Genomic DNA, 143,108 nt, shown 5'->3' on the forward strand with positions numbered 1-143,108 from the left:
GCTTACATATATATTGCGAATGGTAAGCATCAATGGGAATAGCCATAAAACGAATGTAATCCAAAAATAATTTTCCATTGGAGGACATTGGAGCAAAAGAGATGTCTTGAATTGGCCCACCAGGTTCTTGATCAGGGTATTTCCAGTAAAAGCCTTCAACAGTAACGCCCACAGCTCAAGTAACAGATCTAACGGTATAATATCTTCCTGTTAGGGACAACACGGACAGCCCGAACGGTTGCCTCAACCCGAGAACGAGGCAGAACTATGCGAGGACAAGGCAGAGGGCGGGGAAGGAGTGGCAGTCGAGGCCGCGGTCGAGGAGGACGAAGTTCGAGTACTAGAGGACGGCGATCAAGTTCAAAAAAGAAAACAAGACGACGAAAGAAACGTCGATATGGAAGCAGCAAAGAAACAGGGTCATCGAGTAGAAAGCGGTCAAAAAAGACGTCAAAAAGAAAAACAAAGAAATCGACTAAGAAACGACGATTAGCAAAAGAAGAGGAAGTATCGCCGTTTATTTACGAACCAAAAAGGCGCGGCAAAACTGTTCACGCACGCTTGTTGGAGAGTTTGAGTGCTCCAGGTCCTTCAACTGAACCGTCACGTTCCACTTCAAGTGGAAGGGTACCATTTCCGAGCAGACTTGAACCGAGTTCCAGCTTTTCGTTGTTTGGCAACGCCTTTGCTTTGCATGATTTCGATGAGCAGAAAAATGATGTCCAAGAAGAAACTCCGAGGGTAGAACAAGCAACAGCGTGGAGGTAACGTTTTGGGTGAAACTGCGTTAACATTTACTTTAGCTAATTAGTTTTTTCTTTATCATTACAGCTAGATCAAGTTGGTCCAAAAGGCACGCAGGGTGTTTTCTCTATACCTGTTTATGTCAGTAATAGAGTCACAGTATTAGTGTAAAAGTGTCTTGAGTTAATACCACAGCACCTATGCATAATGCTAGTCGCCAGGAAAGGATAATGATCTCTTGCTGTCAAGTTTGAAGGAGACATAACTAATGAGCTTGACAAAGCTGTTTTGCAAAGAAGCGTCAACTTTATACTAGACACAACTCTTGTACCCTTGTACCCTTGTACCGAGAGGTGTATGCTAAATTCTGGAGGAACTATGAAAAACCTAAAATAAACAAACTCTATAAAGCAAGGATTTTAGTAATATTCTCATCTTTACCTTGTTTGTTTTCAGTTCGGAATCAGACAATCCAGATGTCCTTGGATCTATATTTCAAGGTTTGCACACGTTGCATAGTCCCAGCAGTCAGCTTTCACGTGACGGTAAACTGGTTGCGCGCGATGACCCCTCACGTGTCGAAAGATCTCCAGCCAGAAATACCGAGAATAGGGGAGATAGTGCAAACAATTTAAGGGACAAAAACCAGAGTGAAAAGGAAAAGGAAACACCCCTAGTAGAAAAGAAAGAGCCAAAGGAAGAAGGAATCATCATTTGCAAAGGAACTAACAATGCGACCGTCTCATCAGTTGACAATCCAGGAGGAAATAAAGACTGTTCGCTTGAAAAATCTGTTGAAAATCGTTTAAAGACGGCGGATTCTGCGTCTTGTGGCAAGCCAAAGGAAACAATACATCCTCCAAAAACATCTTCAACGTCTTCTTCGACACCGTTAAAACCTGTGTCTCCTAAACCCACATTGTATGCTTTCAGAATTCCTAAACGACGTTCATCTCTTAACTCTCAAAATGAATCAAAGCAAGTGTTCTCGGGTGTGGGCGTTGGCTCTACGAGTGATAAACATGATCAAGTTTCCGTGTGCTCCATTTCCAAGTTCAAAATACCCAAACGGACAAATAGTTGCGGTGACGACATCTCAATGAATAATTTTGCCAATGCAATGGTGACAAAATCAGACACTGCGTGCGTTGGACAGAAGCTAGGAACGTCTTGTAAGGAACAAAGAGTGCTGCTTTCAAATGTCACTTCTCCAAACAAGGGATTGCCTTCTTCAACTTGTGGTATAACGACTACACAAAGTTCTTCGGGTTTTGATAGAGTCAGGCATGTTTTGCACAAGAATTTGGAGCGAAAAAATGCTCCTAACTTATCAACTGACAGAAAGTCAAGCACAAGTTATTCAATTAGCTTGAGTAGATGTCACGCAAGTAAAATAAGCATCCCTCACAGTTATAATTCAGCTCCAACTGGAAGTACTTCCATTAATTCAGGATCTGTTAATGTGAACCGTTTTCAAATACGGAAAGGCATGTCCTCGCGTCACCCAGTGAACGCTGTTGATTGCAATTCGACGTCTTCCAGCGCGGGGAGAGAAACAAAGTCGAACAACGTGACAACTTGTCACGCAAAGAACTTTGGTGATGATCCTGCCTCCAATTTTTTTCCCCCTCTAACTGAAGAAGCGACGTTTAATGATAATTCCAAACCCGTGCGGGGCAAAGAGCAACGACGTAGTAACATTGAAATTCTAAAAATGCTGCAAGAAAAGCAGCGGAATATGAGGGAGCAGATGTTAGACGATCCTAAAGCTCCTCTTTCTCTCCGAAGACGCAGTAGCGATGAAGTAAATTCGAGGTCGCGGTCAAGTGAAAGACCGCACAGTTCAGATGAATTTGTAGTTTGCTCTCGTGCGGTTACTTTGCCAGTTGCTGTCGTGAAACCTTCACTTCACGTTTCGAGTCCGACAAAGGCTTCGTCAGCCGTACTTCAATCAATCATTTCTGACAGTTCACCCGTTAAGAGTATTGCAAGTGGAATCATTGACGCCCATAGCTCTTATTCTCGGAGTTTTCAAAGAGTGCATTCGGGTATTCACCCTCACTCCGGAGATAAACTGTCAAAACGAGGTCAAGATGAAAAGGTACCTGGTACAAATGGTGATCGAGATCAACAGAGAAAATTGGTGAGGATAAAAAAGATAGTTGATTAGTAGTATACTAGAAATAATACATGATTACAAATCCGCGTTCGTCTCTTACGAAACGAAGTCTAGTCGAAAGGAGTCCAGTTTCCCGGCCAAGATGCCCCTGATAAAATCAGTAGGGGTGGCCAATCGGCAGTCACCCGCGACACCTCGAAAATTTGTGGCTTTGTACCCCAGGAACACCAAGATTAGGACGCGTTCTGACGAACGCGATAAACTGACACTTATAATCGATGGCACACAAATTGTGTAAGTGCAACGTACCTAGGAGCCATCACAGGGTTACCTCCTTAAAGAGGTGCACTGACCAACATTGATTTGGGGAGGAGGGGGGACCTTTATTTCTTCCTTTGCTTGGCTAGCTACCTTTTCTCGACAGTTTCGTCAAAATTTGTAGAATTGGATGGGAAAAACACGCAGTGGATTTTTTTAAAGTTATTTGTTTTGTTTTCTCTTTAGTTCTTTTTCTTCGCTTACTAGGAACCTAAAGGAGTCCAATCTAAAGTCATTTAATTTGAGTACTATGCATGTCATGTGTAAAATGCCGAAAGCAAATAATACCACACGAAAGATCAGCAAATATGTAAATAATTTTAAGTAGTTATAGCACTGGACTTCAGTCGTCCAACTCAAACTTTAGAACTACAGTTCTTGGCTCCTTTGCACTATGGGGATAAAAAGCCCAAAAAGTCGTGCAATTCTCCTGCGAGCTAGTCACAGTTCTTCATTTACAGCTAATAAATCCAAAGGTAATTGACAGGATTTCAAAGTACAGTTTGTGACAAATCCGCGCTTCTTATTGGTGCATTTGTCATGAGTAACTGATCGCTTACTATTGGACCTACAAATTCAACCTTTTCAAATACTTTTTTTAATTTGTTCAGGGAATAGCACGTCTCCAGCGACATCAACAAATCGTAGACGAGGTAAAGTTAGCCCTGAAGCCATTTTATAGACAAGGAAAGATCACTAAAGATGACTACAAGCTAATAATGAAAAAGAGCGTGGAAAAGGTTTGTGAGATGTTTGTTCTTGGAGACCATTTGCTTAAACTGAAACAGAATTGATGTACTATGCAAATTTCCAGTATGTTCCAGATGTGATGCACACAAGTAGAAAATTTGGAATGTGGTCGATTTGTCCTGTATCAGTGTAAGAATAAAATTGCACGTGCCACTGAGATACCGCATATTGTATGTGCATATTGCTTAGTCAGTCAGGGTTACAGCCATTCATTATTCGTTGTGAGACTAAATATTAAGCTAAATAAGACGTGTGTATGTTCATGCGTTTCACGATTATTTCAAGGACAGCGAAAATTTGTAGTAGCGAAAAAAAAAATCTGTCGCAAAAAAGGGTTTCACTAAACGAAAAAACCGAACGCACTCAAAGAAACACTGAAAGTACTGTTAGATTCCAGCCCGGCACGTATCGCGTTTTCCATTATAAAGTAAAGAAGAATGAAGAAATTTTCTTTTTCTGAATTCTGTGGGATGTTTAATTTTATTTGTATTTATTGGCAGATTGAAGAATCCAATAGCAGTGTGGATCGTGACAGAGTTGGCCGACTTGTGAAGAAGTATGTGCACAAAATTAAAGGCGTTGACATTGCTACCCTACCTTAGACTTCGACGTTTAACGTTTTTTACGCCCACTTTGAGATGGCAGCCTTTGACATATACTTATGGTTACCTCAATATCGGTTGAAAGTGTAAATTTGGCAAATTTATATTTCAAATAAACAGCACTATGATACCTTTATATTTTGATTGTCACAATATATGTGTGGTATTTTTCCTGGGCATATTTTTTGCCCGCCTCTCTTCCTCGCCCCGCCCTCCCCTCATAGAACTGAAAGCTTTTGTGATGGATCTTGGCATGTTTTTAAGACGCCAACATCCTAACAGATACGTAGAGATGACGTCACTTACAACTTAAATGACGCGCACATAAATGAAGAAATCAGTGACACTTTTCACTATACTTTTGGATTATGTTTTGTGGCTTCAGCAGTCTATTTTTATTGATGCCTTTGACATCTATGATCAAGCATTCCTGGCTATTACCCCGCTGATCCTCATTCGCCACTTTAGAAACGAAAAGGGAACTGGAGCAGAAATGTGCCCCGCAATTCTTTCTGGGGTCGTTACCTTAGGAACGCGCCGGTCAGCTATTGACCATTTTCTCCCTGTCCAGTGACAATCCCAGAAGTCTTTGCGCCGGAAAGTAAACTCGACCTAGTTTTCTTCTCGTTTCTGAAGTGGCGAATAAGCTCTATCAAATGATCAACCACAACATTATTCACCTGGCCTCGGTTCCTGAAAAGCCGATTAATCTATCCTCCGAGTAGCAGTTAATCCACGATTAAATTTCTTATTCCCCGGATAACTAATCGTGGGTTAAAAAGTTGTTCCTGAAAGCGAAATTATCACGCGATTACCTAATCCCAGATTAGTGCTAAAAACCGGTTTAACGAGTTTTTCGACCGTCTGCTTCTGAAAAAATATGACGCGAAAAATTGGCGACAGCGCATGGTTTCTTCTCGTCTGCCATAGACATTTGATTGACTCTCGGTCAAACCTATATCTGCTGCGACTTTCTTCGTCTGTTAATTGTCGAGGTCCATTTCTCGCCGATGGAGCTTTCGCGTATTTGTGAAACAGTAGGTCTGTCATTTTGTTTGTTTTGACAAACTTTCCCCCCCGATTAGTGAGTTAATCGTCCTCGCTAGGTGGGTTAAATTTAACACGTAGTTTGTTCCTAGATTAGTCTTAATCGTGCTTTCGGGAACAAAATCTAATCGTGGGATAAAATTTATTCCGCGATTAGCGATATTTAATCCTGGATAAGCGATAATCGGCTGTCCAGGACCCGGGGCCTGTTTAAGGTTTGGGGAGTAAGAAAAATTGCAAAAAGGTTTAATGGTACTTACATTTTTGTTCTTCATGGAACTAGTGCAATCTACCGTTCAGAGTGGAGCTCTGAGAGAAAAAAATAGTCAAATCAATGATTGTGGCGTCACATGACTTCATAAATCGGCTATTTTGAATTTCGAGGCAGCCATTTCTGACCCCTCAGATGAACAGTTACTAATGCAGTCAGCAAAAATAACGATTTTATTCTTAAAAGAACAGTGTGAAAGCTATTGCCTCCATCCTGTTCAGACAAACTTTGCTTGAGTTTAACGCATTTTTGGTCTTATAATGCTATAGGTCTCACGGTTCAATCAGAATTTTGAGTGAATGGGAGAAAATGTGTGAAAAATGGTTATACTAACGGAGAATGACCTAATAAATACGCTATAGTTCATTTAAATGCAGTTGCTTAGTTGAGATCCTCAGTAAGAAAAAAAATACATTTTCCTCCGACAAACCAAAACTTTAACCGGAAAATGTAAAGGTAAGTCTCATTATTAAGTTTTAAAGGAAATACAATTGACTCCCGATGACTCGAACCCTCGCTAACTCTAACCTCGCGCTAACTCGAACCAAAAGCGATTTCCCCTGGATTTCCATCATACATTTACACTAATTTTGCCCTCTGTAACTGGAACCCTCGATAACTCGAACCTCCCGCTAACTCGAAGTATTTTTGGTTTCCCCTCTGATCATTTCTATATAATTTTACCCTCGATAACTCGAACCATGTTTTGAGCCCTTAAAAAGTCGGGGAAAACAATGTATTGGCGTCCAAAACATTGGAGTCTCCCACTGACGTGTTGTAGACATATAGTTTACTGGTGGAGGCTGATGTTGTTTGTCACAAATCTAACGTGAAACAGCTTTACTTCTCAATACAGTAAAACGCTCTATTTAGGCAATGTTTTGTTACGTTACGTTCTGATTTATAATTTAGAAGTATCTCTCAATTGTCACTTAGGGACTGTGCAATAATTACCTGGAGGGGGGGAGGTTGGAAAATTAGAGGGGAGGGCATGGAAGAAAATGACAACAAGAGAGAGGGGGGCTGGATGTAAAATTTAATACATACAAGGGGGGGCATTACTTTTTCATTCCTTTTTGCAAACTGGAAAAGTAGTGGAAGAGTTATTAGAGTTCAAATATAAATACTAACACTGGAATAAAACTGAAAAATTTATCAACTCTAAGGTGTTCTCATCTATGAATTGTTGTTGTGCTATCTGTCATGCAGTAGGAAAGGAATGCCTCTGTTATATATGTTAAAACAGTGCTGCTTTATTTGCACTAGGATTTAATAAAACAGGAAACTTTAATTAAAAGTTGCAAAAGTAGCACTATAATGTTATTCAATGGAAAAGAAAGATGCCAATGTTAGCACACATGGCATCATAATCTAGCAGAATGAAAAACCCAACTGTTAAAATTTTGATGGGAGATCCCGCTCCTATTTGAAAGATTGTTATTGATTAGCTGGGAAAACAATAGGGACTGTCACATAACAATGCCCCTATCCCTGAAAACAATGGAGGTGTAGATTAAAGGGGACCAGGGAAATAAGAGGTTTAGAACGGTGCAGGTCTACTGATTTTAATAGCAATACAAATTTAAAGTATGGTAAATAAAACACAGTATGATTAAATTAAGCTTAGGAAAAAAGCTCAATCAGACAGGAATTCCTGAATAGTAAACTAGGTATGAGGGAATCAATGGGAGGAGACTTTTTTCAAGGGGGGAGGGGGGGGGGGGGTTAGCCTTAATATTATCATTATGTGAGGAGGGGGGTTGAAATTAATTTTTGCTTAATGAGAGGGGGGATATGACTTAGTTTTGGGGCATTTGGACAAATGTTCACTACGCAGTAAAAACGGCATGTTTTTTTCCTCACTCCCGGCTATTTTCTTCGAGCTCCCGATAACTCGAAATTTTTTTATTTCCCTTGAAGGTTCGAGTTATCGGGAGTCGACTGTAGTGAAAAGGGAAACACTCAAACTGACAGTTTTAACCAAAGATCGATATTAGAAATTGTTTCCTGTAAGGTTTCCGAAATTTGGAGGGTTTTCGTCGTGTCGTTTTAAAGTTGTAACAAATTTCAAGGCACTTTTCAGTTTTACTCAGATGTGAGATAATATATAGACCAAAGCCTACAAACCATCTACTTAAACATAAAAAGACGCAATAAGGACTTATACAATAGTCTAAACTTTACCATGATAGACCCTTCCACAATTTTATCGCAACTTTTGATAAAGAGTAGTGAGAGAATATCTAAATGAGTATCAACACTGCTGGGAAGGGGGCACCGCTTAAAATAGGGCAACTTACAAAGTTTAAAGGTGATGTGTCCAAAGAGAGCGACGTTATTGCTCCACAAAGTCGCGAAATTTTACAGCCGTTTGTATGGTGGGGGGCACGAACTTGCCACCATCAAACAAACGTCTGTAAAATTCCGCAAATTTGCAGAGCTATAGCTTCGTTAATTTTCAACAAATCACTTTCAAGCTTGGCAACTTTAGGGACTGGTCAAAAAGTATAGGGGGGGGGGGGGGGGTGGGCCGGAGCATTTGGAAATGTGGTTGATAAAAAACACATGACCCACCCCCTCCCTTCGGCACAAAAATGACTGACCCACCCCTAAAGCAAGGTTGGAAATTGCATGACCCACCCCCTAGTTAAAGCATGGATGTTTGGTTTCCTCTTAATAATCCAATAAAACCTTGTTCTGTGCTTGACAAAATTTGTTGATATACTAGCTGCTACAACCAATATCAAAATCACAGAAATCATACCTTTCACTGAAAAGACAAAAGTGAAAAACCGAACATTTCTTGTTTCGATGGACGTTATGAGCTTGACACACATATACAGCAAAACGAGGGTATATTGAAATGGTCTGTTACAAAGCAAATGAAAATTTCTAGAAAGACAACCCATTCCTACACATTATTTGCTGGAAATGTTTAGATTAATCCTCAAAGAAAATTTCTTCCACTTCAATGGAAAGCACTACCTCCAAAACTATGGAACTGCAATGGGCACAAAGACAGCAGTTTTGATTCCTTTGCCAATATTTTCATGACATATATTGAAACAACAACTCTAAGCAAAACTGTCTTTAGAAAAACAGTTTGGAAATGCTACATACACGATATGTTTTCCCTATGGGACATGAGTAAACCAGACATCGACGCCTTCATTGAACAAGCAAACTTACATCACCCAACTACTGAATTCACGGCTGAAACATTTGACACTGAGACTGCGTTTTTAGACACAGTTGTATACAAAGGCACAAGATTCAAGGTAAAATCTATCCTTGATGCAAAGACACATTTTAAAAAAACGGAAACTTTCTTGTATACACATTTCACCTGGAGTCAAAAAAACTCCTCAGAAACAACCTTTGAGGAAAATGATTCAAATTTAAAAAAAAAAAAAACGCTTGATGGACGGAGGCTACCCACAATCTTTGATAGAAAACCTACTATCAGAAATAAAATTCACCAAAGGGAGTCTAAACTTCTAAAACAAAACAACAGGAGGAAAAAGAAAAATTGCCAATCCTGTCACAATATCAGCCCTCAGTGTCTACTATAAAGGAAGCTTGAATGAAAAAATGGAATCTTATACAAAACAAACTATAACCTCAATAAATTTTTAAAGAACCACCAATCATTTCCTTACAAAAAAGGAAAATCATTAAAGGACACGCTCATAGAGACAAAAAAAAAAAGGTTCACAGAGGGTTCCACGCCCGTATAGGTGTGCGGCCAGACACCCTTTGTATTTTTTCGCACAACACTGAGGTTTCTGAGTATTTTAGCAGTAATTCCAGCTGGCTGTGTTTTATATAACAAGTGTAGTGAACTGTCTCGTTAATAGTTAGTGCCTATTTATGTCATAAAATAGGGTGACCCACCCCCTAAGGGTAGCTGAAAATTGCACGACCCACCCCTTGCACTAGGCTCAAAACCTCATGACCCACCCCCTCTCTGCTCCGGCCCATCCCCCCCTATACTTTTTTACCAGTCCCTTACTGAATTTTGAGGCGTGCTGTCCAGTCGAGTTGAAAGATTTTCACTAACTTTTCCGAATCAAAAGTTGAAGAAACCGTGGAATGGTCTGTTAATAAAGTATGAAGCTAATGGTTATGAAGCCTGAAAGACTTGTTTGATGTTTTTGTTAGCCTTTTGAACTTGACAGTGTAAATAGCATTCCCGTCTTTGAAGAAACTGACAAATAGAAGCGTCTTGTTACTTTTCTTAGCAGCAATAAACTGCAGCACCACAATTTTTTCATCTTTGATTTTGCCCAGCTTTCAACACCAGTATCCTCTTAGTAACTATGGCATAACACACTTGGAAGTATACCAAAAGCCCTCTTCATGAAATTGTTGAATTGTATCGATATTTGAAAGTATTGCATGGCAACCCCTGGCGTGGGAAATGAACTTGAACAAGATGAATCAATTACAAGTGCCGAGCGGAAGTGATTGTCAATCATAGTGTGACGTATCAATTATTAAATAGTTTTGCTCCTTTACCTGTGCACTTCAGTTGCTGCTGTAGTCAGCCGGCCAGTGCAGTCAGTGCATCACCATTAGACAAAGTACTATACTACACTGAAACCGGATTCCGTCTCTCCACAGGCTGAAAATGGAAATAACAGCAGACGATGTTACAATTGTGACCAATGAAAGAAGCAAGTTTGGCTTCACCTACCGTCTCCGTCCGTACTGTGTAGGGAAGAGATGTCGACTGATCGCCGGCGTTATTTTGATTGCGGTGCTTATTATTATTGGGATCGTTGTGTTAGGTGTTGTATTTGGCATCAGAAACAAGTCCAGCTATAAAGGTACTTATCTGTCACTTTGCATTACACTGAGTTAATATATCAGGTTATTGCTGACGTATGGCCTCGCCCAGTTTATCACCTGCTTAAAACCCGGAAAGGTACCTGTGCAAATTGGACTAAGCTAAAGCAATCGTAGAATAGTTTACACTGTCCAGCTTCTAACTATAGTTGACCCAAACTATTCCCGGGACTATTATTCAGTAGCTTGCATGCTTCGTATTGTCTACGTGATAACTCGGATTCCAGTGCTTTAGTTCAGTCTAAGTCAGTCGAGGAGCTCACATGCGAAAAAACCTCCACGTTAGCCTGCATTTCCTTTAATTTACGGAGGAAATTACTCAGAGACAAAAGTAATACTTCGAATGAAAAACGTCAAAAACCAGTACTGATGATGACCGAAGCAATTCACGGTCTATTTGTTTTTCGTGAAATATTCATATTTCTATCATTATCAACAATCTTAGAAGTTTCTAATAACGGAATATTTTAATAGCATTAATTCTTTGTTCAAGCTCTGCTTTTTTGAGAGAACAAAAAACGCAAAGTGAAATATTTGGTGAGACTAGGCTAAATGTTGGAGAACACTGAATACATGTATATGGGATTTGCAATGATCCAAATATAAATAGTTCCTTTCTTGTTACGTGGAACTATGTCTACTCTCTGGGCCCGGCTCCTGAAAGGCCGATTAGCGTTAATCCCAGATTAAAATTTTGTTTCGTTTTTGTATCTTACATTCCTTTGCATTGGTTAGGGTGATTTTGTGTTATCATTACACTATCTCGTAGTAAAGGCTCAACGGTATTTTGTAACCTCGAGTTGCATGTTCTTAGACGAGAAAACACTTCATTTTCATCCTTCCTCTTGTATTATTGGCATTAAGTAAAAAAAAAAAAAAAACATGTGAGACAGGTATATAGAGGTTTACGTACACCCTAGATTCGAGGGGTCTCCAGTGAAGTGTAAAGACTTAGATAGGAAGATATGAAGGCCCGCACCTTTCAAATTCAATCAAGTTACGTGTTTTTGTTTTCTATTTTCAGTTAAATTGGAGGCTCTATTCACTTACTCCAAATATAATGCAGCCTTGTGAAAGTGCATATTTTAATTAATAAAAGAGTTGTGATTAGTATGTCTGTTTGATATGGGCTACAAAAACTGGAATTGCCTAATGGCCGTCAATTATCGGCTTTCACTAGTATGGCTATTTACATGAAACAAGAAAACTGTGTTTACCCTAAAACGATAAAGAATTTTTCATTTTGACCTCTCTGGCCATCGTAACTGAAGGTAAAAAAAATTCTATTCAGTTAATTCCGCTGCAGAGGTTTCTTTAGTAACTACGTACTTCTACAAAAAAACAATTACATTTCGTATCGTTTTAGCGGGACCTGAAACAACACCAACCTCCGAAGTGCCGCAGACGACATCAAGGCCATGGACGTCATCGAAGCCATTGACAAACTCATCGACAACAACACTACCGATCATTTGTAATTTAACGTGCAAAATCTCTCAAGGTTGGTGTTTGAAGTGTTTAAATTAAAATTGAAGCAAAAACAACAGTTAAATATTCATTTACAGCAGCGAGGTTATTCTACATAAACAAAATTTGAAGGCGCGCGGCGATCGCACGTTTGAAAGGTACGTGTGTATATTTAGGGTTTCTCTTCCCTCCTTTCTCGATCGCCCATGGCGTTTTCATGCGCCTTAAAATCTCCTCCCCATCAAAGGCCTGCCACGTAGACTAGAACCTATTTTATCCACTGGTTTGAAGCAAAAAATATTAATTCATTATATAGACACCGATGAAAGACCAGGATTTTTCCAGTGACGAAAATTTGGTGTCCAGTGAAGATACAATTTTTATCCTTCACATGTAAAGATATCACGGTTGTCATGGCTACGTCAGTTTCAGCCAATAGGAAAAGAGCATCACAGCGTCTCGCCATCGGTGTCTATATAATAAACAGAATATTACATGCCCGCTTGTAGATACGAATTTCATCTTCTCGTGTTCAACTCGATATCTCACTTGTTCCCTGCGCTCACTCGTGAGATATCGAGTTGAACACTCGAAGATAAAATTCGTATCCACGTGCGGGCATGTAATATCCCCTATATTAGAAATGAATGAGCGACCACGCTGACATTTTTACACAATCGCCACTCTAGAAACGAGAAGGAAACTGGGCAAAGACTTCTGGGAATGTTACTATATAGGGACGGGGGAAAAATCGGCCAATAGCGCTGACCGGTGCGTCATCAGTAATAATCCCAGAAACAATTGCGGGACGCATGTCGGCTCCCGTTCCATTCTCTTTTCTAAAAAGGCGAATGATATCGACTGTTTCACGATTTCAGAAATTTCCAGACAGCTGAACAAAACAGTGAATCCTTGTGAAGACTTTTTCTCCTACGTATGCGGAGGTTTTTTCAAAAAACATCAGCTCGGAGAAAATAACAGCATGGAATCTGCCTTTTCGGATCTCTTCCATGACAATATGAGAGTTATACGGCATGTGTTGCGGAATGCTACTTCTATTTACCCTCAGGTTTGAAATCAAGTTTGTTTTAGTTAATTTGTGGGCAGTAACTAAACTCCTATCAATTTACTGGGCCATATAAGCAGGGAGCACAGGAATTTTGATACGTCCCTTAACTCTTGGGGAGCCAGAAAAGAACTAAAGAAAAATGCATTGGAGCTTATTCTGGCCTGCTAGCAAGCTCACTAGGGTTAAGCTTATTCTCAAATAAAAGGAATAATAAAAATAGAATTAAGATTTACCTGTAGTCTAACCAATTTTTTCCTTTTTCTATTTTTTTTTTTCGTAACAGAGTTTATCGATAAGGAAAACCGTCCAAATTTACAACTCTTGCGTAAATACAGCTGCTATTATCAACCGAGGAATTGCACCTTTAGCAAGTTTGATAGAGACGTTTGGTGGATGGACTGTAACGGGAAATGGACTGAACTCCTGGACAGTGCAAGAAAAAATGGGACACATTCAAAGAGACCTGAATGTACACTCTTTGCTGTTTGCTTCGGTTGGGACGGATGACGAGGATTCCACACGTAACATTCTTGCAGTAGGCAAAGCATTTCTCGAGTCATTAAATATGCACGAGTGCCTGTTAAGTAGGTAGATACCGGGCAGAAATGGTATCAGTCCAGCAAAAAAAAAAAAGGAAATAGAAGAGTTAAAACTCTTATATTAGTCCCTAGGCATCGTTATTCCGTTTCGGGTCACGTGATCCGAGCGAAAATACGTCAACAAAAATGAACTAGCCAAGAAGGCCTGTGAAGACGCCGTACAGGGCCTAGCCAAATACTGAAGGTCAGGAGCAAGAATCGAACCACACCTTGTTGCAAAACATTGTTTAGAAATATTGCTGGAGAAATCCTTGAAGGAATACGTAATTGGCTCTTACGGGTTTCCAAAAAGGGTGGTTTGTACAATACAGATCGTATATTTGATTCAAAATATTAGCCAGCCCACGTGTTAGTATTTTTTTCGAACTTTTACATCTATTTACTAGATTGGAACCTCACGCCTAGGAATCTGGATTTGGAGCTACTATGACGAAAACACAAGAGATCCTGAAGTTTTAAAGGTTGGTATTGCAACTGGAGCCGATTAGTTGGTAGCCTGTGCCAGGTTCTCAGATCAGGTGGGGACGACGCGAAAAACAAGGTCAAGCAACCCCCGCGCGTTTTTCGTTTCAGTTTTCACTATCTCTGCACGTAAGTATCTTCAGTTGGCGCTTGGAACAGGCTGATTAATCGGCTCCTGAAGCAACTCATTTTTTACACTCAGAAATTCAAAATAAGGAGGTAAGAACCGAAACTTATAACTAGCTTCATCAAGTTATAGACGGAAATTTAGCCTACCTGATTATTTCAGGTTCGTTGTAAATAATGTAGATAAAACTTGGAGGCTGAAGATCAATAATATTTTATATTTTCCATCTTCATTACGCAAATTAACCTATAGTCCATGTAATCAACTGCGCATTAAATCAGGCGGTCTCCATTTCACTTGCCCGTTTCTCTCTCCATAAAAGTCGCTTCTAAATGTAACAGCCCGTGTCTTAAGACGATTTCTCCAATTCCCTAAGCCAACAACATCATCAACAACAAAAGAGGAAGCTATTGCAGCTAAGATAAACCTCTCCAGGTCATTTTCCAAGTCACCTCACTAATGATAACAATTTCCATTATAACTGATTCCCCTCTTGTCTCCCATTTGCCTCACTTAAAGATTCAACACGCATATAAAACGTACATGACAACGATTGCACGTCTACTTGGAGGAGGATCAGATTCAGAGAAGAAGATGATGCGTATATATAACTTCGAAAGAGACATTGCCAGTGTAAGTTACTGTTTCAGGTAGAATATAAAAACCACCTCCAAAAATGTTAAACTGAAAAAGGACAGACTACACTAATAAACAAATTCTTGCTCCCGCAAATAACTAAGTGTCGTAATCGTTCATAAGTTAAGATACCTAAAAGATCTCAAATGTGTGCAATTCCACAAGAAGTTTCAACTCCCATGCAAAGGGGTCTTCCGTTAGTGTCTGTCAGGACTCAACAGGATGCATAAAACAGCACAACTGAAATAAATCTTTTCCATTACATCAGAAACCAGGTGAACGCGTCAAACATAGGAGCTTCAAACTCGTTCCTTCTGCTAGAAGTTTTCAGGGGCGCCCAACACAGTTTTCTGTAAAATATCTGTTCGGAGAAGCAGAAATTGCCTAGAATTTTCTATACCTTGAGGAAGGCTAAGAATTTCCAGATGGTCGTTCCATTCGAAGCTTATCTAATAAATTCTCTACGATTTTCTGAATTTAATTCTTCGCATTTCACTCCCCAGATTAAGCTATTTTTCGCAGAAAAAGGAAACGTAAAATTTTCGGATTCGAAAATGCGATGGAAAGAGGAATCAGAAAGAAAAATTGTCACTTTCCTAAAAAGACTCAAGTTGCCCAAGGATGATCGAACAGATAAAAATTTAATAGCGTCGATTAGAATGTATTTCTAAAGATCTAAAAGTACTCTCGATAGCCTAAAAAGTGTTTTCAATGCGTTTAGGAGGAAACCGTCGTAAGGTGCCCCTGAGTCAGTATTCGGATCCGTCCCGGAGAGAACACTAGAAACGAGGTTGGAGGAAACAAGAGGAGTTAACTTTCGCAAAGACTTCTGGGACTGTACCATGCAGTGACCGGCGAGTACCCGGTGACCATCTCAGAAAGGCAGAAACAATTGCGATACGTATTTTGTCTCCAGTTTCCTTCTTGTTTGAAAAGTGGACAATAACACGGTTTCTTCATGATAAAAGACTGTACAAAGCTATTGGAGATTTTACGCTCTGTGTCCTATCTTCTATTTCATGATATTGCTTTTTTTTCCCTTTCTGCAGTGGTCGTATCAGGACGAAGCATTCTCAGATGACTTTGTCCAATCCCTCGGGCAGTATTATCGTTCAAGAAGATCCCTGGATTTCTCGTTGGACAAGACTATCGCTGACTTTTGCTCGGACTCAACTTTTAACGTACGTAATTCTAGCCACAGTGGACAGACTGGAAATCCAGGTTACCTTTTAGCACTGTGATTATTTTGGAAGATGAAATATACGAAAACCAAATTTGTATACAGTTTCTATTTCGGCTTTTTATAGTGCAGGCAATAGAGTTGATACTGCTTTCGGTCGCTTAAAAGGTCGTTCACATGCCACTTCTAACTTAGACTTGGGCATTATGGTCGTATATGTTGTGGTTCAATATTATCCTTGTTTCAAATTTTATTTCCCTTTGTTTTTGGTTATGGTAATGTATGATAACGAGTTTCAAACAAACGGAAATTTAATTTAAACCAAGGATAAAACTGAACCATACATAACATATATGGACATATTAAATTCTGCAAGCAGAATACTGCAATGCTTATCGTACTACGTGAAAATTAACTCTGCAAGACATCAACACGACACCGAAAGAACTCAAAACAGAGCGGGATTGTAGCCATAGACAGCTGTTTCGCCCTCTTTGGGGCTCGTCAGTATGGCGTAACATATATACTAGGCACTTAATTTGAACTCGGTAGATCAAGCATCAGCTAGCTCTCATTCAGGGCTGATTTATCGAAGAAGTACTGCCAAAGCTTTAGACTAAAACCGAGCGGTTTATCATTTGCAAAAATAATTTCCGTTAAATCCGGTTCCAGCCGAAAATTTCCGGGAGCAACGGAACATCTGTAGAAGTAGTCCTCTTCTTCCGGCTGGAAAGTTCCAAAAGGAAATTCGTGTTACTTTTGTAAAATCCCATCTTCGATACCAGTTTCAGGCCTTCTCAGCCATTTTTCGGTAAAAGGATCTTATCTCGGTGTAAACACGCAAAACGCGACTCCGGAACGTTATTACCAGTCCTGACTGATTGTGCTTTCCATTTGACCAAAGGCGTGAACCGACAGCTTCGCCCATGTAAATGGTAAACACACCAAAACTCCTGCATACTTTTGGCTCTTCACGTCAGTTACTAGTAAACGAGGGTTGTGGGCAATCGAACGACTAAATTATCAATCAATACTATTTTTTCTTTCACAGCTAACTTTTATCCTGGATTTTTTGAACACTGCATTTTTGCACCAAGGAATTACTTTCGACTCTAGCGAAAAAGTTTACTATGGGCTTGACTCCTTCTTCCGGCACATTGCTTCAAAGTATCAGACTACGTAAGTATAAATAACGTCATTTATTACTAAACTATTTAATTATTAAATGAGTAAAAATGAATTTTAGAAGTGTTTATGAGCAGCACTGACTTGGATCTGGAGTCAAATATACCCTTTAGTGGTTTACTTTCACTTGTAAAAAGCGATCTTATTTTTTTCGAATATTCTTCATGTCCTCCTTCTTCAGCGGTGTTCCAATTTATCTTGGCGATTAGTAGCTCCAGTCTATTTTTCTTGCCTATATTTGCTTAATAGATCCCACGATATTATCAAGGACTACATAATGTGGCGAGTTATTTCCCAGTACGTTTGGTCGATGCCTGATCCTTTTGTTGAAGCTAAGCTTGAGTTTTACAAGGCTCTGCGCGGGACGCGAAAAAACCTACATCAAAGATGGTCTTTCTGTATCGATGAAATGCTGACACCGATGGACATGACTTTGGGGAGGATGTATGTTGACGCACATTATGACGAAGCAACTAAAACAACGGTAACGTTGTAAACTAAATTAAGAAATCTGACGGCGACGCACAGTCACAAGCACGACTCGAAGCTCGCATCTTCCATATCAATCGTTATGAATATATTTTTGCCCGGAAGTAAGTACATTCGATTGATTGATCGACTGAAGTTCAATAAAAGTCTTTCTATTTAATTTGTTTCAGGTACAGGAAATGACGACTCTTATTCGCGAGGCCTTTATTAATAACCTCAATTCTGCGGATTGGATGGATTCTGCAACAAAAGAGGCCGCCAGAGAAAAGGTAAGAATGTCATTCATAGATTATCAAGACGAAGAGGTAAAAAGTGTTCAAAAGGCTCGTTCTCTTATTTTTACGGGTTTTCGCAGTTAGTCGATATTGGTACAGTACACCTCTCTTGTACAGTATTATTTGACTATGTATAAATACTCCTGACCTTTACTAGAAATTCGTGAATCGCAGGACCTCGCGAAGGACTTCGGGAGATTGGCAAGAAGTTGAAAGGGAAATAAAGCAAGGAAGAAAATTTAGAAATTTAAAAAACTTGAGCTACATAAAGAAACAAAACAAACCTATAATAACTACGAAGAAGACTAAACGTTAAGGAAAAAAATGAACAGAAGAGAAAAACGGGTTTTGCCCGGAATCGAACTCGGGACCTTCTGCACGCCAGGCCATTTCATTACCACGCCACGTGAAACTCATAGTGAAAAAGTTGATAGTATTTAATGAAAAGCCTTTTCCCTAGACTTCCTCCAGCGCGCCCTTGTACAAAGTTGATCGAGCCCTATTTAAGGCGAATTCAGAGATAATTTTCAGAAGAATGACTGCTGTTTTGACCGGTGGAAACCTAACGTAAACCAATTTGATCGCATTTAAACAACAAATGCCCAACTATCAGCCAATACGGTATCGTCTGCGAGCAAAACTTGTTTTGTTACCTCCATTTTCAATTGAAGAAAGCACTTACCGACTCCTAAATTACCGCAAAAAAAACAAGCACTTTGGTCATTGATATGATAAGAAATCGCCGTTTAGTCGAATGTTGCCTAGAAACAAAGAATGCGCCGTGACGTCAAACTTTTGTATGACGTCATGGCGGACATCATCGGATATATACAAGGATAGTTGGATAGATGTGCGCTGCGAGTTTGCAGCTCGCTAGGATTCACGAGCGGCTGACGCACTACGCGCGCGACGAGATGACAAACTCATTTCGCTCGGCGCTTCGCGACGAATTAATTTCCATCAAATCATGCGCCTTGGAAACGGGCATGTTTACAGGGGCACCCAACGACCGTCTCCTCCTAAATACGTTGAAAACCATTTTTAGGCTGTCCAGAGCACTTTTAGATCTCTAGAATTGCATTCTAAGCGGCGCTATAAAATTTGTATCTGTTCGGTCATCCTAGGGGAACTTGAGTCTGTTTGAAATTACATGGGCTCCAGCATTGTTTTCCCGAAAATTTTAGATGCAAATTTTCGTTTTGAATCCGAAAATTTTAGGTTTCCTTTTTCTATCAAAAATAGCCTAACTTGGGGAGTTAATGTGAAAAATTAAAGTTCAGAAAATCGGAGGGAACTAATTAGACAAGACAGGCAATCTTCGAAAATTAATTGTACATGAATGGAACAGTCATCTAGAAATTTTAAGCCGTTCTCAAGCAATAGAAAATTCCATGTCATATTTTCTTCTCCGAACAGATATTTTACAGAAGACAGTCGTTGGGTGCCCCTGTGTTTGTACCAGCTCTTAAGTTCCGAAACCTTCTCTTCTTACGGACGTTGAAAATAAAAAAAAAAATAGAAGGCGATTGTTTGTCCCCATAACAGTCACTACTGTAACTTTGAGTACTCTATAACTGGTTAACGCTTGTTATATGGCTACAATAGTACACGCGCTCTGATTGGCTGTTTTCTTGTAATGACGGGGCATTACTAGCTAGGTGTCCAAGGCATATACAATCTGTGTTTAACTTAATAGTGGACATCCATGTTATGGTCAATTGACAGCTGTCAAAGAGGCTATCCTCTGACCAGTGTCACCTGACTGTACAGCGGGCTCAAGTGTACAACTCATTGAGGTGACATGTGAAGGTGACAAGTTGTTGGTTTAAATTGATCGCAGGCTCAGGTCCATAATGAAAAGGCTATATAATAAATAACTTATTAACCTTGTCCGTTCGGTCATAAAGGGAAATCTCAGACCTCGGCCTGGATGTATTGACCTCGCTATCGCTCGGTCAATACGTCAAGAATACATCAAGGCCTCGCTCTGAAATTTCCCTGTAATGACCTCACCCTCGGTTAATAAGTGGTATTTAATCAAAGGTTGTCTCTTTCGGCAATCAGACACATTAAAAATAATTCACTTAAATGCAATCATTGCAGGCCAATGCTATAAAGGAAGATGTGGGATACCCACCATATATAAAAGACGACAAAAAACTTGACGAACATTATTCAATGGTAATAATAGTAATAGTAATGATATAATAATAATACTTATAATAATAATAACAATGTATGAATCCACTAACAACAATCTGCCTTGGGACTTCAAAATACAGACAACGAGATTGAACACAACAAGCCTGACATTGTGGTATTGGATAAGACAAGCCATCCAGAAAAAGCTGTGTTTAATGAGGATAGTAACAATAATAATAATGGAGGGGGGTGCGAATGAAGTGACTTGTTCCTTAGATCGTTAACGTTCGTGTAATAAATATTTTTTTTCTGGTACGCCAACACTGCCCCCCCCCCCCCCACCCAATGCATTCAAAAGATGTTTGAATATGCCAGTCCTCAAGTTTAAATCCTCAGTCATGCTACCAGTTGGGTATTTTTAACTCTGTTATCTTCTATTTGGATTAATTGTGTTTTCAAGATTCACTCTTTTTTTGTTGATATATCACTTGTCTCAACATATCAACACTACTTATTTGTCTATTATTTACTTCTTTTTTCAATATTACCAGCTGACAGTAAGTGATGATTATTTTGAAAATATAATAGCAATGAACAAAATGCTGGTCGAAAAAAAATTTGGAATGCTTCGCCATCCAGTCAACAAGGATATGTAAGTATTATTTTGCGGATTGCCAGTACATTTGAAATGAGTTTGGCCTGACAGTGGTGGGTGGTGGTGGAGTGTGGATGTGTTTTATTAGATATCTCAAAGTTTACCCTTGAAATATAAACCCTCAGGGTAACTGCCATTATAAGTCATTCAGCTATCTTTCAAAGGATTTTTCATAGTTAGTCATCTGGCTTATTCCAGAGTGCCGACTCCTGGAAATCAGCTCCTGCCCGTATAAAACGAAGCTTTAAAACGTCCAAATGGTCCGTTAAGGATTTAATAGTTTCTAAACTCAACAGCCAAATTTACTGTATCATCGTTAAGCTCCTCTCGCACGTGCATTTTGACTTAACTTACATATATTTATATATATGCCATTTTAGGTGGCCGGAATATAACCCTGCGGTAGTCAATGCATTTTACTATGGACAGAAAAATACAATAGGTATGTGGAAATTCCCTATGTCATCGTAATTTGGTAACCCCTTTCTGGAATCTGGAGGTCGGTAAAAACAAAAATGTTCACAATTACCAGTAAACGAATTTTTCTTTTATACCAGCTGGCAACATTTTATAGTTGACGAGGTGAAAAAAAAGAGAACAAAAAAAGCAAATAAATAAACAAAACCCAAGTTAGAAAATGAACTTTTTAAATAGGGTTCATGGTGACTATAACCGATAAATTAAAATATGGCATTGTTGACTGAAATGTACAGTGTACCCACCACTCCACTACCATAAATTTGTTAATTACAAATGACTAGTAGTTAGACAAATCTGCATCGGTGTCACGTTCCTAACTGTACGTTTAATATTTGTTACCTTATTTTTTCATAGTATTTTTGGCAGGGATCCTACAAACTCCTTTTTACACGAAAAATTATCCAAAGTAAGTGACGTGAAGTGAGTTACCCGCGTGGACAGTCTAAGAGACATTTTGAAGCTAGATTTAAAACTGTTTGTCAATCACGGAAGCGAGATTTCCTATTGCGTTCTATTTATTAAATACAAAGTCAAAAAGGGAAGCCAGGAAGCTGAAAAGACCTACGAGGTCGAGCCACAATGTGCGACCAATCCAAAACACGACCACGCTCTTGTCACCTTTTGGGGTGACAGTTTTAGAATTTTCCATTAGTTTAGCCTCTGTGAGCGGCCACTCGAAGCATGGTTTAAACTTCATGTTTGCTGTATGTACTACACTATTAAGAATATATGAAGAAATCTTATTGACAACATGCAACTACACATGATGAAACTTAGATACTGCATGCAGTAAATTCTCTTAAAAGGAAGAGATCGTGGTTTGATTCTCCTCCGCGATTACAAAAACTTTGCATTTGACTGGTCGCTTATGGGATGCCGGTTCGACCTGTAATTCAATTGGTCAGTTTCACGCACGCCCACGCCTATTGAATTTGACCCTAAGAGGCTGCCCACACTTGGTTCCCGGGAACCAGTGCCTGGGTACAGGCACAAAATGGTGTGGTGTTCACCCTACCAATATAATGAAGTGCCGGGATAGGGAAATGCGCTCGTTAGAACAGGGGTGAATTTGTACCGGCGAGCCGTTTAATACATGATCTGCAAATGCGGTGAGAAACATTGTTCTTCAGTTACACCGGATTCTTTGTCAAATGGCTAGGGGTTATCTGTTACATCCGGGTTCTACGTTTTTGGTGTTTAGTGCATCATATATTAGTGCATGAAACAAATTATTTTGTTTCCTTTTCAGGTATCTCAACTATGGTTCACTAGCAACGGTCATTGGACATGAAATTACCCACGGATTCGACAATAATGGTATTTTTTTCTTTTGTTTAAATGAGCTCTGTTTTTCTCTTTGCTACTTGGATGATCCCAATTATAAACTACAATTTTTATTCTTCACTCATGTAACTGTATTTTTTTTGGCTCTTTTTCTTTATCTATCTCAATCACATGTAAAGGGAGCTGAGTGAAATAAATCCTCTTGTCTTGTCTTTTCAATACTGGAGGCAAAAAAGTTGTAAAAAGGCACGACTTTGAATTGATCAACATCAGATGTTACCAAGTGCTAGGAAAATACTGGCATGAACGAGGTCATATTGTGGAAAAAATAAGATTTTTAAAAATGACAACAACAGATCACACTGACTGATAGTTTTGTAGTCAAGGTTCAAACGCAGTAAATGTCTTTCTGTTATTTGCATTAGAGCAGACATCGCAAAATTGTGATAGACAGATACGTTTTTAATAACAGCATAAAACGTTTCCTTTGTCTAATTCTAAGTCTCTCCGTGGAATCACTCGCCCGTGAGGAAGGAAGAAAGTCCCGTCATTGCATCATCTCCATGGTCATTTATACTCACTATACACTCTCTCAGACCAATGTCACGACCAATAAGCCCGCGAGATTTTCTATATAGAGTAATTGTTATTTATATCGTTTTTTAATATCTTATTTAGGTCGCCTTTATGACAAAAATGGAAATTTTAACGATTGGTGGTCTGAGGAATCAGAAGCAAACTTCACATCTAAGAGCGATTGTCTTGTCGATCAGTACGGTGATTACAAGGTGTTTGGAAAAAACGTAAGTGGTTCAATATATATTTTTTTTTTTTATGGAAGGCTCTTGAAACTAATCATAGCCTAACTATGCAGAAGGGAGAGCTGGCAACACGGCATGAAATTTACTGTCTTACAACTTATAATTGCATCATCAACACTTGAAAAAAATTTTTAGTAGCATTGTAATAATTACATCTTCGGTTGCTTGTCCTGCAGATAGACGGTCAACAGACGTTGGGTGAAAACATCGCTGACAATGGAGGGATAAAGTTGGCATACGAAGTAAGTTGGTTGGCATATGAACAAAGATGGAAGTGTTTTCATTGGTTTATTTTTAGCTTTGGTAAAAATATTTGATTCGACGCTGTCTGTAGGCTCGATTCCAAGCAACGACAACCGGATCAGCAGCAAAACCACCACGGAAAATTAATATCGTATGATAACCGACTATCAGCATATGGTTTATTCGCTCTCTGGCAATTAGGTCTTCATCTGTACAGTTCAGTTTAGCCTTAAAATAATAATAATAATAATAATAATAATAATAATAATAATAATAATAATAATAATAATAATAATAATAATAATAATAATAATAATTATAATTATATTAATAGCAACTTTCATGTTGTAGCTCCTCTTGATGAGCTGACATATCAAGTTTATACTAATCAATTTCTGGACACATCTTGAGTAGCTTATCATATGTAACTAGCTTTAATATTCTATGTTATTCTATGTTAAGGCGAAATCCCGAGGAGGCACTCTAGTAACTCGCGCGTATATTAAGGAAAGTACTTATAGTTGAAATATACAGTCATACAGTCAAGATATATATAGAAAAAATCTCGATTTGCTTGAACAGGGGCCGCGAGGAATCGGTAGGTAAATGATGACGTTTCTATTGTTTGCGCCCGCAAGTACGAAATGGATAGGATGACGTAAAACACAAAAAATCCCGAAGGAACAGCTAACAATAGGCAGATTTTGTGACATGAATTGTGCAGTCATACTTCGATACTCTTTTGCGTTACGTGTTATCAGTGACATTCTGTGGAGCAGTTTTTATGAAAGTTATGGACCAAAAGACACTCGTTAAGCGCAGATGAATAGGAATATGAATAAGGATCCGCAGAACAGTGTATATTTTAACACTAAGTGAGTTTGCCGGACACGAATTCACAAATCTTTGATTGGAAACCTTCAGCTGAACCTTGCCAGACACTCTTTCTCTTTCTTTGACCGGAATAAGACTCGGCCCAAAACAAGCAAGACGAGTGAATGATTCAACGGCTAGCTTATCACTAGCAAAACGATGGACGATTACAGAAATTCGCCGACCATCAAATTCTGTCAAACGTCCTTTTAATTTCTAAGGCTTACTTTCCGGCAAATGAAATAAACTAAATGTAAAAAGTGAAATAGAAATAGCGAAAACTCAAACTTCTAATGAAATCTTTTCTTATGGTTTAGAATAAACTATTCTCGAAACTGAGACAGTTTTGATCAAAGCTGTGTAAATCGAACCGAAGCTGTGCATGGAACCTTGCGTTTATTTCCTGTAATTTATCTCACCTATTGTATGGAGTATGTGTGAACATCTTCATTATGAATCGATATATTTCAAAGAGCTACACAACGAGCAAGAATACTATTGACCGACAATATACAGACCGGGGGCAGCTGTAGTGTCAACTATTACTAGTTAGGAGACTTAGTAGTATTCATAAAGGCCAAACGCCACCATACTTTGTTGAAGTATTAAATCCTTTAGGGCTTCCCGGGGGCTACTTAGCCTACGTAGCCGCACCCTCCCCCGTAAGGGCTACTCAACAAAGTTTTTTTACGGGGAGATTCGCTCTAAGGTCCTTTTTTAATATATACCATTTTTAACCAACCTGTTCCAGGCGTTCAGGTAGTGGACTGCGGCGCGAAGTAAGAGAGCGGGAAAACTAAATAAGGAGTAAGAGATCGGGGAGAGAGGGAGGAAACTTAACCCCTACACCACCCCGTAGCTTTTTTTTTCTGCTCACATCTCTTCGCGCCGTCCCCACAAACTGAACGTCCGGAACAGGCTATTTTTGACTAAAGAGCTACCCCCTTCGTCTACCTTCCATTAAAGAATGGTAACCAATACACATATCTACTTACTAAAAAAAACGCTATAACAGGCAGTCTCTTGTCATTTTCATGTAAGGTTTAAAAAGGAAAGTGCTAATTAAATACTTATGTTAATTTATAGATTTTCCTACCATTTCGTTTGCTTCAACTCGTGAATTTCCTACCCTTTGATATACCTGAAGCCTGAAAAAGTACCCCTTTCGGGCGGAGCCTCCCTTATAAACGTTATAGGGAGTGCCCCTCTCCCCCCCCCCCCCCCCCCCACCCGGTATTGGTGTTTTCAGGATAATAAGCGATAACAAACTAAATTTTATTCTCTATTTAATTTACTTGCATTGCATTCAGGCATACCAGTCCTGGGTGAGGGCCAATGGAAGGGAGAATCCATTACCTGACCTTTCTATGAACGTGGATCAACTTTTCTTTATCGGATTTGCAAAGGTATGTTTTGGACAATTTGACTGTTCTCCTAGCAATAATAATTCAGTTTAATTTTCCATTATCCAGATTTTCAGTTCGGTGTCAAATATAACGCTCGTACCGAGTACGCGTGACATGATCTTTAAAACATGAGCGAAAGTGTGGAGTTCTAATGTGTTCGTATTTTTAACGTTGCTTATCAAGTCTGATATCGGCAAAACGTTTCAACACACTTTTACGTAGTATTTCTCATTGCAAATTTCCTGACCCACTCGCTCCACTACAAACTCGGCTTCAAAAGCCGATGCGCGAGGAACGCACCGTTCTCAAAAAGCGTAACAGTTGTATAAAAAACTACGAGTAATAATCGAGTTAAAAACAAATAAATAACGTAATTCGTTTACCTTTGTTTCATGTTCAACGCATGATTTGCATCCGTTGTGGCCGATAATGTTATGTAGTGAAGCGTCTCACGATGCGTTGTTCCGTGTAAATTGCTTTAGTTTTCCAATGTTACCGTCTTGAAGGAACGAATCTATTTGATCTTCAAAGAACACCGAAAATATTGATAGAAAATGTGCAAATGGCGAATTTTCTTTTCTGCCTAAAATACAAATGGCGTTGGTGGCGAGCACCGTAGCGTAAATCCAATTTTCCCGCGCTGGAGCCTGCGGGTAGCATCACTGACGTCATGGTGACGTCAGAATTGTAACCACTCTTCAAGCTGCTAAAAAAGTGAACCATGTTGTTGAATTTTGTTTCATGGTCTTTTATGTAGCAGGCCAAAACATAGGCTTTGTGACTAGCTTTTCAGTATAGTCTGAACAAAAATGACTATAAAGAAAGGTATTTTTCATGACTTTTTCCTCATTATTGCAGACACAGTGTGCTGTTTACAACAAGAAGGCGGCTCTCTACCAAAGGAAAACAGACACACATTCGTATTCTAAATACAGGTTTTAAAATATTCTTCTTAATCTAGAAACACGATCATTAATATCAGACGTCGCTCTTTTTCGAATACGCCCTGGTTCCCGCCTGGTTCCTGTATAAAAGCAACATCATGATTGTATGTTGTACTGAATTAAATCAATAGCTGATGAAATCAAATAGTCCCGCTGACACGCTGATACATCAAGGAAATGTTTGGCGGCCGTGCACCCTACCGTGTTACACTAACTGTTGTCCCTATATGTTTCAGGGCAGAAAAACGCAATTTTAGACCTAGCTTAGTTTCAAAAGCTGCACTCGTTGAGTACTCTCTGCTACATTTTACTCGATTATGCAATTTCTGTATATGGGCTTGTCAGTGGTAACTGAAGGCCTGTTTAAATAGTGATCCAGCCCGGTTAGCCGGGCCATATCGACTTCTAGGGACTGTGTAATAATTACCTGGAGGGGGGAATTGGGAAATGGGTGAAATATGCCCCAAAACTAAGTCATACCCCCCTCTCATTAAGCAAAAATTAATTTCAAACCCCCCTCACATAACGATAATATTAAGGCTAACCCCCCCCCCCCCCCCCCCTGAAAGAAGTCTCCTCCCACTGATTCCCTCATACCTAGTTTGCCAGTCAGGAATTCCTGTCTGATTGAGCTCTTTTTAAGCTTAATTTAATCATACTGTGTTTTATTTACCATACTTTAAATTTGTTTGGCTATTAAAATCAGTAGACCTGCACCGTTCTAAACCTCTTATTTCCCTGGTCCCCTTTAATCTACACCTCCATTGTTTTCAGGGATAGGGGCATTGTTATGTGACAGTCCCTATTGTTTTCCCAGCTAATCAATAACAATCTTTCAAATCGGTGCGGGATCGTCATTAAAATTTCAACAGTTGGGTTTTCATTCTGCTAAATTATGATGCCATGTGTGCTAACATTGGCATCTTTCTTTTCCATTGAATAACATGATAGTGCTACTTTTGCAACTTTTAATTAAAGTTTACTGTTTTATTAAATCTTAGTGCAAATAAAGTAGCACTGTTTTAACATATATAACAGAGGCATTCCTTTCCTACTGCATGACAGATAGGAAAACAGCTGTTCATAGATCAGAACACCTTAGAGTTGATAAATTTGTCAGTTTTATTCCAATGTTAGTATTTATATTTGAACTCTAACAACTCGTCCACTACTTTTATAGTTTGCAAAAAGGAATGAAAGAGTAATGCCCCCCCTGTATGTATAAAATTATACATCCAGCCCCCCTCTCTCTTGTTGTCATTTTCTCCTATGCCCCCCCTCTAATTTTCCACCCCCCCCCCCCCTTCCAGGTAATTATTGCAGTCCCTTACCTTGTTTTCTCTTAAAATTGTCATTGTATGTGTTTTGGAGGGCCACTGGTTTATCAGCTTCTGTATGCTGTTATGTGTCTCTGTTTTTAAAATAAAGTTGATTGTTTGATTGATATGAGACGACGGGCTGAAACCAACAGGCATCAGTCATAGCTATTGGCTCATAGATTAACATAATTGTTCTTTTGGTCTTTTCAGAGTTATTGGCGCGCTGTCCAACTTCAAAAAGTTTGCGGAGGCTTTCAACTGCCCGTCTGGAAGCAGCATGAACCCAGTGAAGAAGTGCTCTGTATGGTGATGATTGATTTCGTTTTCATCTACAGTTAAACAGTTAAACCTCTTTAATACGAAAATCAAAGGAACAAACAGAACTAGTGATACACATTACAAAGGTGTCCTTTATGTTTTGGTATACTTGGGCCTACAGAACTGTCCGTAATACTGAGATGTCCGTATCATGGAGGTGTTCCGTGTTGTTAATTATAGTAGTGGTAGAGAATGCGCAAAGTATTGTATCCTTGAGCCCATAGTACTTAACAGTGAGGTGTCCATATCATGGAGGTGTTCGTTATTACAGTAGAGGTTGTCAGGTAGAGAATGTATATAAAGTTTTGAATACTTCAGACTGCAGAACTGTCCATAATACTGAGGTGTCCATCCGTATTGTGGAGTTGTTCTCAATTGCCTCCGGTTGAAAAATCACATTGACAGCTGGTGTAGTAGCCAAACAATAGACGAAACAGGTGAAAAAATAATATTTAAGCAGGTTCATTGAATTCACAGATTATTGGACGGGTAAGTACTATCTTCGTTTTGATTCGCTTGCTTCCGTCCATGTACATCGCAGTTTCTTTTCAAGGGGCTTTCACGATGTAAGCACGCCATGTAAACGCGGATTTTGATCAAACTTTGTATTATTTTTAACATGCATTTGCGTGCCATGCAGATGTACTCTCAAGTTTTAATTAAACAATATTGAATAACGCACGAGTACATTGTGCCACATACCAAAATAAACTTGTAAGATCAGATGGTTACGTTCTAGTATGCGCGAGTTCAAGATTAAAGATGTTTTAATAAACAGCACTTTGATACCTGTCGATGTGGTATTGACCAACCTTGTTCGGTCAAGATGGCCAAATATTGAAAAAATAGTTTGCGTTCAGTCCTTAAAATCAAGGAGAATATTCAACTATCACAGTCCTAAGCGAACCCACTGGGTCAGTACAGAATTTCTCTTGCGGGACCAACGCGGGAAATCCCGACGGGCAAGACGGGCTTATTGTGCCCACTTGGTGACCCAATCGAAACAATCGATTCGCTTCAACTTGCGCATGTCCGTACGCGGAGCCGGTTATATAATAAAGGTACCTATTCTCACTGACGTTTGTGGGGAGGAGCGTTGCTTGATGACGCAGAAGTTGGTCTGATTTTATTTGGTTTCGATGAGACATTATCTCACCTACGCTAATCATAAAGAACGCCTCAGGCGATCCAAGTACATTCTGCTGAACTCAACTGGCTCAAACACCTTACTTATCATGAGCCCAACTCAATAGGCCCTTTGCAAAACTTGGTCACGTGCTTGGATATCATTTAGCAACAGCTCTCTGGATGACCAGTCATCCACGAGTTCATTCCGATCACAAAGCTTTTAGTCAGATCAAGCGAAGCATTCTTAGTTTAATTATTCTGTTAAAAAATTAACTGAAATAACTGGACTAGAAGACTTGAAAAACGTTTGAATTAACCGAGAAGGCTTTGCCCGATCGTACTCAAAGCTTTGTGACCTGAATGAACGCTTGGATAGCTTGCCATCCAGCGAGCCTTTTGCTAAGTGCTATGAAACCTGTGACAAGTGATCCACTTCCGAAAAGGGTTAAGAGTAAACGCCACGTGGTCTATTATGTTCTCACTTGCCTTCGGGTAAATGTTTGCTTTCGTGCAGCTGTTGTGGTGAGCCTGACATTAAACGAAAATTGTGTTGTTTTAGTAAATTTACAGTTCCTCAGTCAGCGTCTGTACTATCTTTGTGTTTAATTTTTTCCTTGGGTAAATGCTATCGTGATTTCTTGTCAACGGGAGTTTTCGTAAATGTGACGCAGGCTTACTTGAGGTAGGACTTCACGGCAACGGATCTTAATGGATAAAACTTTTGTATTGATTTACTGTCTCAAATGCAAGTGTACTTATCACCTTAGTGAATAATGCATGAGGTTCTATATAAGCAAGTAAACTTGTAATGTAAAATTGTTATTTTCTAGTCTCGGGGGTCGGGTTGCAAAAAATATCTTAAGATTAAGGGAACTCGTAACTATTATTTCAAAACAATAGGTTATTGTTCCAGAACAAAAGTTAAGAGCTCTCTTATCTTAAGAAGGTTTTACGCAACCTGGCCCGGGAGAGCAAGAGATTCACAATGGTTCAAGGAATTTGAAGCGTTCGTTGTCGGTCCGTAGCACAAGCTCGTTTACTAAAGCCGTAAGGAGCATTTTATTGATGCAAGCGCGTTCGCCTCCGATTTTAATTTCCTCACGAAAGTTTCAGTTTCCTTTCAAGTTCCACAATTTCCCGCACTTGAGAAATACGGAAAAATCAGAAACTTATAATCACAGGTATAAAACATCAGATGTGACCAAATTTCAGTGCTCTTTTCTGTGCTGTTTTTAAGTGGTCTCAGATTCTGTATTATATCCCGCGCCCAAAATCGTCTACAAAGGCTTTTTTTTACCGTGTCTACACAATTCCTGTCAGTTTGAAATAAGTAGCCTAAAGAAACGCTCCATTGATTATTCAATCACAATGTGTCAACCCAAAAATAAACGATTGTGCGCTCTTAAGAACCCCCCAGCATAATCATTGTTTTCATCTCTGATTTTCGTGAGCTCTCCACCAGCCTCCACTAGTAAGTAGGCTTTAATTAAACACTCGAGGAATACCAAAAATCCCCTTCATTAAATTATTAAACTGCACTGAAGTTTTTAAAGTATTGCAGTACTTTCAGATTTTGTATTTGTATTATATCTCACCGCGCCCAAAGTCGTCTACAAAGGGGTATTTTATAATCATTTGACTGTGTATACACAACGTTGAATAAATTTCTCTCAGTTTGAAGAATCTGGCCAATAGACACGTCGCATTGATTTATATTATTACAATCAATGTGAAACCAAAATCTAGTACTTACGCTTTAATTACACTTTCGAAGGATACTAAAAATCGTCTTCATTGAATTATTAAATTGTACCGATACAAGTGGATCAATTGTAAGTGCGACGGAAGTAACTGTCAATCAAATGTGACGTATTCATTATTAACAGTTGTTAAGTATAGTTTATATATTCCCGCGCCGGAATGCTTGCTACTTTCGAGCTCTGACCGTAGTTAGCTTAAGCTGTATCGGCACCATTAAACAAAGTACTGCATTCCTAACTCCACTGAAAATGGAAGTAGCTGCAGACGATATTGCGCTATTGACCGACGAAGAGCGAAGGCTTAGTATAACCTACCGTCTCCGTCCGCACTGTGCAGGAAAGAGATGTCGAGTGATTGCCGGGGTTATTTTGATTGTGCTGCTTATCATTATTGGGATCGTTGTGTTTGGTGTTGTATTTGGCATCAAAAACAAGTCTGCGAAGTCCAACTCTGTGAAAGGTACTTATCTGTCACTCTAGATTGTATTGAAAGTTACAGATTCATTACTTGGGGCCTCGCCCATCCAATCACCTGCTTAAAGACGACAAAGCTAGCGCGATCGTAAAGTAGTTTACGTTGTCAGTTTCTTACTGATTTGACCCACACTAATGCAGCTTGCATGCCTGAGCTTGTCTGCGTAATAAATCGAATGCCGGTGCTTTAACTTGCACATGCTAGTTCAGTTTACGTTAGTCAGTTAAGGAGGTGGCGTGCAGCGAAAAAATGCCGGCATGCCGGCATTTCTTTTGATTTACGGAGAAAAATACTCAGTAATAAGATGGGTACTCCGATAAGCGTGATAAAGCAGTACCTAGTATAGTTTCATGAGGGCCGAGGCAATTCACGGTCGATGCATCTTTTTCTGAAATATTCATATTTATACCTGTTTACGAACAGCCCTTGAAAGCTCTTGAAGTTTCGGTTAGCGAAAAATTTTAATAGTAAAACTTTTTGTTATGTCTACCTAAGCCTGCGTAGCAAGCGTTTTCGATCGAGTTATTACTCGAAAGTTGGATCCATCCTTCCTCTTTCGCTTTCGTTCCAACTTTCTTGACGAACCCACGTGGAAACAATCGCTACGCCGCAGGCTGTCCACCAAAATCCCAACCAGGTCTTCGTGGTAGGTACTTCATATATGATTATTATTATGTACCTAAGCATACCTATTATTATTGTACTATATACAACACCATATACCCCTATACAACACCATACATCACCATACACCCCCATACATCACCATACACCCCTATACATCACCATATATCCCTATACGTCACCGTACACCCCCATACATAACCATACACTACTATACATCACCATACACCCTATACATCACCATACACCCCTATACATCACCATACATCCCTATACGTCACCGTACACCCCCATACATCACCATACACCCCTATACATCACCATACACCCCTATACATCACCATACATCCCTATACGTCACCGTACACCCCCATACATCACCATACACCCCTATACATCACCATACACCCCTATACATCACTATACATCCCTATACATCACCATATACCCCTATACAACATCATATATTCCTATACATCTCCATACAACCCTATACATCACCATACACCCCTATACATCACCATACATCCCTATACGTCACCGTACACCCCCATACATCACCATACACCCCTATACATCACCATACACCCCTATACAACATCATATATTCCTATACATCTCCATACACCCCTATACATTACCATACATCCCTCTACATTCCCATACACTACTATACATCACCATACAGCCCTATACATCTTTATACATCCCTATACGTCACCATTCACCGCTATATATATCACCATACACCCCTATACATCACCATACATCCCCGTACATAACCATACATCCCAACACATCACCATATACTCCTATACATCGCCATACACTTTCATAAATAACGATATACGCGAAGTTCTTGGAAGGATAAACGAAAACAGATCGAAATCCACCAATCACAAATCACGAACCACGGGCTTTCGTTTCCTAGGAAGTTCGCTAAAATGTAAAGGCAGCAAAGCGAAGAAAGCGTCGCTTCTTCAGATTGTGATTTAAGTCGCAGAAAAACACAAAATCAAAAGACGTTTTTGCCATCGCAGGTCGGGTATTATCCAAAAAAGCAGCTGTAAAAGCATCGATAATTGAAATGCCACATGTATTATGTAGCCTCATGATCTTATTTTGAATTAGTGTTATGAATGAGCAAACACCAAAGAATAGGGATAGATACCAGTGTTATTCAAAACCCATTCGTTTTTCCTTCCAAGAACTTCGCGTATAGAGGTGTATGGTGATGTATAGGGGTGTATGGTTATGTATGGAGTGTATGGTGATGTATGGAGGTGTATGGTGATGTATGGGGATGTATGGTGATGTATAGCGGTGTATGGTGATGTATGGGGGTGTATGGTGATGTATAGGGGTGTATGGTTATGTATGGGGGTGTATGGTGATGTATAGGGGTGTATGGTGATGTATAGGAGTATATGTTGTTGTATAGGAGTATACGGCGTTGTATAGGAGTATATGGTGTTGTATAGGGGGTATATGGCGATGTATAGCGGTGTACGGTGATGCATAGGGATGTATGATGATATCTGTAGATGTTTATAGTATAATAATAATAACATATAATAAGATATAATAAGTATGTTTATGTACATAATAATAATCATATATGAAGTACCTACCCGTCTTCGTGATCCTTGGTGCTGGCCAAAAGGATCGCTGGCGCGCATGAGCATTTGGTATGAAGGAAAAGCAGGCGGCCAGTTTATCGGAAGGTTTGTCCCACTTCCGTGAACGATATTGTGCTAGTGTTGTTAGAGACTTATCCATTTCAAAAGTTTCAAGGCAAATTATTTAGAGCAGAAAGCTGGTTGATCTGTTCTTTTCTGTCGGCCCAATAAAACTGCAAATTGATTCGATATTCCTCAATCTGGATCGCGTAAAAAGAACGGTATTCGAAGAGTTTCCGTTCGTGTAAAGACACGTTATTAAAGCCTGCACCTTCGAAATTCACCAGCGGCACTCAACGAATTTTTTCCGTAAAATAACAGTTCAGAGGAGCAATTAGAAATTTCTAAACCTCGAGAAAGGCTAAAAGTTTGTTGATAACGGTTTCGTTCGTCTGTCAATATTCTGAATTTTTCTACCAGGTTACCTACGATTTTCGGAGGTTGTTGCTTTTGTTTTTTTTTTCGTTAAGTCTCCTTGAAACAAGAAAACAGGAGGTTTGTTTTTACCTTAAACGATTTAGTTTCTTTCATTTTAGCCTCTCAGATGTATCCTCTGCCTCTCAAATGTATCCTCTGCCTTTCTCCTCTGACTGAAAAGCACCTCATAAGCTGTGGAAATCTTAGCTGAAAATAAAACAAAAAAATTAAAATTCTATCTCATTAAATTACGCTGGTCTGCAGGATTTCTTTAGAACTACGTACGTATACAAGAAACAATTGTATTTCGTGTCGTTTTACTTAGCGGTAGCTGAACCTACACCAACCTCCAAAGTACAGAAAACGACTGGAAGGGAGCAGAAGCCATGGACCAAAACATCAAAGCCGTGGACATACCCAACCCTAGCGTCAACGAATACATCAAAGCCATGGACATACCCATCCCTAGCGTCAACAAAGACATCAACGCCATGGACATACTCAACCCTAGCGTCAACAAAGACATCAAAGCAATGGACATACCCAACCCTGGCCTCAACGAAAACATCAAAGCCATGGACATACCCAGCCCTTACCCCAACGAAAGCATCACAGCCATGGATATACCCAGCCCTTACCCCAACGAAAACATCACAGCCATGGATATACCCAACCCTCGCCTCAACTCCAGCTGCTTCTGTCCTCTCAACGCAAACTCCGCCACCGATCATTTGTAACACTTCAGCGTGCAGGATCTCTCAAGGTTGGTGTTTAAAGTGCTTTAATTGTTACACTATTCAAAGATTTATCAGTACTACCGACTTGGGAGTCCTTACGCCGTCTGAACTGCATTGGCTTTGACTACGCTGTGTGATAGCGATCGACTCCCGGTTGATTGATTGGGATTGATTATAGTTTGGCAATTAAAATCTAGCAGATCGGATTAAGAACCTACAGCCTGCAATTTAGACACCCCTTTTTATATAAGAACCACTTGCTTTAATTCAGCCTAAACTGTATTTGGAAAAGATACTTATTAGCGTGATCTAGTTACCGTAATAATTATTATACAGCACTGGATCAGTATCCGTTGTGTTCTATTGTAAGCTTGTCACAGTCTCATATTTTTTGAAATATTGCTCATACAACAATCCAGAAATAAAATATTTTAAAAGTTATATTCACTATCTACAGCGGTCTCGCCAAAGCGACTCTACAACGCGCATACACCATGCATTCACTTTATCAACTTCGAGAGAAGACACATACTATGGGTTGTTCTTATGGCTTTGCATCATGCCTTACCGGCTCTGCGCTCCAATGCACCTCTTTCGGATAATTTGTTTTTTCTCTTCCCACCTCATCTCACCAAACTCCATATCGGGTCTATATCTTTTATCTGGAAGAGGCCGCCAGATTTTCCCATTCTTGTATAGAAGAATGGGCAGGCACTTTAATTAGAATACGCTTGTTTCAATTTTTTTAAATAAAACTGTTTACCAGTATCTCATGAATCAAATTTCTGAACTCTAGTAATGTTATATACCACACCCATGTTATAGGTATATTTAAATGTCATGACCTGCCCCATGCACCACTATTTGGGAAAATAACAACCCGTTTAGTCTGCGTGGAAGGCGTTTGAAAGAGAAGGAAAAGGCCCAAACGCCTGCCATAAAGACTAGAACCTACTTTGTCACTTGGTTTGAAACAAATAATATTAAATGATCGCGCTTACATTACTGAAAACCATGACATCGACTGTTTCACGATTTCAGAAATCTCCAGAGAGCTGAACACCACAGTGAATCCTTGTAACGACTTTTTCTCTTACGCATGCGGAGGGTTTTTCAAAAAACATCAGCTCGGAGAAAATCAGAGTACGGAAGATGCCTTTTCGGTCCTCTTCCACGACAATATGAGAGTAATACGACATGTGCTACAGAATGCTACTTCTGTTTACCCTCAGGTTCGAAATCAAGTTTCTTTTAGTTTGGAAATAATATATAACCTTCCATAATAATAAACATCATCATCATCATCATTATCATCATCATCATCATCATCATCATCATCATCATCATCATCATCATCGTAATCACAATCATAATTTGCATGTATTCTAACCAATTGATGCATGTTGTTGTTGTTGTTTAACAGAGCTCATCGATAAGGAAAACCACTCAAATTTACAACTCGTGTGTTAATACAGCTGCTATTAACAACAGAGGAAATGCACCTTTATTAAGCTTGATAGAGAAGTACGGTGGTTGGACAGTAACCGGAAAAGGACTGAACTCCTGGACAGTGCAAGAAAAAATGGGACGCATCCAAAGAGACCTGAATGTACACTCTTTGCTGTTTGCTTCGGTTGGGACGGATGACGATGATTCCACACGTAACATTCTTACAGTAGGCAAAGCATTTATTGAGTCATTAAATATGCGCAAGTGCCTGTTAAGTAGGTAGATACCGGACAGAAATGCTATCAGTCCAGCAAAAAAAAAAGTAAAAAAAAAAACGATAATAGTCATGGTAACAAATAAAGACTAGAAAAGTTAAAACTCTTCTGTTAGTCCCAAGGTCTCGTTGTTCCGTTTCGGGTCACTTGATCCAAGCAAAAATACGTCACCGAAATGAACTGACCGAGAAGGCCTGCGAAGACGCTGCACAGGGCTTAGACAAGAATCGAACAACACTTTGTTGCACAACATTGGTTCGAAATGTTGCTGGAGAAATCCTTGAAAGAATAAGAAGAGATGTATAATAACTGGCTCTTACGGGTTTCCAGGGTGGTTGGTACAATACAGATTATATATTTGATTCAAAATATTAGTCAGCATCCACGTGCTAGTTCTTTCTCGGTCTTTTGCATCTATTTACTAGATTGGAACCTCACACCTAGGAATCTGGATTTGGTTCTACTATGACCAAGACACAACAGATCCTGAAGTTTTAAAGGTTGGTATGGCAACTGGCGCCAATTACTCGGTAGCCTGTGCCAGGTTCTCAGATAGTGAGGACGTCGCGAAAACAACGTCAGGCAGCCCCCCGCGAGTTTTTCGTTTCAGTTTTCACTCTCTCTGCAAGTAAGTATCTTAACAGCTGGAGCAGGCTAATTAATCGGCTCCTGAAGCAACTCATTTTTTACACCCATAAATCCACAATAAGGAGGTAAGAACCGAAACTTATAACTAACTTTATCAAGTTAGCCTACCTGATTATCTCAGTTTCTTTGAAATAAATAATGTGGATCTAACTTAGAGGCTGAAGATCATAATATTAAGACGGAATCCATCAGGAAATTGAGTAATTTTATTTTTCAGAGCACAAAAACCTTGTACCAGAATAATTTAAACAATATTGCATTTTTTTTTTTACATTTTTAAGGGCTAAAGATGTAATTAGTCATCTGTAATAACACCAAAGAAAATTTCTTATGGGAGCCCGAGAAAATGAATGTCAAATAATTTCACAAGAACTGTGAAAACACAGGTAAAATCCTGAAAATTTCTTGTGTAAGATGTAATTTTCTCGGGCTCCCATAAGAAATTTTTCTTTGGTGCTATTACAGATAACTAAGTACATTTATAGCCCTTGAAAAATGTAAAAAAGACTGCAATATGCTTTAAATTATATATTCTGGTACAAGGTTTTTGTCCATTGAAAATCAAAATTACTCAATTTCCTGATGGATTCCATGTTAATATTTTCCACCTTCATTGCGTAAATTAACCTATAGTCCATGTGATCAACCTGCGCATGAAATCAGGCGGTCTCCATTTCACTTAACCGTTTCTCTCTTTCAAAAAAGTCGCTTCTAAATGACACAGCCCGTGTTTTAAGACGATTTTTCCAATTTTCTAAGCAAACAACATCATCAACAACAAAAGAGGAAGCTATTGCAGCTAAGATAAACCTCTCCAGGTCATTCTCCAAGTCTGATTCTCCTTTTATCTTCCTTTTATCTTCCATTTGCGTCACTTAAAGATTCAACACGCATATAAAACGTACATGAGAACGATTGCACGTCTACTTGGAGGAGGATCAGATTCAGAGAAGAAGATGATGCGTATCTACAACTTTGAAAGGGACCTTGCAATTGTAAGTTATGGTTCAGGTAGAATATAAAACCAACTCCAAAAATATTAAATTGAAAAGGGACAGTCTACACTAATAAACAAATTCTTGCTCCTGCAAATAACTAACTGTCGTAATCGTTCATAAGTAAGATACCTAAACGATCTCAAATGTGTGCAATTCCACAATTGGTTTCAACTCCCACGCAAAGGGGTCTTCCCAGCCAGTGTCTGTCAGGACTCAACAGGATGCATAAAAGAGCGCAGCTGAAATAAATCTCTCTCTACATCAGAAACCAGGTGAACGCGTCAAACATGGGAGCTTCAAACTCCTTCCTTGGAGTTATAGGCCTTATCACGGTTTTCAACGCCTTCTTTACGAGTAGGTTAGCGCGTGAGAAATTACAGTGTTTGTTTGAGAATCTAATGTCGAATAATTTCCGTAAAACCGCTGTTCTGAAAAAAAAAAATGAATTGTAAACTAAAGCTGCACAGCAAAGGATTGTTTACTAACAAGGTTTGGGGGCCGTTACTGTGCTCAAATTTCTCCAGACCCTTGCTTTAGATTTACCATATATTTGTCTGCAATTTTTCCCGGGAAATTTTAGTCGGCAGGAAGACAAATGTTTACAGACAAATGTATAGAAAATTTTAAATAGTGGTTCTAGCGCTTGTAGCTGCATGTAACGCCCTGAAATTTTCAGTACAATCGTTAGGAGTGAAGCTTTAGTTTACAATTCATATTTTTTTCAGAACAGCCGTTTTACGGAAATTATTCAACATTAGATTCTCATACAAACACTGTAAGTTCTCACGCGGTTGCCTACTCGTCAAGATGGCGTCGAAAACCGTGATAAGGCTATTCGGACCCTTCCCCGAGAGAACACTAGAAACGAGGTTGGAAAACTCTCAAGAAACGAGGAAACTAGAAGGAGTTAACTTTCGCAAAGACTTCTGAGACTGTACCTGTGACTGGCGAGTCCCCGGTGAACATCTCAGAAAGGCAGAAACAATTGCGATACATATTTTGTCTCCATTTTCCTTCTTATTTGAAAAGTGGACAATAACATGGTTTCTTCATGATAAACGACAAAGCCATTAGAGATTTTACGCTCTGTTTCCTATCTTCTATTTCATGATATTGCTTTTTTTCCCCTTTCTACAGTGGTGGGATCGGGACAAAGCATTCTCAGATGACTTGGTCCAGCCCCTCGGGCAGTATTATCATTCAAGAAGATCCCTGGATTTCTCATTGGACAAGACTATCGCTGACTTTTGCTCGGACTCCAATTTTAATGTGCGTAATTTTAGCGACAGTGGACACACTGGAAACCCAGGTTACCAGTTTTAGCACTGTGATTATTTAAAAGATGAAAGATACGAAAACCAAATTTGTATATAGTTTCTATTTCGGCTTTTTATAGTGCAGGCAATAGAATTAATAATGCTACTTTTGGTCGTTCACAATGCCACCTATAACTCAGAATTGCCAAGGTATATGTTGTGGTTCAATTTTATCCTTGGTTCAAATTTTATTTCGCTTTGTTTTTCAGTATGGTGATATAATAATGAGTTTAAAACAAACGGAAATAAACTTTAAACCAAGGATAAAACTGAACCATAACATATATAATAGGCACTTGAATTCGGTAGATCAAGTAGCCTCCCACGTAGACGTTTTTAGGAGAGCTCGTTTTTCATCCCTCCCCACAAACGCCTGCTCAACCGAAAGCAACATTCCTTTCCCGTTGTTTTATTTGCGTGGTAAGTGACCAATCAACAGTTGTGTAATAAAGTGTTGACAAACTAAACGCGACTAAAACGTGACCCTAGAGCTACCGTTTTCCTTCTTTTCTTTTCTTCGCAAAGGTTATGCAGTGCATGGAGTATTCTAAAATTTGACTAAATCTTATTTTTGCCGTTCTGAATGTGACATTTATTAGAGGTCAGAACGTTTTCCCAGTGTTTCTTCCAGATCGAGTAATTATCAGATTACCTTGCGGTCAAGGTCAACTTTCCAGAATTTGGAAAGTACAATGTGATTGGCTAAGCATGGGAAAGGAATGTTGTCTTCGGTTGAACAGTCGTTTGAGGGGAGGAATGAAAAACGAGCTCCTCTAAAAACGCCTGCGTGGGAGGCTATGGATCAAGCACCAGCTCTCATTCAGGGCTGATTTACCGAAGGGTTACTGCGAAAACTTTAGATTAGAACCGGGCTGTTTATCATTTGCAGAAAAAATTCCGTTAAATCCGGTTCCAGTGGCAAATGTCCGGCTGCAACTGAACATCTGAACACTAAAGGTAGTCCTCTTTTTCCGGCTGGAAAGTTCCAAACGGAAATTCTTGTTGCTTTTGTTAAATCGCATCTTCGATACCAGTTTCAGGCCTTCTCAGCCGTTTTTCGGTAAAAGGAATATTTTTAAGTGTAAAAACGGTAAACGCGACTCCGGGACGAAATTACCAGTCCTGTCAGATTTTGCTTACCATTTGACCAAAGGCGTGAACCGACCGCTTTGCCCATGTACAAGGTAAACAAACCGAAATTCCTGAATACTTTTAGAAAGGGCCAAAGGACGTCAGTTACAGTAAACGCGGATTGCGGGCAATCAAACTACTAAAGTATCAATCAACACTATTTTTTCATTTACAGCCAACTTTTATCCTGGATTTTTTGAACACTGCATTTCTGCACCAAGGAATTACTTTCGACTCTAGGGAAAAAGTTTACTATGGGAATCACTTAATCTTCCGCCACATTGCTTCGAAGTATCAGACTACGTAAGTGTCACGTAAATATTAGTCATTTATTACTAATTTTTTTAATTACTAAATAGATGAGTAAAAATGAATTTTAAAAGTGTTTATGAACAGTACTGTCTTGTATCTCGAGAAAATTATTCCCTTTAGTGGTTTACTTTTACTTGTAAAAAGCGATGTTATTTTTTTCCAATATTCTTCATGCCCTTCTCTCAGCGGTGTTCTTATTTATCTTGGCAATTTTATCGAATCAATAACAGCGCCCAGTGTAAAGAAGAAGAAGTCGGTAAATTATGATCAATTAAAAGCAACCTATCAACCTTTCAATAATAGTGTAATAATCAGTGCTACCGGACAAAGTTGACAAAAACATATGAAGACGGTGATACGATGTTAAAATTGGCAGCCCAAAGCTAATGTTTGCCTGACCACAGTGACAAAGTTAGGGGTTACTCCAAGTACTTGTACATACTTAGATAACAAGCAGTTATTGGTTTCGGCTTTCGTATTATGCAGATAGCTAAAACATGCTAAACTCGATCGATGTTAAGTTCCATGTTTGCATTCAGGATCGGAATCGATGCGTCGTTGTATTTTTTAGGCAGTAGTTCTTTGCAAAACTTGTGTGGTTGCCGTCCCTTTTCCTGTCGATATCCTGTAATATTGATGTCATCTTAGTGGATATCGCAAACGTCTCTTCCAAATTTGGCAACGCTACCTTATCATGGAGAATACCGCAAAAAGGAAGATTTGAGCCAATCAGAAACGACGAAATAGTTTTAATGAATTATTATGGAGGCTAGTAAGTGTTGTCAAGAAACAAAAGGCTATTGTTTGAGAAGGACCATTTTAAGAACATTTTAACTTGTCGGCCCATTCTGGAGCCGACGTATCTAAAGTAGCCACAGCCTATTTTTCTTGCCTATATTTGCTAAATAGATCCCACGACATTATCAAGGACTACATTATGTGGCGACTTGTTTCCCATTACGTTTGGTCAATGCCAGATGCTTTTGTTGAAGCTAAGCTTGAGTTTTACAAGGCTATGCGCGGGACGCGAAAAAACCGACGTCAAAGATGGTCTTTCTGTATCGATGAAATGCTGACACCGATGGACATGACTCTGGGGAGGATGTATGTTGACGCACATTATGACGAAGCAACTAAAACAACGGTAAAGTTGTAAACTAAATTTAAAAACTAACGGCGACGCACAGTCACAAGCACGACTCGAAGCTCGCATCTTCCATATCAATCGTTATGAATATATTTTTGCCCGGAAGTAAGCACATTCGATTGATTGGTCGGCTGAAGTTCAATAAAAGTCGTTCTTTTTGTTTCAGGTACAGGAAATGACGACTCTTATTCGCGAGGCCTTTATTAATAACCTCAATTCGGCGGATTGGATGGATACAGAAACAAAAGAAGCCGCCAGGGAAAAGGTAAGAATGTCATTCATAGGTTATCAAGACAAAGAGGTAAAAAGTGTTCAAAAAGCTCGTTCTCTTAATTTTACGGGTTTTCGGAGTAAGTCGGTGTTGGTACAGTACACCTCTTTTGCACAGTATTATTTGTATAATATTCCCTTTTTAATTTCCATTAAATCATTCGTCTTGGCGTGTTTATACCATCTTTTAAGTTTTCTTCTTACGGACGTCGATAATGAAAAAAATAGGAGGCCACATGTTTGTCCCCATAACAGTCAGTACTGTAAATTTGAGTACTCTATGACTGGTTAACGCTTGTTATTATAATGGCTACAATAGTACTCGCGCTCTCAATGGCTGTTCTCTCGTAATGACCGGGCATTAATAGTTAGGGTCCAAGGTATATACAATCCGTGTTTATCTTAATAGTCGACATCCATGTTATGCTCAATTGACAGCTGTCAAAAGGGTATCCGCTGACCTGGCTGTATCGCGCGCTCAAGTGTACAACTCATTGCGGTGATTTTTTAAAGTTATTTGCTGACCAGTTATTGGTTGTAGTTGATGGCAGGCTCAGGTCAATAATGAAAAGGCAATATAATAAATAACATATTAACCTCGTCCGTTCGTTCATAAAGCACTTAAATGTAATCATTGCAGGCCAATGCTATAAAAGAGGATGTGGGATACCCACCATACATCAAAAACGACACAAAACTTGACGAACATTACTCCATGGTAATAATAGTAATAATAATATTAATAAAAGTAGGTTGAGTTTGATCGTTCGGGTGAACGTAGTCCTGAATAGGACTGTTGTTGTTGACAGTGACTGACGTTTCGACAATCTGTGCTGTAGTCATCTTCAGAGTCAAAGATGACTACAGCACAGGTTGTCGAAACGTCAGTCACTGTCAACAACAACAGTCCTATTCAGGACTACGTTCGCCCGGACGATCAAACTCAACCTACTTTTGAAATGACTCCTGGGTTCAAACCTTTCACAATAATATTAATAATAATAACATTCGCAATAATGGCCGCGGTGGGGACGGAGAATGAAGTGATGTGTTCCTTAGCTCGTTAACGTTCATCTTGATCATGGAATGGTTATCAAACCCGTTAGACTCCTTTGTTGTATGTTTTTGTTAGCTTTTCTGGACATGACAGTGCACAAGGTTCAATAGCATTCCTATCATTTTGAACTTACCGACCAACAGAAACATCGCACTAATTTATTCAGTCACAATTTGTGAACAAAAAACAAAGGATTGTGCACGGTCAGGGAGCCTCCAACATAAACTACAGCACCATTTTTTTCAACTGCGATGTTTGCCTGCTTTCCTAGCCAGACTCCTCTACTAACTATGTCGTGATAAACAATTTTTCCCTATGCGCCAACACTGCCTCGCCCATGCAATGCATTCAAAAGTTTACTTGAATATGCCAATCCTCGAGTTCAAATCCTCGGTCGCGCTTCCAGTTGGGGATTTTTAATCACGTTCTCATCTATTTAATTTTCAAGATTCACTCTTTGGTTTAGTTTTTTTTGGTGATATATCACTTGTCTCAAAATATGAACGCTACTTATTTATCAATTATTTATTTTTTTCCCCAATATCACCAGCTGACAGTAAGTGATGATTATTTTGAAAATAAAATAGCAATGAACAAAATGCTGGTCCAAAAAAACTTTGGAATGCTTCGCCATCCAGTCAACAAGGATATGTAAGTATTATTTTGCGGATTGCCGGCACATTTGAAATGATTTTAGCCTAACAGGTGGTGGGTGGTGGTGGAGTGTGGATTTGTTTTATTAGGTATGTCAGAAATTATCCTTAAAATGTGAGCCCTCAGGGTAACTGCCATTATAAGTCATTCAGCTATCTTTCAAACGATATTTCATAGTAAGTCATTTGGCTTATTCCCAAGGATTCTGATCTAAACCTTCATTTAATTTGCAATAATAAAAATAATCTGACTGAGAGACTTCTTCCTCTCCAAATATAAGAAACATTGGAAATGATATGCCCAGGGGCCGACTCCTGGTAATCGGCTCCTATTCCAAAATTCAATTTTAGCACTGTGGCACATGTACCAACTCCACGGTATGGCCATTACGTTACGCATGCGCACAGCCATTTTACCCCAGCAGTGGCAGCCACGGTCAGCTGTTTCGCCCTTATTGAGGCTCATCAGCATAGCATAGCCGTCGGGTTTATGAACGGGGGAACTCGTGCATCAAAGAGTCTTTACTTCCGAGACGAGTGCAAAGAAGCACTTCTTTGAGTGCCAGCTCCACCGCAAACAACTAGTAGTTGTTAGTTGGGGACCGCAAAACAGGGGTGATGTGGTTGTGTGCATGCGTAAGGTACTGGCCATACCGCGGAGTTGGTACGTGTGCTTTCAGTGCTTTAATCGGCTCCTGTTCGTATAAAACGAAGCGTTAAAAAGTCCAAATGGTCCGTTAAGAATTTCTAAACTCAACAGCAAAATTTACTGCATCATCGTTAAGCTCCCTCGCATAGCATTTTGACTTAACTTACCTTACATATTTTTATATAAATGCCATTTTAGGTGGCCGGAAGAAAACCCTGCAGTAGTCAATGCATTTTACTATACACAGAAAAATACAATAGGTATGTGGGAGTTCCCTCCGTCCTCGGAATTTTGGTAAGCCCTTTCTGGAGATCGATAAAAAGAAAAATGTTCACAATTCACCAGTAAACGAAATTTTTCTTTACCAGCTCGCAACATCTTACAGTTGACGAGATGAAAAAAGAAAACAAATACACAAAACAGAAATTAGAAAAAGAACTTTTTATATAAAATAGGGTTCATAATGACCACCAATCTCAATCCACAATATTAGTAAAAATCAATAGTTCTCCTCTATGACAGATAAATTAAAATATGGCATAGTTGACTGATTAGAAATGTAAAATGTACGCAGTACCATAAGTTTGTTAATTAACAATTAATGCATGAGGCTGAGTAATTGTTTTATTATTCATTCAAAAAAATTCCTAGTTTAAAAACATAGCTAAAACATGCTTACCTCCATCGATGTTAAGTTCATCTTCGATAGTGCACGTTTAGGGTTGTTCAGCTCTTCAAATTATTCTCCAAATAGCAGATATCGCCATTCGAGTTGTCTTCGTGCTGTTTTTGCCGTGTTTTTAGCTATTATTGCGGGTAGTTGTTTGTCTGGAAGGGAGTGAAATGCCCGCCATTTTTGTTTCCACAACCAAAACAACTCAACCTCGTCCCCAGGTCTTCTCGGTTAACGGCGCATTAACCTGCAAGCTGTCTGCACTTTTGACGTCATCGGTTGATTAATCGCAAAATTCTTCCAAATTTGATCAGCAGTAGGTGGTTATGGTGAACTATGCGTGTGCTTTCAACCAATCAAAAACGTAGAAATATTTTGAATGAATAATAATTACAAATGACTATTAGTTAGACAAATCTGTATTTAATATTTGTTACATTAATTCTTTTCATAGTATTTTTGGCAGGGATCCTACAGACGCCATTTTACACGCAAAATTATCCGAAGTAAGTAAGTGAAGTAAGTTACCCGCGTGGACACTATAAGACACATTTTGAAGGTAGTTTTAAAACTGTTTGTCAATCACGGAAGCAAGATAAATTACTTTAGAGAGATTTATCTGATTATTTGTTAAGTAGAACACTGGTGCAAAAAAAGAGAAACCAGGAAGCTGCAAACCTACACGGTTGAGGCTCAATATGCGACCACCTCTTGTAAGCGACCACGTCTTATTATTGATCACCAATTCAAACACGACCACCCACCCCCCCCCCCCCCCTTCCCCCAACGACCGCGACCACCTTCTGAGGTGGCCGCTTTTTTTCAATTTTTCATTAGTTTAGCCTCTTGTAAGCGACCACACGACGCGTGGTTTGACCATGAGTATGAATGAATGAAGCTTTATTTAATCTCGGGTTTGATGAGGTTGGTTAGACCTCTGCCAAAAAGTATGCTAATGAGCCGAGGAAAAAAAACAAAGAAAACAAAACAAATAAATAAAATAATAGAGAAAGAAAGGGAAATCCAAAAATTTATTTACAGTATAAAGCCTAAAATTACGTGATATAGCTATTTATAATAAAAAGCACAATTACTTAATAGAATATAGATATTATATAGAATTAGCTAGAACCTTAGCTGTCGGACTGCTTTTTTAAAGGCTGACAATGTACTTAGGGATCTTAAGGTATCAGAAATCTTGTTCCAAGTAACAGTCGCCAAGTATTTTACTGACTTCTTGTCATAACGAGTCGTATTAGGTTTCGCGGGTACTTGCAGCTTGTTAACCCCTCTCAGGTTTTTGATGTTGTCTCTTAACCTTATAGGTCTCTCAGATATTCAGGTGGATAATTGTTAATTGTCTTAAATACAATAATTAACAAGTTCTGGATATGTCGATCCACAAGGCTGTAACCAATACGATCAAAAAGAGTGCTAGTTTGTGAAGAATCGTCACTGTATCCAGTTTTTTACTATCAGACTTTAAACAGTGATGCCATATGGAGGAACAGTAATGAAAATGAGACATTATGCCTGGATATTAATCCCGTTAATATCCAGGCATCGATATCTTTGCACCTCCATCCGCGAATCGGCAAAAAGTATTGGCATAGTAGAGCACCCAAACACGTTAAAATATCTTGTCTTCCTCGGGATTCATCACTTAAGCGTTCGTGAACTCGATGAAATTATTTCCATAGGAAAAATACAAAAATGAAGAAAACATAAACAAGCAATTGCTCCGGAAATTTATTCGAAGGGGTTTCCACTTTTATACATCACAAATACACGGAAATCACAAATTTTTCTTTTAAAAAGTTCTTCGTATATTCTAAGTAGCACTTTGCACACAGCGAATGAGTCAAGTGGTCGCTTTCAAGAGGTTAAGAAAATAATTAAACTTTCAGGCCTAAAAAGTGGTCGCGGTCGCTTAAGGTGATTTTACACTGACGAGACGATTCGCAACGACGATTTTTAGCGCAACACAGCGTTGCAACATTGTTGGACATTGTTTCGAATAGTGACAACATTGTTCCAACATTCTAAGGCTGTGTTGCGCTTAAAATCGTCGTTGCGAATCGTCTTGTGTAACATCACCCTTACGAGCGGTGGTCACACATGGAGGTTCGACTGTATACCGTTTTCTTTCCAGGTATCTCAACTATGGTTCACTGGCAACGGTCATTGGACATGAAATTACACACGGATTCGACGACAGCGGTAACTTTTATAGTTCTCTTTTTCAATACTTGAGGTAGAAAAGTTGTAAAAAAACACGACTTTGAATTCATCAACATCAGATGTTACGGAGTGCTAAGAAGATACTGGCATGAACAAGGTCACTTTTTGTGGAAAAGGAATATTGGCCTGATTTTTAAAAAGACAACAACAGATCACACTGTGATAGTTTGGTCAAGGTTCAAACTCAGTAAATGTCTTTCTATTATTTGCATCAGAGCAGACATCGGCAAATTGTGATGGTAACGTTTTAAATAACATCAAAAGTTTGCTTTGTCTAATTCTCCGTTAAATCACTCGCCCTTGAGAGAGTGAAAAAATCCCGTCATTGCTTCATTCCTATGGTCATACACACTATATACTCTCTCAGAACAATGTCACGACCAATAAACCCGCAAGTATTTCTAGAGTAATTGTTACTTGTGTCGATTTTTCATATCTTATTTAGGTCGCCTTTATGACAAAAATGGAAATTTTAACGATTGGTGGTCTGAGGAATCAGAAGCAAACTTCAAATCCAAGAGCGATTGTCTTGTCGATCAGTACGGTGATTACAAGGTGTTTGGAAAAAAGGTAAGTGGTTCAATAATTTTTTTTGTGGAAGGCTCTTGAAACTAATCATCGCCTAATGTTGCAAAGGGGAGAGCTGGCAAAACGGCATGAAATTTATTGTCTTACAACTTATAATTGCATTATCAACACTTGTATAATATTTTAGCATTGTAATACTAAATTACGTCTTCGGTTGTTTGTACTACAGATAGACGGCAAACAGACGTTGGGTGAAAACATCGCTGATAACGGAGGGTTAAAGTTGGCATACGAAGTAAGTTGGCATATGAACAAAGATGGAAGGGTTTTCATTGATTTATTTTTAGCTTTGGTTAAAATATTTGATTCGAAGCTGTCAGTAAGCTCGATCCCAACCAACGACAACGGCTCAGCAGCAAAAAACCAAGGAAAATTTTATCGTCAGAGACTATCTGCATACGGTTTATTCGCTCTGTCACTATAAGGTCTACATCTCTACTGTTCAGTTTAGTTTTATAATAATAATGATAGTAATAATAATAATAATGAGAAAGATAATAAATGGTAATGATAATGATAATGAAGATGATAATAATAATAATGGCAACTTTCATGTCACGTCGTAGCCCGCCCTTGAAAGGTGATCAATCAAGGTTATACGGTTTAATGTCTGCGCTTACTTGTTTTCTCTTTGTAGCGTATCATAACTGACAGTCCAGATTTCATTTTGTGTTTAATTTACTTGCATTTAGGCATATCAGTCCTGGGTGAAGGCCAATGGAAGAGAAAATCCATTACCTGATCTTTCTATGAGCGTGGATCAACTCTTCTTTATCGGATTTGCAATGGTATGTTTCGAATAAATTATTCTCTGACCGACCTTCAGTATCCCATTATACAGGTTTTTTGGTGTCAAAGCGCATACATTTAATATGATGTTTAATTTTAAACAAATCCAGTTGACAGACGATGTGGAGTTCTAATGTGTTAGTACTTTCAATGTTGCTATTACTGCCAGTAAATCACTAGTCTGATATCGGCAAAACTTTTCTACGAAATTTCACGTAGTATATTTCTGATGACAAATTTCCCGGGACAGAAACCCTCTTCACATATATGGGATGTTTTCCGAGAAAAGAATGATCTTAAAAGCATATTTTAAAAGAATACATTTTAAAAAATATGTGAGATCGGGGATTTAAAATACAAAACAACCAAAAGAAGCCGATACACATGCAAGGAAACGATTATCACCGAACTCACCGTTTTAGAAAAACATAACAGTTAAGCTGGTATTAAAAACTATGAGTAATAAGTAACTTAAAAACAAATAAAGAACGTATTAAATCCGTTTACCTTTCATTTCATGTACTGTTCAACGCATGATTTGCATCCATTGGTGCCACTTTGTTGAGCAAGATATTTTATCTGGTTTATTAATAGACTGAAAAGTGAAGCATTTTACGGTGCGTTGTTCCGTGTAAATTTCTTTAGCTTTCCCATGTTACCGTCTTGAAGGTACGATTCTAATTGATTTCCACGGAAACCGAAAATATTGCTAGAAAAGTTTGAACTGACGACCAATTCTTTTCTGCTAAAAATGCAAATGGTGTGGGTAGCGAACACTGTGAATCCTATTTTCCCGCGCCGGAGCCTGCGGGTCAACCTCGTTTCCAGATTCATGGTGACGTCAGAATTGTAACCACTTTGCAAGGCTGCTAAAAAAAGTGATTCATGTGGAGAGCATTTTGGTTTATGTTCTACGCCAAAAATAATGTAAAAAAGCTGTCTGGTTATTTGTCATGGCTATTATTAAAACTGAACTGTTTCCGCTGTTTAAAAATTCTAATTTCCCGCGGAAGAAAACCCTTTTATCTCCGCTCTTTGTTACGTAACCAACAACAACTCCCTCTTACTTTTATCATTTTTGAGGGAGGGATGGCGAAGTTACCTCAATTATTTTGACTACGAGCTTGAGGAAGGGCCGGCAAATAAATTCATAGCTAAAGCGAGTATATTTTACAAGCAATATTCACCAAATTTGACTACTCCGTTCGGGCATTTAGTGTTAAACGTCATAATCATTCATTCATTCTGTTTCCACCCTACTCCGGTAAATCGACATTTGATCTATTTTAACTGTAAGTGCAGTACTTATCTCAGTTCTGAATGGCGCGTGAAATAGCTTTACAGTATAACCTGATCAAGAGCATGTTTAATTAGAATGAAAATAATTTATAAATAGGTCCTCCTTCTTTACATCCCACATACTCTTGTCCCTCATTATTTCAGACACACTGTGCTGTTTACAAGAAGAAGGCGGCTCTCTACCAAAGGGAAATAGACTCACATTCGTATGATAAATACAGGTCAATAGTCTTTAAGTTAATTCTAGAAACACGATACGCGCCTCGTAAGTCAGTGTATAAAAATTAGATTGTGGAACAGTAGAAAGCTGGTGCATACAAATAGCCTGCGAATACAGTTGTCAGCTCTCCTCGCTCAACGTCGCTAGGGCCAGGAGAGGAGAGACAGCTGTATTCGCAAACTACATTACAAATAGTGCGTCTGACTGACACTTTCCGGAAACGAAACGTGTGTTGGTCCTGCACCATACGCTGTTACCCTAACTGCCTTCCCTATATAATTCAGTTTTAGACCTAGTTTTTAAAGGCTGCACTCCATTACTCCCTCTGTACGCTACTCTCGAGTACTCGCTACATTTTATTCGATCATACAATTCCTGTATCCTTGTTAGTCACTGATGACTAAAGGCCTGTTGCCGGCTCTATCCTTGTTTCCTCTTAAAATTGTCGTTGCGTTTTTATGAGAGGGCGGGCTGAAACCACCAAGTATCAATTACAGCCATTGGTTTATAGATTAACATCAGTGTCCTTTTTTCTTTCCAGAGTCATTGGCTCGCTATCCAACTTTAATAAGTTTGCGAAGGCCTTCAATTGCCCTATTGGAAGCGAAATGAACCCCGTGAAGAAGTGCTCTGTATGGTGATTAACCCTATTAAACAGCCGAACATCTTTAATACGGACATCAAAAGAAGAAATTGAACACAACTATACACATTACCGATAGATGTCCTTATTTTGGATTAAGGAATTGTATAAAGTTTGGTATCTTTGGGCCTACAGAACTGTCCGTAATACTGAGGTGTCCGTATTCTTAGAGGTGTACGTTATTATAGTAGAGGTACAGAATGCATGAAGTTTTGGTATACTTGAGTCCATAGTCCGTAAGACCGTGAGGTGTCCAATTTATATGGATTACAGTAGAGATAAAGAAGTTTTGTATCCTTGAGCTTTTACTGAGGTCCACATTACTGAGGTGTCCCTCCGTATTATCGATCCGGATGTGTTGTCATTTGCCTCCGATTAGAAAAATCATTTGGACACTGTATTTACACTGAGCTGGTTTAGTAGCCAAACAATAGACTAAGTCATTCTCTCTTGACGAAATGTAATGGGTTAAAAATAATATTAAAGCAGGTTCATTGAATTTACAGACCATTTTAGCCATTTTAGAGTCAGTACTATCTGAGGGATGAAAAACGGGCTCCCCTAAAAACGCCTGCGTAGGAGGCTAGTACTATCTTTGCTTTGATTTGCTTATGAAATGAAGTTTTTCCGTCTGCGTACATCGTAGCTTCTTTTCAAGGGGAGTTGTCCTGAACTATGACTCATCTTGCTTTCATGAAGTAAGATGCCATGTAAACGGATCTTGATCAAACTTTATTATTTTTAACATGCATTTGTGTGCCATGCAGATGTACTTTTAAGTTTTAACAATATTGAATAACGCACGAGTACATTGTGCCATATACCAAAATAAACTTGTAAGATCAGATGGTTACCTTCTTGTATCCGAGAGTGCAAGATAAGATTTTTTACGCTGGTTTTTGAAATCAGTTTGCAGTATTTGTTGTTCGTCCGTAGCCTGAATTCGTTTACCCAGGTCGTGACGACCAGTTTACTTGGCTTGCTCAGTGCAAGCGTGCAGCACCGAGTTTACCCACGAAAGTTTCAGTTTCAGTTCCATTCAAGTTTCACCTTCCCACATACGGGAAAGACAATCAAACCGAGTAAAACAACGAATATAACTAAATTTCAGTGCTCTTTTCTGTAGATTATCAATTGGTCTTACTACTGCTATTTAACAATTATTGAACGAGGCTGAGTATGATGTGAAGATTGACTGAGATCGAGAAGGGTATCATACCCTGATCCGCCTCGTTCGGATCATTCGAAAACTGAATTCAATAATAATATTGTTTTATTATTCAATGAAAATAATTTATTTTTAATAACCAACTAAAACATGCCTACCTCGATCGATGTAAAGCTCCCGTCTTTGTTTCCCTGATCCTCCGTGTTCTTGCTCTGTTTTTAGGCAATGGTGCAGCTCGGCTATTTCTTCTTCGTAAAGCGTGTGAATTTTTCCGCCAATTTCTCCAGCTATACCAAAACAGCTGAGCTAACCCAGACTCGTCCCCAGGGCTTCTCTGTTTCCATGCCTTTTTCTGTGGTTATCCTGCATCAATGATGTCATTTTTTTCGGATGTCCTAAACTTCTTTGGTCAACTCTAGCTGGTCATGAAGAATTAGCCAGAGGATTTGAGCTAATCAGAAACGGAGAAATATTTTGAGTGAATAATAAAGTGTTAGTATTTGGCACCCACAGCCAGTCTACAAAACATGTAGGAGCTGCTTGTTTCAAGTCCGACAAAGGCTTCGTCAGCCATACTTCAATCAATCATTTCTGACAGTTCACCCTTCGCCGATGGTAAAAACTCGAATGCACTCTTTGAAAACTCCGAGAATAAGAGCTATGGGCGTCAATGATTCCACTTGCAATACTCTCAATGGGTGAACTGTCAGAAATGATTGATTAAAGTACGGCTGACGAAGCCTTTGTCGGAGATAAACTGTCAAAACGAGGTCAAGATGAAAAGGTACCTGGTACAAATGGTGATCGAGATCAACAGAGAAAATTGGTGAGGATAAAAACATGAATAGTTGATTAGTAGTATACTAGAAGTAATAAATGATTACACATCCCCGTTCCTCTCTTACGGAAAAGAAGTCTAGTCGAAAGGAGTCCAGTTTCCCCTGATAAAATCAGTAGGGGCGGCCAATCGGTAGTCGCCCGCGACACCTCGAAAATTTGTGGCTTTGTACCACAGGACCACCAAGATTAGGATGCGTTCTGACGAACGCGATAAACTGACACCTACAACAACGATGGCACACAATTTGTGTAAGTGCAACTTACTTCCACTCCCCCTTACTCAAAGTTGATTCTGGTAGCAGCCATCACAGGGTAACCTCTTTAAAGAGGTGCATCCAACTTTGATTTGGGGAGGAGGGCTCTTCATTTCCTCCTTTGCTTCGTCAAAATTTGTAGAATTGGGTGAGAAAAACACGAAGTTAATTTTATAAAAGTTATTTGCTTTGTTTTCTCTCTATGAAAAGTTTTTTTTCACTTAGAAGAACTGAGGGAGTCCAATCTAACGTCATTTAACCTGAATCCTATCATTTGCTGTAGTGCATGTCATGTGTAAAATACTGGGAGAAAATAATACCACACGAAAGCCATCAGCGAAGTAAATAATTAAGTGGTCATAGCACTGGACTTTAGTCGTCCAATCCAAAATTTAGAACTACAGTTTATGTCTCCTTTGGACTATGGGGATAAAAAGCCCATAAAGTGGTGCAATTGTCTAGCGATCTAGTCATAGTTCTTCATTTTCAGCTAATAAACCCAAAGCTAGTTGACGGACAGGATTTTAAAGTACAGTTCATGTTACAAATGCGCGCTTCTGATTGGTGCATTTGCTCATGAGTAATTGATGACTAATCGTTTACCACTGGACATACAATAATTATCGTCAACCCTATTTTGGATCAACCAGTTTAAACGCTTATTTTGTTTTTTGTTTTTGTTTGTTTGTTTGTTTGTTTTTTCAGGGAATAGCACGTCTCCAGCGACATCATCAAATCGTAGGCGAGGTAAAGTTAGCTCTGAAGCCATTTTATAGACAAGGAAAGATCACTAAAGATGACTACAAGCTAATAATGAAAAAGAGAGTGGAAAAGGTTTGTGAGATGTTTGTTTTTGAAGACCATTTGCTTAACTTCAAGAGTAGAATATTTAGAATGTGCTCGATTGGTTCTGTTTTAGTGTAAAAATAAAATTCTACGTGAGATACGAGATGTGCTAATTGCTAAATCAATCAGGGTTACAGCTATTCATCATGCATGATTAGACTAAATACAAAAGGGTAAATAAATTTATTCTTCTTAACCGTGAAAGCCTTAATGAAAATCGTTAGACGCGTGCATGTTCATACGTTTCAGATTTGTTTCAAGGAAAAAATATGTGGTACGACCAGGAGAAAAACCTGTCGCAAAGAAGGACACACTTAAGAATTCATATCTGAACACTAGACCGAACCAAAGCTGGGCTGAGAACCAAGTGCTCTTAACAATACGCCACTCTTGCTTCCTAAGAGTTATTTCCATTGATTCTTTTCCAATAGTAATAGACAGGTTTCACTAAACGACAAACCGAAAATCGCGCTCATGAAAAGCACTGGAAGTACTGTTAGATGCCCATCCGGCATATATCGCTTTTTCCATATTAAACTAGAGAAGAATAAGGAAATGTTGTTTTATTTATTTTGAGGGATGTTAAATTTTCTTTGTATTCATTGGCAGATTGAAGAATCCAAAAGCAGTGTGGATCGTGACAGAGTTGGCCGACTTGTGAAGAAGTATGTGCAGAGGATTAAAGGCGTTGAAATTGCTATTCCGCCTTAGATTATATCAGCTTTAGGGTTATTATTTATAAAATTACTATAACGTTTTTACGCCTACTATCAGATAGCAGCCTTTGACATAAACTTAATGGTTAACCTTAAATATCCATTGAAAGTGTAAATTTGTTAAAGTGATATTTTTAAGCTGTCGATGTGGTATTGACCAACCTTGTTCGGTCAAGATGGCCGAATATTGAAGAAATCTTTTGTGTTCAGTCCTTAAAATCAAGGAGAATATTCAACTATCACAGTCCTAAGCGAACCCACTGGGTCAGTACAGAATCTCTCTTGCGGGACCAACGGGGGAAATCCCGACGGGCAAGACGGGCTTATTGTGCCCACTTGGTGACCCAATCGAAACAATCGATTCGCTTCAACTTTGCCATGTCCGCAAGCGGAGCCGGTTATCTAATAAAGGTACCTATCCTCACTGACGTTTGTGGGGAGGAGTGTTACGTGATGACGTAGAATTTGGGCCAATTTTATTTGGTTCCGATGAGAAATTATATACGCCTACACTAACCGTAAAGCACGCCTCAGGCGATCCAAGTACATTCTGCTGAACTTTACCGGCTCAAACACCTTACTTATCATGAGCCCAACTCAATAGGCCCTTTACAAAACTTGGTCACGTGCTTGGATACCATTTAGCAACATCTCGCTGGATGGCAAGTCATCCAAGCGTTCATTCCGATCACAAAGCTTTTAGTCCGATCAAGCGAAGCATTCTAAGTTTAAGTATTCTGTTAAAAAATTAACTGAAATGACTGGACTTGAACACTTGAAGGACGTTTGAATTAACCTAGAAGCCTTTTGTTCAGTGCTATGCAAACATGTGACAAGTGATCAAGTTCTGCAAAGGGCTTAGTCCGGGTCTTGTTATCCCGACGCAAAACTTCCCCCAGGCTAAAACAGTTGTCTGTAAAGATATGATGAGTTAACACGTATTCTATTATGCTCTCACTTGCCTTCGGGTAAATATTTGCTTTCGTGAAGCTGTTGGGGTCATGTGGTGAGCCACGCAAAAACGAAAATTGTGTTGTTTTAGTACATTTATATTAACTCAGTCAGCGTCTGTACTAGCTTTAGTTTAATTTGCTTTCCAAAGGAGGTTTTTCTTTGGGTAAATGTTATCGTAGTTTCTTTTCAAGGGGAGTTTTCCAAAACTGTGACTCAGGCTTACTTGAGGTAGGACGTCTCGTGAACGGATCTTGATGAAACTTTTGTATTGATTTAGCAGCGTTTGACTTGTATGCAGGTGTACTTATAAGCTTAGCGAATAATGTATGAGGTACTATATTAATAAGTAAACTTGTAATATAAAATTATTATTTGCAATGGTTCAAGAAATTTGGGGCATTTGTTGTCGGTCTACAGCAAGATCTCGTTTACAAAGGTCGTAAGGAGCATTTTACTTGATGCAAGCGTGTGCAGCTCCGAGATTAATTTCCTCAGTTTCCCTTCAAGTTCCTCAATTTCCCACAGACGAGAACTGTAAATCACAGGTGTAAAAGATCAGATATAACCAAATTTCAGGGCATCTGTTTTTTGTACTGTTTGCAATTGGTCTCAGAGTTTGCATTATTTCCCATCGCGCCCAAAGTCGTCTACAAAGGGGCTTTTTATAGTTATTTGACCGTGTCTTCACGTTGAATAACATTTCTGTCAGTTTGAAGTAACTGGCCAATTACCAATAGAAAGGACGCATTGATTTATACAATCACAATGTGTCAACCCAAAAATTGACGATTGTGTACTGTTTAAACAATAAGCAGAAGTGTATTCTCGAGGCGAAGCCGAGAGCTTTTACGCTTGATAATACACGACTGAGAGTTTTTTGAACGGCTTTGAAATCTCTGATATAGATCAACTCATTCTTGCAGTAATATTTAGATTTGGGGTTATTTTGAACGTGAAGATTAATTAATTTCTATTGTTTTTTTTTCTTTATGAATTCGTAATTAGTGTTTGAAGCACCTTCCAGCATAACCTGGAGCACTATAGAGTGTTTTCACATGCCGTCACGGCGGCCATTTTAGTGTCCCAAAACAATGAAACAGCGGCCATGCTGGTCTCCCAAATCGATCCTTTGGGAGTTGAACTCTTTTGTTATGCAAACGCTTTCTTTTGTTCCAATAAATTTGCATTGATGCTGGCCACGTGAGTGAAAACACTCTATCATTTTTGTTTTCAAGTGGGATTTTTGCTGGCTCATCACTGTTCTCTACTGGTTATAAGGCTTTAATTGAACACTCAAGGAATACCAAAAATCCTCTTCATTAAATTATTAAACTGTACCGATGTTTTAAAGCATTGCAGAGTAACATCTTCGCCTTATTACTACGATGAAAAAATGAACTTGAACAAGCTACAAGTAGACCATTTGCAATTGTGGCGGAAGTAACTGTCAATCAAATGTGACGTATCCATTATTGACTGTTCTCAAGTATAAGTTTTATGCTCCTGCACCGTAACGCTTCAGACGCTTGCTACTTTCGAGCTTTGACTGTAGTTAGCTAGAGCATTATCACCACCATTAAACAAAGTACTGCTTCCCTAACTCCACAAGGTGAAAATGGGAAAAGATGCAGACTATATATCACTATTGACCTTGGAAGAACGTAGGTTTAGTGTAACTTACCGTCTCCGTCCATACTGTGGAAGAAAGAGATGTCGAGTGATTACCGGCGTTATTTTGATTGTGCTGCTCATTGTTATTGGCATCGTTGTGTTAGGGGTCGTATTTGGCAACAAAAATAGGTCTGCGAAGTCCAACTTAACTAAAGGTATTTATCTGTCATTTTAGATTGCAGTTGAGCTTACAGATTCATTACTTAGGGTCTCGCCCATCCAATCACCTGCTTAAAGCTGGAACAGCTACCTCAATCAAGCTAGTGCGATCGTAAAATGATTTACATAGTTTAGCTTCTAACTAATTAAACCCAAACTGTTGCAGCTTGCATGCTTTAGCTTGTCTATGTACGTGATAAATCGAATGCCAGTGCTTTATTTCGCACATGCTAGTTAAGGAGGTGGCGTGCGAAAAATGCTAGGTAAGCCCGCATTTCGTTTGATTTAGAGACAAAAACACTCTGTGATAAGATAGATACTTTGATTAACGTTATAAAACAGCCGAGTACCTAGTACAGTTTCATGAAGGCCGAAGCAATTCACGGTCTATGCGTCTTTTTTAAAATTTTCATATTCATACGTATTTACCAACAGCCCTAGAAGCTTCGGATAACGAAACATGTTAATACATAGTCCGTTCTGGTTTTTGGACATAAAGTTCAAGGAGTATTCAAGAAGTATTCAAGCACTAAAAACGGAGTTTTCAAGGAGTATATTCAAAGCAAGTTTACTTTGTCTTGCACTATGTTTCGAAATGTTTTCATTGGTCAAGAGTAACTTTCCAAAAGCTCTCCCGCATATAAAATGCATTTTAAGAGACAACCACAAATAGAACATTAAATTTACTGATATATTATGAAATCTGTAATAATTCACAAACAGGGATGCACAACAATTTCATAGTTCTTGGAGGGTACAAACTGCTTGGATATTGTACATGGAAAGAGGAACTGAAGAAAACCAAACACATTAACTAGATGCAAAATCTGTCCCCGATTTTGAAATCTGCGTTCGATCATCAGAATTAGTTTGATGCATTCCTACACTATTTCCCATCAGAACAAAAATTCAGCGAGTTTTCATCATATTCAAGCACTTTCAGCAAAAATTCTTCTTTTCAAGGGCTTTTCAAGCGCCCTTGAAATCTTGATGACATTCCAGGGCTTTTCAAGGAATTCAAGGAGTAGCACGAACACTGTTAATAGTAACACTTTTTGATATGTCCACCTAAGTCACCTAAGCCTGCGTAGCGAGCGTTTCCGATCGAGTTATTACTCGAAAATTGGATCCTTCCTTCCTCTTTTGCTTTCGTTACAACTTTCTGGACGACGAACCCCTAAGAACGTCTGCGGGGGAGCCTATGGCGCGCATGGGTATTAGAAGGTTTGCCTGTTCCACTTCCTTGAACGATATTGTGCTAGTGTTTAGTTAGAGACTTGTCCATCTTAAAATTTCCAAGGCAAATTATTTTGATCAGAAAGTTGTTCAATCAAATGAAAGGTTCGATTCACTTATTCCAAATTTAGACTAGAGAAAGTACATCTTTTAAGTAATAAAAACTGTGGTTACTGGGGTGATGGTCTACAAAAACTAGCAAAAAACTAGCACGGCTATTCACATCACATGAAACAAGAAGGTCATTTTGACCTCTTAAATCAGAGTATCCTCTGCCTTCTCCTCTGACTGAAAAGCAGCTCATAAGCTAGATATCGTTCGTAACTGAAGGTACAAAATATTACCTCAGTATATTCTGCTGGCCTGCAGTACTTTTTTTAGAACTACGTACACATACAAGAACCAATTGCATTTGGTGTCGTTTTACTTAAGCGGTAACTGAACCGGCACCAACCTCCGAAGTGCCACAGAAGTCATGGACGACATTAAAGCAATGGACGACGACATCAAAGCCATGGAATGTAACATCAAAGCCATGGAATGTGACATCAAAGACATGGAATGTGACATCAAAGACATGGACGGCATCAAAGCCGTGGACGGCATCAAAGCCGTGGACGACATCAAAGCCGTGGACGACATCAAAGCTGTGGACGGCATCAAAGCCATGGACGACATCAAAGCTGTGGACGGCATCAAAGCCATGGACGGCATCAAAGCCATGGACGGCATCAAAGCCATGGACGGCATCAACATCAACAGCACCACCGATCATTTGTAACAGTTCAGCGTGCCGCAACATCTCTCAAGGTTAGTGTTTGAAGTGCTTTAACTGTTAAATTATAAATTCAAATATTTATTTTAGCCCAGATTTGTCGTTTCAGAAAAAACTGAAAATAAGAACTTGAAAAATACCTAATTAGATACTCATGGACCCTCTCTTTACTCTGCCAACAGAGGTCCTTCGATCTTCCTAGAAAGGGCCTCTGCTCGCAGGGTACCCTCTCTTTGGCTCTCTTATTACAGTGAGGGTTGGTCCGAGAGCCTGAGCTGAGTCCCGAGCTGCACTGATGAAAATCGTAGGTTCTTATATGCGGTTCTGGTTACACAGTTCGACATGCAAGACCAAATCAAGACTCTTAGCATGATCCGAGCATGATCACGCTTAATACCTTTCTACACATCGATTGTTTCATGATTTCAGATATCTCCAGAGAGCTAGACAAAGCAGTGAATCCTTGTGATGATTTCTACTCTTACACTTGCGGAGGGTTTTTCAAAAGGCATCAGCTTGGAGAAAATCAAAGCATGGAAACTGCCTTTTCTATCCTCAACGATGACAATATGAGAGTTATAAGACATACGCTACAGAATGGTACTTCTACTTACCCTCAGGTTTGAAATAGAGTTTCTTTTTTTCAATCCACTGAGCGATATCAGGACCGGTGGATAGGAACGTTCATACAAGCTCAGGAATTCCTGTACTGCTAAAAAATAGACAAAATTAAAGAAAATTGTAGTGAAGCCTATTTTCTGCAATGTTGAAGAACAAGCTACTAGTATTATTTAAAATGGCAAAGTTAAGAGTTTTAATTTGAATAGACCTCTAAATAGTCACGCCAGAACTTACATCCACGGCTCTCAGAAAGAAAAGGGATTTGGCCTTCGAGATTTCCCCACTCCCACTTCTATAAAGGCCTTACAGGGGCTTTGTCACGAGGATACAGTTGTTTTAGGTCAATTCAGTGCATAAGCCATTACTTCGTGCCTTAGACTTGCCCACAAGTCAAACTCAAAATTTTTCTCGAGCGCAAAGCGCAAACTAGAGATTCTTTATGTTGTTGGCGGCAAAGTGAGTGACGGAGAGAGCGGGAGACTACTACCGGAACCGGAAACGAGAAGTGAATGACTTTGAGAAAGTGTATTCGTGCCTTTACCACGGCACAAAATGCTCCTATAGGGTCCTATGGGATAATGAACAGATCAAACAAATTAAATCAGGGAGCGGTAACCATAACAATTTTTTTGGGATCGATTTTTACAGGCCTAGCATTAATACTTGAAAAAGTTGGCCCAATTTTTTGGTTTCAATCCATCTTCATTCTTGCCATCTGTAGCATCAGACGACTGAATGCTTTTGTATTTTCCCAAATAAGCGCCAGACCTTTATTCAAAGTGAAATGATGCAGCGCACTATTACCGCTCGCAAGTAACAAATTAAAATATAGTAGTCTAACCAAAGGTATGGATTTTTTTGCAGAGTTTGTCGATAAGGAAAACTACCCAAATTTACAACTCTTGCGTTAATACAACTGCTATTAATAACCGAGGAATATCACCTTTGGTAAGCTTGATAGAGAAGTACGGTGGCTGGACAGTAACCGGAAAAGGACTGAACTCCTGGACAGTGCAAGAAAAAATGGGACACATTCAAAGAGATCTGAATGTGCAGACTTTGCTTTCAGTATCGGTCAGGACGGATTTCGTGGATTCCACACGTAATATTCTTATGGTATGCAAAACAGTTAACGAGTCGGTCAGTGGCATTGCACTGATTGGTTTCTTTTAGTTTGCAGATAATATACCTTTTTAAACCACTGAACCTGTGGACACTGGGAGCTTTCATACCAGGTCACTGAATAAGATACCGCAAAGCTGCCAAAAAAATCGCGCCAAACCGCAAACTGCACAAAACTACCAAAACGACTACTCTTTTCGGAAATTTTCTTTTTGCTTACATGACCGAAAACCACACTCAATACTTAATCGGAAGCGCTCTTTGGATATTGGTTGAAACCGAACACCCACTACTAAAATAACCGAAAACCACAAAACCCGCAAGAATCAAAACTTATCGAACAAACGATCCCAAAAATGGCCACGTCCGTCATCTACAATTTCCACTGCACTGCATTACCCAGTAAGAAGCTCCGGAGGTAGACAGGTAATCGACTTTATTCAACTTAATATAAAAAGCGAATCACATAACAAGCAAATCACATAAGACAGCTGTCTTTTAACTGACGAACCTGTGGTCAGGAACGAGTCAGCTTTAATAGGCCTCTTTTTTAACAGCACATGCTCAGTAAGGGTGGTTGGTACAATACTTTATAAATCAGATTTTATTGAGCTTTTATATGCGAATTTAAAATATCGGCTAACAGTTTGGTGGTTCTTTCAAATCTGTTTACTAGATTAGCCCCTCAGTGCTAGGAATGAGTGCGAGCTACTATGACAAATACACGGTGGATCCTGAGATATTAAAGGTTGGTATGAGAAACATTCATTTCAGAAAAAAATCTTGCTGTCAGTTTGCGAAATTACTCATCTGTACATCGTACGATCTTCTTCACGTCCACTAAAGACTTAAATTATTAAAGTAAAAATCAGTTTACATTTCATCAGTGTCGTTACAAATGCAGTAAATAAAGCTTCTTGGTTGAAGATCATTGATATTTATAATATCTATCGACCTCTTTTGCACAAAAAACTTCATAGCCTATGTGAAAAAATGCGCATGTGATAAGGCAGTCTCCAGCGTGCAGACTCATTGTGACTCTCTTCCATAATAGTATTTCCCAGAAGAATCCAGCTTTTTTCAAAATAAAAGAGGCGGTTATTGTAGTTAATAAAAGTTGAATGAAGCCTCACAAGGTCAGTTCGGAACAAGCACTAGTTAAAATACTTGAGCGAGCTATACTTCAGCTGCCTTTGGGACCAATTTGCCTTTCCCAAGGTGGCTCGAAAACATGGAATCAGTCCACTTGTGTATCGCACATGTGAAATGAAACAATGAGTAGAGATCTCTATATTAAGAAGTTTATTAGTGAATATTTTGATATTCATTTATTAGTTGAGAAGGAGACTATTTAAAAATTAACTCTTCTGTTTGATGATTTATCAATCCAACCGATTTATACTGGGATTCACTGAGGTCCCGCGGGGTACTCCCTATGATGGCCTATAGGTTGAGGCTCAACCGAAAGGGAAACGTTCTGGTCTTGTGATTGATTCCCATTTAATAGCCAATAGAAAGAATACGAAAGGGGTAGTTTTTCTGTCAAAAACGGTGTACAAAACTGTAAAAAAAAAATTTGTTGAGGGGAACCTCTGTCCCCGGGACAGAGGTTCACGAGTGACTCCAATTATACGCATTAATTTCTCCAAACGTTAACACATAATAGTAATTGAATTTTACTCACTCCCTTTTTTTCTTTTACTTTAAGATTCAACGCGCGTACAAAAAGTACATGAAAGCTATTGCAGGTCTACTTGGAGGAGGATCAGATGCAAAGCAGAAGATGATGCGTATATATAACTTCGAAAGAGACATTGCCAATGTAAGTTATCTTTCGGATATCATAAAATATTGAAGGAGGAACGACTGTTCAACTATTGTCGCTCTTGTGCAAAAATCTAACTCTCGTAGCCGTTCATCAGTGAGATGCTTAAATTGTGTGCAATGGACTGAACCTTCCACAGTCTTTTCAACTTTTGACGTGGATCAGTTAGCGAAAATCCGTCGACACCGCTGGGAAAACCCCTTAAAATCAAAAAATAATTCGAGTTTGAGACTGATTTGTTGAAAAATTACAAAGATGTAGTGTGGGATGTTGGTAACAGTTTGTGCCCCCCACCATACAAACATTTGTAACATTTTGTGACGTTTCGGAATTATATCTTTGCTCGCTTCAGACCCAAGACCTTCAAGCTTTGCAACTTTCCTAATTTTTTAAGCGCTAGCTTCCAGCTGATTTCATAACCGGTTCAAATCAAAACTTGAAAATACAGTGGCAATGTCTATACCACCGTATACCAGTTGCAGAAAATTTTAGGGGAAGCCAGACAGAAAATAAAACAACACAATACAAATGCAATGTGTTGCACTTGCAAACTTGGTGAACTCATCAATCAGACGAAGAATAAACGAGCTTGGGGACAATATGAGGTGCATGCTCCCATCATGGTATGCGGCGAACCCTTCATTCCAGTTTCGGAATAAAGCATTAGACATTGCAGCATCGACTGATTTAATAGAATACACCTGCTAATCCGTGAATGTCCTATCTACTTTGCAATGACCCTCTTTTTTTTTTTCTCCAGTTGGCCACTGGCAAAGCATTCTCATATGACTTTGTAGAATCCCTTGAGCAGTACTATCATTCGAGACGATCCTTGGGCTCATCATTGGACAAGACCATACGTGAATTTTGCTCGGACTCAACTTTCGAAGTACGTACGTAAATTAATATGGAGACTCCCCGGAGACTCCGGATACTTTTTAGGACTTTTTTTAGGAGTGGTTGTTCCTAAATTTCAAGAACCTCTTTAGCTTTTATGCTTTGTTTTACCTATGCAGGTCATGTGATAGTACTCTAAGGAACTGTTTCTTTCAAATTCCGTCTTATTCACGTGCTTATCTACGCATAATTTGGTGACAAATTCAAAATTTCTAGGTAAGGACTTCTGCTCTAACGATTTCTTTGAAACTTATTTGGCATAGTTATTACATCAGAGCCGGTACCAGAAATTTCAGGAAAAAATATATGCAAATTTTTTTTTTTAAAAAAAACGCAATTTTATTTGAACGTAGAAAATATAGTATTATTACCAGTAAAATAGGAATGTTTCAGATTATTGGTGAATAATATCTGAAGGTTTTCCAAAGTATCGTAGCCATCGCGTTAGAAACAAAAAAGCTATGACAAAAAGTTCGTCATAGCTCGAACTTGCAAATTCAAAATGGTGAATAACAATCTTCTGTTTTCTACGTTGCTGGCACTTATTTCCAGTCATGTTGCAAGCAATGAAATCAATATTTTCGATTTTGACTACAACAACACGCCATTTTAGAAGTAAGCTAAATCCTATGCAGATTGTGGAATCGTTTGGTGCGAAACGAAGGCGTGCAAAACGGCTTCGTTCTCAACCTCGTGCAAGACGATTTTGGGTTTGGCAGGGCTTACAAGTGCCTGATGGGACAATTAACATACAGGCAAGCCTGGCCAAGTAAACTGAAAAGAAAACAAGTAGTTTAATGGGAAACGTATTCCTAACGATGGGTGAATCCAAACCGGAACAACCACACCGAATTTGTGTAGCTTGGAAATATTGGTAAGCTATTTCAGTTCACCTGGATTACTGGATTGGTGTGGACCGGGCCTTAATTGCAAGCACGATCGTCTACACGAATTCGCAGATCCGTCGGATCAAACAAAACACTCTCGGATAGCAGTTCAAAAAAGATGGGCTTCGATGAGTCCCGGGCGGGTGAGTGGATTCACTGGTTTCATGTGGATGAAAGGCCGATTTGTGTAAGACAATATGCAGTTTCAAACATTTCCAGATTCATGTGGACAGGGAGGTTACTGCGGAACAACTTCTGTACAAGGGTTTTGCCCTTCTTTTCTCATCAATCCAGATTTTTTGTACGGCATTAATTTCACTCTTGGTACTAAATTTTCAACTAATACTATTTTTTTCCATCCGTAGTTAAGTTTTATCCTGGACTTCTTAAACGCTGCGTTTTCGAACCAGGGAATTACTTTCAACTCTTGGGAAAGCGTTTTTTACGGGTCTTCATCTATCTTCTTTGACATTGCTTTGACCTATCAGACTACGTAAGTCATCATAAATGCTGATTCTACTTGTTTATCACTACTTTTTTTAATTAAGAGATTGATAAATACGAGTAGCGTTTTATGAATAGCAATGAGTCGTGTCTACAAAGTCAAATTTTCCCGTCAGTGTTAAACCTTAAAATGAAGATATGATCGTCGCAGTGGTATTGCAATTTAAGCAATTGCAAATTAACCCGAACTTCAACGGGATTCGAACCCATGAGCTATGAAGACCCATACATTGGGGACAGGCTAATTTGTTGAGTTTACATGTAAAACATTTTCTCGTATTTCTGGAATTCGTTTCTATAAAATGAATATCCGTGCCCACTGCCCTTCTCGACGGTGTTCCGATTTATTGTGACGAATTTTTCTATAACTTCTCTAACCAATTAGTGCGCTGTTTTAAACCCGAAGAAGAGAGTCTTGTCGGATTACACCTTAAACTAAAAAGGCGCCAATAAAGGGATCAATAATCAGTGATAACAACAAAAACATAAAAAACATATGATATCATAATAGACAGCCCAAAGTCAATGACGAGTGTTTGCCTCCCTAGCTACAAAATTGAAAAATACGATACTTGAAAGTTTATACACAGCCAGAGCTGGGTTGCATAAGGAACCTTAACATTGCGACTACTCGGACGTTTTGTTCCAAAACAATAGATTAATATTCCTGAATAATACTCAATAGCTCTCGAAGAAGAACGTTTTATGTAACCAGTTCCCAACATGTCTAACGCGCAACCATTCATGGTGATATTTGATTTCATTAGATCCCAAGACATTATCAAGGACTACATAATGTGGAGAGTTGTTTCTCGGTACGTTTCGTCAATGCCTGATGTATTTGTTCAGGCTAAGCTTGAGTTTGTCAAGACTGTGGCTGGGGCGCGAGAATATCAAAGATGGTCTGCTTGTATTGAGCAAATGATGACACCTATGGACATGACTCTGGGGAGGATGTATGTTGATGCACATTTTGACGAAGCAACTAAAACAACGGTAAAGTGACTCCTTTGATTTAACGAGTTTTGAGTGTAAAGCAGCCGTATTTTGGGGCTTGTCATAGGAAAGTTTGGAAACGGAGTGTGAGACTGGGGAGAGATGGACGAGTGAGGAAACTCAAGAAAATTTTGTGGCGGTTCTCAGTCCATGCGTACGGCGTTTAGGAGAGAAGGTGTTTCGATACCTCACCGAATATAGTTTTACGTAAAGCCATAACAACAATAAACAAAAATCTTTGAAATCAGTTAAAGACGAATTTCGCGACACCTACACCTGCTATCTTTGAGTTTTTTAGTTTTCCCACGTGTTAGGTGGAAGTACAAGTCTTTGAAACAGGAAAATAAATGATAAAGAAGCTATGAATTATTGGTCGAAACGGTGCAAAATAAAAAGTAGATCGTGACGAACTGAAGATTACTTGACCACGGGACACTGGTATCATGCACTTGATTTGAGTTTATCTATTGTACTACATGTATTAAAGTTGTTTTTGTATTGTTTCTTTTATTTCAGCCACTGATCAGGTGTATGTGTGTGTAGTTGCTTTGACACTTGCCGCTGTTAGCATCTGATTTTGTTAAAAATTCTCTGTTTTTCTTTTAGGTTCAGGAAATGACGACCCTTATCCGCAAAGCCTTTATCAGTAACCTCGATTCAGCGGACTGGATGGATAATAGAACAAAAAAGGCTGCCAAAGAAAAGGTGGGGCTCAATATATGCATATACACAGAAGAAATTTGCCTGAATTTCAGTGTCTCCGAAACACTTTGATTTACACTTAAGGCTGCTTGAAACCTCATTTTAAAATTTTTCCGAGTCTGCTCCATAATCCATTAGATACTTCTGCTCCAAGTGATCATACATTTAAAACTTGTTGCCAAAGGTTCTATTTCTAACAAATTTTGGCTTGAAGAGACGATATTTAACATTGATGATTCAAAGGCCATTGTTTCACGCATTGGGTTTGGTTGGGGGGCAAAAAGAAAAACGTTCTGATTATTCCTCAAAGAGGAAAGTAAAAAGCTCTGTTTTTCCACCAAGGACCTGATAGGAGGGCAAACTTGTTTTCCTATTCACCAGTCTCCCTCGCTCCCCTTTCTCAAATAACCTCTTGACAGTCTAAAGACGCTACTGTTGATCCTCTAGCAAGCTAGGCTAAGATTTGTCACTAATTATTAATACAGTGACATACTCCTGAAGAAGATTTGGACGGTTTTATCTTTTAGAGACGATTGTCAGAAAAACATATGAAACCACACAAGCTAATGTTTCTATAAGTTACAGTGTACACATCACAAAATAAATTCTCCGAGTAGTTCAGTTATTGTTTGTTAATCAGCTGTAAAGTTCAGGGTCGCCAACTTTTGAGATCTGGACCCTGACCAGGCAGTCTTTCAGCACTAACACCTATTATTAAAACCTGAATCATTGGATAATGAAATACTAGAGCTCTGATTGGCTCAGCCATCTTCATATATGGGCCATTATACCATGCTCTCCAAATATGGCAACTGTACGCGTCTGCTCAAAATGAAAAACACGCTGAAAATCGGTTGTTTTTACATATTAAGGCGAGAAGAATTCTCGATATTTTGTGGGCGTTTTTAATAAAACAATTATTCCACTCGCGCTTGTTGGATATGAGATGATTATAGCCAACTCTTATCCAACGCGCGCTAGTGGAATAATTGTTAAATAACGGCACTAACACCTTATAAAATATAATCATTGCAGGCCAATGCTATAAAGGAGGATGTCGGATACCCACTATACATCAAAAACGACACAAAACTTGACGAACATTACTCCATGGTAATATAAACTCTTCCATTATTAAGGTTTTTCATAATTTAGCCGAATCACGTTCCCTCAACATCTTTTGTTGCCTGTTTGTAAACAGTAGAGAGCTTTAGATTCTGAGACAAGAACGACTACAAGTACGAGATTTTCTCAATACTGAGTATTGCTCACGCGTGACCCAAAGTTATTTTGGCGGAAAAACGTGATAGTCGTCGTCATTCTACCACGCGTTTTAGCGCTGGAGATAACCTGAGATCAGGCTCTATTTTCGGATCATTCAGGAAAACAAGCACGCGAGGAATAAGCGCTTTTAACTTCCGTTGATTTCAACAGCCAATCAGATCCTGAGGCATTGTTCCAACAGCCAATCAGCGTTACGGCCAAAATCTGGCCGCAGTGAGCACAAACGTGATAGAGTTTGTATCAGGCCCAATTTAAGCGGTAGCCGTTAGAGGGAATGTATGAGAACCGCTAAAGTTGGGCCTGATCTCAGGTTACGCTGGAGAATGTCGTAGTGGCGGGAACAAGTTATCAAATGTAAGATGTTTTATCATTCTGCTATCGGGAGAGAGCTTATTAACCTCCTTCAGTATAAATAACAGTACTCTTGGGTTCAAACCTTTCACAGTACTAACTTTCTTGGTGAAAAAAAGTAAATTGAAGCTTTCCGGGGTGTCATTTTTTGAGAACACGCACAAAAACTTTAAGTTAAATCTCGTACTCGTACTCATTATGCAAATCTAAAGCTCTCTATTGGCTAGGTAGTGGTGTCTTTTCCTTTCGGTCATGTGACACGGAGAGCACTGAGAAGTCGCGATTTAGTGGCATTGATTAACCTTGATATCAGACTTTACTGGGTAGAAAGGAAACTTTGTCTTTTTCAAATCTCTTCTTCCTTAACCGGCCCTAAGAAAGCAGGGGCGTTACCAGCAAGCAGTGCAACATAGCGCTGCTTGATTTTGCGCCTTTTACCTCAGTCGCCCCTGTAATCTTCAAGTTTTTTAACCTACACGAGCACCAGAAACTGATCCTCCTGATCACGTGGCTAATCTCTGCGGAAGCCAATAATTACAAAGTACACTAGGAACCCTCCTTTCACGATTTCTTATTGTCTTGTGTGGTTTTATACGATTATTTGCTTTCCTTTTGTTTTACAAAATCACCAGCTGACAGTCCATGACAATTATTTTGAAAACACAGTGGCAATGAACAAGATGCTAGTCCAAAAAAACTTTGGAATGCTTCGTCACCCAGTCAACCATGATTTGTAAGTAAAATGTTGCGGCTTGTCAACCTATTTCAGCCAAAGAGGGCTTAAGTTTGATTGAGGATGTGTTTGATTACTCCAGATCCAGAGTTAACCTATATCCGTAAAATAGGACCTTGGGGAGAAACACCCACAAGTCGTTCAGCTATCTTTCAAATGTTGTTTCATATTAGTCAGGCATCATATTCCTAAACATTCTGACCAAGGCAGTTAATTCACAACAATAAAAATAATTGCTTTTCTTAAAGAAGCCATTTCTCTATTTAACTGTAACTAAAACACTACGAATAATAATAACCTAAACAAAATGAAGCCATAAAAGTCTAAATAGCCTGGTAAGAATTTTAGATTCTAAATCAACTACCAACAGTCAAAATCACATACCCCTCGCTCATACATATATGTTCATTCTGATTTTAAAAGAAAAATTATATATATGTGTTCTTCTAGGTGGGGAATGGGCCCTGCACAAGTCAACGGCTATTACGATCCACAGCAAAATCGGATAGGTATGTGGGAGTTTCCAGTCCGGGCATTTTATAGCTGATACCGCTTTCCGAGATAGTTTAAAATAAAAATGTCTAATATTAAACAAAATTTTACTTAATTAGACTCTAGCTTATTATAATGAAAACAAAAACCAAAAACATTAACAAACAAAAAAAAGAAGAGAAACTTTTTGACTAGAGGCCAATGCACAATATCAGTAAGATTTAACACTGCCCTTCTAAGACTTAGCATTGCTCTACAGAATGATCCGATCTAGAACTTGAAGGGTCGTGAGTTCAAGTCTCAATTGGAGCTCAGAATTTACTGCAGACTATTGTGAGCTTTCTGGTATTTAAGGGGGCAGTCTGGTCAAAAGCATTGTTTTTCGTTGATTTCCACCCTTTTTCTTAAATATCTATTTAAGATTTCATTCAATCAAAAAATTACTCAGTTCAGATTTTGCTCGAGATCTGACCGAGTTGATGACAAGGGAGAGAAGAAAGAATTACTGGGAAAATACCTCGATATACCTACTTAACCCTGACACCGCCCTATAACCTAATTGGCTAGATTTGCAGTACCTAGTACAGCCTTACCTAGCGAGTTATCATGTGAGTATCATGCCTTGCCATAAATGACATTATGTCTGCCATAATGTCTAGTTTTAAGATTTCATTCAATCAAAAAATTACTCAGTTCAGTTGGAGTCCTTTGAATTCAATAACTGATTTTGGATTTGTGGGACAAATACCAGATAGTCCACCACCAGAACAAGTGCCTCTGATCCCATCAGCGGACTAATTGGTTTATTTGTATGCTTTTTCTAACCTAATTTATTTCCTTCCAAAATCAACATCATTTCCCGCCCAAAAAACAACTGTAATGCCCCCTTAATTTCTCCTTCTTCCAAAGTAGAATACAGCATAGGAGACTGACATTTACACACACGACCATGAGTCTTTTAACTATAGTTGAGACGGACCAATCGGCAATGGTATCTCATTGCCGTCTGTCCTGTTTAATTTTTGTTGCTTTTTTTTAGTATTTTTGGCAGGAATCCTGCAATCACCTTTTTACAAGAAAAATACCCCAAAGTAAGTGACATGAAGTGAGTAACCTGTGAACGCTCAAAGAGACATTTTGTGACTGTAAAACTGTTTTTAAATTACAGCGGCGAGATAAATGACTCCAGAGAGATATTTCTGACTATTATTTTGATTAAAAAAAGCAAAAAAGGTAACCACGATGCTGGGAAGGGAAACCTGGTTCAAATGGTCGTTCCACACACGCCCATTCTGACTGAGATCCTTAAATGTGGACTACTCGTAGTCTATAACGAAGAGAACGGCGTCTTTTTATCACGTGATCCACGGATTGTCTTCTTGGCGTTGGCTTAGTGTTTGCTTAGTCTCGAATACTAAACGTTTTGGATAATTTTTTCAACTTGGCCGGGTTAATTATTTCCGTAAATCTCAGTATTTGTCCACTCTGAAGGAAAAGTGTCCATTCTTGAGGAGATAGGGACAGTGTTTCCATTAGGCACATGTCATCGTTCACCAAATCAAACGTCAGGGTTCAGGACCAAGAACGAATAAATTCAGACGAATAAATTTAATGGATTCAAACCAGATATAACGAAGTGTAAGGGACTGGCAAATGTATTTGTTAGACCAAGGGGGTACGTCACACCGGGGTACTATTCCATACATGACTGCAAATATGCTGAAGAAAATTGCTCGTCAGTTACACTGGGGTGGGGTTGTTCGTTACGTCCGGGGTTTTAGGTGTTCGCCATCATATGTTTTATTACTGTTATGAAACAAATTATACTGTTTTCTTTCCAGGTATCTCAATTATGGTTCACTTGCAACGGTCATTGGACATGAAATTACCCACGGATTCGACAATAGAGGTATTTATATTTCCGGATGCTAGAGGCATAAAAGTGTACGACACTATACAATAATACATCAAACTTTATGAACATGACACGTTACGAATTGCTAAGGAGATCACTTTTTTTTCACTTTTTGTGGAAAAAGAAGTCAACAGTAGATCACATTGTCATATTTCATATAGTCAATTGTGAAACATAGTTATGTCCTTCTATTTTCTTTAAGTTCAGACATGGGAAAATTGTGATGGATTCGTTTTCAACAATAACATCAACCACTTTCACTGACTACTTCTAAGTTCCTTGGTAAAATTTCGCGTGCATCTCAGCATGACAGGGGAAAAATGCGCCCTCGTTGCACCTTTGCCATTGTCCATGCTGTACTCTTATAGAACACAGAGTCTCGACCAATGAGCCTGCGAGAATTTCTACTCTAATTGTTAAATATCAAGCTATTTCGTTAGTTCATATCTCTGTCTTTTTTAGGTCGTCTTTTTGATAAAAACGGGAATGTTAAGGATTGGTGGTCTTACTATTCGAGTTCAAACTTCAAATATAGGAGCAAGTGTCTTGTTAATCAGTACGGCGACTACGAAGTGTTTGGAAAATACGTAAGTAGAGCAATAAATTTAAGGGCACGGATTTTCCAGTTGAAGGCTCTTGTGTCATTAAAATATTTAAACTAATCCCAATAAACCATAGTAATAAAGCTAAAAAACATACAACTTTTGGCTGAGATGCAAAAGTACAAGATAAGCAGGTGGTTAGAATTGTCGATGTATCGTATTTTCTCCCAATGTTAAACACTCCCTGCACCCCTTACCCCCTCGCTACTATCACTATCATTTCAGGGTATTGAAAGCCCCTTACGTTTGCACTCATCTCTGTTTTCCCTGTAAATGCTGTTAAACTTGTCATAAAAATCTCTACTAGAAATGCAAGTTTTCTTCTGGATAGGTTGTTCTTACAGCCCAAAAATGTGTTGCCTCGTTGAAAAGACACCCCGGGGACGAGGTCGAAAAATACGTCGCCGGTTACCGGGTTGCAGAGGGGCAGAATGGTAACAGCTTGAATGAAATGTACTGTCTTACAATTATAGGGTTCCAAACAGTTAAAAGTATCAACACCTTTATAATAATTTCCTATTATACTTATTATATTATTGATTATTCTTCATGCAGATAGATGGTCAACGGACGTTGGGTGAAAACATTGCTGACAACGGAGGGATAAAACTAGCATACGAAGTGAGTTGAAATATGAACGGTGATCATTAGTTGATACTGTTTCTATTTTGCATTCGCATCTTCTTTGAGTAGCTTATCATCAGTCACTAATTTAACTGTTCATGTTATTGTGACTATACTGATTTAGTAGACCTTATTAGTAGCAACAATGTTGCTTTACCGTTTTTTGTAAAATCATTCTTAGTATAGTGTCATTCTCACTCACTGTGTCATGATTCTCTGCTATTTTAGTGCATTGTGTTACACTTGCAATGCATTACATCGGCTGCTATGGTGTGGAAAAATATGTGGAAATTTGCTTTTTAGGATAGCGAGTATTAGCAGGAGATATTCATGCAGGTTGACGTGGGAGTATCCAGGTCCTTCTTCTGTTTTAAAGAAACTGGAGAAATCATTCCAAGGGCCTATTACCCGATTAGGCTCAGTCACTCCAAGGGCTTTTCTGAGAGCTAGAGGCTCCGGTAGCCTGCGAGCAAGCTCTCCGGGCGCTCTGGCGGCGGAGCGGGAAAAGGAAGAAGAGCTTGCAACTGAGTCTCTGGAATTTGAATTCCACCTCCAACTCCCCTGTGGTTCCCCGTCGACTGAGCTGTCAGATCTCCGCCAATCAGCGCGAAGCGGAAACGAGCGCGAAACATTGAAAAACACGAGGCAAAGGTAATGACGTCATTACTAATGCCATCTCCGCCAATCAGCATTTCGCATCGACTTTTTCGATGCAGATATTCAAATTCCAGAGACGTAGTTGCAAGCTCTCCTTCTTTTTCCAGCCCCGCCAGAGCGCCCGGAGAGCTTGCTCGCAAGTCAAGGCTCCGGCTAACCAGCTGCATGAATCGGCTCCTGGCTGAATCTAATCATTAATATTAGTCTTGATTTCCCTTGTACTTCAGGCATACCAGTCCTGGGTGAGCTCCAATGGAAGGGAAAATCCTTTACCGGACCTTTCAATGAGCGTGGATCAACTTTTCTTTGTCGGATTTGCAATGGTATGTTTTAACACCCTGGCGTTCTTTCCAACGTCGAAAAAGTGAAGGGGCTGGGGAAGTTTCTGCTTCAGCGTGTGATTTTTTTTTCTTTTTTTTTGGGTGCGTGTTCATGTCTCTCTGCCTGTTTCGTCTTTATGCATTTTCTTTTCACTTACAATTTTTCATGTAAATAATTTCTTTTTTTTCCCCAACGCCTCCTCCCGGCCCCCTTCACTCCTCTAATTGTCCTTCGTAAAGCTCCCACTACTTGTTTGTTCAAACCATAGGCTTGTACATCTTGGTAAGGGATTTTAGGATCCGAGGGGGGCTTACAACCAGAATAGAAAAAGCGTTTCGAAACAAGCGATAGTGGTGCTGATCAAAAGACATTTTTAATTTACTGATTTTTAATGAAGGTTCAATACGTCTTAATTAATTGAATTCATATCAGTACATTTTTAATAAGAGTGGGGTTTATACCAAGAGGGGGCTCAAAATCGGATGTATTTTTTGTTTACTGGTAGATGGAGGATGATTCAAGGTACTTTCTCGACTTTATCCCCTGCAGTGCGCCAAATTTACAGGACGAAGTTTCCTCCTGTAGGTTTTATCCAATCACGAACGGTTTTACTGATGCGCCGTAAATCAAACCCGATCACGCCACATGAAACGTGTCTTGAACTGTTTTGATCCAAATTCAGTTGCATTGAACTGTGTATTTTTTGCGGGTTGCATTTCGATTTCGTTTTATCGCCTGTATTCAACTACAAAGCTCTCGCTCTATCGTTCACTTTTGCCGCAGAAAACGTAAAAAATCTACCGTTAGCCCTTTGCACTCGTGAAAATAATTGAGCTCGACTTGTAGGCAAGTCTAGGTACTTTCTTGCCCCGGGGGATGTTGAAATTTCGAATTGATCGGCACATAATCCGTTTGATGACATGCTGTCCGTCGAGAAATTTGACTGCAGTGTGCGAAGATGGATTTTAAAATACCCATATTGCCTTACGGTATATTTGCTTTCCTTCTGACAACGTTTGTTGAAATAGCTGTTTAATTTGCTCGGCGTTATGGCACTTGCAACATTATTTCATGAGAGAAAGGTTGTTGCGTGCCGGTATGTTGTTTTCAATGCTCCTGATCAAGTCTGATTTCTACAGCAAAACATTTTTGTATACCTTAAAGTCGTAGTATTTCTCATGGCTAGTCCATACAATAAAAATCCACTTCAAAATGGACCTCGTTCGAGATAAGAAATGATCTTTTGCATAGGTATTAACCAAATATCTGATATTTTCTCCAAACAGAACGGGGACTAGAAAAGAAGCTAAAACACGAGCAAAGCCGATTCTCAACCGGCGAACGCGCTATAAAAGTTTCGACACGCGGAACAGTTAGATTATATTAAACTGAGCATCTTGAGTATAGTATTGAAAGTTTTATAACCAGCAAAAAGAGTAAATAACGTGGTTCTTTACCTTTTATCCTGTTAATGAACTGTCAGTTTCATCCGTTGTGGTCGAAGCAAAATATTTTGCAGGGTCTCTCGTTGCACTGTTTCGTAAAGCTTTAGCTTTCCAACGTTACCCTAGTCCAGAAGATAAAATTATCAGACACTTAATTTTTGAACTTGTCGAAATTAAAACGTTCTGTAGAGCAAAAATATTTCTGGAGAAGTTGGAAATTGCGACTTTTCTTTTAGAATGCAAATGAAGAAACAACTCAGCAGCCGTAAATATTCAAATTTTTCCCGCGCAGGAGCAGGCGGGAAGCATGACCACTGACGTTACATGTAAATGGTGACGTCAGAAGTTTTCAATGTGGCCGCTCATTTTTTACAGGGAAGATGTGATTTGAGGGGAGAAATGCCAAAACATATGGCCTCAAAGGGGAACAGGCTTAAAAATAAGCCTTCCTTTACACAATAATAATGTAATTGACCAGAAATGTATTAAATAAAACCCTTAAATGTTATACGAAATGACCATAAATGTAATAAAACCCTCCAATGCAATGAAAACCGTCTTTGCTCGAAAGAGCGTCCCCTTTAAATTTGACCCAAATATGGGCTTCAGAAAAGTTAAATCTTCCCGAGGATGTATAGCCTTCCTTCCACATTATTCTGTACCCAACGGCAACCCTCTCTTGGTTTAGCCTTTTTTTGAGGGGAGAGGAGGAGGGGGTAATCACCACGACCGGGCAACAAAAACAAAATAAATAATAAAACAGAAGTAAAGAGGGGGTTATGACATATTTCAGGAAAGTAAAGGAGCTTATTATATATTACAGGAACTACCCATCAATTTTAATAATACTTAATTAAAGAGGGTTTATGATATTTTAAAGGAGTTATCCATCAATAATTTAATCGTACAGTTCGCACCTTAGGTGATAAAACTTCACCAATTTATTCTGCGTGCACCCTCTTCCGGCAAATCGAGATTTTATGTGGTATTGTAATTGTATATTTCAACTGTAAGTACATTACTTATCACGATACTGACGCGCGTCCTGCACTCGAGGACCAGAAGCGCTTAGCTTAGTTCATTGAGAACGCAATGCTTTTCAGAGTTTCACCAACAAACCCACTGAATCAGTGAAAATGCCTGAAGTCTCTGTAAAATAGTTTCAGAGAGTAGCCTGAGTATATGTAGAAGTGAAAGCAAAATCAAACTCGTTTATTACTATGTATGAAAATATGTTCCCCTTGACGTCCAACATATGTTTTTTCATGTTATTTTAGACACAGTGTAGTGTTTACAACAAGAAGGCGGCTCTCTACCAATTGAAGAGGGATGTTCACTCATATCCTAAATACAGGTTAATATTCTAGACACTCGATACTTATTATTTAGATGCTGTAGCTCTTTTTCGAATACACGCCTGGAAAGTTTATAAAAACTAGTTTGTTAGTGCCCTTTTGATCAGACATTATATACGTGAAATGATGTCATCAGCAGTAATTTAATATTATAAATTTAACACGATACGAGACAGTTAGGGCAAAAACGGAGTACACAGGCCACCCCTATAATGCGCTTTGTTGATATGTGTGAAGGTTAAACCGCAAAACAGTCGGTTTTTTTCTCAAAATCATTAAAGAAATCGGTAAACCGTGGCGTAAGAGTCTTAAGAGCGCGAAGCGTGCGAGCCTCACACTCTCCCCAGTCTCGCTCTCCGTTTTCAGCCTCGTTCCAGGCCTTTTGTTTGACTGCTCTCGTGTACTTAAATATGTAAAAATAGGGACTGTGAAGGTCGACAAGTAAAACGGTCCTAGACCGAATACTGCCAACTACCCTTCCAATGAAATGCACTCTTAGCGCTGATTTATATTGATGTTTCAAATTCCTGCAATAGTATACATTAAGCCCTTCTGGGTCGTTTACAACAACAGAGAAAACCCATCAAGCATCAATTGTAGCTATTTTTAAAATAACAGTGTCCTTTTATTCATTCCAGAGTCATTGGCTCGCTGTCCAACTTCAAGAAATTTGCGAAGGCCTTCAATTGCCCTATTGGAAGCGAAATGAACCCAGTGAAGAAGTGCTCTGTATGGTGATGATCCACTTACGATTTACACTACACGGACATCTAAGGGAAAAACACATGCAACTGTCCTTGGGCCCACAGAACTGTTCGTAATACTGAGATATCCGTATTCACAGAGGTGTTCGTTATCATAGTAGTTGAGAGATTTCAATTGCAGGTGTTATAGTCACAGATATACCACCCAAGAAATAGGCAGCGATGACGCTTGTTTTCAATATGTAGTGACACACATTTCCTTGTTAAATAACTGCAGATAAGCAACAAATTACCTTTAGAGGGTGAACGATAAGACCGACACACAGATCAGTTATCTTTCACTCTGAAGATGACTACCGCACAGGATCTCGAAAGTCATTGTCAACAACAACAGTCCTATTCAGAACTACGTTCACCCGGACGATCACACGCAACCTCCTTATGAAACATAACAGACTGATGCGCCCTAAATCAAAGTTATCCGTTGAAACCGGAGAAAAAAAACTTGTCAAGCAGATACTGATGAACTTAACGGAATAGGCGTGTCCTGTTGAACACTCTTCACTGGAATTTCGTAGCCTACAGTTGATGTAATTCGTTAATAAAGTCTAGATTAAAGTGTGTTCTTCCATATCTGGTAGTGGAACGATAAAATTTCCTTTTATATGTTGATAACTCTAGTTTTGCGTAACAATCTTACAATGGAAACAAAAGGCCTACCTAAGCTTGCCTGGTCTTACCCTGCGAGCAGGGGCTACATTTTCGCGGTATGAGCTAGCGTGCGAAAAGTAGCCTCTGCCGACAACCGTTCAAATCCGTCCAGAAATCTGAACGAATAAATTAAAAAAACGGGTTTTTTCTTGTTCTTGACCGGTTTAGAGCATTGCGCGAGTCTTGCGTCAGCGAATGAACGCTGATCAATATTGCGCCTTCATGCATCCCTTCGCGCCAAATTCTCGCATACGAACGCGGATCAACGCAGCTCAAACGTAGCAACAGGAAAAGTTCAAAACAACTTCAAAAATCCCTGTTTATGTATTTAAAAGAGCGTCGTCAACAAATTGAATAAGCTCTGTATTTTAAAGCTGTCGGAATACCAAAACAAGCTGCTGCCGGTGCTTCTTACGGGACCGTGTAAAGATCGTTAATTTATCATATGGTAGTTCTTGTTTGCCAGGAAAAGAAAATGGATACTGCGGTGATTTTTGTTGTGTCACCTCTGAATGCAAGGCTAAATGCACTGTTTTAAGAAACAGATGGGAACCGGAATGTTTAAAAGAATCATCGATCAGTTTTCTTCTAGTGGAAAAAGCAGGAAAAAAGCTTTCAGCTGAACACTGATTCGCCCTCAAGGACTTCAACCAGGTTTTTAAATTTTCTATACATTTGTCTGTTAGAAAGTCCCGGGAAAAATTACAGACAAATATATGGAAAATCTAAAGCAAGCCTCTAAGCACAGTTACGCCTCCCCCAATTTTTTTAGTACAATCCATTGTTTTGCAGCTTAAGTTTAGAGGTCATATTTTTTTCAGAACAGCCGTTTTACGGAAATTATTCGACATTAGATTCTCATACAAACACTGTAATTTCTCACGCGTTTGCCTACTCGTCAAGATGGCGTGGAAAACCGTGACAAGGTCTATAGTTTTCATGATGTAGGACGCCATGTGAACAGATCTTGATTTTTTGTAGTATTTTTAACATGCATAGACCTTGTCACGGTTTTCGACGCCATCTTGCCGAGTTGGCAAACGTGTGAGAAATTACAGTGTTTGTATCAGAATCTAATGTCAAATAACTTCCGTAAAACGGCTATTCTGAAAAAAATATGAATCGTAAACTAAAGGTACAAAGCAAAAAATTTGGGGGCGTACCTGTGCTTAAATTTCTCCAGAGGCTTGCTTTAGATTTTCCATATATTTGTCTGTAATTTTTCCTGGGATTTTCTTACAGACAAATGTATAGAAAATTTTAAAAAGTTGTTCTAGGTCTTCTAGTGGAAGTAACGCCCTCAGTTTTTTCAGTAGAATCCTTAGGAGTGAAGCTTTAGTTTAAAATTCAAATTTGGTCAACTCCACCTGGTCATGAAGAATTAGCTGGAGGATTTGAGCTAATCAGAAACGGACAAATATTTTAAATGATATATATGATAAAGTGTTAGTATTTTGCGCCTACAGTCAGTCTACAAAACATAAAAAAACCGAGGGCGTATTAGCAATGAATTATGTAACAGCCTTAGTTTAACAATATTTAATAAAGTGAAGTGTGGTGAGGCCTGACGGGCTTCTTTGTTTTACGTACTTGTTAGCTTTCAGTTCCACTCTCCGCGCACAAACTTGAATAGCATTTCACTTACCAGTCCCCGCTCTGATCTAGTGACTGGGTCCTTGTACACTTGAGGAATACCGAAAGTTCTCTTCATTTAATTATTGAATTGTATCGTTGTTTGAAAATATTTCAGGGTAAAATCTTTTCCTAGATACTACCATGTCAAATGAACTTGAACGAGGTGCATTATTTGCAAGTGCCACGAGAATGTAAATGTCAATCAAATGTGACGTATTTACTATCCAGTATAGTTTTTATACTCTGAACGCTTGCTTCTTTCGAACTCTGGCTGTAATCGAGGCAATCTTGAGCTATATATATCATCATTAGTACTCTATTGCTGGCTGTGTTATCTTAAGGCTAAAATTAGACCCAGATACAGACGATTGTCCGCAATTGATCGAAGAAGAAGGCGGGATCAGCATGACCTACCGTCTCCGTCTGCTCTGTACATGTCGAGCGATTGCCGCCATTATTTTGATTGTGCTACTTAAAGTCATTGTGATCGTTGTGTTTCGTTTTGTATTTGGCATCATAAACAACTCTGCGAAGTCCAACTCTGTGAAGGGTACTTATTTGTCATCTTAGAATATAACCTAATGTATTGAACTTGTAGACATTTGTCATTTTAGAACGTAAGCTAATGTATTGAGATTGTAGATTCATTACTTAAGGCCTCGCCCATTGGACCACGTGCAGAAAGTAGCCATGGCTGCATGCAGATTCTAGGATGAATTGTATTAATATAGAGAAATCGTAGATTTAGCTTATATACTGATCGAATGTGTTTATGCCGGTTCAGTTAATTTAAGCCAAGGAGGTGGCGTGCGTAAAAATGCCAAAATGCCAGGTAAACCCCAATTTTTTTTGATTTACAGACAAAGGTAATCTGTGACGTGCGGCAGTACTCCAAAAAACCTGATAAATCGGTAGTAGTCTACTATGTTGCGATATTAGCCCCGTTGGTGCCTAGTCAGTGCCTAGCAAGTGCCTAGTCATTGCCTAATCGTGTATACTAATCAAGTGCCTAGTCACTGTCTTCCTGCATACTAATTCAGTATGGGCTTACTAATGTAAACAAGACATTGCTAGTTGACAAGAAGTAGCTAAGCATCTCGCATTGGACTAATCTGGTCTTTAAAGGGTACAATAACACGAGCAGGGTCAGATGAATCAAAATCTGCCGCGGGTGATGAAACAGGTCAGCTGATCAGAAACTTTTGTGGCAATAAAGCGCGACATAGTAGAGTTAATCTAACTGAGCTGCTGCAAAGCAAACCAGTAAGAAAACAATTTCCAGGAAGGCAGCATATGTGTACTAAAGCCCTCTGCTGACAAGCATAAAGGAAAGGTAAGATTCCGTACAGCCTCATGCATTCATTATGTATGCAGCAATTTCATACTATTTCACATAAATATGTAATATGAATGGCGTCGGAAAATGTGTGCATAATAAATGTATGGATCTGCACGGAACTCTTACAATCACTTTTCATCGATTAATCAAACCAATTGATCTTACTTGACGAATCATTATCGATTAAATTGATTATATCGATTGCCCTTCAATCATCGACTTTCATTGACTGGGCACCCCAGCTCAGACGCCCCGAACGTCAATATTTTTACGTCCTCTGCACAAATAATTGTACAACAATTCAGAACAGTTGTCTAGTGGTACATACCGCTATCAAAACAGGGGCACCCAACGAGGATATAGTTCAAAACCACTTATTAAACATAGCATTGTTAAGCGTATTTTAGTATTTAAACGGTAGATATAGGCATATTTTTATCCCCTAAAAGTTTTTCATCCGTTCGGATTTCCTAGCTGAAAGTCTAGTGACGCGAAAATTATAGGGATCAAAACTTACCTTTTCGAAAATTTCAGCCAGAAAAAAGACTCTCGAAAATTCTAGGTGACCTTTTTAGGGTAAAAATCCGTTAAAAATTGGCAATTATACCATTTTTTAGATGTTCGAAAATCCTAGGAGAGGCAGACAAGCAAGAAATTTTACAACAAATGTTTCGAAAACTCTAGATCTCAAATCATCTTCCGAACACATATTTTCCGAAAATTGACGTTGGGTGCCCCCGATCAAAAGCCCACTCTGGTTCCGTCTTTGGATATCTGCCATTTATTAACTCCATCATTATGACCCCAAAGGAGAAAATGACGATTTTGATGCTGTACTCGACTTTTGGTGATAAACGGTTTGGTGAATACGTCTTTGGAGCAGCGTAAGCTGGAGTTGCGGGAACTGGAGAAGCAAGCATTTTCTGATCTCGCGAAAAGAACTTTGCAAGGCCAAGATCGGCTATCTTGGCTTGCCTATCTCCAGTCAAAAGTACATTTTTACTTGCCAAATCTCGATGAACTATCGGAGGGTTGCATTCATAGTGCAGGTAAGCAAGACCTTCTGCTACATCCAGCATAATGGACACGATCTCGGGATCAAATGGAACTTTGTTTTGTTGAATTTGATAAGCATATTTTCCCAAATCGCAGACCAAAAGTTCTGTGAAAAGTATGGGGGGTGAAGAATGCGAAATGACGAAATTCAACCAGCTCAACAACGTTCTTGTGCTTGAGTCGCTGCAAAATTCCGCATTCTTGTTGAAATTTGTTGACAGACGCGCGCCGGTCGTGGCAGTGAAATAAGAAATCATGCAGCACTTTTACAGGTGAAAAAAAATTAAGAAAGTTCATTGAATTTACAGTTCATCTCAGAGTCCGGAAGTTTTCTATCCACGTACATCTTAGTTTCTTTTCAACATTATTTAAAACATGTATTTGTGTGCCATGCAGGCGTGGATTCCGGATTCCAGGTACTTTATTCCAGTCAGTGGAACCTAGATTCTGGATTCTAATCGTTAGTGGGATTCCGGATTCATTAAGCTGTTTTTCGGAAGTTTCTGGAGGGTGTTATCCGCCTCGTTCAGATCATTCGAAAACTGAATTCAGTAACAAAATTGTTTTATTATTCATTCAACATAATTTGTATTTTAATAACAAACTAATGCTTACCTCGATCGAATTCAACTGGGGTTCCGTCTTCATTTCCCTGATCCTCGGTAAGGTGTATTTTTACTGTTCTTGCTGTGTTTTTAGGCAATGGTACAGTTCGGCTATTTCTTCTTCGTAAAGCGTGTGAATTTTTCCACCAATTTCTCCAGCTATACCAAAACAGCTGAGCAAACCCAAACTCGTCCCCAGGGCTTCTCTGTTTCCATGACTTTTTCTGTGGTTATCCTGCATCAATGATATCATTTCTTTCGGATGTCCTAAACTTCTTTGGTCAACTCTAGCTGGTCATGAAGAATAAGCCAGAGGATTTGAGCTAATCAGAAACGGAGAAATATTTTGAATGAATAATAAAGTGTTAGTATTTGGCGCCCACAGTCAGTCTACAAAACATGTAGCAGCGGATCGTAAGGTCTCTCCTAATTGATCGCAGGAAACAATCACATGTCATTCTTCCAAAAGTATTGTTTGGAGTGAGGGAAACGCACCATTGATGACTTCTCTTCCGAGCAGCTGCTACATGACCCGAGGGCGTATTAGCAATGAATTATGTAATAGCCTTAGTTTTACCATACTAATAAAGACAACGCAGAGTAATTTTCAAGGAGTTCTAATAACTCCTCTAGTGGGGTTAATTTAACTCCTTACAGTGGAGTTATTTTTTGGTGTTATTTTAACTCCAAAAAGGAGTTTAAAGAATTCTTTTTCAGGAGTGAAAATGACCCCAGATATTGAGGAGTTATCCTATACCTAAAATTTTTACTCCACTTTCAGAGCTGAATTAACTCCAAAAAGAGTGGAAACAACCCCTGTAAGGAGAAAAATAACCCCATTTTCGGAGTTATTTTAACTCCAGACTGGGAGTAAAAAGAACTCTTTTTCAGGGGTAAAAATGACCCCAAATTTGGAGTTAAATTAGGAGTTAAAGTAACATTTTTGGAGTCATAATAACTCCTTAAAAATTACGGTGCGTTTGTGAAGCCTGACGGGCTTCTTTAATTTGTATCATGTATTTGTTTAGCTTTCAGTTTCTCTATCCGAGCACATGGTTGAATAAAATTTCACTTTCCAGTCTTCGCTCTATCGTTGTTTTGAAGTGTTTCAGGGTAATATCTTTGCCTAGATTTGACACGTCAAATGAACTTGAACAAGGTGGATTATTTGCAAGTGCCACGAGGAAGTAACTGTCAATCAAATATGACGTAATCGCTCTTAAGTACAGTTTTATACTCCTGCACCGGAACGCTTGCTTCTTTCGAGCTCTGGCTGTAATCGATGCTAGCTTGAGCTATATATATCACCATTAGAGAAATTACTCTATTGCTGGCCGTGTTCTCCTAAGGCTGAAAATGGATCCAGTTACAGACGATTGTGCGCAGTTGATGGAAGAAGAAGGCGGGATCAGCATAACCTACCGTCTCCGTCCGCACTGCACAGGGAACAAATGTCGAGCGATTGCCGGCGTTACTTTGATTGTGCTACTTATAATCATTGGGATCGTTGTGTTTGGTGTTGTATTCGGCATCAAAAACAACTCTCCGAAGTGCAACTCTGTGAAAGGTACTTATTTGTCATTTTAGAATGTAACCTAATGCATTGAGCTTGTAGACATTTGTCATTCTAATATATTGAGCTTGTAGATTCATTATTTAAGGCCTCGCCCATCGGGCCACGTGTAGAAAGCAGCCATGGCTGCATGCAGATTCTAGGATGAATTGTATTAATATAGAGCAATCGTAGATTTAGCTTATATACTGATCGATGCCAGTTCAGTTAATTTAAGCCAAGGAGGTGGCATGAGAAAAAATGCCAAAATGCCATGTAAACCCCAATTTCTTTTGATTTACAGACAAAGGTAATCTGTGACGTGCGGCAGTACTCCGAAAAAACCTGATAAATCGGTACTTATAGTTTCACGATGACCGAAGCAAGCAATTTACGGTAGATTTGTTTTAAAATACTCATATTAGTATCCCGTTTTTAAGCAGAAATAAACTGGCTCTCGAAGAAAAAAAATGCAACCGTCATTGATCAATCATTGTCGTCCTTTATTCCAAATAACGAAATAATTTGTTCTCACTCTACTGCCGGTCAAATATACCTTGTTGATAATTGTCGGTCATGAGAGATTCTACTTTTATATACCACCTTCAATGAGCTATACCTTGCGCATTCCAAAGCCATTATATATTAAAATATGTACCTTCCTTATGTGAATTTGGAATATGATTGGAGCCTTTAAACAGTTGTTTATTATCAATGAAAATGTAAAACCGAAACACGTACCTCGGAGAGAGTACGGGAATTTTAAAAGTACAGGCCTTACGTATTTACTGACATTTTGAAGTCTCCTCGAATGCAAAATTTGTAAAGCTCTTTAATTTATACCAGCTTATCATATGCCTCTTACTCCGTTAAGCAATTAACGACAAAATGAAAAGGAAAATTGAAAAGTAACGAACCTCGTTGCTTTCCGAAACGGCAACCTTCTCTTATCACTACTTTCGGTTTCTGATGATTTTTAGGGACGTTAAGTCCCAGACATAGTTCCACTAACAATTGCGGGACTTTGAAGAACAATCTAGATATTGCTCACATCGCGATCAATTGATCAATCATTGTCGTCCTTTATTCCAAATAACGAAATAATTTGTTCTCACTCTACTGCCGGTCAAATATACCTTGCTGATAATTGTCGGTCATGAGAGATTCTATTTTTATATACCACCTTCAATGAGCTATACCTTGCGCATTCCAAAGCCATTATATATTAAAATATGTACCTTCCTTATGTGAATTTGGAATATGATTGGAGCCTTTAAACAGTTGTTTATTATCAATGAAAATGTAAAACCGAAACACGTTCCTCCCAGAGAGTACGGGAATTTTAAAAGTACAGACAAAATGAAAAGGAAAATTGAAAAGTAACGAACCTCGTTGCTTTCCGAAACGGCAACCCTCTCTTATCACTACTTTCGGTTTCTGATGATTTTTAGGGACGTTAAGTCCCAGACATAGTTCCGCTAACAATTGCGGGACTTTGAAGAACAATCTAGATATTGCTCACATCGCGGATCGGCAATTTTATATAAGTAATGGACAGAGCAGAACAAAATTACGAGATTTCTGATGATTACTTTAAGCCTTAGCAATTTCCCAGTGAACCACCATCATAAGCCATACCAGCATGCAGGTACAAGCAAAATTGAAGCCTGTTTATTGGAAAATGCAAGGCGTTTTAAACAACTGCAAAATGTAGACAAAAATTTGCTCAAATCACGTTAACGCAATATATCACAGAGGAGGAACAAACTTTCCAATAAACTGTCTTGACAGGCTTTTCCTACATCGATTTTTTTTTTCTCAAATGCCTATTTCAATGTAATCAATGTAATTTCGATTACCGTACAAAATTCTCATGCGCGCCATTTCACGTGCTTGATATTGGTAGACAAAAAGTCTTTTAAGTGCACGGCTAGGCATGCAAATGGGTCAAAAGGCAAGCAAATCGCTGAAAAATCAAAGAGATAGAACGAACAATTGATCGAAAATGCTGTTTAATAGGAAATTTTTTTTCGTATAATAGGTTTTTCTTTTCATAGTAAAAGAAATGTTGACCCTAGTCTCTCACCATAGCAAAAAAATTAAAAAAAGGAGAACTAGCTTACCACTTTCCATGTAAATTTTATGGTTCAACAAGTCGCAACACTAAACAAACGCACTTGAATTGCATGCAGTCTTTTACCATGACTGAGCGATTTCTCACACGCTGATTGGTCGAGAGCTACGTTCGTTAAGAGTACAGGGCATAGAAATGACGTGATGGTGGCGCAATTCCAGCAAAAATAAAAGTCGAAACTGTCAATATTATGGTAAAAAACCAATCGACAATAACTGTCCATGGTCTGTACTCTTCTCGACCATAGAAATGAAGTCAAAATGTTCAAAACTTTTCAATGAAACCATTCGCCTGCGGCTTGTGGTTTCACATGAGTGTTGAACATTTTGACATCATTTCTATGGTCGATATTAGAGTACAGAGGCATGGAAAATTCTTGGCATTTCGAATTGTTAATTACCTCAAGTCACACGGTTCACACAATGAATGTAAACCAGCTAGTGGGATCAATCAGTCATTTACAGGCATGGCTAGTCACAAGTTTATTAGTTAATTAACCCCCTCGGAAGTACATGCAAATTCTACATACCCCCCACCGTGATACTAGTGGGGGGGGGGGTGTTGAAGGAACCCCTCCGAAGAGTTTTTGATATGTTGCGGTATTTCAAACTGATTTTGCCTTCAGTGTACAGTCTTTGATCTACCAATTCTCTCAAAAAGATGAGGTATATTTTATGGGTGATGGCCCTGCTGGAGGCCTGTGACGTCACCAACAATGGTCGCAATCTTGGCCGCGATCTTGGATTTTACCAAGAATTAGAAATCAGGTGAAAACCAAGATCAATGGAAATTCTAGTGTGCTGAACATGTCAAAAACACATAAATAAGCACCATTTCATCCACAAGCTTTACTTTTATTGTTGAAAGAAGTTGAAAAAACATGGATTTTCACTCAAAAATGGCTTGAACACCTGCTACTTATGACGTCATATCTCGTAACCATAGTAACCGATCATCACTTAACTTGCCTCAAAATGCGCGCGAGGGATAAACGCACAGCTACTGTAAACGTCAGGGGTTAATGTTTTATCGTCCAGGAAAAAAAATCAAAAAACCTGAGAGGGGTGTGGCAACCCCTTCCCCCTCCCCCTTGTACGTCCAAGGGTATTCATGGAACAGGTCTAGTTTAGTGCACTTATGAGTAGCGTTAGAGTGTTTACTGAGGAGGCCTTTGCCGATACGTATTAATTTTTATTAGAAATTATCAGGTTTAGCTATATTTTCTATTGTACCAACCTGGGCGCAGTTGTTCGAATGCCGATTAGCGCTTAACCCAGGGTTAAATTTAAGCCAGGTCTCTTTTTTTTTGGTCCGAAAGCATTTTCTCGGAAAATTTTCTCTGTTCTTTTTAAGACCATCCAATCATCAAGTTGTTGACAGAAAGAATTAAATTGAATTTACCTTTTAAGCTTTCATATCTGAATGCAAATTTCGCGTCCACCCTGGGTTATCTTAACCCAGCTTTGAATAACCCGGCCCTGGTGAATTCTTATCGTGTTCAATTAAATAAAGATCTGATTAATTTAATACCAATTATCTGTCTTATAGTTTACCTTAATGCGATTAGTATCTCTTTGCTCAACCATAACTTCCCTGATTGAAAACGTACTCCGTTAGCTGGCTCTAGTAAGTAACGTTTCGCTGCAGGGCTTTTCTTTAGACCAAACAAATATAAAAATAAAAACAAAATAAAGATTTGTTAATAATGGAAAGTGCGCCTAGCTTATCCTGCTACATGTAGTTTACAGGCCCTCTATTCAAATAATTATAGAAACATAACAGGATAAAAAAAACAACAACTGGCAGGAGGCAACCATTTGGCTATTTACAAGAGTGGCCGAAGATTGAAATCCAGCAAGTGGCCAGAGCGGGACTCAAACCCGGGCCCAACGGATGGTGGGTTCGATTCTTTGGCTCCCTTACTACAGTAAGGGCTAGTTCACAACTGCATGAGCCCGAGTGGAATGTTTGAATTTACAGTGCAACAATAGGCTATTTCCGAGTGCCCCGGGCCTCTGTATCAAAACAAGGTTACGTACTCAGTCTAGCTTTGATAAGGGAATTATTTTTCATTCTCATGCTAAGTAAAAGTCATTTTCACAAGAAAGATTGTGCTCTTGGCCTCATTTTGAAAGTGAGAGTTTTTGGAACTCACAAGTGGCCTATTTAAACACTTCAAAGACCAACCCATTTCCAAGTTCTTGTCTCATTACTCAGCGGTACCTGCACCAGTACCAACTTCCCAAGAGCAGCAGACGACATCGAAGCCATGGACACCAACACCACCAGCGATCATTTGTAACACTTCAGCGTGCACTGACATCTCTCAAGGTTGGTGTTTGAAGCATTTTAATTTTTTGCACTTCGATCTCCCTGTAAGAGAGCCTCTGCTCTCAGGGTACCCTCTCTTTGGCTCTGTTACTAAAGGAAGGGCTAATCTGCACCGTTGCGAGCTGCATGAGCCCAAGTGGAATGAAACAGTTCTTTCATTGATAGATACTGTGTTTGCAGGGCTATTTGGTACTTCAAGACCCAAACAGATCTTATGAGTTTGCAGTGTATGAGGGTATACTATGACAACAAATACTATCTACATAAGACCAAATCAAGACTCATAGCATGATCATGCTTAATGCATTTCTGGATCATGTCTAATACATTTCTACATATCGATTTTGTCATGATTTCAGATATCTCCAGACAGCTAAACAAAGCAGTGAATCCTTGTGATGATTTTTACTCTTACACTTGCGGAGGATTTTTCAAAAGTCATGAGCTCAGAGAAAATCAAAGCAAGGAAACGGTCTTGTCTATCCTCAACGATGACAATATGAGAGTTATAAGGCAAACGTTACAGAATGGTACTTCTGTTTACCCTCAGGTTTGAAATACTGAAAGTTTTTTTTAGTTTGCTGACTATTTACCTTTTTAATCCACGAAACCATGTCAGGACTGGTGGGGATATAAACTTCATACCAGGTCCATGAATTCCCTGCTAAAACTAGACAAAGTTAAAGAAAACTGAAGTGAGGCTTATTTTCTGCAATGTCAAAGAACAAGCTACTGGTATTATTTAAAATGGCAAAGTTAAGAGTTTTAATTTGAATACACCTCTAAATAGTCACACCAGAACTTACATCTGCGGTCGTCAGAGTAAAAGAGGCTTGGTCTTCGAAATATCTCTGGTCCCATTTCTAGCATTTCAGAATCCGATATCTTAATTCAAAATGAATAGAAAATAAACCAAAGTGCTTTTCTTAGACGCACTTTGGTATGCGAACAAGCTCTCTTAACGCGGTTAACGGGGCAAACAAGTTGCCAGGCTCTCCGGCCCAGGTTGAGGCAAGTTTCTAGGCTTTTGGTATGTATCCACCGTTACTATGACAACTATTACTATAACTCACGTATGAACTAATATAATAATGTATTTCCCCAAGGCACTTACTCAAAGTTTCGGCTAAGAGTTGGAAGGTGGGATAGGGGAGCCTATTTCATGGAGGCATAAATCTTTTATGCTTCTTGATTATTGTCACTCCCAGATAACAAAAAAAAATACTAGTCTAACCAACTGTATTGTTTACAGAGCTCATCCATAAGGAAAACCATCCAAATTTACAACTCTTGCGTAAATACAGCTGCTATCAACAACCGAGGAATAGCACCCTTAGTAAGCTTGATAGAGAAGTACGGTGGATGGAGTGTAACGGGACATGGACTAAACTCCTGGACAGTGCAAGAAAAAATGGGACACATCCAAAGAGACCTGAATGTACAGACTTTGCTGTCTGTATCGGTTAGGACGGATTTCATGGATTCCACTCGTAACATTCTTATGGTATGCAAAACATTTAACGAGTTGTGGCATGTTAGAAACCGCAAAAAAGCGAAAGAATCCCAAAGCAATCCATCCTTTCAGGGATCCAAGTTCTGTTTGCTTAAAACCGAAAACCTCACTGTATAATAAATTCAGAGCACCGCTTAGATGTTGATTAAAATTGAATACCAACAACTAAAATAAAAGAAAACTACAAAAAAAGCAAGAATCAAAACCGAAAAGGCTTTGAAAAATGATCACTTCCGCAATCTGAAATTTCCACTGTCCTGCAGTGCTCCGCAAGGAAGTAGGCAGGTAGTTGACTTAACAAGCGAATCACATAAAACAACAGTCTTTTAAATGACGAACATGTGGCCTTAGTTCCTTGATCGCAAGGGATTGTGGAGAACGGAAACCTGTAAGTATCTGAAAAAAAACTTCTGCAATCAGCAAGTTGAACTCACATTTAGTCTCCCTCGAAGCCGTTTTTGTTTCGTGTGATGAGACAAAAACGGCTGCGAGGGAGACTAAACTCACATTTAAAGGGCAGAAACGAGAATCGAACCACACCTTTAGCTTAGACCTCTTTTTAAATACCTCCGCACAGTTCATGCTTTGTAAAGGAGGTTGCTACAATACAGGTCAGATATTATTGAGTTTTCATATGCGAATTTATAATATCAGCTATCCTTCAGATGGTTCTATCAAATCTATTTACTAGATTAGTCCCTCAGTGCTTGGTATGAGTGCGAGCTACTATGACAAATACACGGAGGATCCTGAGATATTAAAGGTTGGTTTAAGAAACATTTATTTCAGAAAAAAATGGGTATGAATCATGCTTTGCAAAATTACTACCGTGTACATCGTGCGATTCCATAGTAAGAAGGAAGAAAATTAATTACTACCTTCATCAAAGACTTAAAGTATAGCACAATTCAGATTATATTTTATCAATCTCGTTATAAATGCAGTAGATAAAGCTTCTAATTTGAAGATTAGTAATATTTATAATATATATCACCCATTTTGCGCAAATTAACATATGGGTTCCCCTGCGGATAATATCAGACAGTCTATAGCGCGCAGACTCACCACTGATGCCTCTCTTGTACTAAACTAGTACTTCCTAGAAGTAGACGCCGGTTTTTTTGCGATCATTTTATCCCACTTCTTAAGCAAACAACAGCTATAAAAAAAGAAACTTAATGAGGCTGTTCTTGCAGTTACGCTGCATTCTGAAGCCTAAGAAGCACTAGTCAGGGCATATGCATGTATCGCACATGTGAAATGAAATAATGAGATCTCTATATTTAAAGTTAATTGGTGAATATTTTAATATTCATTAATTAGCTGAGAAGAAGATTACAAAAAAGTTAACTATACTGTTTGATAATTAATCAACTCAGCTGATTCAGTTGTGTTGGGGTTTACAGAGGTCGGGGGTGGGGGGAAGGTACTCCCTATAAAGGCCTGTACGGGGAGGCTCCGCCCGAAAGGAATTCCTTTTTCAGGCTTCAGGTATATGAAAGGGTAGGAATTTCGCTAGTTAAAGTATGTAAAAGGGTAGGGAGGGTAGGGAAGTCTGTCATCGTGGTCTGTAAAAAGGCCCAAAATGGCCATCAGATGAATTTTATGGCTTTAAAAAGTCGAAAACACGTTCTGGTTTTGTGATTGATTCGTATTTAAAATACACTGCATTTCAGCAGTTAAAAGGGACTTAGACAATCTAAAAGTCCTTTTTTTTCCTGGTTGGTTGACCTGTTTGGCGCGAAATTCACCGGTCAAAAATTCTACCGGTGACGTCATGACAAATGACCAATAGGACAGTAAGTGATATTTCACGCGGCTCCCGACACAGAATATTTTAATCATTTTTTTCCCGCGTGAATTTATAATATGATTCAAATCCATTCGAGCGAACTTGACAAATCGACCTCGAGACTCGCTCGGTTGCTGGGCGACTTATTAGAGACTTATTATTAAGTCTAAAAGGGACTCAAAGTTCTAAACTAGGTTGTGAAAGGGGTACCATTTGTCAATAGAAGGAATACGAAAGGGGTACCTTTTTCGTGAAAAATGAAAATGATACACAAAAGGGTAAAAAAAATCTTTTTTGAGCCCCCCCGGGACACAGGCTCACGTGTGACTTCAATTCTACCCATTAATTTGTCAAAGATTGAACACATAATGATAATTGAATTTTACCAACTCCATCACTTATTCCCTTTTTTTCCTTTACATTAAGATTCAACGCGCGTACAAAAAGTACATGAAAACTATTGCACGTCTACTTGGAGGAGGATCAGATGCAAAGCAGAAGATGATGCGTATATATAACTTCGAAAGAGACATTGCCAATGTAAGTTATGTTTCAGATATCGTAATAAATTGAAGGAGGAAAGACTAAAAACGATTGTTCCCCTAACAAAAATCTAACTGTCGCAACCACTCATTGGTGAGATGCCAGAGTAAATTTGGTGCAATGGACTCCTTCACGGTCTTTTCGCGTGGACCAGTTACCGAAAATCCGTCTACAGTGGCAGTGTCTATACCAATAAAGCCCGTATACGAGATGCAGAACTTTTTAGGGGAAGCCACCCACTATTTTCGCGCAGTTGCTGACAGGACAAAAAACAACGCATACAAATGTAATGTTTTGCACTTAGAAACTTGATGAACGCCTCAATCATATAAATATAAAAATTTAAAGTTAGCTTGGGGACAATGTGAGGTGCATGCTCCCTTCATGGTATGCGGCGAACTCTTCGTTCCTGTTTCGAAATAAAACATTTTACACTCCAGAATCGACTGATTTAAGACAGACTGTTAAGAATCCACCTGCTTATATCCGCGAATGTCCCATGTGTTATACTATATATTTTCCAGTTGGCCACTGGCAAAGCATTCTCATATGACTTGGTAGAATCCCTTGAGCAGTACTATCACTCAAGACGATCCTTGGGCTCATCAGTGGACAAGACCATACGTGAATTTTGCTGGGACTCAACTTTCGACGTACGTAAATTAATATGGAGACTCCCAGGAGAACCGGGATACTTTTTAAAGTATTTTTTTTAACTGAAGGATTACTTATCCCGAAATTCTAATTGGTGGCAAGTTCAATTAAATTTTTAAGGAATTTAGAGTTAAGGACTTCTGTTCCAAGAATTTCGCGGGAAACTTGTTTGGCATAATTATTACATCAATAAAAGCCGATACCAGAAATTTTAGAAAAAAAACGTCAGCAAAATGTTTTACAAGATAAAAAGATATATATTTAAATATATTTTTTACCAGTTAAATATAAGTAATATTTCATATTGTTGATAACTGATATCTGCAGCTTTTTTAAAAAGTTTCGTTGTCATCGCCTTAATAGAAACAAAAAAGCTATGACAAAACGTTGGTCATAGAACTTGCAAGTTAGTTGGCGGATAACAAGCATTCTGTTTTCAACTTTGCTGGCACTTATTTCCTGTCATGTTGCTTGCCATGAAATCAATATTTCGATCAGTTGCCTACAACAATAAGCTATTTTAGAAGTAAGCTAAATCCTATGCAGATTGTGGGAACGTTTGGTTCAAAACGAGGGCGTGCAAAACGGCTTCGGGATCGTTTAGCCTGCGTAGCATGGCAGTTTAGGTGGGGCGCGTAAACAAGCTAAGGCGGGCGAGGACAGTGAAAACGCGAGGAGATTTGACCGGGAGCATTGAGAACCCCACCCCCCCACTGACTCGCGGCCTTTAGGAGCGCGCCCGACAAAACAGCCATGTTACGCAGGCTAGGGTTGGTCCAGGGCTTACAAGTGCCAAGTGGAGCAACATACAAGCAAGCCTAGCTGGCTATCGAAGAAGAAGGAAAAGAAAACTAGAAGTTTAATAGGAAATTTAAACCGCAGTAGCTTATTCTTGTGAATGGTTGAATCTGAATCGAAACAACCACACCGAATTCGTGTGGACGAAAATAATATTATGCGATCATAAGTCTACCCGTATTCGGTGGACAGGGCCTTAATAGTCATCGAAGTGTAAATATACGTTTTCAATCGTCTACACGAAAGTTCGCAAATCCGTCGGATCTAAAAAAAAAAAAAAAAAAAAAGTCTAGGAGAGTACTTTAAGAAAGATAGGGTTTCGGCAAGAGAGATCCGATGAGTCCAGGGCGGTAAGTGGATTCACTGCATGGTTTCCCTGTGAATGGAAGGCCGATTTACGTAAAACAATATGCGGTTTCAAAAATTTCCGGATTCGTGTGAACAGGGCCTAATTTATGGGGGGATACTGTTGAACAACTTCAACCCAAAGGTTTTGCCTTTCTTTTTCTCATTAACCCAGATTTTTAACACATTACTTTAGTACTAAATTTTCAACTAGTACTATTTTTCCATCCACAGTTAGATTTTATCCTGGACTTCTTAAACACTGCGTTTTCGAACCAGGGAATTACTTTCAACTCTTGGGAAAGCGTTTTTTATGTTTCAGCATCTATCTTCTCAGACATTGCTTCGACTTATCAGACTACGTAAGTATAAATGCTGGTTCTACTTCTTTATCACTAATTTATTTAATTAACGGATTGATAAATACGAGTAGCGTTTTATGAATAGCACTGAGTTGTGTCTACGGAGTCAAATTTTCCCGTTAGCGGTGTACCTTTACATGAAAAAATGTTCTCATTTTTCTGGAATTCAGTTTCTATAAAATGAATATCCGCGCCCTTCTCGCCGGTTTTCCGATATATTTTGACAAATTTTCTAACGTCTCTAACCAATGAATGCGCTGTTTTAGACACGAAAAAGCAGTAGACCTGTACCGTTCTAAGCCTCAGTCTTGTTTGACTGGTCCCCTTTAATCTGCACTTCCATTGTTTTCAGGGACAGGGGCATTGTTATGTGACAATCCCTATTGTTTTCCCAGCTAATGAAAAACAATCTTTCAAATAGGTGCGGGGCCGCCCCGAAAAAGAGAGGGTGTCGTCGGATTGCACCTTAAACTAAAAAAGGCGTCAGTAAAAAGATCAATGCATAATAAGTGCTAACAACGAAAACATAAAGATATGACATCATAATAGACAGCCCTAAGTCAATGTTTGCCTGCCTAAATAACTGAAAAATACCATACGTTTATACACATAAAGGGCTGGGTTGCATAAAGAATCTTAAGATTATATTGCGGGAACTCGTACGTTCTGTCAAAAACAGTAGGTTAATCAGGTTAATGTTCCTTATTTTAATGCACTTTCGATTGTAGTGAACAGGTTATAATTTTCAATAAATGGAAGAGCAGGTCACTGACGTGGAACAAGAGGTCATTAGTATGTGTACTCAAACGGTGACAAGTGAAATTATTCCCTAATTTCACCAATATACCATTTGATTACCTATTAATATCATGGCTGACGAACTAAGTTAGCAATCGTGAATTTTTGACATGTTCATCCTGGATCGTATCGATCGAGAACTCCACTCTCTCACTTAATGTTTAGGCCTTAAATTTGGCTAAGTTCAGAATTTTCAAAAATGTTTGACAAACTGTACCTGTTAGAATCCTTCTTGATGTGCTCTTTCGAGTGTTCAGGTTTTCTAAAGCATCTTTTTGTGCTCTGACATCTTCATGCCCGGCATTTTAAAACTTCGACGCCATCTTGACACTGAGACGTAAGGAAGGTTGCCATGGCAATTTTGTAATTTCACATGTTAAATTACAAATTAACGCGCTGAAATTTCGCGCCAAAATTAGGGAGTAATTCGTCACCTATGATATTATTACGAATAACAACCTACTGCTCCATTTCAGTGGCAACAATAATGACCTGCTGGTTCTAAAACAATAGAAAGGTGCATTAAAACGGATAATGACCTCGCACTGCGCGCTCGGTCATTATTTTCAAGAGGGCCTCGGAGCTCAGGCATTATCCTACATATAATACTCAAGAGCCCTCTAAGAAGAACTTGTTATGTAACCAGTTCCCGACATGTCTAAAGGGCAACCATTCATGGTGATATTTGCTTTAATTAGCTCCCACGACATTATCAAGGACTACATAATGTGGAGAGTTGTTTCTCGGTACGTTTCGTCAATGCCTGATGTATTTGTTCAGGCTAAGCTTGAGTTTGTCAAGACTGTGGCTGGGGCGCGAGAATATCAAAGATGGTCTGCTTGTATTGAGCAAATGATGACACCAATGGACATGACTCTGGGGAGGATGTATGTTGATGCACATTTTGACGAAGCAACTAAAACAACGGCAAAGTGATTCCTTTGAGTTAACGAGTTTTGAGTGTAAAGCAGCCGTATTTTGGGGCTGGTCATAGGAAAGTTTGGAAACGGAGTGTGAGACTGGACAGAGACGGACAAGTGAGGAAACGCTCGGAAATTCAGTTATGGCGGTTCTCGGTCCATGCGTGCGGCGATTAGGGGAGAAAAAAACCCATTCTGATTCGATTTAAGGTGTTTCGATAGAGTCTTTTGGAGACCATACAGATATTTTTCAATCGCCTTTAAAGTGATTTTAGTCCAGTCCAATCCCAATAAAATTTTCACCACTAACTGATCTTCGATTGAAGTTTATCAAAATGTAGTTTTATGTGGTAACGCGCCGGCAACGATAAACAAAAATCTTTGAAATCAGATAAAGACGAATTTCGGTACATCTAGACCTGCCATCTTTGAGTTTTTAGTTTTCCCACGTGTCAGGTGGAAGTACTAGTCTCTAAAACAAAACAAAAATGATAAAGAGGTCTTAAATTATAAGTCGAAAGGTGCATAATATGAAAAGTCCTGGACAAAACAGATAATGAAGAATTGACAACTACTTTTACCAGGGGACACAGGCAACATGCACTTGATTTGAGTTTATATATTGTTTTCTTAGCGTTGTTTTTGTATTGTTTCTTTTATTTCCGTCACTGATCAGGTGTAGTTGCTTTGACACTTGCTTCTGTTGGCATCTGATGTTGTTAAAAAATCTTTCTTTTTGTTTCAGGTACAGGAAATGACGACTCTTATTCGCAAGGCCTTTATCAGTAACCTCGATTCAGCGGATTGGATGGATACAGAAACAAAAGAGGCTGCCAAAGAAAAGGTGCAGTTCAAAATGGCACAGAAGAAATTTGCCTGAATTTCAGTGATGTTGCCTCAGAATGCTGGAAACCTCATTTCTGAGGATTTAAATTTCGAAATTTTATGAGTGTGCTTCCCAATCCCTTGGATACTTCTGCTCTAACTGGTCGTTCATTTTTTAACTTGTTACTAAAGATCTTATTTTTAACATAAAGCTTGCCTTGAAGAGAATATATTTAGCATATATATTGAACATATGAAACCACGCAGGTAACTGTCTCTATTGGCAGGGTACAAACCAGAAAATAAATTCTGTAACTCGGAGTAGTTCAGTTATTTAACAATTAATGAATGAGGCTGAGTATCTTATAAAGAATAGACCTTGTCACGGTTTTCGACGCCATCTTGACGAGTAGGCAAACGCGTGAGAAATTACAGTGATTGTATGAGAATCTAATGTCGAATAATTTCCGTAGAACGGCTTATCTGAAAAAAATATGATTTGTAAACTAAAGCTTCACTTCTAAAGATTCTCCTGAAAAAAATTGACGGCGTTACATTCACTTGAAGACCCAGAACCACTTTTTTTAAATTTTCTATACATTTGTCTGTAAGAAAGTCCCGGGAAAATTACAGACAAATATATGGAAAATCTAAAGCCTCGGGAGAAATTTAAGCACAGGTACATCCCCAAAATTTTTTAGGACAATCCTTTGCACTGTAGCTTTAGTTTACAATTGATATTTTTTTCAGAACAGCCGTTTTACGGAAATTATCCGACATTAGATTCTCATACAAACAATGTAATTTCTCACGCGTTTGCCTACTCGTCAAGATGGCGTCGAAAACCGTGACAAGGTCTATTATGGAGATCGAGAAGGGTGTTATCCGTCGAGGCCGTAGGCCGAGACGAATAACACCCTCCGAGATCTCTATAATTCTTCATATGATACGAAAGCCGTTTTATTATTCATTCAAAATAATTCCTAGTTTAAAAACATAGCTAAAACAAGCTTACCTGCATCGATGTTAAGTTTAACTTCACCGAAGATACACTTAACGTTTAGGTTTGTCCAGCTCCGCAAATATTCGCCAAATAGCAGATGTCGCCCTCCGAATTGTCTTCTTGCTGTTTTTATTATGTTTTTAGCCATTATTTCGCCTAGTTCCAGCTGTAGTTCTTACTCTTGAAACGAGTGAAGTGTCTGCCATTTTAGTTTTTACAACGAAAACAACTCAATCTCGTCCCCAGGTCTTCTCGGTTAAAGGTGCATTAACCTGTAGAAGGCTGCATTTCTTCCAAATTTGGTCATCAGTAACCGGTTATGGTGAATTATGCGTGTGCTTTTAGCCAATCAGAATTGGGGAAATATTTTGAATGAATAATAATGCTTATTAATTAATTGTTAAGTTCAGAGTCGCCAATTTTTGAGATCTGGACCCTGACCAGAAAGTCTTACTAAAATAATGGCACTAACACGTAATAACATAATAACATGCCATCATTTCAGGCCAATGCTATAAAAGAGGATGTGGGATACCCACTATACATAAAAGACGACTGGAAACTTGACCAACATTACTCCATGGTAATGTAGATTTATCGTAATTTAGGCGAAACATTTTCCCTTAATTAAAATGACCTTTTGTTCTGCCTGTTGCCTGTTTACAAACAATAACTAGGCAGTTGTGTCTGCACTGAGAAGTCGTGCCGTTTAGTGGCATTGATTAGCCAAAATATCAGGGTTTATTAGGTAAAAGGAAAACGCCGTCTTTTCAAATCTCTTTTTCCCCAATAGGCCCTAAGAAGGCAGGGGCAACAGGGCAGGGGCGGATCTAGGGGGAGGATGCAGGGGGTGCGCCCCCCCCCCCCCCCCCCTGAGATGACCTGCGGTTTTCTAAATACAACTGGTATTCTGCCAAAAAAAAAAAAGTATGTGGTTTATTGGTGTTGAAGTAGAGCAAGAGATGAGTGCACCCCCTCCTAAAAAAAATCCTGGATCCGCCCCTGCAGGGGACGAAACCAGCAATGCAACATGGGGCAGCTTGTTTTTGCGCCTTTTGCCTCGCCCGCTTATTTTCATTTTTTTTTTGTCTACAAGAGCAACAGAAATTAGTCCATCTATCACGTGGCTAGTCTCTGACGAAATCAAATCATGTCATTGCTTATTATCTCGTCTAGATTTAGACATTTATTTTGTTTTGTTGTGTTTTCCAAAATCACCGGCTGACAATCGATGACAATTATTTTGAAAACACAGTGGCAATGAACAAGATGTTGGTCCAAAAAAACTTTGGAATGCTTCGTCACCCAGTCAACAAGGATTTGTAAGTAATATAATGCCGCTTGTCAGTCCATTTCAGCCAAAGAAGGCTGAAGTTTGATTGAGGATGTGCTTCATTTGATATTCCAGAGTTCACCAGTATATCCGTAAAATAGGACCTTCAGGAGAAACAGCAACTATAAGTCGTTCAGCTACCTTTAACATGTTGTTTCATATTAGTCAGTAATCATATTCCCCAACATTCTGATTCAGGCACTTAATTTACAACAACAAAAGTAACTGCTTTCCCTTTAGAAGCCGCTTCTCTACTTAAGTATAAGCCACACTACGAGTAACAACTCGTACAAAATTATAAGTCATAAAATTTCAAAGTCTGGTTAGAATTTTGTTTTCTAAACTATCAATTACCAACATTTCGATTCTGAATTTTAAAATAAGTTATATACATATATCTGCTCTTCTAGGTGGGGAATGGGCCCTGCACAAATCAATGGATATTACAATCCACAGCAAAATCGAATAGGTATGTGGGAGTTCCCATTTCGTGGCAGGCATGTTGTAGTTGAGGTTGGTTAGAATAAAAATCCGTCAAAATTTTGCTTTAGCTTCTACTTTGTTATAATGAAAACGAAAACCAAAAATAAACAAACAAACAAAACAGTAGAAGACAAACGTATAGAGGCCATCCGGAATGCACAATATCAGAAAGATTTAACATTGCTCTAGAGATTCGGTCTAGAACTCGGAGCGGGTCGTGAGTTCAAAGCTCACTTGGACTTCGGGATATTTTTTAGCTTTCTCGTGTTTAATTTCTCCTTCTTCCAAATTGAAATACAACATAGTTGACTGACATTTACGCACGACCACAAGTCTTGTTATGATCTGAATAACAGCTTAGTCGCACCAATCCGCAACCCTGTTTAATTTTGTACTCATTTGTCTTTTTCTTTTCCATAGTATTTTTGGCGGGAATCTTGCAATCACCTTTTTACAAGAAAAATGCCCCAAAGTAAGTGATACGAAGTCGACTACGTGACATTTTGTGGCTGTAAAACTGTTTGTAAACCACAGAGCTCGAGGCGAGATAAATGTCTGGCCAGAGAGATTTTTTTTATTATTATTTGATAAAAATTGCACAAAAAAGGGTAGCCACGAAGCAGCAAACCTAGCTCAAATGGTCGTTGACACACACAACTTTCTGACTGAAACCCTGACCTGCCCTTCCTAATTAGAGGATAACGGCACGGAGGGTCTCCGTTATATTGGGGTTATTCTTTACATCTGAGGTTTTAAGTGCATCATAATGTTATGAAACAAATTACATACTACTTTCTTTCGCCAGGTATCTCAACTATGGTTCACTGGCAATGGTCATTGGACATGAAATTACCCACGGATTCGACAATAGAGGTATTTTTTCAGTTAAAGATTCTGCAGGCATAAAAGTTTTCTTACGACACGAAACTGAATACATCAAACTTAATGAACATGAGACTTACACGTTACGAAGTGTTAGGAAGATCCTGGAACAAGGTCAATTTCTGTGGAAAAAGGAGAAAATAGGCTTTAAAAAAGTCAAGAACACACCACACTGTTTTATATTAAATATAGTCAAGATTTAAACATAGTAATGTCTTTCTATTTTCTGTAAGTTCAGACGACGTGGAAAAATTGTGATGTGTTCGTTTTTATTACTGAGTAGCATCGATTTTCACAGCTTAATTCTAAGTTTCTTGGTAAGATTTCGTGCGCATGACATAGGGAACAATGCTGGCGCCGTCATTGCATCTTTCACATCGTCCATGACTACTCTTATAGACAATAGTCCCGACCAATGAGCCTGCGACAATTTCTACACCAGTTTTTTTTTATGTATACCAAGCTGTTTCGTATATTCTTATCTCTGCCCTTTGTAGGTCGTCTTTTTGATAAAAATGGAAATTTTAAGGATTGGTGGTCTTACGAATCGGAGTTTAACTTCAAAGATAGGAGCCAATGTCTTGTTGATCAATACAGCAACTACAAGGTGTTTGGAGAATACGTAAGTATATAGCGCAATAACTTTAGGGGCAAGGATTTTCTAATTGAAGTCTCCTGTGTCGTAAAAATCGTAAAATTAAATCCCAAATAAACCATTGTAATAAAGCCAAATAAAAGAACTTTTGGCTAAGATACTAGCTAGTACTAGAAGTGTTAGCTCTTTTCAAAAATACGATGTTATTACAGCCCAAAAGTCTGTAGCCTGGTTAAAAAGGCATCCCGGGGACGAAGTGGAAAAAATACGGTACGTCGCAGGTACGGGGTTGAAGAGGAGCCGAATTGCAACAGCTTGTATGAAACGTACTGTCTTACTATTATAGGGTTCCAAACAGTTAAAATTATGAATATTTTTATAATAATTTAACATTGTACTTATTACATTATTGATTATTCTTTACGCAGATAGACGGTCAACAGACGTTGGGTGAAAACATCGCTGACAACGGAGGGATGAAACTAGCATACGAAGTAAGTTGGCATATGAACAAAGATAGAAGTGTTTTTCAACTTTAGAATTTGTTGCTTTACCGTTTTTTTTAAAGTTCATTCTCAGTATAGAATCATGTGACTGTGTTACGATTCTCTGCTATTTCAGTATTGCATTGTTTTACACTTGCAATGCATTCTATCAGTTACCATGGTACTGTGGAAAAATGTATGGAAATTTGTGTTTTTAGAATAACGAGCAAGCAACAACAGAGACTGAGATATTCTTACAGGTTATTTTAGCGTGCTATTTTTTTACCTTATTGTTTGTTTGTTGTTACATTTGGCCAGAAAGAATTGATTCAGTCGCAGATCTACACTATGCAACGGTATTGTTGCAAGAGCCGATTACCCGATTGGGGTAAATCACTCGAAGAGCTTGTATGAGAGATGAAGGCTCCGGGTAATCAGCTCCTAACAAGAGCCATAATGTGACCCATTATAGCTCTTGGCTCCTAATTATTGATATTAATCTTGATTTCTCTGTCAAATTTCCTTGTACTTCAGGCATACCAGTCCTGGGTGAAGGCCAATGGAAGGGAGAATCCTTTACCCGATCTTTCAATGAGCGTGGATCAACTTTTCTTTATCGGATTTGCAACGGTATGTTTTAGTACTCCGGCGTTTTTTCCACCGTCGCCGTTGCCCGTCGTGGTTGCTAGGGAAGGACCATAAGGAAAGTAAAGGGGGTGGGGAGTTCTGCTTCAGCGTGGAAATTTTTTTGGCTCGCTATGTGTGCATGTTTATTTTTTTTTCTGCCTGTCTCAACTGTGTGCATTTTTTTCTCGTATAATTTTTCATGTAGATTTTTTCTTTTTGTTTTTTTTTTCCCAACCCGTCTCACCGCCCTCTTCACTTCCTTGAAAAAACGCTACCACGGCCTGTTTGTTCAAACCCTGGGCTTATACATCGTCGTAAGGGGTTTTAAGAGGGCTAATAAAAGGAAGGGCGTATAACCGGAATAGAAAAAAGTGCTTCGAAACAAGCCATAACAGTGCTGATCAAAATACGTTTTCAATTTACTGATAGCCTGGGACCGGGCTCCGCATTGGGAGAAAAAAGAGAAAAATATTGGTGTGCGCGATAGTCTGGGGAGGTCCGTTCCCCCTTTTGCCCCACTGCCGAGAAACTACCGAGCCTGGTTCCAGGCTAATTTACTGATTTTTAATTAAGCTTCAATACTATACTTCATAATTAATCGAATTCATATCAGTACATTTTTAATAAGAGGGAATTTATACCCAGGGGGCTAAAAATCGGATTGTTGAAAGAGCTGTTTAATTTTCTCGTCGCTATAGCACTTGCAACATTATTACATGAGAGAAAGGCTGTTCCGTGCCGGTATGTGAAGTTAAGTGTTGAGATTTTCAGTTCTATACTAATGAAGTCTGATTTCTGCAGCAAAACATTTTTGTAAACCTAAAAGTCGTAGTATTTCTCATGGCCAATCCCTAGAATAAAAACTCTCTCCATAATGGACCTCGTTCGAGATAAGAAATGATCTTTTACATAAAGCTTAAGTATTAACTAAATATCTGATATTTTCTCCAATCACGGAACGGGGACTAGAAAACAAGCTAAAACACGAGCAAAGCCTATTCTCACCCGGCTAATTATAACCAGACGAACAGAGTAAATTACGTGGTTCTTTGACTTCTTTAAGCTTACCTTTCCCCCTTGTTTATGAGCTATAGTTTCATCTGTTGTGGCCAGACCAAAACACTGATTTTGTAGCGTCTGTCGTTGCACCGTTGGGTAAAGCTTTAGCTTTCCAGAAGATACAATCATCACTGACTTAATTTTTGAGCTTGTCAAAATTAAAACGCTCTGTAAAGTAAAAGTATTTCTGGAGAAGTTGTAAATGGCGACTTTTCTTTTCTCGGAGAATCAACTGAGCAGCATAAAATATTCAAAATTCCCTCGCAAGAGCAGGCGGGAGGCATGACCACTGACGAATGACGTCACATGTAAATGTTGACGTCAGAATTTTGGCTGCTTTTCCCTGGTAATGACTGTAGGCTATGTAATTTTGCAAATTACTGGCTACTCATTTTTTTATGAAGTAAGGCAAAAGGGAAGGTGGAATATGTAAGGAGAGAAATACCAAGCGAGAGAGTTTCCGTAGGGCGGGTAGGAGAGAACCCTTGGAACGTGGTTGAGGAGGACAGGCTAAAAAATATATGGTGTGAAAGGAAGGTTTAATAAATAATAGATAGATTTAGCCAGGGCTAAAAGCGAAGCTCTCGATAATATTTTCAGTTTGTTCAAACAAAATATAGAATCGTGTAATGCTAAGCGGCGAAGGAAACGCCGGAGAACGGAGAAAAAACAACAATAGGTCTAATTAGCAAAAGAGCAACTTTGCACGTGCAGCACCCCTTTTTTTGTACATTTATTTGCCGTTGTTTTGCACGACCACAACGTGAAACTTCCAGGAAATTTTTTATGGAGGAAATGTCGTACGTGCTCTCGTTCACTTTTTTTTTTCGCTGCCGCTCATTTTCCCCTTGCATTGGTGGCCGCTAGCATTTCTCATTTTGTCACCGCCGCTACAAAATTTTAATATTCTTCTTCCAACAAAAAATGTCTCCTTTGTTTTTCATCTCTCGCTCTAGATCTCTGGTGCCCTTTTTCTAGTTGAGTTTCGCTGGCCTGCCTCTTTTTCTCTTTTTCTCTGTCTTTCTCTTGCCCTATTTTCCAAACTTGTGGACATGACAATTAATCTAAGCTAAATACTTTAGAAAACACGGATACAGAAACAATTTCCGCTTTTTGGTTTCGTCTTTATTGACTCTTTAGTTGCCTCTGCTTTACAGATGCGGGTGGCTATGCGATTTCCCGCCAAAATAACCTCGAGTTGCATTTGGGTTACCATACCTGTTTATTGAGTTATTTCACATTAGTATGCCTGTGGTGCGGACGGACGGTCGGGCGTACGGTCACGTGATTACCAAATTTTCTCGGATGGGTAGATTACCACATTTTCTTACCCATTGTGCTGCGCAGGCGCGCTTCGCGCGCCAGAGCTCCGCTAAAAAGTAATAATCTTTTATTAGGAAACTTTCGTCACATCAGTGGTTTACAGAGAGACCACAAATGTAAAGAAGCCCTCCAATGTAATGGAAACTGTATTTGCTCGAAAGAGCCCTCTCTCGAATAAGCACCCCCCTCAAATATGGGCTGTACAGAAAATTTAAATTTTCCCGACGAGGTATACACTAGATGCCCCTACTCTATTGTGTAAACCCAATAGCAGCCCTCTCTTAAGGGGAGAGAGGGGGGGGGGGTCACAAATATTCGGGACAACAAGGGAGGACCGAACAAAAACAAATTTAAAAGAAACAAGGGGGTTATGATATATTGCAGGAACTACCATCAGTAATTTAATCATAATTACCCATTTATTCTGTGTGCATCCTCTTCCGGCAAATCGAGATTTGATTTGGTATTCTAACTGTATATTTCAACTGTAAGTACATTACTTACCGCAATATATGCGTGCACTTCACTCGAGGGCCAGAAGCGCAAAGACATTAAGTGAAATAATATCATCAGCAGTATGAATACATCGGATTTATAGAGGATATTACACGGCGGCGCGAAGATATGAATTTTATTTTCGAGTGGCAAAACAATATTTTACGAACGAGCGCAGCGAGAGGGTAATTTATTATTTTTGCCACGAGAAAATAAAATTCATGTCTTCAAGCCGTTGTGTAATTTTCTTTTTATTATATAGACAAAAAGACATCGATAAAATAATAGAGGGAAATTACCGAAATTACGTCATCGATAAACTCACGTGTGAGATTATGGAAAATAAACCACTCGGGTCCCGGATGTAGTTTTTATGAATTTTACGAGTGGTATATTTTCCAGTTAAACACTCAAGTCTATATAATAAAACATGATCCGTAACAGTTTAGGCAAAAAAGGGTATTGCGCAGACTACCCTTATAATGCGCTTTGTTGGTTTATGTGAAGGCCGACAAGAAAAGTAAAACGGTCCTACACCGAATACTGCAACCACCCTTCCAAAAAAATGTACTCTTAGCATTGATTTCTATTGGCTTTTCATATTCCTGCACTAGTCTGTATATATATATTCACAAAACTTCGAGTCGTTTACAATAACAAAGAAAAACCATCAAACATCAATTATTAATACCATTGTTCTTTTGTTCTTTCCAGAGTCATTGGCTCGCTATCCAACTTTAATAAGTTTGCGAAGGCCTTCAATTGCCCTATTGGAAGCAGCATGAACCCCTTGAAGAAGTGCTCTGTATGGTGATGATCGATTTCGTTTCATTTACAGTGTTACCTCTTTACTACAGACATCAAAGGGACCATCTTGCCAGCTCGGGCGAGGCCAATCAGAAAACAGAATTCCAGGCTTGCCCGCTCACGGATTCAGTCATATAATATTTTACCGATCTGCATTCGGTAAAAGTCAATCCATACTAATTAGCTGAACAGATAATTCTGCCCCTTAACTGTTACATAATTCATCAACCGACCCAGTTGATTGTACTGTTTATAAAACGAGCAGGAGCATATTATCAGGTTTAAAAACTCGAGGCGAGGCCTAAAATTTTCACACCTGATAATACAAGACTTAGCCTGTGTACAGCCGCCCCTTATTTTTTTGAGGTAAGGGGCGGCTGTACACAGGCTATACAAGACTGCGAGTTTTTTGAACGGCTTCAAAATCTCTGATATACATCAACTCATTCTTGCACTAATATCTAGATTTGGGGTTATTTTGGTCTAAAAAATTTGAACGTAAAGTTTAGCCGTGTCTTTATCAATTAAAAAGACATCATTAAACATTAATTTTCTTTGTTTTTTCTTTATGAATCATTAATGAGTTTTTGACTGAGTATGTGTTAAAGAACTCTGGGGGACAGATAATGTGACAACTTGATTTTACTTTCGTTCTAATTTATTGACTTCTCACTCTGGCAAATAACTTTACAAGCACAAGACTCAAGCTGAATCTCTCCCACAAAAGCTCGTTGTAGCTCCGTTTATCCTGACTGGACTTGAAGGATGTCTATCATACTCGTTTTAAATTTAGTCTTACATCAGGAGAAATCGGATTGGCTACAAGAATTGTTAACAATATTTTCCATCGAGGTTATGGCATAATAATTAGTTCAATTAGTAATTCACTTACTTATAGGTGATTAATGAAAATTCATTTTAAAACTCATATATACTGTATCTTTCCTATTTCTTATCGAATATTAACTGGACCTATGTGACTTTTAGAGTAAAAGTCGATTTTCTCATCATCATCGTCACATCATTTATTACAAAACTTAAAAACCTTATGCTTGTGGGGTTGCACAGAATTAGTTACAATAGAACTACAATTAAAAACTTGGATAAAATTAGTTGAAATATACAACTACTATAAATCTCTGAGTGAACAGGGTTAACCTCCGAACACAATACAAGTCCCACTGCCCAATTGATTGGTAAAAACAGTATTTCCTTAGTGGAACTTGACTTATCTGGACAACTTTTTGACTGGTCAAGAAATTGATTCAAGCAATACAAACAAATGTTCTCCTTAGTTTGAACGCTAACATCAGCTCAATACACCACTAAAACAGTTTAATTTCAATAACAGAAAGAATTTTACCAAATCACACTACTACATGTGCGTGTTCAAAGACTAGACGTCCAAATGGGAGTGTCTCAACCAGACTAGGTATAAACCTTGTAGATTTGGCGTAACATACACATCTAGCGAACATAGGTACTCATGCACTTATGAACAGATACAGCAGAGTCAAATTGAGATAAACAATTGTCCACATAAGTCTCACGGCTCTCCTATTTACATGTGACTGAAGCTGAAGGCGCATCATTTTCATGTTGCAAGATTACCAGGGGCGGGTCCAGAAATTCAGAAAGGGGTGGCCGGGCCCTTTTTCCACTTGCCAGCTATATAAATTCTTTTTATTTTTCTGAGAATTCTATGAAAATACTACAAAATTTCAAAACAAAGGGGTGGCCGGGCCTCCTTCGGCCCACCCCTTAATCCGCCCTTGATTACAAACAAATGAAACTAACTCGCCATAACCATTGTCATTTACTGTACGCATATTTAAATTCACTAGGAACAGTATGCGGTTACTGCGCATGTACCAAACTTTGATTTTATGACAGAATGTTGCGAATTCAAAAGATGCAAGGAGACTAAGAGAACCTTGAAAAACCCGTTTGCATCGCGTTTGGCCGAGCTCGATACTACACTAAAACTTCTCAGAATTACAGATCAATAATATATTGTTCCCGTTAAGGTTCGATTTGAGCAAAATCGGGATTTCTTGGCGTTACTTTCATTGCCATTGGCCGGAGGACCAGGAAAAGGGAAGCGCTCTAATGCGGTCAGTTGAAGGCTTTTTTCTCCCGCCAGCTTCCATACAAGCTCGGATAACTGTGAAAGGAATAAGCAGAAATGGAACAGAAACAATAAACACTATGCAAGAAACAACCATTGTGACTGAGGAGATCTTGTGGAAGCGTCAAGAAGCACGAAGTGTTGCAACGACATGTTAATAAACCTATAATAAACACGGGTTCGCACAGTCTTGAAAAGTAATTGAATTTTAGGGGAAGTCCTTGAATTTTAGGGGAAGTCCTTGAAAAGTCCTTGAATTCCATTTTTCTTTGAAAACTCCTTAATTTCTGTGAAAGTCCTTGAAAAGTCCTTGAATTTTCTTTAGCTTTGAATGTAGTGGCCTGGAAAGTGGTTTTAAATGCTTTTTTGTCGTCCAAAACAGAACTGAATTTATAGTTCAGAGAAGTTAAAGGTGATTTACATCAAGTGTTTTTTGTTTTATGCAAGAATTAACGATCAATGTAAGACAACTGCACTGGAAAATAAAGAGAAGTTGGTGGAGCAAACAGTTCAAGCCTTAAAGTCCTGTTGGAATGTACTGGGAGTGTGCAATTTTTGTACAGTCTGTGAAATTACATTTGTGGCAGGGGCGGATCTAGGGGGAGGGTGCAGGGGGTGCGCACCCTCCCCTGAGATGACCTGCGGTTTTCTAATACAACTGGTACTCTGCCAAAAAAAAACTGTGTGGTTTATTGGTTTTGAAGTAGAGCAAGAGACGAGTGCACCCCCTCCTAAAAAAAATCCTGGATCTGCCCCTGTGTGGTAGGTGATCCAGCCTTCATAATCTCATGTCCTTAGAAAGTCCTTGAAAATGGTTGGAAGTTTTCGCATGAACCCTGATTAAACCTCCTTACCGCCGACAAAATCAAACAACACGCACTCAATGTTTAAGGAAACGAGTGCAATTGAAATCATAATATAATGTTTGACTGACCTTTGAGGCTACTGAGAACGCGAGCAAATATTATTAATTACTGGACTTAGACTTGACCTCTGACACGCTAGGAAATAATAGAAGATAAATATGCAAAAGGCCTCGCCAAGAATCAGGTCTGTGCGATATTTCATATGTGAGATATTCGGAAAAACGTTTTACTCAAATTTATAAAGCTTTGTATGGAGACGCCATGTTTGTGTCCCTTTGAGAGGCACAAATATGGCCGCCGGAAACCAACAGAAACATCTGTTTTTGAGTTTTCTTTCTAATGCGTGAATTCATCGCTTGAAAAACTCATAAAGGATTAAAGTGATATTTATTCTGAGACAAGGACTGTTTAGATAGCAAAATCTCCCAAAATTGGTAATGCTTTTAACTCACATAAGAGCGGCCGCCAGCTAAATGCCGCGTCACGCAAAAGCCTCGAAATTCAAACGTCCTCTATCGCAAAACGAAGAACCCTTTTTGTTTAAATAAAGGTGTTTAGGTGCTGTAATACCTCATGAAACTCAGAAGAATCGATAGTTCTTAGTTTGAATTTTGGTGACTTCATGTGAAAACCGAGAATACTTGAGAATGTAAAACAACAATTCTCCATCGGTGATGCGGTCCGGAAGGAAATCTTGTCGCGTCAATATGACATTGTCTTTTTAAGAAAAAACAGATGACGCTCGCGCGTGTGCATAATCGGGACAATTGCGGAGTGGTTCACATTATTTAAAAGAGGTTTATAAGGATAAGGAGAAGCTCGACCGTATTAAAAATGCAACATTAAGACACTGATTTCTTCCGGCCTCTTCGCTCGTTTGTTATTGTTCAAGAACTGTATGCAAAGAGGGAAAACTGATTTCAGATTTGGAGGGTTAATCGGGATGGAGAGGTCGACGCATAATACATTCTTTTGCTTTGGTAGTGATGTGAATATAATTCGGTCAGACCACAGGTAGACCAAGCTCGAAATATGAGCATTGGCGAGCATCGACATTGTTGCGTAACATTCAAATATAAGGATTTGTATGGGAAAAAAACTTATCGTTTTCCGTAACGTTTTTCTCATTATATAAAGGTTTTTAGAGAAAACCGTTTACATAAAAACCCATAAAACGGCCATAAATCGGCCCGTGGACCACACAGGAGAGACGTAACACACATTTTAAGTAAGGTAAGCTGTTTTGTATTGAAATCCTTTCATTTTCGTAGGTTACAGAAACGATAGGTTTTTTTTCCCATACAAATCCTTATATTTTGAATGTTACGCAACAATGCCGATGTACGTCGATGCTCATATCTCGAGCTTGGGCTACCTGTGGATAAATCAAATACTTGAGACTATCCTAGCTGGGGGTTTGCATAGTAATTAGAGAAAAAACTGGTTTTTCCAACTAAAACGGTGAACTGGTGGGAGATAAGTCAAAGAAAAATCCGTCGCATACCTACCCTAGAGGGGGACAAAGCTCTGAGTTCTTGAAGAATGCGGAATCTTACATTTAGGGAATCGGTCTCGTGACATTGTAACAACAACGCTTTCTTATGCTAACATTTAGCAACATGGACACCGCTGAGACAAATTCAGTCTAAACTTTTCAGTTTGTTCTTGACCCAGTTCTTGACGCAAGTGGACTGCACCATTGCAAGGGTTTTTTTGCGGATATGTTCCTATATCCGACAAGTCTAGTGCGTTGTAGATCTCTTTGGCTAGTTCTTCAAACACTGTCTCAATATTTTGGCCGGTTTTTGCACTTGTTTCAAAGTAGCGTACACCAAGATTTGCTGCCAATTCTTCTGCCTGTTTCCGAGTAACTTCACGTTTGTCCCCTGCATCAACTTTGTTTCCCACTAAGATTGTACACGCACAGTCATCTAGGTGATGATCAATGAGCGTTTTTGTTCTATGTATGCCCTGTTCAAAGGACTGCCTATTTGTTACGTCAAAAACGAGCAAAAAGCCGTCTGCATCTCGTAAAAACGAAGAAGTTATGCTATCGAACCTCTCTTGCCCAGAGGTGTCATCAATCCTCAAGGAAAACTCTTTTCCATTTAAGGTAATGTTCTTGATAAAAACATCGAGACCAATAGTTGATGGAGTCGTAGGCTCTTCAGGGAAGCAGTTGTCTTTAAACCGCTGGATGATACAAGTCTTTCCAGTAGCAGAATTCCCGAGAGGAATGATTTTCAAGGTAGGAAGGTAATTTGTTCTTCTCTGTCTTCTCTGAACAATAGTGTTTTTCCTCTCAATGATTGACTTCTCTTTTTGAAGCCATTCTACAACCTCCTTGGCATTTAATCTTTTGTCACTGTTGTCTTCAATACATCTGAGCACGAGTCCTCTCAGTCTGTGATCGCCCATCTCACGTATGTCATCTTTGCGACGTTCGTTTTCGGGAATGCGTCGGCCATCTGTTAATTTCAGCAAAGAAATTTTAAAAGAAAACAAAGATATAACTTATAAAAACCAAAGGTCAAAACGCTTTGGTCCAACTGCAACACCGGAAGATTCACGTGATAGACGGTCAAAACACGCGTGATTAGATTCCGAGATTGACTCCTGTGCATTGCATTCATTCTTTCAACTAATGAAAGTGAAAACGAAGCCGTGGCCATATAGCATGCATTTGCAAGCGTGTGTACGGCAGAAATGCTTAATAAAACACATAATTTTTCACCTTTGATGCCAAATGTTGATTGATGTAAGAAAAATGAATAGTGGAGTGGAGTGTTCTGCGTTTTGTGTTGTTTTCAGTTGCCTGAAACTGACTGCAAAGGACTGCCAACGAATACGACCCCGCTCTGTTTTGGGCTCTTTCGGTGTCGTGTTGATGCCTTGTAAAGCTACTTTTCACGTAGTACGATCTGCTTTGCAGCATTCGATATGATTAACAGGTACGAACAATTTTACAGTAAATCAGAATAATTATTTACATTGTACGTACCGGTATCAAAAACCACTGGGTCACACTTCGGTTCTCGGCCATTTATTGCCTCCATGGAAATGACTCCAAGCGAAAAAATGTCTATTTTCTCGTTGTACACGACCTTTGGTGATGTTGTGCCCGGTTTTGGATGCGTTTCTGGAGCAGCGTATAGTGGAGTTCCGGGAACTGGAGAGGCAGACATTCCTTGCTTTCCACAATAGAACTTGGCGAGTCCCAGATCAGCTATCTTGGCTTGCCTTGTTTTGGTTAAAAGGATATTTTTACTTGCTAAATCTCGATGAATTATCGCCCATTCGTAGTGCAGATAAACAAGACCGTTTGCAACATCCAGAATGATCGACACTACTTCAGGAAATGGAATCTTCTCTGGTTTAAGGTTAGTAATATATTCCTCCAAATCGCAAGCCAAAAGTTCGGTGAAAAGCACAGGAGATGAAGAATTCGAAATGTTGAATTGAATCAACTTAACAACATTCTTATGATTAAGTCGCTGCAAAAGTACGCATTCTTCTCGAAATTTTTTAACAATGGTGGGATGAATCAATGTCGGATGAAGCACTTTCGCCGCTACAGGTTCGTTGTTCAACGTTGCTTCATAAACTCTTCCATAGCTCCCATTACCGATCGCAGTTTTCAGTTGATATTTTGCCTGCATTTTTGAATAAAGCGACCCTTTATCCTGTTTGCTGCTGCTGCTGCTGCTGCTGCTGCTGCTGCTGCTGCTGCTGTGCAAGTGAGACGGACGCTAGCGTGCAAGGCACACCTCGTGGTCGGTCGCCGAGTCCTCGGGCTAATTTGACCACGAGTATATGTAATCGCCAGGAGAGACTCTTTTTGATTGGCTTTTCCTTTCTAAACGGGAGTTGATAAACAAATCAATTTCCACGTTTTAATTGGCTGCTGTCAAGAGCTCATAATATTGCTGTTGTTAAAAAGCAGAAAATACCGTAAATGCTCCAATTTAATAGAATTATCTAAGGCGGGAGGGGGGCGCTTATTTTTTGTTTATCAATTTTTGGCCTCAAAATGGCACTATCTTTATTTCTAGTTGACCCAAACTGTAACATATAAAAAAACGTTATAGAAAATTACTTTTTGCAGGAGCCTATCTCCTGCTTTTTGTGAAACTTGAAACGTTCTCAAGACGTTTTCGAGTTGCCCGTCAAAAATGTATTGTAGATCTTCAATAGAACAGTTCTAACAATGCGAGGAAAATGAGAAGCAAACCCGTACGACTTTGAAGAACATTACTTTTGTACTATTACGAATGTCACATTCATTAAGAGTACCGTATACGTCTCGTAAATCGTACCGAGTACTGAACTTCGTTTTTTCTCGGGGGAGGGGGGGGGGGGGGGCGCTTATTTGAAGGGGGCGCTTATTCCAAATTTCAAGCCTTAGGAGGGGCGCTAATTCGAAGCGGGGCGCTTATTTGAGGGGAAGTTTCGAAGAAACACTTCCTAGACTAGAATCGATGGTCTGGTCTTTAAAGATACACATCATTCGCGTTTAGTGCTCTGAAAACTAAACAACACATGTAGAAGGGAAGAACAACATGTAGAAGAGAAGAACAACAGAAACAACTTAAATTACCACATTATATTTTGTTTGGGAGGGCAACTCATTCCTGAAATTAAATAAAGACAGTTTATGATCAGTTTTATTGCGAGCGGTCTACATTTGTAGTAACAAAAAATTTTTTTGTAAAAAATCTAACCCCGTTATATAAGTTCGAAAAATTACTTAATTCTGTATGGAAAACAGAACGGGTCAGAAACAATGTTCCCTTAAGCTCGCCTCCCTCCGGGGATTAAACAAAGCTTAACTGGATGAAAAGCGGAGTTTACTAAGTGTATCCATCATTGCTTGCCTGACGTTTCTATTTTTCCAGCAGTACAGCAACGGGTTCAGAGACGAGTTAATGACGGTAAATAGACCCGCATAAGTCAAAGCAAGGAACACAGGAGAAGATAAGTCCTTATGGATTGTAATAACTGCCACAATACTGTAAGGGAGATAACAAACAACCAATGCTACTTGCACCCACAATGCACTGGACACTGCTCTTCTGTATCGAGCTATGTTCAGTGGGACTACAGCCCCTGCTATATTTGGTCTTCGCTGAGGAGCAAGATTTTGTACTTGATTTTGATATTTACGAAGAATAAGATAAATTTTTGTGTAACAAAATATGGAGATAGCTAGACACAATGATATAGATATGGCTCCACCCCAAACAGTTTCAGCAAGCGGCTTAGAATCGTGGTTCGTCGTTTTAACGGTGGATACAATAGTCCAGACCCAAATCACAGATACAGCGATAGATGTTTTTTTTAAGGTTACAACTTCCTTGTATCTCAGCTGTAGTAGCAAAGCGAGAAGCCTGTCGACTCCAATTGCAGGTGTTATCGACAAAGATACTCCACCCAGGATATAAGCCATAATGACGCTTGTTTTTAATATGTAGCGACACAAATTTCCTTGTTCAATAACCGCAGATAGGCAACAAATTACCTTTAGAGGCTGAACGATAAGACCAACACACAGATCAGTTATAGCTAGGTTACAATACAGGAGCTTGGAGGCCGGGTTGAGTGAAGATTCCTTGTAAAGGGCAATTAAAGCCAGAATATTTCCCAAAAACGCAGTCGCGGACACAAGCGTATTCAGTACTGCTAGAAATATGAAATGGTTGTGCACTTCTCTTATTAATTCTCTCGAGCAGTAAAAGTCAGAAATCGTATTCTCCCTTAGTTTCGCTCCAGTAACGTTTTGGAGCAGCATTTTGCTGCAATTGGAATAGGATATATTATGAAAGACACACATGGAGGAAATTACTGATGGAAGATTTTTTCGACCCCACTATTATAACACTCTTCCATTACAAGGTGAACAACAGATCCGGAACTTTGTCGGCGAAGCGTTGTCGGTATAATGATGGAGACTTGAAAAGCTTTTATTTTCCTTTGATCTGCGACAGTTTTTTTGTAGTGTTTTCCATGCCTATTCAGAACGTGCCGGAAAACCAATTTAATGTGCCTTTCCAGTGTTTTGAACAGGCTATTATTTTCAATAAATGGAAGAGGTGACATACATCATTTTGACGATAGCCAAAGTCAGAGAAGTGATGAATAAAAAATGAGTGCTTTTTGTGCTAATGCTTTTATGCAAAAAAGGAATTTTAAAGTGCGTATGTATCACATAAGCTTGTTTGACGTAGAAGAAGTTGTTTGGACGTGACCAATACTGAGTTCCGCTTTTATTACTTAAAGCAAAGCTATAATGACTTCCCTGAAGACTTCTACCATTGTTCTCTAATCACTCTGCAGTGAAACGAGGACACAAATTATTTTCACTCTAATGTACAACACCGCAGACAAAATCAGGAATGGGCATCTCGTTTGTTAGATAGTAATTGCAAAAAACTACAGCAAAGCGGGCGGCATAACTAACAGTGTGATTTAAATAACTTATAATTACAAATAAGTAACTTACAATAGCAGAAAAGCTTAAACTATCAGAATAAATCTATAACGGACTTAATATATTACGTTACTACTGCAAAAATGCACACTGAACAGAGATATGTGCAAAAATTAAACGTGAATTAAGAAAAAGAAAAAGGCTATCGAGAAAATATCTGAAGCACGCTAAACAAACGACTTCATTGAAAAAAAAAAAACTAATGATAGTAAACACAAACTAGAGAATAAGAAAGGAATAAGGCACAAGGCGAAAGTGAACAAAAGCGCAAAAGAAAAATAAAGCGAAATCTATAATGACTTCCCAGAAGACTTCTACCACTGCAGCAAGGATAGCTGGATTTGTAAGACGGAGGATGATGTATACGTAGTCAATTGATTTCAGGGGGTGGGGGGATTTCCATCGCCGATCTTTTCAACCGACGAAAACAAAATACGTCAAATAACAGAACAATTGAATAACACCTGATGCTTCCCCTCCGCCTCACCCAAGTCAAATGCCATTCTGACTTTTACTTACCAAACCAAACAAGTCTCTGTAGAGCGGCTGTGTCACGGCTATCTAGTTCAATATGTTAAAAGTTTGCCAGTTACACATCCTTTATACAGCTAAATCAAAAATGGTTGCCTTGGTAGTTGGTCATTGGACACTGGGTATTTGGGCATATGGTACAATGCAATGATTTACTTGAGTGACCACCAAACAATAGCTTTCCAATGCCCAATGCCCGAAGCAACCTTCATTGAATCAGCTATATATCATTATGGAACCTGACAAATCACTTGTGAATGGACAAAATCACAGCTTAGTGTAAAACAGCCATGTCTCCCATTCATAATACTAGTAACAGTTGACACTACAGCTGCCCCCGCTCTGTATATTGTCGGTCAATAGTATTCTTGCTCGTTGTGTAGCTCTTTGAAATATACCGATTCATAATAAAGATTTTCACACATATTCCATATAACAGGTGAGGTGAGATAAATACAGGAAACGCAAAGTTCCATGCACAATTTCAGTTCGATTTACACAGCTTTGATCAAAGAATTCTCAGTTTCGAGAATAGTTTATTCTCAACCATAAGAAAATATTTAATTAGAAGTTGAATTTTTCGCTATTTCCCTTTCACTTTTCACATTCAGTTCATTTTATTCAGTTTATTTGCCCGAAAGTAAGCCTTACAAATTAAAAGGACGTTTGATCAATTCACGCTCGCTCATTCTAGTCTTATTTTAAACTTTATAACGGAAGGACATCTGTGAGCAGGGAATAAGTCAGCACAGAATTTGATTGTCGGCGAATATGTGTATAAATCGTCCATCGTTCTGCTAGCTGAGTCTTATTCCGGTCAAAGAGAGAGAAAGAGTGTCTGGCAAGGTTTCCAATCAAAGATTTGTGAACTCATGTCTGGCAAACTCTTCAAGTGTTTATATACTTTATATATACAGTTATACGCACCTTATAACTTCATCCGCGCTTAACGAGTGTCTCTTGGTCCATAACTTTCAAAACAACTGCTCCACAGAATGTCACTGATAACACGTAACCCAAGAGTATCCAAGTATGACTGCACAATAAATGTCACAAAACTATGATCTACCTAAGTGGTCCCTTCGGGATTTTCTGTCTTTACGTCATCCTAACCATTTCGAACTTGCGGGCGCAAACAATAGAAACGTTATCATTACCCACCGATTCCTCGCGGCCCCTGTTCAAGCCAATCGAGATTTTTTCTGGCATACTGACTCTATATTTCAGCTGTAAGTACTTTCCTTAATATACGCGCGAGTTACTAAAGTGCCTCCTCGGGATTCCGCCTTCTGGGCAAAATTAAAATCCTTGCGGGGGCAATCAAACGTTACCGACTAAAAAAATGAACTTTGAAAAACGGCTAACAAGTTTTCGAAAACCACAATACTGCAATTTGTTTTAATCTTCGTTAAGTTTGTTCTCCATCCGTGCCTCCATTTGTATTTATACTGTGTTATTTAAACCTGCTCTTCATATCTGGGGAGTTATTTTTATGTTTCACTTAGTTTAGCAGGGGCACCCAACGACGGTTTCCTCCTAAATGCATTGAAAAGTCTTTTTAGGGTACCCAGAGTACTTTTAGATCTGTAGACTGAAATGCATTCTAAGCGGCGCTATAAAATTTGTATCTGTTCGGTCTTCCTAGGGGAACTTGAGGCTTTTCGAAATTACAAGGGCGTCAGTGTTCTTTTCCCGAAACTTTTATATGCAATTGAACGTTTTACGAAAGTGAGAATTTTTCTTAATTCTCTCTCCATCACACTTCTGAATTCGAAAATTTTAGGTTTCCTTTTTTCTACGAAAATTAACCTAACATAAAAAGTAACATATGAAAAATTAAACTTCAGAAAGTCTTAGGGAATTTTTTCGATAAGCTTCGAAAATTGTACCTGAATTAAACGCTCATCTAGATATTTTTAGCCGTATTCAAACAATAGAAAATTCTAGGCAATATTTAACAGAAAACAGTCGTAGTTGCCCATGGTTTGGTGAACGATAAGGCAATAAGCTTTGAACATATCGCTAAAATATGATTAATAATCATATGGCAATGTTTATGAGATGCTGCACGTAAAAAAGGCACGCAGTTTAAGAGCCAGTATCTGCAGGATCCTTATCCTGATTTTTGCCAACAAAATAGATCTCGCTCATAATTTTTCGGTATACTTCTTTCAACATTTATATTACAAATATGAAAACAGATTATTCACCTCTGTTAAATTTTTTTGACAACTTGATTCTTTTTTGGCACCAAGGATTTAAAAAGTCTTTGCAACCGTGCAAATCTTGTCAAACTTCGACTGACTGTTCCCAATTAGCTTCGGTTACACTTTAGCCATTTACCCTTGGGTAACAGGTTCTTACCCACGTAGAAGGAACTTTTTGTGTTTGAACGATTTTCCCAAGAGAAAATTTTGTCGGGTAAATTTGCATGGATGCGTCAAAAAGAACAAAAGAATTCCTCATGACAGTTCTCGAGGTTCTATCGGTTGATACACTGCAAAGAGTGGCTGAACCTTAATCACGAGAAAGTGAATGAACCAAACAATAGAAATCACGTGTTGTTTACGTGCTATATTCATCTTGGCGCCAAATGCTACGAGCAAATGGAATTACAATCTGGACCCTTACTCGTTCCCAGTCTTCTCTTATTAGCAGTCACGGAACGGTCGTGGGAGACTATTACGGCATCTTCGCGAAGAGGATGATGGGAAGGAGAGAAGGAAAAGGAATACTTCCTCCTTCCCATCACCCCTCGCGCTCTCCTTGACCGAGCTTTGCTCGTTAATATTTATAGAAGACTGATAGACATTTGGGGACGAGTCAGATCTGGAGTAGTGGATGCCGAACTTCTGGCACTTCCGGGAAGTGGAGATTCTTTGATCGCTCGAAAAGAATTATGTGAGGCCAAGATCGGTGAACAAATGTCACTCTCTCCCAAAATTCCTCTTCTACGTTTGGTGGCTTGTAACCACTTTGATTAACTCTTAGCGCTTAAAAAAGTGTCGTCTCTTGGTTAAACATCTTTTAATTCAAGGATTATTTTAACATATTTGCTTTAAATTTTTCTTCTACCTCAAAATGCACTTTATACGAAACTATAAACATAAAGTACAAAATTTAACGGCGTGCTTATAACAACAAATTCAATATTCGCCGCTTATCAACTAACACAACAACTGGTTACGCAAAAAAGGTCTAACTCAGTTTAACTGAACGTAACACATATCTGGTGCAAAAAACACTCGTTCCGGAATCGAAACAAAGTGAGTAAAAGCGTGCATCACATGATCAACTCATCACGTGATCACCATACGGCACACTTGTCACCGCCTCGGTTCATCTCTTTGCTGCTTGAACAGCTGAAGGCTTTTGAAAACCTTTCAAAGTTGGACAGCGACCCAATCACCCTGCAAAAGAAGGAATCAAGATGATCAAATTGCAAGATTGTTGGTAGCTATAAGCACTGTCCCAACCCACTCTCTCCCGCTTTTAATTTACTTCCGGAAAGCGGGTTAGAGATACGTAGGGTTTTAGAACTAGGAGAAGGGAAGCTTCAACAGACAGAGGGGCCTAATTTAACTTTAACTCAGTGAAACGCCAGAACTTGCTGAATCAAATAATTTTCAGGATTATTTCATTAAGAGTTACACTTGAGCATCTGTGCGATATCTTATGCGAAAAAAGTAACGTTCACTCGAGCTTGTCACGCAACGTACCAGGTCAATTCCTTATTCTACAAACTATAGGGGGAATGGGTACAAGCTTTTGGCGCAACGATATTTCGGATAGTTTGGGTGGACAGGCGTTAATTATGATTGGTTACTGGTTGCCTTGAATACTATCGACCGATCATAACTAAATAATCCTGTTGTCGACTCCAACAACCCCAGAAATCGCTACCCCCCAAAGTTTGTACCCGGGGTAGGGAATTGGAAATGATGCAAACCGGTAAGTATCATTTGTAAAGGAAGAGGGGTGGGGTGAATGGGGGTAGGGAGGGGTATGCTGCATCCTTTCACTACCAGAGACAGTTATGTTCAGATGTATTGATACTATATTACCAAAAGATATACAATTAATTAAACAGTTGAAGAGGTAAAAAAGACTTGGTCTATTAAAGATCGTTAAGAATATAGACGTAATTACCTGTATTTATTATACGAGTGTACGTCAGTCCTCAGTTGAAAGAGAGCCGCATCCTTTTTGTAGACACTACACCATGGCTAACAAAGATTGGACAAAATATATATGCTTCGTGAGTACATCACGTCATGAAAGTCATCTTTACTTGTACATCGATACATTTTACAGACTGATATATCGAGTTATGTGTTGTGGCAGCAGGCAAATATTTCAAATAAGCCGTAATAGTATACTGTAGAGGATGAAGACCATGTAGCAAGTTTTACGGGAGCAGATTACTGAGGAAAGTTTGTTGCAACAATACACTGTTGTCCGTAGGTAGTGTTCGATATGTACATAACTTACCGTAGCGAATCCTATAAAGAAAAGTTGATCCACGCTCAAATTCAAGTCCGGTAGCTGCCCTTCCTTTTCGTTGTCCGACACCCAAGATTTATATGCCTGTATAAAAGAGACAGGTAAACGGAAACGCAACTAAGGCAGTACAGGGTAAAATGGTTATAATAATAAACAGTCAACTCTTTCTTAACAAACTCGAGGGATCCTTCCTAAACCAGACACCTAGAGCTGAGCGGTCATGCCCTTTTTACTCCTTTTATGTGATTATCTATTAGATGAACACCTCGATGAAACAGACACCTAGAGTCGGTCCCTACCTTTGGTTTTTCCTTTTAGCTGACTCTCTATGAGACAAACACCTCGCTAAAACGAACATTTAGAGTGGCTCTCTGCCTTTCGTTACTCCTTTAAGTTGATTCTCTATAAGACTGAAACCTCCCTAATAAGGACTGTTAGAGTGGTCCCTGCCTTTCTTTAATCCTATTAATTGACTCTCTATAAGGATCATAACCTCTCTAATACGGACACTAAGAGCGGTCCCTATCTTTAACTCTTAGCCTGCGAATACAGTCACCTTTCAGCAATCCTCGTCGTTGGGACATTTCACTAAAGAGGTCCCAAGCGGCGGGCAGCGATGAAAAGGGGCTCAATTTGTATTGGAAAGACGTTTTAGGAGGGTATATGAACGGGGGGACCTTTTATCCGGGGGGACTTACAACTGGATATATTTTTTTGTTTACAATAACAACAACAACAACTTTATTTATCCACGGCTAAAAAAAATCATCAGGCTAAGTGAACTACACTACATAATTGTAACCTACTTGACTAATTGAAACTTTAAATAATTAACAGTAATAAGATTCTTAACCAAAAAAAGGTACGGTACTGATGCAAAACTTTGTGACGAAAACAAATTGCATTACGGGAACGTGAAAGTCGCAAACAGATACGACGAATATAAATTTCCCGTAGCTTACGTCATATGCCAGTTTTATCCCTCCGTTATCAGCTATGTTCTCATTCAAGGTCTGTTCACCGTTTATCTGTAAAGCAATCAAAAGGAACAATATCATTGAACAGATACACACTATTGTGAGAATGGAGACCGGCGAATTGTCACAATAAAAACAGAAAGTTGGTTATTCCAGAACTGGAACCAGTTATCCGAAAGCTGGATAACGCTATCCACTGGATGAATCTCTATCCAGTGAATGACACGATTGGATCCATTGGATAGTGATTTATCCATTGGATAGCATTATCCAGCGTTTAAACCACTGGAGCCTGTTAGTCAAGTCATGTGACCCCCCTTGCGGCAAACGGTTCTGAGGAGATTATGGCAAAAGAGCGATTACAGGTAACTACTTACATTATGCCCAAACACTTCATAATTCTTGTATTGTCTAACAAGACAAAGGGCTTTATATAGGAAATTCGTTGTCGAGCTTTGAGACCACCAGTCTTTCAAATTTCCATCTTTATCAAAGAGACGTCCTGAACAAAAAAAAACAAAAAAAAAAACACAAGTGAATAAATAACCTTAATAAGGACCTTATAATACGAAAAGAAACTTCTTTTCTTTCTCTCCCCACCCCTACCCCCTCAAATCGGAAATCTCCTCTCTTCTGATCCCTAAGAAAGGCCTAATATTCAGACAGGTTTCTAATCCTCTGAAAACGTGCGCGCCTTTTCCGTTCACGCGCCAGCACTATGGAACGAATTGCCTTCAACATGTGCGCTTACCAGAGTTCAATTTTTTCAATCCGAATCCAGACCAAGGTAAGTTCAGTTATAGTAACAACCGATTACTGGATGAACATGGTATTAAGAATTATACAGATCGGGGTAGCCTGAGAAACGGCAACCCACGTTTCTCCACTGGTTGCGCACGGGGAAACCGGTTGGAACGTCGCGAAATGTCGGCTGTTTCTCAGGTTCTCTAAGATCGAGTTAGGACTGCCACACTTAGACATTTTAACAGCATGGAACACAACAACTTGAGGAAATTAAAAGTTTAAAAACGTTCAGGGGGTAGTTAATTGGCCAAAGTATCAAATTTGACAAGGTACCGTATAAAGTAATACTGAAATCTTAATCTTCAACGGTTACATTTGTTGATACAATAGCGAGAATGTTTTCAGGTTTCCTGGAAAAAGAGTCGAACAACGTGCTAAGTTCCACGATACGTAAAATATTACCTGACTTGTCGAAACCATGGGTAAGTTCATGTCCAATGATCATACCCAAAGAGCCATAGTTGAAATATCTGCAGAGAGACGGTGAAAATTGAGTTTGGCAAACAAAGCATTGCTTAATTCCACATCGATAGCCATTTCTAAATTAAGCTATTTTGGGGTCGCACCTTCAGCTTCTCAAGAAAATACCCAGTAACATATTGGTCGGACAAGAGTATCCTCCCATGGTAGCTCGGTTTTAAGTCCCTGATGCGGCATCGAAACGAACGTTGTTGGAAAATGGTCAACATTTTAGCGACGTAATTCACCCACTTGTCACCAATTGTCAGAACTGACCGGCCACACCATTCCCGTCGTAATGAGAATTTCACTTTTAATCAAAACTAGCCAGCCAGACCAGTCAAATCTTAAATAGTATGCACGAAGGAAATGATTTTTCCGCAAAAACTCTTGGAAAAAGCCGATTTCATTTGAGAGTTTCATTTGATAAGCTTCACGTATACGGCAAACGGCAAACGGCAAAAGTCAGATTTAAGTTGAGAATTTCTCAAAATAGAAAATAAGCAGATAAAAACAGCTCAAAACAATTATTATGGATAAAAAAATTGCGTGAAACTACTAATTTATGTGTAGAAATAATGAACAGTAAACGACAAGTTAAGGGGAAAATTGGTCACGTGGTTTTCCGTTTGACGTAAACGTGATGCTTTATCTCTCTATTGCATAAATCGACTAAGATGTGCTTCTTGTTGCTGGGATACAGACTTAAACCCAGGCCTAATAGCCACGTGCTTGGTACAGTGGGCTCAGTTATGACTATCTGTTTATCAATAAACAGATGCTCGCACTCGGCCGAAAACCAGTTTGACGAGAGGGAGAGAACAGGATTGACCAGTCCAGAACTACAATTCCTCAGCTGCAATTCAGGCAGATCCTCCTCTCTCCTCCACACTAAAAAAGACTTAAGGGTTTTGCTGAGAGTGTGACTGAGCTCGACTTCAACCAGCTGTGATTTTTATACGGTTACTAATAAATTTTATCTAACACTTTTTATTTACGCACAGGCCTCAAGTATACCTACTTTGGATAATTCTTTTTGTAGAAGGGAGATTGTAGGATTCCAGCCAAGAACACTGTCGGAGACAAACAAACCTGATTGATTTAAATCTGCTATCTTTCTTTCGAAATTGGTCTTTAATTAAGTCAGTATCAAGGATAATAAATCGATAAGCATTGGCAAAACATTCATTCCTGAATTGATCATTCCTTGAAGTCAGACCAATCAATAGGAAGTACAGTAGACATTTAATCCATAACTCGAACTTGGATAACCCGAATTCCCCGCTAACTCGAACTAAATTTCCTTTCCCTTGATCAAATTTCACTGAAATTTACCCCGATAATTCGAATTCCTAGCTAACTCAAGCTGTTTTCGTTTCCTTTCAGAGTTCGAGTTACGGGGTTCTACTGTATTTGAGTCAAATGAACACCACTGTAAATCCCAATACGACTGAATCAACTGTGTTGATTAAAACTTTTACTGATACAAACTCCTGTTCAACTAGTTAGTACTTGTTAACTCATTTGAAACAGATATCTACTCCCTTGAGTCACTTCACAAATACGATAAAATATTTGCGACCAATTCGTATTAGCTTTAAAACTGCTAATTGTATACCCTATGCTTTTTTATTGCCCTTCTCTTTGACGTAGCCGTCGTCGCTGACTAAGTGGACTGACCTTCTTTTTCAATCCTTCATTTGGGAAAGACCTACCTATGCGATTCTGCTGCGGACTGTAATAAGCATTGATTTGTGCAGGACCGTTTAACCACCTGAAAGATGCACAAGAAATGTTACAGAATGATTGGCAAACACGAGAGCTGTGTAACCATCGAGTTATGGTTCAAGGTTACAACATCGTCCAACCTCTTACCCATAACCTCCTACCCATGAAGAAAAGCCTTGGGAATTGCCAGCACTTTGAAAACCGGAGGGCCCTCGTAGACGTAAATCGCATTGACGTAAAGCACATTAAATGAATGACACTAAACTAAAAAGGACTAAGAGACTCTTTACAAACGCTATCCTCCACCGTGCCTTCGTAAGGTGCGTGTTTAACAATTTTTTAAAAAAGAGGCAGTACTATAGGCATTATGGGGATACTGTCGCTGAAACACAAAATTGCACTGGACAGAGAGAAAGAAATGAACTAAAAGTACTGGAGAAAAATTATTTTAATCAACGACAGCATCAATTAATGGAACAACTAAACGTAGTGTGTATTTAGCCTTATATAGTATTTTAAACACAGTAAATCGTCAGTGGCGCTTACTTATTTCTATCGACTGGTTGCCCAAGCATTCCCAAATTTTTCTGGACCACCATCTTGTTCAATGCCAAAGTGTTGTCGAAAAAATCATCGCTTACAATCAACTGGTGATTGGGAGAGAAAGATCAAATTAAATTTTGGTAAACAATATAATAATATAATATAAATAAGTGCTGAACAAGTCGAAGTAGGATATAGGTACATAGAGACCAGAAAACAACAACAATAAAAAACAGTCAAGAAGTTGTCAATTGTAAAGTAACTAAAGAAGCCAGGGTCACTTTTGCAAAACTAGCCAATCAAATTACGGAAATAAAGCAAAATATTCCCATAAAAAACTTTTTAAAAGGGTAATTTCACAGCAGTGTAATCCCACGGGGATAGGGGAGAGGGGGGTTGTTACTCAACAAAATTTACGGGGAGGCTCTATCCCGAGGTCCAACCCCTTACCCCTTTAGTATACCTTTCTTTGACAAATGTTACCTCTCTCGCCTCTCGCATACCTAGTTTAAAACTTTGCATCCCTTGTCAAATAATGAATAAATTAACTTTATTCTATTTACAAAACTATAAAAATTTTCTCGACTTTCACAGCCATAAAATCTTTCTGTGACCCTTTTAGGTAATTTTACAGACCGAAATGACAGATTTCTCTACCCTTTCATATACTTCAACGAGTGAAATCTCTACTCCTTCATATACTTGAAGAATGAAAAAGGGAACGCTTTCGGGCGGAGCCTCCCTGTATACGCCATCAGAGGGAGGTCTCCCCCGCCCCCAACACCAGCAGTTCAATCCATTGCCTTATAGGGTTTTTTTTTTTCAAATACTTGCCTCTTCGTTTTTTGATTTTTAACGCGTTTAATCTCAATCGTCACTACAGTGTTACCGTATATATATATACGAAACTAGAATATAACCACATCTTCAATCTCGAGACTCAGTCAAGAATGAAACAAATTAAATCAAACACAACCATCAAAAGATATGCTCACCATTGAGTAAAGCGCGTCAAGTTTGCTGTCATCTTTAATGAAAGAGGGGTACCCCACATCCTCTTTTATAGCATTGGCCTGTAACACCAAAAAAAGGATAAATGGTCCGCGGTCCGTGTCAAAATTAAATTCAGGTACTTCAGGTCAATTCTCCATCTCTTTTGTCTCCTAACCTTGACAGGCCACTTCCGAGTTCCAAAAACCCTCACTTTCAAAATGAGGCCAAGTGCACAAACTTTCTTATGAAAATGAGTTGTATTTGCATGAGAATGAAAAATCATTTAAATATGAAAGGCTGAGCACTTAACTTCGTTTTCATACAGAAGCCCGGGGGAACTGGGAAATGGCCTATTAGGCCCTTTCCGAGTTCCAACAACTCTCACTTTCAAAACGAGGCTAAGAGAAAAACCTTTGTTGAGAAAATGAGTTTAATTTGCACGAGAATAAAAGAGGGCCATAAGTTTATTAGCTCCGGCTATTTTGTGTCAACCCTCACTATACTAAATAAAGTCTTAATCCAGCCTAGTCCCTAGGCGTTCTCTCTTGATCCGTTGTCCGCGCGACGTCTGAGAGAGAGCGGGGAAGTATCTCTCGGTGACGTCACAGATCACGGTAGAGTCCAGGATCGACCGAGACGAGAATGCCTAGGGACTAAGCTGGTCTTAATCTTATCTTATCTTATTTTCATATTAATGGCCTCACACTTAGCCTCGCTTTGAAACAGAGGCTTGAAGCAACTCGGAAATGGCCTTAGAGCGACCAATCCTATGGGAGTTGAACCTTTTTCTTATGTAAAAATTTCTTTTGTTCCAATAAATTTGCATAGATGCTGGCCACGTGAACGCGCTTTGTGTTTTCACATGACGTCACGGCGGCCATATTGGTGTCATACCAAAATTTTTTCAGTAGAGGTAGTCGTCGAAACAATAAAACGGCGGCCATGTTTGTGTCCCAAACGAATCCTGTTGGAGTTGAACTTTTTTTCCTATGTAAAACGTCCTTTCGTTCCAATACATTTGCATAGCTGCTTGTCATGTGAGTAAAAACACTCTATAGAGTGTTTTCACTCACGTGGCCAGCATCTATGCAAATTTATTGGAACAAAAGAAAGCGTTTATATAAGAAAAGAACTCAACTCCCACAGGACTGGTTTGGGACACAAACATGGCCGCCGTTTTATTGTTTCGAGACACCAATATGGCCGCCGTAACGTCATGTGAAAACACTCTACCAGGGCTAGGGGACAAAGGTCACAAACAGAGTAAAGGATTTAGGAAGTATGCCACACACACCAAACGTTCTAGGAAACGTTCCTTCACCGGTTTTTTTCATCCCTGGGTGCTAGCATACCTTTTCTTTAGCCGCATCTTTTGTACTCTTGTCCATCCAGTCTTGTGAACCAAGTTTATTAATAAAAGATTTGCGAACACGAGTGGTCATATCCTTTACCTAAAGCAAATAAAAAAGAGGTCGTCGCTGACTCATGTAATGATTAAGCTTCGTACATCTTGAACATAGTGACCGGTATATTATAAATTTGAGTCCAAATTTGGGCTCGTTCAGTTGGTTTTAAGGAAAAATTATTCTTTCATGTAGGAGTACCTTTCGCAAACTCACTAATAATTCATTAAGAAAATACAAAGGAATAAATGTTTAATGAGTGTTTGGAAATCAGATGAAAAACTGCTCATTATGGCATCCTCAAATTCTCCTTCTAAAATCGTTTAGTTTGAGAAGTAATATAAAGCATGAGACACAGTGTTTCATTGCCAGATGAAGCACCTCGAAGTTTCTCAAAAATGATCTGCTGCGCGTCGTATTTGCAACTCTCTTCTTGGTGTTTTGGTGATGAAACACGGCGTCTCATGCTTGATATATTACGTCACAAAAAGACTTTAGAAAGAAATCCGACTCGTGGTTCCACGCGAATTTTGAACATTACGACGACATACTTATCGTCGATAGGGGCAGAGACCATAGCAAAATTGTTATCGATTTGTCAAATATCATTGGTAAAGGAGCAATTCGTAAACAACAGCTGTGGTTACAAACCAAGGAGCAATTTCATTCTTCTGAGAAGAACTGACAACAATACGTTTCATTCTAGCGGAAGGCGCTGACTCCCCTGCGTCGACTGCTGCGAGGGAAATTTACAGCCACTCGACTGAATATGTTTTCAGTGTCATTTACTTTCACTAACATCCAGAGATAAGCGTCACGTCTTTTCTCCCAACCAGACCGACTACCCGGGATTTCTAAATATGGCCAGAAAGAAGCAGTCACACACCCGGTTTAATTTTTCCCGCGATAAAAAGGATTCTATACCTATACCGCGGGAGAAGGGTTCAATTTAACCGCAACGAATAACATCACTTTACCGTCGATTTAGTGTTCTCATCAAAATGTGCATCAACAAACATCCGCGCTATTGTCATGTCCATTGGTGCCATCAATCCTTGGATACAGGCCGACCATCTCTGATATTCTCGCGCCCCAGCCAGAGCTTCTGCAAACTTAAGCTTAGCCTTAACAAATACTTCAGGCATTGCTACAACGTACTTGGAAACAACTTGCCATATTATGTAGTTCTTGATGACATCACTTCGGTCGTGGTAATTAAAAACAAGAATAGAGAGTATTAGATTTACATTCACTGCAAAGGACAAATTTAAATTAATAATTTCTTATAATTGAAACAAGCAGATCAAAACTGTCCGAAATCATTCTTATGCATGAATCTGGCTTGAGGCTACAAATTTTTGCCTGATGAGTATAATTAAATAAATGAACAGTAAGCCTGCAGGCACAGATTTCCAGAGTCCACTATAGGTAATAATCAATAGAGGAGATTTCCCTCGTTTAAATTTTCAGTGATTCCATTATCGCACTCTCGTGGCGCTTGCCAAAGGTTTGAACTGGCCGACTAGACCGCGCCGATCTCAAAAGTGGAGCATTACATATCGGATAGGTTCTGTGCCACACTTTTGTACAGTGTGAACAGGTATTGGGACCGTAGCATATATCTTGCCTGGGGCCCGTTTCTCGAAAGTCCCGATAATAAACGGGCCCGGTAAGTTGTCGCCGTTTGCATTAAAGATCGAGGTTCCAATAGTTTTGCATCTAGCATGATAAAACCATCACTTAGTGAAACAAAATAGAGTAGTCTGCTAGCTGGGACCCGCGCTCTTATTCTTTATATTTCGATTTGAATATTTGATTTCGGGCCCGAAAAGTTACCGGGACCTTCGAGAAACGGGCCCCTGAACTGTCACTGCCTCCGTTTGAATCTACACGAACTGGATATAAAGCCAGTACACGTTCATGGAAGCCTGTACTTTTTTCCCTTCAGATACGTGAACAGCCTCTTGATTCAAATTAGCAGTTACCAAATAATCAACATGACCGTTGTAATCAGCGGGCAGAGGCAAATTTAATGCACAGTTGAAACTGTCGAGCAACCCACACGGTGGCGATGAGTTGAAGTTATTCACGGTCTTCAGCGAAAATGGATTGGAAATTAATTGCGTACGATCATGAATTTTGAAATGTGAATTATGTATATTTGTATTATGAAATTCTCCTACATCACCGGTTTTATCTCTTTCGAAGTTTAGATCCAATGTCAAAACCATTTTAGCTGCTAAGGTGAGGCGGGAATCACTTTTTTGCAGTTCTGCCATGCTCGTGATGTTAAAATCGCTGCTATTCTTCTGCTTCGTTATTTCGACACTGGAACTATACGTGTTTCCAACACCCGCCGATCCGAAAGGAAAATATATAAATTAACGGGAACTTGAAATAGCGACTCGTTGTTCGTACAATTACAGTATGTGGGCAGAGAACGGACGTCCGAACTTTCGGGGTTTGTTTACAACAAAGGTTATCAAAAGTCACGTGAAACTACACCTGAAATCTGACGCTCAGAGTGAATTTTGTTACCTATCCAACCAAGAAATTTTGGTAGTCACGTCCACCCGCCCGTCCGTCCGCTCCACAGGGAAACACAATCAAAAAGAGTCAATAAAGACAAAAGAAAGGCGGAAATTGTTTCTATATACGGGTTGTCTAAAGTATTAAGCTTAGATTACAGTCTAACCTCTCCTAACGGACACCTCTATAATACGGACACCTCTCTATTACGGACAGTTCGTTTGGTCCCAGAAATGACAAAAATCCTACATTCCCTACCTCTATGAGACGGACACCTCTGTAAAGCGGACACTTAGTTCTGTCTCTTTGGTGTCCGTATTAAAGAGGTTTGACTGTAATTAGCATTTCCACAAATTTGGAATATAGAGAAAGAGAAAGACAGAGAAAACGAGAATGTAGGTGAAAGGCCAAGGAAGCTCAAGGAGAAAAGAGCGATAGAGAGCTAGACCAAGAGATTAAACACAAAAAAAGACGAATTTCCTTGGAAGAACAACATGAAAATTTTATACCGGCGGTGAGAAAATGCGAAATGCTACTGGCCAGCAAAGCTAAATCTATATATTATTTCTAATCATATCAGTGTATCCCCATGGCCGAAGACGCAAAAATTGTATGCATTTCAAATCGGAAACACATTAGTCATTATTTTAACACCAGTGGGTGGGGTGTAAGGTTAACAGTTCGTCTTTCCATCGACCAAGGCCCAGTTGTTCTAAAAGGTGAATAACGCAATTGGTTTCCCTAATACTTATCCGCTGGATAGCAGTTTAGCCAGTGGATAACGCTATCCACCGTTTGAACAATCCGGGCCAGATTTTAAATACTCACGAGCGCAAATATGAAGTATACGTGGCATGTATACTCTTGAATATTGGTGCGTCACCGTCCTCTTTCTGTACGTAAAAAACTTCCTCACTTCCACTGAATGTTTTCCGTTGGTTGGAAAAGGCGGTGTTCAGATACCTTTCGATAAAGGAGATCTGCAAATAGGAAGGAAAAAAAGCTTTCAGGGCTCGTCTAATACGTCCAAGATGTTGTCCCAGCCTCATCTGACCTTGTTTGATGTAACATGTAACATATACTGCTTTCGTTTAAACGAGTCATTGGAGTTCAGCGTTCCAATCCACGCCATTCTTAAAGAGGTGGCATAAAGGTGCTCCCTCAAATAACACTAGAACGTTTTGAACCCTGTTGGTGCCATGTGCAGTTTACTGTCGACAAGTTTACTTTGCTAGATAACATACTGTATACTGCATTCATTTAAACGGGTACTTTAATGTGAGCGTCTTTTTCTGTCCTTAATCCCAGTGCTCCCTCAACACCAGTAAGTTTGGAGTCCTATTGGTGCAATGTAAAGTTTACTGTAGGCTACTTAACCTTGCAAGATAACATAGTGAATCATTTAAATTCGTTTAAACGGGTCCTTTGAGTTCAGTGTCTCTTTCTCTAATCACGCCATTCTCAAGAGGTGGCCGGGAGGTACTGCCTTAAGTTACCGGTGAAAATGGAGTCCTATTGGTGCAAATCATCGACATGACACAGATGGGACGAGCACACCATTTCAGAGGGTGTCAAGCTCGTGCTACGCTGTTCTTTTGACTTACATGTGTGTGGTCAGTTTTGATGAATGACGTGCATTTTTCTACGTAGTATCAACCCCGCAGCGTTGTGTTTCTTCAATAACTCCAAAATTACCCAGCTGTTTGTCACAAAAAAACAGCGGGTAGGACGATGTATATTTTTATGGCACAAATGGCTGGATATTTATGGAGGAGGGAGTTGGCCATGTATATAAAGCGTTCAAAGGCATGTTAACTCTATCTTAGTTGACTGATACATAATGAGAATAAATGCTAACCGTGAAACCTGATGCATCACTAAAAGCAGACAAGGTCTTCTCCAGAGAATCTAATGATCGCCCCGAACGATGATATTGTTTAACTGTCTCTATCATATCCTCTGAAAAGGTTTCAGGATCATAGGCCTAGGTAAAAGACAGGAGGCAAGCACTGTTACATTCTTTGCGCCAATAATTAACAATTATTCCTCTCGCCCTCGTGGCCCCTGAGTCAATAGCCCATTCGGCCGTTTTAGTAAAATCTAACTAGTTGGTCAAAAAAAATCGAGACAAAACAACTTTAGCTAGCAAAACGCTGATTCAGCCGCCATTGTTTTGGTTTTCAAAGCCGGCGCTTTTCACTACTAGTGGGCTATAACATAGAGCCTAGTAGTGGCTCAACCAATCAGAACGCAGCATTGATAATAGACCACTAGTTGGATTTTACTAACAGATAATCAGATAGTAATAGATGAAGTGTAGTTGTAGTTGTAGTTCAATTTGCTTTCGCAGGAGTTACAGCTAAATTCAAAGATACTGAAATTTCCCTCAAATGCACGTCTCAGCGACAAGGAGAGTGTTACCCAGTTACAGACGCGCTTTATTTGAATGTCAATGTATTTAGCAAGAAAGTACTAACTGGGCACATTATATTTACGTCTCCTACTGAAGACGACACCGCCATTTTACGTGTATGTTTATTCAAGCCACGCGAAGGTCTAGCCTATAGCAGGGCAAGGGAAGTACCTTCATTTCTCAGTGATTTTATTAATCGAACCCAAGACCTCCCGCTCTCATACAGTCAAGTGCCAGCTCTATCGACCGAGCTAATCCTGCCGCGGTTGTAAACGTCCAAAAAGGTTCGGGACTTGTGAAACGTAAGTGTATCTCAGTTACAACCATGATCCAATGCTTGTTTATTTGAATGCCAGGAACCAACAAAAGTTTGGCATGCTATTCACTCTTACACAACTACAACTTCAAACAGGGGTTTTGACATTCCATTGACAAAACTGTGACGTTGAAAACCGTTACAAATGAATGGCTTTGGTAACCATGGTAACCAGCTTGGACATTAAAACAGGGTCTGGAAGGGTATTTCCGGGATCCGGGATTTGACCAAAATACCATTCGGGATTCGGGAAACGTTAAACGGGATCCGGGATTTGATCAAAATACAGTTCGGGATTCGGGAAACGTACCTTAACGGGATACAGGCTTTGATTGCTACTCGGAAAGCGGAATTCGCCAAAATTTGGGCGCGGACTGGGAAAAAAAACGATATTTAGGGCGGCGATGACAGAAGTTCGGGATGAGGGATTCTCGTGAAAAAGAAGCGGGATTGGGGGATCAGGACCTCCCCCCTTCCGGATTAAAAAAGCCGTATAACCTACCTTAGCAAGTTTCTTCTCGAGGTTATATATCTCATCCATTCTAGTGGCCACGGTATAGGGATGCCCTCCAAGTAAGCTGCCAATAGTTCTCATGTAGGCTTTGTACGCCTCTTGAACCTATGAGTAAATGAGGCAAAATAAAAGAAATTAATTTTGTTGTTGTTAATGCTTTTTCCTCATTTTATGTCACGTGATGGTCCCGGCTAAGGATCAATTACTTTCAAATTTACATTTTAGAAAAAAAGAAAAATTCACGAAATTTAATTTAGATTGTTGATGTTAAACTCCTGTCACGCAGGCTATATGAGGTAGGTAAGCTGTAAAATTTCAGCAGTATTTCCTAAAAGTAGCCATTGTAACGGCTTCCAAAAATTAGAAGGATTTGCATGGGAAAAACAACTCTTGACAACCAGTCACGGCTGAGAGGTTTTGCATAGAAATCCTGGTAAATTTGAAAATCTTTCCTTTACGCATTAAGGGGCTAAAGTTTTCTGACAACTCTTGTCAACCATTCACGGTTGAGAGGTTTTGCACAGATATCCTCGTAACCTTTAAAATTTTCCCCTCACACATTACAGGGCTCAAGTTTTCTGTTATGATATAACTTACAGAAGAAAATTTGAGCCATCTGATACGTAAGGGGGAGAAGAAGACTGGAAACAAGGTTACTGATTATCAAACTAACCTTCACGTTTTCAGGCTTTTCTTTATAATAACTCGCACCCATCCCTAACTGAGACGGCATAATCTAAAAACAGCAATGACAATCAAGTTATTCAGGCTGATACTGATCTCATGAATTGGTAGTGACTGACTCGGAGTTTGGGCTTGGTAAGGCTGGATGCTCAAGTCAAGCCCAGGTAGGGCTTTCCGCAAGTTGCTCGAGATTTTCCAAAAAGTTTCCCGTAATTTCTTAAAAAGTTGCTCAAACGTTGCTCAAAAAAACAATCAAAAGTTGCTTTTGTGACGAAAGTTGCTCGAAAAAACGAAAACTTTTTATGGTCTGATGCTAAAATGTGCAAATTGTACAATAAAAGTACGATTTCTACGACAAACTTAAAGCAAGGAGCACACATATACCAACCCACGGCCTGGCCAGTATCTCACGCACGCGCACAGCCATATCACCATGCTGATGAACCATAATGAGGGCGAAACAGCTGTCCATGGCTGCCACTGCCCGGGTGATATGGCTATGCGCATGCGTCAGGTACTGGCCAGGCAGTGGGTTGGCGATAGCCTCCCACGCAGGCCGTTTTTAGAGGAGCTCGTCTTTCGTCCCTCCCCGCAAACGCCTACTCAACCGAAAACAACATTCCTTTCCCAAACTTAGCCAATCACATTATACTTTCCAAATTCTGGAAAGTTGACCTTGACCGCAGGGTTATCCGATAATTACTCGATTTGTATGAAACACTGGGAAAGCTTCATCACCTCTAATAAATGTCAGACTCAGGGCAGCAAAACTAAGATGTAGTCACACTTTTGAATACTCCGTGCACTGCATAACCTTAGCCGAGGAAAGAAAAGAAGGAAAACTGCAACTCTAGGGTCACGTTTTAACACTACCACGAGCTTATGAGTCGTGTTTAGCCTGTCAACACTTAATTTCAAAACTGTTGATTGGTCACTTACCAGGCAAATAAAACAGTGGGAAAGGAATGTGGTTTTCGGTTAAGCAGGAGTTTGTGGGGAGGGACGAAATACGAGCTCCTCTAAAAACGCATGCGTGAGAGGCTAAGTTGGTGAAGGGGTTCCCCTTGCTTTAAGTTTGTCTTTTAAAGATTTCTAAGCGGTTTTGTGCAATTTTGCGGCGTAACTAGCGTTGCTAAATAACTTTGTCCTCAATTAAAACCAAAAAATCTACTCTGCCAATAAAATTGTTGAATGACCTTCTTCACCCGAGGCACACAAGTCAGTCGAGTGTCAATCTTCGTCTACCATTTCTCTAAAAACCGCTGTCGTAGCAGCCCGGCTACTTTTATTTTGCGCCCATGATCTGCCACAGGGGAAAGGATTTGGCTCTTTTTTTTTACCAGGAAATTCATACTAAAACATAAAACATAATAAAATATCGCAGAAAGACCAATTTAAGCACTAAAAGCTGCCCCGATAGCTCAGAATTAGAAGATAACTAGAGAAATTCCTCAGAATGCAAAAAGTTGCCCGAAATTCAGGGGTGTCCATATTATAGAGGTAAGGAAAGCATGATTTTTGGCATTTCTCGGACTAAACGAACTGTTCGTAATAGAGAGATGTCCGTATTATAGAGGTGTCCGCAATGTAAACCATTACGAAATTCTGACACTCAGTTTTCTTCAATTCGATATTAATTCTTTCCATTCAAAGGTTTTCAGCTTGATCGAATACGCCTTATTTAAACTTACTTTAAGAATGTTTTTGTTGGAATCATACAAATCTGTTGTAACAGCCACCTTCAGCAAGGTTTGAACATTCAGTTCCCTCAGAACCCGGCCCATTAGTTCCTCCGGTGAAATGTTCGATAGGTTCGTGTAGGTCACCGTCCATCCTCCGTATTTCTCGATCAACTTTACCAAAGGGTCCTTCCCTTGGTTATTAATGGCAGTTGTATTGAGACAGGAATTGTAGATCTTGATGGTTTTCTTGATGGACACACTCTGTACGTGAAGACATTAGAAAAAATCATAGCCTGTATAGCGTTACAAATAGAAACGCAAAGGGCTACGAGAACGATAAAAAAAGTAATACGTTTAACAAACACAACAAAGACTTTCACGCGCATCACACTTTTTTGTACATTTCTTTGCCTTCACTGCACGACTACGACGTGAAATTCTTATGTATGTATGCATGTACATGTATACAATGTATGCATGTAACAACAGCAAGATGAAAATAATACCAACCTGGGAATAGTTAAAAGAAGAATTCTGCAGAGCCCTTCTTAAAACCTTCAAGTTGTCGTTGTTGACGCTGGTAAAAGCAGTAACATAGCTTTCATTAGCTCCAAGCTTGTGACTTTTGAAGAAGCCTCCGCAGGTGTAGGAGTAAAAATCTTCACATGGATCTACACTTTTGTCCAGCTGATTGGAGACATCTTAAAATGAAAGTTTCAAATTAGCAAAGCAACGCAAAAATTAAAATTTCTCAAAGTTCTTCGCTTCTCATTTCCGGTTCCAGTGCAGAAAACATCAAAAATCTCCCGCTCGCACTTGAGAAAAATTTCCAGGTGGACTTGTCGGCAAGCCTTTGCGAAAGTCACACTGAAGCTTCGAAGGTCAACCTCGCGCCCAGGGCTTTTTCTTTTCCTGCCACTCCAAGCCTATGAACGCAGACGTACTTCCGGTCTTCGCTTTAGCCGAAAATACGTCTGCGTTCTCAGGCTACCCCCTCCCCTTTTCTAAGCCATTGGTTTAGCTAATAGGGTCTAAAGGGTCTAGTTTCGAAAGCTACTGTAGAGCGGGGTCGGTTGGGATGTGAGACACAACAGTTTGGTTTTATCGGAAACGACTCGATAAAGTGAGTTTACCGCAAAAAAGGGCGAAAAGTGGACGTTTTAAGCGCTAACTCTACAATCTTGGACAAAAAGTGTTGAGAATTTTGCACTTTCTTACCCACAGAACGCCTGTCGCGTAAATTTGGTACCGCTATGGCCCCTCCTCACACCCCACCCTGGTCAAAGTTGTTAAGTCAGGATCAGAAATGATCCAGCCGAACCTAACCATTGTTTTTTGGGGGAAGGGTAAGTAATTGTAGTTACCAGTGCTTTCAAGAGCGTTACCTTGAAAGTAGACATGGTAACGTCCATTTTTTTCAACATTTTTGTCCAAGATCGTAGGCTTATCAAAGTAGATTGTTTTCTACTTTCTGGGATTTTTATCGTTGGTAAAATTAAAGGAGGACGCAACTCTTGAGCGTCAAGGGGCCTAAGAAACAATGAAGAAATGTTACGTATATATAAGGCTTAATAATGATTTGCCTCTATAAATAATACAAGAAATACCACAAACCCTTAGAAATTTCATAGCACAGGGCAGTCTTGCAAATTTTTGGTGCTACAAGAGAAAAACAAAACAAAACGATCACTGTGAGGAGGAATTTAACGTCCAAGTACAAAACAATCATGCAGTGGACCTGAAAGTAGCAAGAGCAAACAGCCAACATTTTGCGACGGACTAACAAAACGCACAATACACTGTAAAAAATGTGCATGTTTTTGTTCCTGTTTGTTTTTCTCTATGCTGTTACTATGCTCACTTTTCAGATTACAGTAAACGAGGTCAAGCGTACCCCCCAGCGTGACTTTCAGGAAGCCTCGAGGGACGGACTTGGTAACTGCTTCTGAATTGATAGCAGGCTTCTGTCAGTCAAAGTTAAATGTCTCGACCCCGGGGTCGCTTCGCACGATCAAAAGCCCGATAGCGGGGATAGTCCCAGGCATCAAATCCCCTCCCCTTGCCCGCACTCCCCCCCCCCCCCCCCACCCCACGGGATTTACATTGATAGGTGCATAATACTTTTCCCTGCTTTGCTGACGCAGTATCTTTTTTCGGCTTGTGCAATCCAGCCTGACTTGCACGTGCTTCGACGTTGCGGCCAATAAAAATCCACACAATTTTTCGGGACAGGCTACCGAATTTTAGACGCTGGCTGACTAAGTCATCCCGCGTAATGAGCCGTGAATTCACACGCGAGGCAGTTATGAAATTTCTACCAGCTCCATTTTCCTGAAATTGATGTAAATGTCTTAGCTTAATCCATTCAAAGATTTCCAATCTGACCAAATACAAAGAAGTTCTCGTAAAATATTCACTGCTTATTACGCATGCAGAATTGACACCAGTTACGGGAACGACTAACGGATTTATTTTTCAAATAATCAATTCATTAATCAGTTCGGGAGTATGCCAGTTTTGGAAGAAGCGATGACGTCATGATTCCATTGTTCTGCTAAAAATACGTAAAAATGGGAAAAAATAATCGCCAAAAACAAGGGAGCTTTTTTCAAAGCCTGTTCCAGGTCCACTAGTTCAATATCCGGCACTTCCGAGCTAGCAGTTTTGATGTAGAAGCCTTTTCCTTGCGTTTTGAATGTCAAGAGCAGTTTCGTGCCACATTACGGTAGTTAAAATCGACAGTTATCAAACAGCGTTCGAAGACGTCGCCGCCATATTGACGGGCATCGAATGTAAGTACATGTCTTTATGTTTAGTTTTCAGTATCTTGCCGAATTTTTACGAAATCAAGACTAATTTTCCTCAAAACTACAACGTGTAAGGTGTGTTCAGGCAAAGTTTCATCGATGGTAACAACCTAGTAAAAATGGTAACCACACATTGAAAATTGCCAACGGACAGGAAGGGTTACTATATTGATGGTTATGCCTTAGTCTGTCCATGTATTTTTAGTTATAAGCGATCAAGTCTGTTTCTGGTTGTGTTCACCGGCAATGTATGCGACTCTGATCTAGAAATCACTTTATTGATCCAGATCATGTTTGTGGAATGAGTTTTAAATCAGTGTGAGTAGGTTCTTATATTGATTTCTTATATTTTGATCAGGATGTTCGTCCAAAATGTAGACAAACATCTGGACATATTACAAACATGCTGTCGCGTTTTTGCCAAAAAGCTGGGAAAAGGAACGAGGAAACAAATGTTAAATGTCTTCAGAACGACATATTTGTGCTCTGAGGGCAAAATCTTGCTTTAGATTCGCCTCATGTTACTCTGTAATAAAAAATTTAATGTCCAAATTCAACCCTACCTCAGTAAAATTAAACATGTGTTTTTGTTTCTTGTTAGTGTGGTCACAGGCTTACCTACCACCACAAAAGGCCCTCCTCCCTCTCAAAAATGGGTAAGAGGGAAACAAGTTGGAGGGGGGGCTTATATACCTTGTGAGTGGAAGCTCACACTCAATGACCATTCAACCATAGAAGAGACTGTTGCCCTTATTCAAGGGGCTTTAAAGGAGATAGATGAGGAAGGAGTCATGGAAGTGGAGGCTTGTGAAGATTTTCTCCACATAATGTTCAATCCCTTGCATCAAATATTGTTTATACTTTACAAATGCCAAATACATAATATGTTCAGTCCCTGTGCTGTGCAAAGGTCAATCTGAAACAGGAAAATGCCACACTCTCCCCCATCAATACCTTTGCATGAGCAATAAGCCCACATTTTATGTCATAATATTGAATATGTTTGTATTTGAATAAATCCTAAATTATTGAGATTCTCTCAACGAAAAAGGATCTATGTTAATGTATCGTCTTCAACAAATCATCCCCCCTAATAAATAATACATGAGAGACATCTCACAAGATAACTATTGAAAACCTATGTCAGCTGCTACTGTCTTCATTATATCAATTAAGCTTTGGTTTTTGGTTTTCATGTCCAAGAAGGTGTTAAAAAAACAAGATTTTGAGATATAAGAGTGTGTATAATATGCGAGCCAGCGAGCTATGGCAGCGAGTCATGCAGGTCAGATACGACTCATTGAAAACAATACATAAAAATCAAAAACAGTAATCTGGTAATACCAAAAGAATTAACTCAAAGCTAACCATGGTAAATAAGTGTTTAACCCTAAACAGCACTTAATCATAACCCTAACCCCAACCTAAACCCTAATCAGTAAAAAGAATGCTTAACCGTAATCTGTAAAATTTGCAGTTTTTACTTGTTTTTACTTTATTTTTGCGTGACTTGCATAGCTCCCTTGCTCGTAGTTTATGTCAGGACCAGAAATAAAATGTTTATTTACAAAAAACAAAATGTAACAATAAAATTAATAACTTTTATAATTGTATCTTTACTCTGATGTGTGAGATTTGTTTCCTTGAAAGTGCTGTTCAAGAGAACCAGGGAGAACTATGAAAAAGAACTTTGGAAAACTTATGTTGTGTCCATGCCAAGTGCAGCAATCATTATTATTTTGGGCCAAACCTTGTCTAATAGAATTGTTTGAGGGTCCCCACAGAGAAGACTTGGAGAAAAGTGCTCCTCAAAGTTACAATGCCTTTGGTTTGAAGGCAACCCCAGAGTTAAAAACAATAATTTAGTATTATTGATATATTCATCAAATCCCATATAAGAGGATATTTTATAACAACCCATAACCCTGTTGATATCTGACCTCTGGCCAAATCCGGTGGGCTAAAAGACTATAGTATCCAATTTTAATCAATATATCCAAAAACAACAGGCATTCTTAGTTTTCCAATATGTATATTAAATTCTAAAGAGTCTCTTGCATTTGTTAAGCTTGAGCAAATAATCAGTGAACTTCAGACAGCGGAATAATTGAAAGCAGTAGGTTTTTTTGAAGCGGGACAAAGAAAAAATGATCAGGGATGATAAGCAAGATTTTCACTTTGTGGGTTTTCAAGAAGAAAACGCGGACAAAATACCCTCAGAAATCCCTTGTAAACCTGTTGTATACCCGGACGGAACCGCTTCAGGACATACACCAACAGAACATCATATTCGAAAAAAACAGATATTTTACTCACAAATGACTCGCTTGCACCAAAACAATAACCTGAATTACAGCCGTCTTCTCCGGCCAGTCGCTCACTCCCCGAGAGAGAAACAGAAGCAACGGGAAAAATTACAGTAAAACTTACTCTTTGCAGACATAAGGAAATAAATTATAGAACAAGTCACTTTTTTAGTTGTTTCCAAAGCATTCCTTTTTCTTATAATATGAAAAATTAATGAAAGAAAAAGGCACAAACTTGTTAGCGTGCTTACCTATTTTCGATGTACTGATTACATACGCAGTGAGTACGAAGTGCCTACAAAGCGCGCAATAAGCGACGAACTATAGCGCAAGAATGGTTACTGCTTGTCCTCAAGGTACTTCCCAATTCATAGTAAGGAAAGGACAAATAAAAGGCTCGATGAAACAAGAATAAACGAGAATTTCTGTCAATACTCTTTCCTCTCCCTTGTCCGCCATTTTGTATGTTTTGAAAATGACCATCGCCATGGTGATCATGTTATGGTTGGTGACGTAGACCATTGTTTTCGCTTCTTCCAAAACTGGCATACTCCCGAACTGTTAATAGAATCTTGCGGGGTACGCTTGACTTGGTTTGACTGAAGAATTATTTCAAGTGAAAAATGGTTTAACTGCGTCGTTATTATTATTATGTTTTTGAAAATACCAAAAATTTGGGTCGGTCGGACGACGCGAAACGGAGATAAAAAAAAAATGGATGGCCTTAGCAGACTTAAAGCATTGCGTGACATGATAGTGACAGGACGAATCGTTACTCAAAGGGAAAAATTTTATTCGATAATTGTTTGCAATGAGGGATGTGAATACTAATGCTGTTTATTTTTAACTCAAATGCAGATATGCGGATATGTGAAACTTCTCTATATGATATTCTGTTCCTATATTGGGTTCCGATGGACAAA

General features: G+C 39.2%; 9 protein-coding genes and 1 long non-coding RNA gene across 11 annotated transcripts in view; 7 read left to right on the forward strand and 3 right to left on the reverse strand.

Annotated features, from left to right (window-relative positions):
- The window catches only part of LOC140940154 (uncharacterized), an 8,022-nt gene extending 3,373 nt beyond the window's left edge, over positions 1 to 4,649 (forward strand). The window contains exons 7-10 of the mRNA XM_073389054.1: positions 215 to 764; positions 1,201 to 2,887; positions 3,793 to 3,921; positions 4,432 to 4,649. Of these exons, the coding sequence (XP_073245155.1) occupies positions 215 to 764; positions 1,201 to 2,887; positions 3,793 to 3,921; positions 4,432 to 4,533 (2,468 nt within the window). The 3' untranslated portion in view covers positions 4,534 to 4,649. The remainder of the gene's footprint in view (positions 1 to 214; positions 765 to 1,200; positions 2,888 to 3,792; positions 3,922 to 4,431) is intronic.
- A 5,726-nt stretch (positions 4,650 to 10,375) lies between these two features.
- LOC140941579 (endothelin-converting enzyme 1-like) lies at positions 10,376 to 29,546 on the forward strand. Its single transcript, XM_073390597.1, has 20 exons — positions 10,376 to 10,680; positions 12,066 to 12,200; positions 13,045 to 13,235; positions 13,519 to 13,770; positions 14,221 to 14,295; positions 14,943 to 15,056; positions 16,109 to 16,240; positions 17,291 to 17,418; positions 17,674 to 17,908; positions 18,084 to 18,182; positions 20,292 to 20,369; positions 20,882 to 20,982; positions 21,366 to 21,427; positions 21,820 to 21,871; positions 22,715 to 22,782; positions 23,428 to 23,552; positions 23,747 to 23,812; positions 25,997 to 26,092; positions 26,951 to 27,027; positions 28,566 to 29,546. Exons 1-20 carry the CDS (start codon positions 10,482 to 10,484, stop codon positions 28,663 to 28,665), a joined length of 2,385 nt encoding a protein of 794 aa, XP_073246698.1. The 5' UTR covers positions 10,376 to 10,481; the 3' UTR covers positions 28,666 to 29,546.
- Positions 29,547 to 35,389: 5,843 nt separating this feature from the next.
- Positions 35,390 to 52,685, forward strand: LOC140941580 (endothelin-converting enzyme 1-like). Its single transcript, XM_073390599.1, has 19 exons — positions 35,390 to 35,519; positions 36,535 to 36,725; positions 36,917 to 37,168; positions 37,643 to 37,717; positions 38,747 to 38,860; positions 40,001 to 40,132; positions 41,486 to 41,613; positions 42,532 to 42,766; positions 42,936 to 43,034; positions 43,680 to 43,757; positions 44,647 to 44,747; positions 45,597 to 45,658; positions 46,526 to 46,577; positions 48,224 to 48,291; positions 48,758 to 48,882; positions 49,070 to 49,135; positions 49,593 to 49,688; positions 51,133 to 51,209; positions 51,750 to 52,685. The coding sequence occupies exons 2-19, from the start codon at positions 36,675 to 36,677 to the stop codon at positions 51,847 to 51,849; spliced, it is 1,911 nt and encodes a 636-aa protein (XP_073246700.1). The 5' UTR covers positions 35,390 to 35,519; positions 36,535 to 36,674; the 3' UTR covers positions 51,850 to 52,685.
- A 1,028-nt stretch (positions 52,686 to 53,713) lies between these two features.
- LOC140940730 (splicing factor, arginine/serine-rich 19-like) lies at positions 53,714 to 55,770 on the forward strand. Its single transcript, XM_073389693.1, has 4 exons — positions 53,714 to 53,717; positions 53,760 to 53,845; positions 54,819 to 54,947; positions 55,569 to 55,770. Exons 1-4 carry the CDS (start codon positions 53,714 to 53,716, stop codon positions 55,668 to 55,670), a joined length of 321 nt encoding a protein of 106 aa, XP_073245794.1. The 3' UTR covers positions 55,671 to 55,770.
- Positions 55,771 to 58,146: 2,376 nt separating this feature from the next.
- Positions 58,147 to 79,143, forward strand: LOC140940155 (endothelin-converting enzyme 1-like). Its single transcript, XM_073389055.1, has 20 exons — positions 58,147 to 58,455; positions 60,128 to 60,505; positions 60,900 to 61,090; positions 61,956 to 62,207; positions 62,890 to 62,961; positions 63,922 to 64,035; positions 64,799 to 64,927; positions 66,188 to 66,315; positions 67,094 to 67,322; positions 67,929 to 68,027; positions 69,060 to 69,137; positions 70,292 to 70,392; positions 70,843 to 70,901; positions 71,924 to 71,975; positions 72,726 to 72,793; positions 73,262 to 73,386; positions 73,957 to 74,022; positions 74,910 to 75,005; positions 77,726 to 77,802; positions 78,442 to 79,143. Exons 1-20 carry the CDS (start codon positions 58,245 to 58,247, stop codon positions 78,539 to 78,541), a joined length of 2,625 nt encoding a protein of 874 aa, XP_073245156.1. The 5' UTR covers positions 58,147 to 58,244; the 3' UTR covers positions 78,542 to 79,143.
- An 11,090-nt stretch (positions 79,144 to 90,233) lies between these two features.
- LOC140940156 (endothelin-converting enzyme 1-like) lies at positions 90,234 to 103,933 on the forward strand. Its single transcript, XM_073389056.1, has 16 exons — positions 90,234 to 90,420; positions 91,123 to 91,374; positions 92,075 to 92,146; positions 93,602 to 93,715; positions 94,243 to 94,371; positions 95,750 to 95,877; positions 97,374 to 97,602; positions 98,341 to 98,439; positions 99,929 to 100,005; positions 100,644 to 100,745; positions 101,167 to 101,225; positions 101,660 to 101,711; positions 102,045 to 102,112; positions 102,619 to 102,743; positions 103,145 to 103,210; positions 103,736 to 103,933. Exons 1-16 carry the CDS (start codon positions 90,370 to 90,372, stop codon positions 103,901 to 103,903), a joined length of 1,791 nt encoding a protein of 596 aa, XP_073245157.1. The 5' UTR covers positions 90,234 to 90,369; the 3' UTR covers positions 103,904 to 103,933.
- A 7,939-nt stretch (positions 103,934 to 111,872) lies between these two features.
- LOC140942210 (uncharacterized) lies at positions 111,873 to 114,202 on the reverse strand. Its single transcript, XM_073391176.1, has 2 exons — positions 113,508 to 114,202; positions 111,873 to 112,974 (listed from the first exon to the last, which is right to left on the reverse strand). Exons 1-2 carry the CDS (start codon positions 114,163 to 114,165, stop codon positions 112,118 to 112,120), a joined length of 1,515 nt encoding a protein of 504 aa, XP_073247277.1. The 5' UTR covers positions 114,166 to 114,202; the 3' UTR covers positions 111,873 to 112,117.
- Positions 114,203 to 115,331: 1,129 nt separating this feature from the next.
- LOC140942212 (cannabinoid receptor type 1A-like) lies at positions 115,332 to 115,952 on the reverse strand. Its single transcript, XM_073391177.1, has one exon. It carries the CDS (start codon positions 115,950 to 115,952, stop codon positions 115,332 to 115,334), a length of 621 nt encoding a protein of 206 aa, XP_073247278.1.
- Positions 115,953 to 120,536: 4,584 nt separating this feature from the next.
- The window catches only part of LOC140940312 (endothelin-converting enzyme 2-like), a 24,392-nt gene continuing 1,820 nt past the window's right edge, over positions 120,537 to 143,108 (reverse strand). Inside the window, exons 2-20 of one of the 2 annotated variants that reach the window (XM_073389243.1) lie at positions 138,687 to 138,731; positions 137,583 to 137,773; positions 137,082 to 137,333; positions 135,380 to 135,442; positions 134,695 to 134,811; positions 133,322 to 133,447; positions 132,292 to 132,443; positions 129,912 to 130,134; positions 128,884 to 128,982; positions 127,534 to 127,611; positions 126,542 to 126,642; positions 125,983 to 126,041; positions 125,289 to 125,340; positions 124,211 to 124,278; positions 123,382 to 123,506; positions 122,990 to 123,055; positions 122,016 to 122,111; positions 121,674 to 121,750; positions 120,537 to 120,934 (exon numbers count right to left, since the gene is read on the reverse strand). In XM_073389243.1, coding sequence (XP_073245344.1) covers positions 120,832 to 120,934; positions 121,674 to 121,750; positions 122,016 to 122,111; positions 122,990 to 123,055; positions 123,382 to 123,506; positions 124,211 to 124,278; positions 125,289 to 125,340; positions 125,983 to 126,041; positions 126,542 to 126,642; positions 127,534 to 127,611; positions 128,884 to 128,982; positions 129,912 to 130,134; positions 132,292 to 132,443; positions 133,322 to 133,447; positions 134,695 to 134,811; positions 135,380 to 135,442; positions 137,082 to 137,333; positions 137,583 to 137,773; positions 138,687 to 138,731 — 2,093 coding nt within the window. In that variant the 3' untranslated portion in view covers positions 120,537 to 120,831. The remainder of the gene's footprint in view (positions 120,935 to 121,673; positions 121,751 to 122,015; positions 122,112 to 122,989; positions 123,056 to 123,381; positions 123,507 to 124,210; positions 124,279 to 125,288; positions 125,341 to 125,982; positions 126,042 to 126,541; positions 126,643 to 127,533; positions 127,612 to 128,883; positions 128,983 to 129,911; positions 130,135 to 132,291; positions 132,444 to 133,321; positions 133,448 to 134,694; positions 134,812 to 135,379; positions 135,443 to 137,081; positions 137,334 to 137,582; positions 137,774 to 138,686; positions 138,732 to 143,108) is intronic. The other variant, XM_073389244.1, reaches the window with a different exon arrangement.
- On the forward strand, positions 139,636 to 141,492 carry LOC140941733 (uncharacterized). The gene is made up of 2 exons (XR_012166498.1): positions 139,636 to 139,864; positions 140,481 to 141,492. It is a non-coding gene; the product is annotated as an uncharacterized lncRNA (long non-coding RNA).

This window comes from Porites lutea, chromosome 6 (genome assembly GCF_958299795.1).
Source record: "Porites lutea chromosome 6, jaPorLute2.1, whole genome shotgun sequence".
In the NCBI taxonomy this organism is placed as follows: Eukaryota; Metazoa; Cnidaria; class Anthozoa; order Scleractinia; family Poritidae; genus Porites; species Porites lutea.

Bases quoted from the DNA above. Each gene is read 5' to 3' on its own strand.
- LOC140941579 (XM_073390597.1), top strand. From the start codon at position 10,482: ATGGAAATAACAGCAGACGATGTTACAATTGTGACCAATGAAAGAAGC. The intron at 13,771-14,220 runs GTAGGCAAAGCA...TCTATTTACTAG, and splicing joins CCACACGTAACATTCTTGCA to ATTGGAACCTCACGCCTAGG. The intron at 26,093-26,950 runs GTATGTTTTGGA...TCATTATTGCAG, and splicing joins TCTTTATCGGATTTGCAAAG to ACACAGTGTGCTGTTTACAA.
- LOC140940155 (XM_073389055.1), top strand. From the start codon at position 58,245: ATGGGAAAAGATGCAGACTATATATCACTATTGACCTTGGAAGAACGT. The intron at 66,316-67,093 runs GTAAGTCATCAT...TGATTTCATTAG, and splicing joins GCTTTGACCTATCAGACTAC to ATCCCAAGACATTATCAAGG. The intron at 75,006-77,725 runs GTATGTTTTAAC...ATGTTATTTTAG, and splicing joins TCTTTGTCGGATTTGCAATG to ACACAGTGTAGTGTTTACAA.
- LOC140940730 (XM_073389693.1), top strand. The intron at 53,846-54,818 runs GTGAGGATAAAA...TTGTTTTTTCAG, and splicing joins GAGATCAACAGAGAAAATTG to GGAATAGCACGTCTCCAGCG. The intron at 54,948-55,568 runs GTTTGTGAGATG...ATTCATTGGCAG, and splicing joins TGAAAAAGAGAGTGGAAAAG to ATTGAAGAATCCAAAAGCAG.
- LOC140942210 (XM_073391176.1), bottom strand. From the start codon at position 114,165: ATGCAGGCAAAATATCAACTGAAAACTGCGATCGGTAATGGGAGCTAT. The intron at 112,975-113,507 runs GTACGTACAATG...TGAAATTAACAG, and splicing joins CCCAGTGGTTTTTGATACCG to ATGGCCGACGCATTCCCGAA.
- LOC140940156 (XM_073389056.1), top strand. From the start codon at position 90,370: ATGAGAGTTATAAGGCAAACGTTACAGAATGGTACTTCTGTTTACCCT. The intron at 101,226-101,659 runs GTATGTGGGAGT...TCTTTTCCATAG, and splicing joins TCCACAGCAAAATCGAATAG to TATTTTTGGCGGGAATCTTG. The intron at 102,113-102,618 runs GTATTTTTTCAG...TGCCCTTTGTAG, and splicing joins CCACGGATTCGACAATAGAG to GTCGTCTTTTTGATAAAAAT.
- LOC140942212 (XM_073391177.1), bottom strand. From the start codon at position 115,952: ATGGCTTATATCCTGGGTGGAGTATCTTTGTCGATAACACCTGCAATT.
- LOC140941580 (XM_073390599.1), top strand. From the start codon at position 36,675: ATGAGAGTAATACGACATGTGCTACAGAATGCTACTTCTGTTTACCCT. The intron at 40,133-41,485 runs GTGCGTAATTTT...TTTCATTTACAG, and splicing joins GCTCGGACTCCAATTTTAAT to CCAACTTTTATCCTGGATTT. The intron at 51,210-51,749 runs GTCAATAGTCTT...TTTTCTTTCCAG, and splicing joins CATTCGTATGATAAATACAG to AGTCATTGGCTCGCTATCCA.